Genomic DNA, 144,179 nt, shown 5'->3' with positions numbered 1-144,179 from the left:
ATAGGTCTTCATGGAACCATTCAACTTCAGCTGCTTCAGCACTGCTGTTTGGGGCATAGACTTGGATTACCGTGATATTGAATGGTTTGCCTTGGAAATGAACAGAGATCATTCTATCATCTTTGAGATTGCATCCAAGTACTGCATTTCAGACTCTTCTGTTGACTATGATGGCTACTCCATTTGTTCTAAGGGATTCTTGCCCATAGATTATATCTCAGTAAAGTTCTTTTTGGTAAGATATAACGGATGAAAGTCTATTCATCAGAAAGGGAAAAGAAAGAAATAGCAATGAGCTGGAAGCCAAAGCCATAAGCTTCTGTGAATTGCTCTTCGGTATTCTCCATATAATATATTCTTTAGGAATTATATTAACCATATTCGATGTAGAGAGAGTCACAGGAATTAAAACTATATAATATCCTTAGGGACTTCCCTGGTGGTCCAGTGGTTAAGAATCTGCCTTGCAATGCGGAAGCCATGGGTTTGACCCCTGGTCAGGGAACTAAGATTCCCACATACTGTGCAGCAACTAAGCCTGCATAGCACAAGTAGAGATCTCCCATGCTGCAACTACTTAAGGCTGTATATTCTGTAGCCCACCTGCTGCCAGCCACTGAGCCTGTACACCACAATCATAGAGACTATGCACCACAGTGAAAGATCCGGCGTGCCCCAATGAAGACCTGATGCAGCCAAATAAATAAATAAATATTTTTAATAATATATCCTTAAATAATAACCAAAACTTGATTATCTGATCATCTTAACTTTTCTATACTCAATAAATATTATTTTACTGTCCATTATGTACCAGGCACTATTCTAGTAAGGATGATCATGGTATATGAATATATATATATATATATATATATATATATAGAGAGAGAGAGAGAGAGAGAGAGAAGCTTCTCTGGTGGCTCAGACAGTAAAGAATCTGCCTATAATGAGGGAGACCTGAATTTGATCCCTGGGTTGGGAAGCTCCCCTGGAGAAGGGAATGGCTACCCACTGCAGTATTCTTGTCTGGAGAATTCCATGGACAGAGGAGTCTGGCGGGCTACAGCCCATGGGGTCACAGAGTGAGACACAGATTCAGTCAGACTGAATCATTTTGCTATATAGCCAAAAATTAACACAGCATTGCAAATCAACTATACTTCAATATAACAAATGTTTTAAAAATAAAAGACTATGTTTGAAGACAGGATATCTTAAATCAACTTAATGAAGTTAACCATTTCTTACATATACAGATTGTATTATCAGGAAAAATTATGAAAGATCAAAATTGACAAAAACATATTAGTGGTTCACCTGTTGATTTTACCCATCAAGGTTATCTCTACTTTTCACTGTCTTCAAAGTATCTTATAATTTAAGTTATAGAAAACTGACATCACTGCAAATGATGTTTCTATATGCAAATGAATTCTGTCCAGAGGAGAGACAGTTGATTTCCCTTTCCCTGTGGAAAAAGCCAGCTTTGAATCTATTCGTAAATTCAGTTTATATGCTATTTCTGTCCTTGAATTTGCCTTGAACCAATAACATCCTTCTGGCTCTTTCATTAGTTAAAATCTTTGACATATATTCATTTTATATTTAAATGACAGTCATGATTTTTACCTTTTAAAAAATATCCTTTAACACTATCTTTTAAATTCCAAAGAATGTCTTAAAATGCTAGTTTGTGCAATGCTATTATTTAACCATAGCATAGGATTTTTGTGCATGTCATCACCCAAATTTTGCAATGTTGATTATCTGTTTAGCGACAAGTATTTTGCTACTTCCTTGCTTGATACATTTAAAAACTGCCTACTCCTTTTTAAAAATTTTGAATCATGGCATATATGCTTGAAGTGAAGTCATGTTTGTGCAGTAATGACAGCATTAAAACCTCTAAAGCAGGCTTTCAAGAAATCAGCATTATTTGGACCCCTAACTAAGATTCTGTACCTTTACATCTAACATCAGGATTATGGCAAGAAATGTTAATTCTCCCTCACAGTTCATTATTTCAAATGTGCTTCAGTAATCAGTCTCTAAGAGAAATGTGGGGAATCTGGGTATTTAAATACAGGCACATTATTATTTTTTTTCAGGCTGAAAGCTGAATTTCCTAAAGAAATAAATCAAATGCAGCTTTTTGAAAATCGGACCTATTATGCTAAGTTGATGTATCCTCACAGAGGAAGAGAACAAAGCACTTGGAACTAATAGAATTGGCTGAACATTGGATTTTTTAAAAGCCTTGGCCCATTTCCTGGCTGACCTCTCCCATTGTATAAGGTAGCAGTAAATCGGAGTGGCATCTGGTAATACAGACTCACATATCCTGACATACACTAGTCACAATCATAATGTTTCACACAGTGTCTATTACAGTTCTATTCAACTTGAAATGTGTAGAACACGCACTCACAAATAAAATTTAATGTTGGATTTTTTTTGAAAATTGATTAGAGTAATAGAAGGTAACTGTTCCCTAGAAACAATAGCATTGCTTAATTTATGAACGCTAACATTAGCCAGCAGAATCAGACAAAGCAGCTGTGAGAAAATTTAAGCTGACAGAAACATTGTATTGTTGAACACCATGTTATTATAACTAAGAAAACAAAAAAAAAACCACTCAATAATTTCTTTATCCTAGGTAGTTGTTATATGGGGCTTTTGGTTTTGTTTTCTTTCTTCATTAGTACCTTACAATCTGAAAACAGGTACATAATTATCTCTTAGATCTCATCAATTTTCAAAGAAGTCTAGCAATGCTTTGAAAACATTCACTTATCCAGTTACCAACAGAAATTATTAGGATGAATATATCTTCATCATTGTTAAGGGAAGGTGCCTGATAAAGTCATGGATTATATTCACAAAGCTGTTTGGTGTCCTTTAGATAGAGATGCTTATGTATATAGATATTAAATCATGGCCATGTCTCCTGAAGGAGTAAGAAGTTAGGGACTGAGGTCACAAAAATAATTAAACCATGATTTCTGCCCTGGAGAAGTTTATAGCCTAGCAAGCAAGATGGAATATAACAAATTAATTACAATATAAAATATACAATGCAGACAAATATAGAGTGCTATGGAAAAGTGCAAAGAAATAATTGATTAGGATGAAACGAAGAAAGGGATAATGAAAGTGGAAGTAGAGGGAAACAGGAGGTGACTTTTGGAGAGGATCAAAGAATTACCAAGCAGAGAAGATAGAAAGGGAATTATCATCAGAAAGAACAAATTTAGTAAAATGCACACCAACTTTTACATTACAAGACATGCACATTTTCTTTTACTGGCATCACATAAAGTATACATTTTATTTGGCACCTTGATATAAAATGATGAATTTGGTTTCCCACTTCAGCACGTATATAAGCAAGGTGCTTTTATGTATTGAATATAAGATTAAATAGGTATATATTCCAAACCAGAACTAGTCATAGTCACAGTCACTTTAGTATTTCAAAATGATGTTAATATAGTAAGCATTGGGTTTTTAAAAAATTATTCCCAAGATAACAACTATGTTACAAATTTTCCCAGTATTTCAAAAGGTCATCAAGTGAGATTTAAAAAAGATGACTTTACTTTCCAAATGTTTCATCTAGATAGATGCGGTCTAGTGAGTTTTGGTTTTAGGGCAGCGCTTCTAAAGTGGATCGTGCTTAAATTTCATACCTGGGGTGCTTATTATACACCCTTGGATTCCTGCTTAATGAAATCAGAATACATTGAGATGGGAAGTAAGAAACAGGAATTTGTACTTCATGAAAATTCCTCAGGTAATGTTTAGATATTACTACTTTTAGAGAATTCAACCTAAAAGTGAAGCTAAGATAGATTTGTTTCCTAGAGCACCACAGAACTGAGAAGCAATTGCAAATTTAATTGTCTAAGAAAATTTGTAGACAGGTTTACCTATAGATAAAACTACAGATGCGAGAGAGTATAAACAAAAAAGCTCAAACTTGTTTAATTTTAATTTCTTTCTTAGTAAGAATAAGAATTCACAAAACACATATTTACTCAAAAGTGTTTCCTAGAATTTTAAGAGATAAGTGGATTCCTATAACTATATAACACCATGTTGCAGTTGCAGGTGTGGGGAAGGAAAAACTTTTCTCTAACTTCTTGGGCTCAGTATCTGTGGACATGTGAATTAAACTGATAAATGACAGATTAGCAAGAGGGGGAAAAAAGCAGAGTTTATTTACATGAGAAATGTGCATATGCAAGGGAGTGCTTAGTGATATAATCAAAGGCATACTTAGAGTCTAGGGCTTATATACATAACATGCTGTTGCTGCTGCTAAATTGCTTCAGTCGTGTCCTACTCTGCGCAACCCCATAGACGGCAGCCCACCAGGCTCCACCATCCCTGGGATTCTCCAGGCAAGAGTACTGGAGTGGGTTGCCATTGCCTTCTCTGTATACCTAACTTAGTAGAGGGCGAAAAAAGTGGGGAGGAAGGGCTTCCATAGGAAGAGCAAATAGGTTCTTTTAGAGAAGACAAATTAATTTCTAGATGAACAAAAGACAAGAAAGTTTGTGATAATCTTGCTTATGCAGCTGATCTGTGAGTGGTCTTTCTGTGTTCTTCATTGCCATGAAACTCCCCCAGAAAAATTTATGGTAGGTTTACTCTTAATCTCTCTCCTGGGAGCCAAAGCCTCCCCTAAGAGGAAATTTATGGCAATCTTCATTTCTCAGGAGTTTCTGCCTCTAGTCAGATATGGGAAATTCTGAGATGGCTTCTTTCTGCATCTGGTGAATCTTTAAGTTTAAAATAATCTTTATGACAACTAGTGGTAGAATTCTTGCCTGCCACACGGGAGGCCTGGGTCCAGTTCCTGGCCCATGCAGCCACAGCATCCCCTTTGGGCTTCCCTCCTAGCTCACTCGGTAGTCTGCTGGCAATGCAGGAGACCAGCATTCAATTCCTGGGTTGGGAAGATCCCCTGGAGAAGGAAATGGCAACCTACTCCAGTATTCTTGCCTGGAGAGTCCCATGGACAGAAAAGCCTGGTGGGCTACATTCTATGGGGTCACAAGAATCGGACACCACTGAGCAACTAAGCACACACATGGGGTTCTGAGCGTGTCCATACTCAGAACAAGAAGCCCATTCAGAACAGAATGTGCTCAAGTACTAAAAGCCAGAGCAGGTATTTTTGCTCTAAAATAGGCAAATAGAGCAAGGGTATATACAAATAATTGGGCAAAGCACATTGTGGTATCAGATACTAGTAAAAATTTCTTAAGTCTGAGTGCAGACCTATTTTCCTGTCCCTCTGTTAAGTAATACTGACACCAGGAATGCTTTCTTGTCCTTAAACTGGGACTAGACATAAAAATTTAGCTCCTCACTACAGGAAATACTTGTTCTTAGAAGGTATTGTGCATTAGTCACTCAATTGCGTCCAACTCTGCAACCCCATGGACTGTAGACCTCCAGATTCATCTGCCTATGGAATTCTCTAGGCAAGAATACTGGAGTGGGTAGCCATTCCCTTCTCCAGGGGATCTTCCTGATGCAGGGATCAAACCCAGGTCTCCTGCATGATAGGCAGAGTCTTTACCATCTGAGCTACCAGGGAAGCCCCTCTTAGAAGGTAAGCCAGCTAAAATAGTTGTCAAGATTCACTTCAAGATCCTCATTCTTGCTGTGTGCAGTAATCCCAAGATATTTTATCATAAACTCTGTCAAAACTATAGTAAATTCCTGCCTTGCAAATTACCTTAAAATCGCCCATTCCTGGGTCAGACCTACCCGCTGATCCGGAGAGTCTCCTGCAAAGGCAGGAGGCAACTGCAACTCACCCTGGGGACTGAGACATGAGTGGAAGCCATTTGGGGAGTTCTTTCTACCATGTGAACAATGCTGCTGGCTAGTTCCATTTTGGAATGCTCCCTCTAGCTTATGAGTATCAGGACCCAGCCCCAGCCCCATACAATAGCCTGTAGGCACCAGTACTGGGAAGCCTCAGGCCAAGCAACTAACTGAGCAGGGATACAGCCACACCCATCAGCTGACAGGCTGCCTTAAGATCCTTTGAGCCCACAGCTTCTCTGGACACAGGCTTGTCCACCAGAGGGCCTAAGGCCTGGCCTCACACAGCAGTGCACAGGCACTACAGAACTCAGCAGCCAGAGATTCTAGGAACTGACTCCACCCACCAGTGGGCAGGCACCAGTCCCAGAATTCCAGGCTCTGCCCACCAGCAAGCTTGCTCTAACCTTGGGACCAGCCTCATTAACCAGCAGGTAGACACTAGCCATAATATAAACATAGCCCTATAGCCTATGGACCCAGCCCACCCATTAGCAGGCTAGATCCTATTCTGGGATGAGTCAAGCCCTGGTTTTATCCCCAGCAAGCTAACACAAGTGTTGGGAAACCCTGGACCCTGCAGCTAGCCGTATCAGGAACTGGTCCCACCCACCAGCAGTCTGACACCAGCACTGAGACCCCTGATTGCTGCAGCCAGACTCCAGGACCTGGCTCTGTCCACTGGAAGTTGACACTAGCCACAGAATCTGGTTTCACCCACCAGCTGGAGGGCACTAGCCCCAGGGTCACCTAGCCCCTGACTCTGCCCATCAATGAGCCAGCACTAGCCCTGGGACCTGGGACTCCTTCCCCAAGGTATTACAGCCAGCTGCTTCATGATCCAACTCCACCAACTGGCAGCCTTCACAGAAGACATGGCCTGGCAACCAGTAGAACTGAGGGCTAACTAAGCCTACCAGACCACCCACAGTAGTCAACCTGCCACAACAAAAGGATCCATGCAACCCACATAGAGGACACCCCTAGAGTACAGAGATCTGGTATGAGAGGGGAGTGTGTTGCTGGGATGCACAGGATGTACCCTCTAAAATGCTGCTTCTCTAAGGTTGGGAAATATAAGCAACCTACCAGATAAATCGAAAAAAGAAAAAAAATCAGCAAGTTAGGCCAAATGAAGCTACAGGGGAACATGTTCTAAATAAAGGAACAAGATAAAACCCCAGAAGAAGAACTAAGAAAACTGGAAATAGGCGATCTGCTTGAGACAGTGGTAATGATAATGATAATTATGGCAATAATAACAAAGATGATCAAATAACTTGAGAGAAGAATAATAGATACACAGAGTGAGAAATTAGAAGTTTTTAACAAAGAATTAGAAAATACAAAAAACAATCAAACAGAGATGAAGAATATAATAACTGAAATGAAAAATACACTAGAAGGAATCAGTAGTAGACTAAATGATACAGAAAAAGAGATCAGTGAGCTGGAAGACAGAGTAGTGGAAATCACTAACACTAAATAGAAAAAAAAGAATGAAAAGAAATAAAGACAGTTTAAGAGACTTCTGGGACAATATCAAGCACATTAATATTTGTATAATAGGGGTTCCAAAAAGAAAAGAGAGAGAAAGGTGCTAAGAATTTGAGGACACAATAGCCAAAACCTTCCCTAACCCAGGAAGGGAAACAGATATCCAAGTATAGTAAGTACAGCGAGTCTCAAACAGGATTAACCCAAACAGGAACACATCAAGATACAAGTTAATTAAAATGACAAAAATTAAAATAAAGAGATAATGTTAAAAGCAGGAAGAAAAAAGCAACAGGTTATATACAAGGGAACACCTGATAAATCTATCAGCTGACTTCAGTAGAAACTCTGTAGGCCATAAGAGAGTAGCACAATTTAGTTTAAATGATGAAAGGGAAACTTTGTAACAAAGAATACCCAGAAAGACTCTTGTTCAGATTTGATGGAGAGATCAAAAAGTTTTATAGACAAGCAAAAGTCACAATAGATCATCACTACCAACTAGCTTTACAGAAACGTTAAAGAGACTTCTCAAAACATAAAAGAAAAGGCCAAAATTAGAAAGATGAGAATTATGAAAGGAAAAAGCTCATCAGTAAGGGAAAATATAAAATAAAGACAATAAAGCATCCATACAGAAAGCTAGCAGGAAGGTTAAAAGAGAAAGGTAGAAAAATTATGTATAATAGTTCAGGTCAGTTCAGTTCAGTCACTCAACTATGTCTGGCTCTTTGTGACCCCATGGGCTGCAGCACACCAGGCCTCTCTGGCCATCACCAGCTCCCGGAGTTTGCTCAAACTCATATGCACTGAGTCAGTGATGCTATCCAACCATCTCATTCTCTGTCATCCCCTTCTCCTCCTGCCTTCAATCTTTCCCAGCATCAGGGTCTTTTCAAATGAGTCAGTTCTTTGCATCAGGTGGCCAAAGTATTGGAGTTTCAGCTTCAGCATCAGTCCTTCCAATGAATATTCAGGACTGATTTCCTTTAGGGTTGACTGGCTTGATCTCCTTGCAGTCCGTGGGACTCCCAAGAGTCTTCTCCAACACCACAGTTCAAAAGTATCAATTCTTTGGTGCTCATCTTTCGTTATAGTCCAACTCTGACATCCATACATGACTACTGGAAAAACCATAGCTTTGTCTAGATGGACTTTCGTTGGTAAAGTAATGTCTCTGCTTTCTAATATGCTGTCTAGGTTTGTCATAGTTTTTCTTCCAAGGAGCAAGCATTTTTTAATTTCATGGCCACAGTCACCATCTGCAGTGATTTTGGAGGCCAAGAAAGTCTGTAGCTGTTTCCATTGTTTCCTGATCTATTTGCCATGAAGTGAAAAACATCTATTTCTGCTTTATTGACTATGTCAAAGCCTTTGACTGCATGGATCACAATAAACTGTGGAAAATTCTGAAAGACATGGGAATACCAGAGCACCTGACCTGCCTCTTGAGAAACCTATATGCAAGTTAGGAAGCAACAGTTATAACTGGACTTGGAACAACAGACTGGTTCCAAATAGGAAAAGGAGTACGTCAAAGCTGTATATTGTCACCCTGCTTATTTAACTTCTATGCAGAGTACATCATGAGAAATGCTGGGCTGGAAGAAGCACAAGCTGAAATCAAGATTGCCAGGAGAAATATCAATAACCTCAGATATGCAGATGACACGACCCTTATGGCAGAAAGTGAAGAGGAACTAAAAAGCCTCTTGAGGAAAGTGAAAAAGGAGAGTGAAAAAGTTGGCTTGAAGCTCAACATTCAGAAAACAAAGATCATGGCATCTGGTCCCATCACTTCATGTGAATTAGATGGGGAAACAGTGTCAGACTTTATTTTGGGGGGCTCCAAAATCACTGCAAATGGTGACTGCAGCCATGAAATTAAAAGACGCTTACTCCTTGGAAGAAAAGTTATGACCAACCTAGATAGCATATTGAAAAGCAGAGACATTACTTTGCCAACAAAGTTCTGTCTAGTTAAGGCTATGGTTTTTCCAGTGGTCATGTATGGACGTGAGAGTTGGACTGTGAAGAAAGCTGAGCGCTGAAGAATTGATGCTTTTGAACTGTGGTGTTGGAGAAGACTCTTGAGAGTCCCTTGGACTGCAAGGAGATCCAACCAGTCCATTCTGAAGGAGATTAGCCCTGGGATTTCTTTGGAAGGAATGATGCTGAGGCTGAAACTCCAATACATTGGCCACCTGATGCAAAGAGCTGACTCATTTGAAAAGACTCTGATGCTGGGAAAGATTGAAGGCGAGAGGAGAAGGGGACGACATAGGATGAGATGGCTGGATGGCATCACTGACTCGATGGACGTGAGTCTGAGTGAACTCCAGGAGTTGGTGATGGACAGGGAGGCCTGGCGTGCTGCAGTTCATGGGGTTGCAAAGAGTTGGACACGACTGAGTGACTGAAGTGAACTGAACTGAACTGATGGGACTGGATGCCGTGACCTTAGTTTTTTGAATGTTGAGATTTAAGCCACTTTTTCACTCTCCTTTTTCACTTTCAAGAGGTTCTTTAGCTCCTCTTTTCTTTCTGCCATTCAATATCATAGTAATCCAAGTCTATGTCCCAACCACTAATGCCGAAGAAGCTGAAGTTGAACGGTTCTATGATGACCTACAAGACTTAGAACTTACATGAAAAAAAGATATCCTTTTCATCATAGTGGCATGCAAAAGTAGGAAGTCAAGAGATACTTAGAGTAACAGGCAAGTTTGGCAGGGCCTTGGAGTACAAAATGAAGCAGGGCAAAGGCTAACAGAGTTTTGCCAAGAGAATGCATTGGTCATATCCACAATAAGCAGTTAAGAAATACATGAAACAATTTTATATAAAATATTATATCATAAATAATAACTGTGAAGGGAGGAGAGTACAAATGAAGCATTATTAAAGTGTGTTTGAGATTAAGAAATCAGCAATGATATAGACTGATATACTTAAATCTCATGGTGACCACAAGCCAAAAATTTATAATAGATACACACACACACAAGAGAAATGAATCAAAGCATATCACTAAAGACAATCATCAAATCACAAAAGAACAAAAGAAGAAAGGAGTAAAAAAGTACTGATGATTAATAAAATATCAATAAGAACATAATATATCAATACATTACTATAAATGTAAATAGAAAAATGCTCCAATCAAAAGACATAGAGTGGCTAAATGGATACAAAAGCAAGACATGTATATATGCTGCCTAAAATATACTTCAGATTTAAAGACACAGATTGAAAATAAGTGGACAGAAAAAGATATTCCATGCAAATGGAAATCAAAAGAAAGCTGGGGTAGCAATACTTATATCAGACAAAACAGACTTTAAAACAAGACTGTTGCAAAAGACAAAGAAGGACATTACATAATAATCAATGGATCAATTCAATAAGAAAATATACAAATTATAAATGTTTGTACCCAACATAGGAGCACCTAAATGTATAAAGCAAATATTAACAGAAATAAATGGAGAAATTGACAGTAACACAATACTAGTAGGGGACTTCAACACGATACTTATACTAATGGATAGATGATCCAGACAGAAAATCAATAAGGAAACACTGGCCTTAAATGACACATAAGATCAGATGGACTTATATACATATATAGAAAACAATGCATCCAAAAGCAGCAGAATAAACATTCTTTTCAAGTGCACATGTAACATCCTCCAGAACAAATCACATGCTAGGTCAAAAAAGAAGCCTTGCTCAGTAAATTTAAGAAAACTGACCACTAAACATCAACTCCTAGGGGAAAAAAACACAAAAAAGACAAACACGCAGAGACTAAACAATATACTGCTAAACAACATTGATCATTGAAAAAAATAAAAAAGGAATTTAAAAAATACATGAAGACAAGCTAAAATGAAAACACTATCATCCCAAATTTATAGGCTGCAGCAAAAGCAGTTCTAAGAGTGAAGTTTATAGGGATACAAGCTTATCACAGGAAACTGGAAAAATCTCAAACAACCAAACTAGAAAGAAAATAACAAAACTTAAATTTAGTAGAAGAAATCATAAGGATCAGAGCAGAAATAAATAGAGATGATAAAAGTAGAAAAGATCAATGAAACTAAGAGCTCATTTTTGAAAAGGTGAACAAAATTGATAAACCTTTAGCCAGACTAGAGAAAAAAAGAGAAATGGCCCAAGTCAATAAAATCAGAATGAAAAAGAAGTTAAAACTGCCACCACAGAAATACAAAGGACCATAAGAGATTACTATGAACAACTATATGTCAATGAAATGGACAACCCAGAAGAAATGGACAATCTCCCAAGACTGAACCAGGGAGAAAATAGAAACAAGAAATAACAGAAAATATGAAACAGAGCAATCAACAGTAACAAAATTGAATCAGTAATAAATAACTCCTAACAAATGAAAGTCTAGGACCAGATGGATTAATAGGTGAATTCTACCAAATCTTTAGAGAAGAGTTAACAGCTATTTTTCTCAAACTACTCTAAAAAGTTGAAGAGGAAGGTACCAAACTCATTCTATCAGGCCAGAATCACCCTGATACCAAAAACAGGCAAATATATTACAAAAAAAGAAAATTACAGGCCAATATCATTGATGAACATAGATGCAAAAATCTTCAACAGAATATTGACAAACCAAATACAACAATACATTAGAAGGGTCACATACCAAGATCAAGTGGGATTCCTCTGAGATGCAAAGATTTTTCAATATCCACAAGTCAATCAATGTTATAGACCACATTAACAAATTGAAGAATAAAAACCCTATGATCATTTCAATAGATACAGAAACAGTTTTGACAAAAATTCAAAAATTCAATATCTATCTATGATATAAATTCTCCAGAAAGTGAGTATGGAGGGAATATACCTCAGTAAAGGTTATACATGATAAGCCCACAGCTAACATTGTTCTCAATGGTGAAAAGTTGAAAGCATTTCCTCCAAGGTCAAGAATAAGACACAGATGCTCCCTCTCACAACTTTTATTTAAATAATATTGGAGGTCCTAGTCACAGCAAATCAGACAAGAAAACAAGGATTCTGTTTCAATAGGTCTAAGACCTAACTAGTTTCCAGATGATGCTAACGTTGCTGGTCCTTAGACCACACTTTCAGTAACAAGGGTCTAAACCAGGAGTACACAATAGAAATATTACCAAAGCCACAAATATGAGCTACATATGTAATTTAAAATTTTCTACTGGCTACATTAAAAATGTAAAAAGAATAGTTGAAATTAAATTTAATAACTTATTTAATCCAAAATATAAAAATACTATCATAACATAATTAATATGAAGATGATTAGTATTTTACACTTTTTTCATAGTAAGCTTTTAAAGGCAGTTTTTATTTTTACATTTAGAGCATATCTCAGGTCATACTAGCCACACTTCATAATTCATTAGCCACAGTTAGCTATTGGCTATCAAAGTGGATAATTCAGGACTAACTCTTCCATGTAGGAACCATAAAGGAGCATCTGAATGATTATTTATGATACTTCCTCTCCTCATTTCTTTCTGTCAAGTAAATCATTATTAAATGAGATTTATATTCAGGAATCCAAGTGCATTTGAGCACAGACATTAACAACATCAAAGCATGGGACTGACTTATGCAGATAAACACAGCTTTTCATTCTTTTTCTCTAAGAAATAGAGAAACATTTACATTTAGCAATAGACATAATAAGAGATGTGAAATATTGCATTGGTTTCTGATGGTTGACTGCACACATGACATTTGCCCAACCTTCTCTTGGTTCTGTCAGGTGAGAGTGGGGTCAATGCAAAGATCCTGGACCAAGATGCTGGTATCTCAGAAAAGCTGATCAAGAGAGCTGGCCAAAGAAGATGTTCAAAGGTGACTCCAGCCCCATTACAGTGATGCAACAGTCTCCTGTGCCTCAGTACTAATGCCTTTGAATACCATAACCCGGCTGAAAGAAAGATCCCATTTGCTGGGAAGAGGATGTGGATCATGAAATGCTTCACTTAGGAATTGTATTAGAACTGGCACTTAATAGACTGGCAACAATTTTGCAGGAAAAGTTGGAGGGAAATAACATTCCAGAAATAAAAAATATGAACAAAGCTATATATGAGCCTTGAGGTGAAGAGGAAGGTTTTGAGTTGAATCTTTGTTCTACCACAAACACTACTGTGACTTTCATCCCATTTACTTATCAGTGTGAAATTCCTGCCTTGTTCCTTCTAGTTTCTTGCTCCCCTGTTACCTAACTCATGCTCAGTTGGTTAGCTGATTATTTTCTGTGTAGGAAATTTCTGTAGGAAAATTCCCTTGCGTATTTCACTTCTTTTCCCCACCACCCCCATGGGGAAGCTGACTACTGGACAGCCATTGTACCTCATTGCCTGATATACAAAAAGAAAGACAACTAGATTTGAATTCTGAAGAACTATGCTTAATCCTTTTTTTCCTCTTACCTTCAATAATTAATTTAACCTCTTTGAACAATTCTCTTTATTTATGTACTAGTGATAACAAAGTCTTCTGCATAATTTTGTGAGCATTAAATACAATATGTAAGTAAGAATGACTAGCAATTAGTAGATCCTTAATACATTATTTAGTCACCCTTAAAAAAAGTGTGTGAGAGAAATTAGTAACTTTGAGAAGGCCCTAAAAGTTAATCTGAGACTTTTCTGACATAGAAAGTATCTAAGGATTAAAGATATATTTCAATTGGTTAGCTTTTCCTTAACATATTACCTCCCAGAAAGATTGCTTATATGCATTTACAGTTAGAACCCCAAGGCATAACTGTAAATAATAAATTATTAAAATATATTACCTGCATCTAAAAATAGTCATGTGTGTGCATGCATGCTAAACTGCTTCATTCGTGTTTGATTCTTTGTAGCCTATGGACTGCAGCCTGCCAAGCTCTTCTGTCCAGGGGATTCTCCAGGCCAGAATACTGGAGTAGGTTGCCATGCCCTTCTCCATAGGATGTTCACAACCCAGGGATCGAACCTGCGTCTCTTACACCTCCTGCATTGGCAGATGTTCTTTACCACTAGTGCCACCTGGGAAGCTACCCAAAATAGTCATGAGAATAAATGAAATTGTATGTTGTTGAATTTAGGCCTTGCAATAAGGTGGGGTCGTTATGAGACTGAACTGCAAAGTCAACTCTAAGGAAATTGTGCAGGGTCAAAATGCCAGTAATATGCATACGTATGCCAGTACCTCAGTTTATGTACCCAAATTGAAGTTGGAGTATGACCTAAGTCAAGGGGACAAGGTTGGGTCTTACAACTTCAAGAAGACTGATAAACAAAAAGGAAAGAAATTAATAAAGGGCTAGGCATCTAACCTAGGTCAGGATACAGGTAGTAGAGTATAATCCTCCTGGACAGAAGTCGTTTTCCCTCTGCATAAAAATTTGATGGCTGACCATCATACACTTACAATTATTTCTCTGTGTAAGTAAAATTTAAAAAGTTCTCTAAAATCATTAATTTCATGATATTTTCCTCAAATGAAGTTATGTTTTTAATAAAACAGTATACTACTAGTATATAGAATTTTCATATTTTTATGCCCTTTTCCACTTTGCCAGGGTTTCTAGGAACTCTAAGTAGATGTTTACATAATGTAGCAATGTTGTATAAATAGACTCATTCAGCAATTTGCAATGTATTATTCATGGCAATGAGAAAAGTTCAGTGTGAAAACATTGTGGCTGAGGTGAACCCAGAGGAAAATCAATAATAGAGATACTTGGGAAAGAATGATACAATACTACATTGACGTTGAGCTATGCAATTTTAATTTTATTGAGGACAATCACTAAAAATAATATGTGTAAGAATCATTTAAAGAATCCTCTAAAGTCTCTGAATATTTGAAGTAACCACTAGAAAAACCATAAGAAGTTTGATCATGGGTTTATTATCCCACGACACATTCAATATACTTGGTCAAAAAAGAATCAGTTAAGATGATATCATTGATTAAGAAAATTCCCAATTGGGAAAACAAGCACAACAGAAATGAAATAAAGCCCAAATGAGGTTCAAATCAGTATTTTCTGGTGATTGGAAATTTATTGTTTTTCCTCCTTCAACCATTTACTCTTGGGCTCTCAATCATTAAAGGGAGGGATTACATTTTATGCACTTGAAGTTTTGACAGCCAATACAATGCGATGGCAGAAAGGATGGTTTTTCCAGGGGTCATGTATGGATGTAAGAGCTGGACTATAAAGAAAGCTGAGTGCCGAAGAATTTATGGTTTTGAACTGTGGTGTTGGAGAAGACTCTTGAGAGTCCCTTGGACTGCAAGGAGATCCAACCAGTGCATCCTAAAGGAGATCAGTCCTGGGTGTTCATTGGAAGGACTGATGCTGAAGCTGAAACTCCAATACTCTGGCCACCTGATGTGAAGAGCTGATTCATTTGAAAAGACCCTGGTGTTGGGAAAGATTGAAGGCAGGAGGAGAAGGGGACGACAGAGGATGAGATGGTTAGATGGCATCTGACTCAATGGACATGAGTTTGGGTGAACTCCGGGAGTTGGTGATGGACAGCAAGGCCTGGCGTGCTGCTGTTCATGGGGTCGCAAGGAGTCGGACATGACTGGGCAACTGAACTGAACTGAACAATGTTATATTCAGGACTAGTGAGAGATCCCTTGATACCAGAGGTTTCCAAAGTGGATGTACAAGAAGATCTATGGGGCACACGAAGGAAAACGAGAATTTTTATTTAGACTTTTAATTTATTTTGTCTCACTTCTTTTTTACAGAGCTTTATCATAATATCTCATATAACTTACATACCATAAAATTTACCATTTAAAGTGCAAAAGTTGATGATTTTTAGTATATTAAGATTTGTGCAATCATCCTCAGAATCTTATTTTAGAACATTTTCAATACTCCAAAAAGAAATCTCATACCCATTAGCAGTCATCCTCACTCCCTCTTCACCCCATCTCCAGACAATCATTTATCTAATATTTATCTCTATAAGTTTTCTTATACTGGACACTTCATATACATGAAATTGTATAATAAGTGGTCTTTTACCATAGGTTCTTTCACTTAGCATACAGATTTCAAGGTTCAACTACAGCATATTATGTTATCATACTTCATTGTTTCTAAAGCCAAAAAATAGTTCCTTGTATAGTTCAGTTCAGTTCAGTTCAGTTGCTCAGTCGTGTCCCTCTCTTTGCGACCCCATGAATCGCAGCACGCCAGGACTCCCTGTCCATCACCAAATCCCGGAGTTCACTCAGACTCACGTCCATCGAGTCAGTGATGCCATCCAGCCATCTCATCCTTGGTCGTCCCCTTCTTCTCTTGCCCCCAATCCCTCCCAGCATCAAAGTCTTTTCCAATGAGTCAACTCTTCGCATGAGGTGGCCAAAGTACTGGAGTTTCAGCTTTAGCATCATTCCTTCCAAAGAAATCCCAGGGCTGATCTCCTTCAGAATGGACTGGTTGGATCTCCTTGCAGTCCAAGGGACTCTCAAGAGTCTTCTCCAACACCACAGTTCAAAAGCATCAATTCTTTGGCACTCAGCCTTCTTCACAGTCCAACTCTCACATCCATACATGACTACTGGAAAAACCATAGATGTACCATATTTTATGTATCCATTAGCTGATGAAAATTTGGGTTGTTTCCACTTTTTAGCTAGTATGAATGGTGCTGCTATGAACACTCATGTAGAAGTTCTTGTGAGGACATACTTTTTTCAGTTCTCTTGGGTATATAACTAATTGTGGACCATATGGTAACTTTAACATTTTGAACAACTGCCAGACTTTTCCATAATATCACCTTACATCTTTATTAGCAACACAGAAGGATTCCATTTTCTCCATATTCTCACTAACACTAGCTATTTATTTGATTATAGTCACCTAGTTGTGTGCAGTGGTATCACATACAATTTTGATTTGCATTTTCCTACTAACTAGTGATATTGAAGAACTTTTCATGTATTTATTGGCTATTTGTTTGTCTTCTTTGGAGGGACATATGTTCATATACTTTTTTCATTTTTAAACTGGGAAAATTTTAATTTTTATTTTAAAATTTAAATTAAAAAATTTGTTTTTATTGTTGAGTTGTAAGAGTTCTTTATATATTCTGGATACTAGTTCCTGTATTTATTTATTTACTTTTTTGTATTTTGGTTTACAATTTCTAATTTTTTCTTTCTTATTTTTTAAATTATGAAAGTATAATAACACATTTACAGGAGACTTGGAAAATACAGAACAAAGTTACATATCACAATTATTACAATTATAATTACATATTATAATTATTTTTAAGTAGATAAATTAAGATTTTCAGTTAGAGTTTCAATATCACACTTTCAAAAATTAATAGAATGAACAGACAGAAAAGTAGAAGGACATAGTAGACCTGAAAAGCACAATGAACCAATTGAACATAATTAAGATTTATACAATTTTCACACTATAGCAGGATACAAATTCTATTCAAGTTCTCATAGACTATAAAGAAGACACTGGAATATTTCCAGGGATATGAAACAAGGTGCAAAAATTTCATGGTCTAAAGGTATTGAAATCATAGAGTCTGTTCTCTTATCATTGGAACTAGGTTAGAAATCAATATCAAAAGATATTTGAAAATAACCCGCATATTTTCAAGTACAATGTGACATCTACCAAGAGAGATCTTTGGCTTACTCATTGAGAGCCTCAATAAAGTCAGAAGACTGAAAAAACACAGAAGGTGATTGCAGAGAAGAAAGTGTTTAAATGAGAAATTAATATCAAAGATAATTTTAAAATCCATGTATCAGGAAATTAAATGTCCACTTTTAAATGAGGGTGTATCTAAGAAGACATAACAAGGAAAATTAGGAAATATTTGTAACAAAATAAAAGTGAAAAGAGAATTTATCAGAATTTCTTGCATGCAGCTGAAGCTGCTCAATGCAACTAAATGCAATGTAGAATATTGAATAAGGCATGAAAACAAATAATGGACACTAGCATAACATTTTGTGAAATTTGAACAAAGTCTGTAGTTAATAATACTGTGAAAGTGAAGTCGCTCAGTTGCTTACTCGTGTGTGACTCTTTGCGACCCCATGGGCTGTAGCCTACCAGGCTCCTCCATCCATGGGATTTTCCAGGCAAAAATACTGGGGTGGGTTGCCATTTCCTTCTCCAGGAGATCTTTCCCGACCCAGGGAATGAACCCGGGTCTCCTACATTGTAGGCAGATGCTTTACCATCTGAGCCACCAGGGAAGTCTGGGCCACCAGACTTCTGGCTCAGACTTCTGGCACCAGCCACCATACTGTATCATACATTAATTTCCTGTGTGTGTGTGTTTTTACAACATACTATTTCTTTATATTCTCAGAATTGGATTAGAAGTTTTAAGTTTCATTCAAAATATTTGTTTAAAAAGTCACTAAGATGATAGACTTTCTAGCCTTTTAGCAGTTACATTAGATGCCAAAATACATGAAGTTATAACAAAGTTTTGAGTGAATATAAATTAGAAATCTGGTATTCTACTCAAACTAAGTCAAACAAGTGGAATCATGATGTCATAAATTGTTTAGCTAGGCAGAAATTCGTAAGTTTTCTATATAATTTATAATTTTTGAATATGTTTTATAGTAAAAACAACAATACAATAAGTATATATTATTTATAACTAAATTTGGGGGAGTGTAGTTTAGTGAAAGTCACTCAGTCATGCCCAACTCTTTGTGACCCGACTATACAGTCCATGGAATTCTGCAGGCCAGAATACTGGTGTGGGTAGCTGTTCTTTTCTCCAGGGGATCTTCCCAACCCAGGGATTAAACCTCGGTCTCCCACATTACAGGTGGATTCTTTACCAGCTGAGCCACTAGAGAAAAAATAATAGTACAATAAGTATATATTATCTGTAACTAAATTTGGGGAAGTGTACTCAAAAGTATTTTTTTATGGTTAGTGGCTTACAATTAAATCTCTGTAGAGCACTGGTTTAGACCAAAATTATTATTTTTCCCATTTGTTGTTTTCAAGAAGGGAAAGTTGAGTTGTTAAAGATAAATTTAAGCTCATATATCTTTTAATCACTGTCCTATTGAACTATGTTTGGTAAATACAAAGTAATTTAGGTTATGCTAGATAATTTAATACTTAGGACTTAAGAAACTTTAAATACAGGATATGAGGAAGGGTGGCTAAAATGTGCTACCACATAGTGACCACTCCAGTAATTATCAGTCAAGATAGACATCATCATCATTTAGATTCTACAGATGGAAGATGAACCATGTTAAGTAATGTGGACAAGTCATATAGCTCATGAATGGTAAAGAAAGAATTTGAACTCAAGTCTGACTCCAAAGCCTATTGTTTTCTATGTGACATTGCCTATCAGTTAAATTATAGGTGAGATTTCAGGAATGAGCAAGAAATTAGACTAGATGACTTCCCTTCCAAGCCTGATGTTACAACAACATTTTGATATAAAAAAGCATTCAGGTCTATGTCCCTGGTAATGTTCATAGCTAATAAACATCTAGGGGCAATTACCATTTTATTTTACTGCCTGTAAATATTACCCAGTACAGTGATATGTATAAGGGGAATTAATAATTGTCTGGCATGGTGACATGCCAAACATTCACTTAAAAAAAAGATATGGAATTACTATTTCTGAATTATTATTTCTGTAGATTTTAGTCATCATTTATGTAAGTCAAGAAATTTTATTTATACTTATTGTACTTAGAATGTGACTTTGTATTTATAGAACACATTGGATTTATACTTATTAAAACTAAATTTCACAAAATAAATGTGACATACTTTCATTCTAATGAGGGAGTCATACTCCATGTCTAAATAAATGAGATGAATGGATTACAGCATGAAGATCAATTCATTTTAACCAACTAATTTTTTACAAATCACCATATAAATAAGCTATCACTATCGGTCTGAACTAAATGGCTTTATTAGTGTCTGGTTAAATCATAACAGTTAAGCCTAACCAATAGTCTGCTGCTGCTGCTAAGTCACTTCAGTTGTGTCCGACTCTGTGTGACCCCATAGACGGCAGTCCACCAGGCTCCCCCGTCCCTGGGATCCTCCAGGCAAGAATACTGGAATGGGTTGCCATTTCCTTCTCCAATGCATGAAAGTGAAAAGCGAAAGGGAAGTCGCTCAGTCATGTCCAACTCCTAGCGACCCCATGGACTGCAGCTTACCAGGCTCCTCTGTCCATGGGATTTGCCAGGCAAGAGTTCTGGAGTGCCATTACCTTCTCCAACGAATAGTCCAGGGCTTAGATTATACTGCTACCCAAATTATATCCTGAGCAATAAATCCATTTCATACAGATAGTAAATTAGAGGAGAATAATAATACAATTATTCTCCATGGAATAAAGTTCATTTAATTTTACCCAACAGCAAAAAAAAGATTTTAAAACATTCCATGTTTAGTGAAGCAAAATCAAGAATATATAAAGTCAATTAAGTTATTTTATATACTCAATGCTTTTACTTGCTCCCAATGTTAATCTTTCCCTTAACTGCCATCATTTTAATACATTGACTGGTACATGCCTCCTTTGTCAAAGGTACTGAGAAATGCATAATAGCTGGTATTCTATAATATATAAGATTTCTGTTGGGAATTACTTCTTTTCAGATGCAGGGTTTTTTTTTTTTTTCTTTTTCCAATGAAGGACTTACACCATAATTAGAAAAATGATGGTCTAAACCCCAGTGGAAAGATTATAATACTTTAATTGGTATTCATTTGTTTTAGGCAAGCCCATGGAGAAAACCAGAAACCACTTTTTATTGAAGTTAAATTGCCAACTGTGAAATCAACTAAATCACATTCTCACTTATATATCTGAAATAATTGGTCCATTTAATTACTTTTTAAGAAGAGCTAGTCATCTGACATTAACTGAACAATCCTGAACAAAAAATTTCAAAATTCTTCAGGTGAAAATATAGGCTCCAGGTAAACTTGGAGAGGCAGTAGAATATTTTAAGTATACTTAAAGTTACTATCTGCTAGAAAATCTTATATTTTAAATGTGTCAAATGAAGTAATATGTTTTAAATTTTGAGGGTTTCTTAGCAGAAAGATTTAGCTTAATGTCATATGAGCCAGGATTAAGGCCTGTTTAGGGCAAAAAAATTACACTTGAACTTCTCATTCATAAGATAAGAATGATAGCATGTGCTGCTCAGCCGTATCCTAACCTTCCATGATAGGATAAAACCACATTTCAAATTAATTTAGATGATATTTATTGAGTTCAATTTGCATGGTGACCTGGAATTTTTAGGGCAATCAAGGTAACATTCAGTCTGCTTGTGTATATAAATCATCCAAATGTCTGGGAAAATCCAAAATTTCATCATTCAAACTATCTCTTAGACTATGTGTTATACATGAAAGTAACAAAAAAAACCCTTTTACCATAGAATGCTTATTCCATAACAGTATGGTTTTCAGTGATTTTGCCACTGTCAATGCTGAATAAGATTTTATTGACCAAATGTGTTAGTTCCCAGTAAGAACAAGTGCTAATAAAATGCAAGTTACTTATTTTGGGTCTGGAATATTCCAAATAGGTCAGTAACTGGCAAATACTATTCATATCATAGAGATGAAGAAACTGTGGAACATCATAGATAACTGATTGGGTCCTTAGAAATAATAAATTCAGCAGGAGAATTTATAATATTTTGCATTTGTATAATTCTACATAGGACTTCATTCACCTCTCTGCCATCCATCCCTGCAGTCCTCCATAAGTAATCCCAACCTCCAGCCTTACCTGAACTTTCATATTCACATTTCAGTGAAAATTTATTGAATATTTACTCTTTGCAAAGTACTGTGCTAAGTGCAGATACAAAGATGAATGAGATGTTCTCAGTAAGCTTAAATCTAGTAAAGGGATCATAGTACCATAGATAATATTATAAGAAAGATACAAATAAATATGTGAACATAAAAGAGGAAGAGAGCATTTTCACCATGGCAGAATCAGAGCAGTATTAGGAAAAGTATCCGAAACTTAAAAATAAGGCAAAAAGATTGGGGCCACATATTTTCAATGTCTAAGAAAGTGAGGGTCATCCAAGAACTGTTAGGGCAATGATCAGAAAATGTTTTCTATAGAGGTCCAGGCAGTAAATATTTTCACTTTTCTGGGCCATGCAAGTACTCAACTCTGTCATAACATGAAAGCAGCCATACGCCATTTGTAAACAAATGAATGGCCAGACTTGGCCCACAGACCAAGCCCTGATCTGGGGGACCTAGCTTGTAATTTGCCAGCCCCTGATCTGGGAGACCTAGGATAATAACTTGTTCAGCTCACTATTCACTATTGATTCAAGGTTCCAGACTTAGTGACGTTATATGTTAACTTGTAGATTTTTGTCTTGTATAAATGCAAATAATTTCTGTCTGTAGACAGATAACTCCAAAATTGCACATTACTCATTTTGTATCTAATTAAGTAATCTTATATTCCTATCAACGTGCTGTGCTCTGCTTGACTCAGTTGACTTAGCTGAGTCTGACTCTCTGTGACTCCATGGACTATAGCCCGCCAGGCCCCTCTGCCCACAGGGATTCTTCAGCCAAGAATCCTGGAGTAGATTGCCATGCTCTCCTCCAGGGGATCTTCCTGACCCAGGGATTGAACCAGTGTCTACTTGCTGCAGGTGAATTCTTTACCATCTGAGCCACCAGGGAAGCCCATGAATACTGGGGTTGGTAGCCTATCCCTTCTCCAGGAGAACTTCCTGACCCAGGAATTGAACCGGGGTCTCCTGCATTGCAGGCAGATTCTTTACCAGCTGAGCTATCAGGGAAGCCCATTCATATCAATATTCTGTTTTAAGATGGTCTTTGATCCAGTCATGACACCTTAATGGTTCCTTCATTAGTTAATAAGTTAAATAAAATCTTTGACATGTATTCATTTTATATATGCTTGATTAGTATCATTTTAGTTGCTTGAAAGTTATGCTTTGACAGTTTTGGAGGTTCCATGTGAAGTGAAAGTCGCTCACTCATGTCTGACTCTTTGAGACCCCATGGACTATACAGTCCATGGAATTCTCCAGGGCAGAATATTGGAGTGGGTAGCCTTTCCCTTCTTCAGGGGATCTTCCTAACCCAGGGATTGAACCCATGTCTCCCACATTGCAGGCAGATTCTTTACCAGTTGAGCCACAAGGGAAGCCCAAGAATAATACAGTGGGCAGCCTATTCCTTCTCCAGGGCATCTTCCCAATCCAGGAATCGAAACAGGGTCTCCTGCATTGGAGGCAGAATCTTTACCAACTGCGTGATCAGGGAGATTCTATGGAGATGCCCAAACTGACTCATCTGGTAGATACAAAATACTACATTATGGGAGACTGTAGTCTGTTTAAGACCAAATACATTTTTCTTGGCTGTCAGAGGGAATCCCAAGCAGCAGTAGAATAAAGTTCAAGTAGAACTTGAACTTTGCTTATTCTGTTTCTACAGATTTTATTTTCTCCTCTCTAGTGATTTTTCTGTTTTTCTTTCTTGTTTGCATTTGAAAAAAGTTATTTCCCCTTGGTGGTAGTAATGATTGAGAATTTGTTTTTATTGTCTGACCATTTGGTGATTTCTGTTGGATAGATGGTGGAGAGCTATTCTCTCTTGAATGAGAAACAGAATCTAGCTTGTTTAGGCTTTTTGTTTGCTTATTTATGAACTCAAATCAATTAAGAACTTTTTGCCCACTGTAAAGGAGAACAGCTCTTTCATATCTAGACCTATGAGTTTTTCTGTTTACTCTTGATCTGTGACAGAAGTTGTACAATTGAAGCCATAAGCTTTCCATATATCTGTATTTCTGTAAATCACAAAGACCTATTCATGTGAACATGAAATAGTTTCCTTCCTATGAAGTTCAGTTCGGTTCAGTTGCTCAGTCGTGTCTGACTCTGTGATCCCATGGACTGCAGCACGCCAGGTTCCTCTGTCCATCACCAACTCTTGGAGCCTACTAAAACTCATGTCCATCGCATCGGTGATGCCACCCAGCCATCTCATCCTCTGTCGTCCCCTTCTCCTCATGCCTTCAAACTTTCCCAGCATCAGGCTCTTTTTAAATGAGTCAGTTCTAGAGATGTCAAATTAAAATAATATTCACTAGCTCCAATGGTCTGGGTGTACTGAAGGCTAGATTTGTTAGTATTATATGACAATGAAGACAAATTCCAACTCTGTAATGTAATGTGAATGTGTCCTCCTCAATCTATAAGGTGGGGCACTGAGATACTAATAAAATTTTAGACAAACAAGAGTCAGATTTTCTGATCTCTACTTATGTAAATAATATCTAAAAGTAGGCATGTTAGGATCCAAAGATAGATGAGCTGCCAAAATGCCAACCATTTGTCTATAATGAGGAATAGCATCTAGGTACATCTACACCATATTTAAAACGTATAAGAGACTTAAGTTTGCTAAAAATCATTGAATGATATACTTGAAATGGGTGAATTATATGATATGCAAAATATGCCTCAATAATGTTATTAAAATACCCAGGATACTGAGAAAAATCATATTTTTCAAATATGGAGCTTAGAAAATATACAGATATGAAATAAAGTCAATTATAGTCATAAGAAAAGGCAGTCTGTTAGGCATTATAGATATTTAATGCAAACAGATGTCTTACACAGTTGCATTTTAATGTAGGTGAAGCATGCCACTAGAAATAAATTTATTAATGAAATGTCAGTTGCAATTACAACTCTAATTATTTAGGAATAAAATTTTTTCAACAATTTTTTTTTCTTTTTCTGGAACTTTTCCTATGGTGCATATTTTCAGAAATTTGCAACTCATATAACCGACTCATCAATGACTTTCACCTTGACCACAGATTTATTTGTATGGAAAAACACAACAGTATTTGCTAAGTATATGCAATATCCTCCACCTAATTAGTACCTCAGGGCAGGTTGTTTATAAACAGAAAAGAATAAGGGACATGTTAAATATCCCTAGCAGTACTCTCTGCATACTATCAGCTTTAGAAATAGAGAAGACAGTTTGTATTTTAAGCTACCAAATTGCCATTAAGTACAAGGACTCTAACTAGAATAACAGTGTGATTCATGGGGAAATAGTGCTCTCTGCAGCTTTATACACTGGAGAAATGAACAGTTTTCTTTAGTTTCAAATTAGAAATATGTTTAGAGGGCAACATGGAAATAGATAATATTATTTCTGTTTTAAATATTAATTTAAAAAAGAATGCTAGTAAAAATGTTTCACACTTGATACTAAATATATCTCAGCTTTGCACATCCCCCACCTTCCTACAATCACTGCCAAGTGACAACCTAGTATCCATTTACTGGGATCACTGTAGAAATCAGCCATTAATCAGGGAGCATTTGGCTCAAGGGACCTGTAATGGGTTGCAGAGGATTGCACATCATGCTTCACATGCAGATGAGGCTGCCATCTGGTGGATTTTCTCTAACCAAAAGCTAACAACATTTATACTGCTACTGCTGTCACTTCAGTCGTGTCCGACTCTGTGTGACCCCATAGACGGCAGCCCACCAGGCTTCCCCATCCCTGGGATTCTCCAGGCAAGAACACTGGAGTGGGTTGCCATTTCCTTCTCCAATGCATGAAAGTGAAAAGTGAAAGTGAAGTAGCTCAGTTGTGTCAGACTCTTAGTGACCCCATGGACTGCAGCCTACCAGGCTCCTCTGTTCATGGGGTTTTCCAGGCAAGAGTGGGGTGCCATTGCCTTCTCCAAACAACATTTGTAGATAAAGCAAAATAATCCTTTTCTAGGTGGGAAAAGCTGCTGCTTTTAGAAAACATCTGATTTCTTTTGACATTTATTAAATGCCCATTATGTGATTTTCTCTGAATGGGTGCCAGTTTTTTATAACTTGAATATGAGGAAGAAATACCTCATATTTATATTATATTATAGTATATTAAAACTTTGGATTTAAAATGTAAACAATGTGGGATGGAAAAAGATTCCATGCAAAGAGTAACCAAAAGAGAGCAAGACTGGCTACATTCATATCAGATAAAATAGACTTTCAATCAAAGTCTGTCACAAGATACAAGAAGGTCACTATATATTGATAAAGGGATCAGTTCAGAAATGGCAATCCAATAATAGAAGGGGAGTTTAATACCCCACTTGCAACACTGTATAGAGCATATAAATAGAAAATTAATAATGAAAGAGCAGATCTGAATAATACTATGGACTAAATGGATCTAACAGACATACAAAACATTGTATCCAATAACACCAAAATATACATTCTTCTCAAGCACACATGGAACATTTTCCAGGATACATCATATGTTGGGCCACAAAGCAAGCCTTACCAAGTTTAAGAAGACTGAAATCCCATCAAGCATCTTTTGCAATCACTAAGGCATAAAACTAGAAATCAATAAAGAGAGGAAAACTGAAAAATTCACAAATATGTGGAAATTAAATAACATACTCTTGAACAACCAATGAATCAAAGAAGAAATCAAAGGGGAAATCAGAAGGCTTCCTGAGATAAATGAAAACAAAAACACAACATACCAAAATAAATGGAATGTAGCAAAAGCAGTTCTAAGGGTGAAGTTTAAAACAATAAATACCTACATTAAGAAAAAAAAAAGATCTCAAGTAAACAACCTAACTTTACACCTCTAGGAAATCAGAAAAAGAACAAATTGAGCCCAAAATTAGTAGAAGGAAGGAAATAATAAAAATTAGGAGAGAAATAAGAGACTAGAATGACAATATCAAGAAATCAATAAAACTAAGAGTTGGTTTTTTTGAAAAGATAAACAAAATTTAACAACCTTTAACTAGACTAACCAAAAAGAAAAGAGAAAGGACTCGAAAAGTAATAAATGTGATTTTTTAATTTAGCAGACTCTTGCTAAACAAAATTTTATGTTAATAATAAAAAATATCTAGAAGTAATTTCTATGACATCTCATTGGTTCCGTTTTAAATGTCAAAGTGACTTCTGATATTAAGTGTATCTTTACCTAACAGCCTTACTATAAGGATTCAGAAGATACATGGCAGAACTATGAATGGTTCTTTCTCTAATTTACTCTAATACAAAATGACTGTTGATTCAGATATCATCACCTAATGTTTCTACTTTTACTCTTCTCTTCTTCTTTTCCCTAATGAAACTACCCAAAAGTCATTTTCCATGTATTGAAATATAAAATCTATCCCTCAGAAGGTGTGACAGTTACTTAAAACAATGTGTTATGAAACCACAATTACTTCTTCCATTTTTACACAAAGGCTAGTTAGCTAACTAAATTCTCTCTCATGGCCATTAGTCAGCTATTTCACAACTACTTATTATTTATTGATCATAAAGAAGAACAGGTGAAAAAGAGCATGGGCTTTGGAGTTGGATCTGGATTAAAATCTTCTGTTTGCTGAGACTCATTTCTCAGCTGTAAGAAAATTAAGTGGGGGAAATGACACTAGAGGAATAGTACTAGGTTGTTTTACGTATGAGAGTACCTAACAAGTAGATTTTTAATACATCTCAGTAAATATGAGAAATGGGTATTTTTTTGTCAGTTGTTAATGTTGTTGTTGAATGTGTGTTTTACTGAAGTCCTATTTACTTTTCCATCCTGAATGTTTTCTATTAACATGACTATGTCTGCATGAAATGCCCCACATCAAAGTTAGTTTAAAAAATAAATCAGCAAGCAAATACATAGTATGTAGATACATAGATATATCAATACAAATTTAATACAAATGGAGTGACTATTCTTGGAAATATGACATCGCCACTGCAGATGGGATGTTATGTGAAAGGGTATTTGTGACTTTGGATAAAATTACTTTTACAGTAAGATGATGCATGTAGTTTTGTATGTAGAAGTGAGGATGATGAGCTCTGGAAAACAGATGACAAGAATAGGCTCTGGTGATGCAGATACTAATGTTGAAAACACCTGTGAAAAATCAGGTATTCCATGAAATAGGGGAGAAAAGCAATACAGCTAAATTAATGTATTTAATTTAGAACTTAAATAGAACTTATTTTACTAAATTTAAAATGTAAATGACCTAAATAGATATTCAATTCATTCATTTATATTTCTAAACTTTTTTACAAACCAGTTGACAAGAAAACCTTTTTGGTATCTTCTTATTGAGGTCTCCTTATATTTGAGGATCTATAACACATGCTGCAGAGAAGGTGATGGCACCCCACTCCAGCACTTTTGCCTGGAAAATCTCACGGACAGAGGAGCCTGGTAGGCTGCAGTCCATGGGGTCGTGAAGAGTCGGACACGACTGAGCGACTTCACTTTCACTTTTCACTTTTATGCATTGGAGAAGGAAATGGCAACCCACTCCAGTGTTCTTGCCTGGAGGATCCCAGGGACGGGGGAGCCTGGTGGGCTGTCGTCTATGGGGTCGCACAGAGTCGGACACGACTGAAGTGACTTAGCAGCAACACATGCTGATGACTATATAATCTGTATCTCTAACCTAACCTTTCCTCTTGAACTTCAGACTCAGATACCTAAATATCTCCTAGACAGCTCTACTAGCATGTTCCACAAAAGAGACAGAAAACCAAATTATTAAGAGTGTACACTAGGGGTTAAACAGACTGGGTCCAACTCCTGATTCTATCATTTATCAGCTGTGTTACTTTAGACAAGTTATTTCTCTGATCTTCAGTTCCTTCATTTGTAAAATGGGGATAAAAATAGTACTGATCTTACAGGATTATTGTGAAAATTAAATGAAATATATACCTAATGCACTTGGCTGAATGGACTCTGCTGCTGCTAAGTCACTTGAGTCGTGTCCGACTCTGTGTGACCCCATAGATGTCAGCCCACCAGACTCCCCCGTCCCTGGGATTCTCCAGGCAAGAACACTGGAGTGGGTTGCCATTTCCTTCTCCAATGCATGAAGGTGAAAAGAGAAAGTGAAGTCGCTCAGTCATGTCTGACTCTTAGCAATCCCATGGACTGCAGCCTACCAGGCTCCTCCGCCCATGGGATTTTCCAGGCAAGAGTACTGGAGTGGGGTGCCATTGCCTTCTCCGGAATGGACTCTAGTAAACAGTAAGTTATACATTCCATTATAAGAAACACATGCATATATCTCCGTGAAACCAGTTATTTTTCTGAAGCGTGCCTTAGCTGGCAGCTCTTTTTCTAGACTTGTTCTACCTGAACTGGTTTTAATGATGTTTTGCAGTGATTGTCAAAGGTTAGCATATATGAATAGTATACAAAGAAACATATATATGGAATGTCACCTACAAATTCATTACATTGCAAGTTGGCAAAACAGAAAAAATAAAAATATTTTGCATCATTCATGTAGTATTTGTCACATAATATCATATAGAATATAGCAGGTATTTTGTATATGCTTTACCTTCAACACTAGATTATGAGCAGCTTAAACAACATTTTAGGCATTTTCATATCCTTTCTCCCATAATGCTAATCACAATGCCTTGCAGAGAATATATTCAATAGATACCAATCAAATAAGACAAATTTACCTTGTCTTTTTTTTTTTAAGACAAATTTTCCAATCTTAAACAATTGGAAGGCTGAAATATATTTTACTAATCATTGGAAGAATTATTTAAATTCTCATTTCTTCATATTACTTCCTTTATTCCTAAACCAATTTTATACATGTTCCTGACCCATGCATTCTTAGTAGCTTGTTTGACTGAATGTGTATTAATCATCACAGGTTGCTATTTTGTAAAGGTTTGATCACTTAGAAATATCAGCCATATTGCTTTAAAAATGTTTAAAAATTATAGAAATGCCTTGACGGGTTTCTCTTTCTTTTTTCTCATTTTTATTCCATATCCTCTCTTATGAAATACTTGATGGTATATTTTGCAAAACAGTGAACTATTGCAATCAAAACTCCTGCTTGAAGTTCCAAACCATTAACCTTCAAATTCAAGTACCTAAGATGAATCACTTAATATCAACACACTGAAAGAACAGCAAAAAGCAAGGATAGAGTACAAAATTATGCTAGGAATACAAATAAGTCTACAGCAGTACTTGAGAAAAAGAGGGATGGGATAGGGAAAGGAAATGAGAATGTTGACCATTTGGTGGCATTCTTTCCCCTCTCCTCCTCCTTACAGACTTATCCTTCCTTTTTTTACTGTTTAAATTCACATGTCAAATAATCACTAACCATTTATTATGAAATAATTCACAAAAAGGTTTTAGCATAGTTACTGACATACAGTAAACACTCAAAGGTTAATAAATATTAGTGACTAGTATTATTACTGTGTATAAGCCCATTTCTTTGCTCTTACCCTGACCTCTTTTCCCAAATGTACATATACGCAGGTGTGTGGTCAGGGTCGAAATAGAGGAGGATCAGACATATTTTTATTTTTAATACTTAAGGTTTGTCTGAATGAATTTTTTAAAATAGTGTCTTGAATTCACCCACTTCATGAAATCAACACTAAAATGCCTGTTCAGTCTCTCAAATCAGGAGTCTTCTCCAACAAGGAACTAAATGACATGCTTCTTAAGATTCCTCAATGAGGGCAATTTATGTCTAAAGGTAATTTTTCATAAAAATGCGTTCTGTATCCAAAAAACACTAGAAAAGCACATATAACTTATGTTTGTGTATCTAGTTAAATTACCTATAATTTTAAGTATTTGAAAGTTAATATAACTCAGTTTTCTGTAGCAACAGACTTTTCCAGTACAGTAAATAGTCATATATATGACTTACATATTATAGAACTGCTTATTTCATGTTTCTCTGAAACAGATTTTCTTTTTGCCAGTGGGCTTCTCAGTCTCCCATCTTTAATGTTATTAGCTTGGATGGCATTATTTCTCCATATAGAGTATGCTACAAGACTTCCAGTTAAACTAGGAAGATTAGAAACATCATTTATCTCTGCTGCTGCATGAAGCTCCACTGACGTGACAATAAAGGAATTTTTTTAAGGTATAAATAGAGAAGGATGAAGAGAACAGGAGAGGAGAAAACAGCAGACAAGTGAAGTCAACAAAATTTTGGAAGCTGGAGAGCAACAGATGAGATGACTGTTAAGCTTACTTAAACTGGAAAAGCTGAAACCTAAGGTTGATGGTGACAGGTTCAGTTTTTAATTTAAAGTTACTGGATATCTCTGAGGTACAGTTTGAAGGGAGAGCTAAAAAGAAGAGGATTGATCAAAAGTATGTATAAGAAAAAAATTAGATCCTTAAAGTTCCTTATCAATTTCAACAAAAGATTCAAGAGTTAATGCAATATTCTTTTTCACTGTGTGGAGGGTCAGGTGTTTCTTGTTGTTAAGGAAGCTTGTTTGTTGATTTAGTTGAAAGTAAAACAATGGTTTAGGTTGAAAAAAAAAGAGTCAAGTCTTATTTTCTATAGTGCTTGAAACATCTTTCCAGAAAAGAAGCTCTAGTGTTGAAAACAATAAGCATAGCTGACGGCTGGATTTTGAAGTTTAATGAAAATTGCGATTGAGTGTCAATTCAATAAATTTTAAGACTGCCCTCTGTCACCTTTCTGCTGGTTGGTTTCTAAGATACTATCAGTTGGGGAGATAGGAGGATTCTGGAGAAGCTAATACAAGTATAAGGCCCTACAGACACTGATATTTGGGGTCTCCCATTAAAAAGACTGAATTTCTTCCCAGTTACTACACAGTGAAGTCCCAACAATGAAGACAGAACTTCTTTTTTTGTGCATCACTCTTAAATATTTAAGGTTAAGTTCCTAGATATTTGAATAAAGTTTCTAAAATGCAAGACAGAGATCAGAACAACAGCAGCAGCAGTAACAAAGGTCAAAGAGAAAAGAAACAAACAAACAAAAAACCTATTAATAATATCTTCAGAGAAATGAGATGATACTAAATTCAAGATAAAAGAACAGTATGCTATAAAAAGGGAACTTTAAATGAACAAGAAAGAGCTCTTAGGAATTCAAAATCTTATAGAAGTGAAGGGGAAATCTTGATGAGGGTGAAAGAAGAGAGTGAAAAAGTGACTTGAAACTCAACATTCAAAAAACTAAGATCATGGCATCCCGTCCCATCACTCCTCAGCAAACAGATGGGGAAAAAATGGAAGGAGTGACAGATTTTATTTTCTTGGACTCTAAAGACACTGTGGACATCACTGTAGCCATGAAATTAATAGAAGCTTGCTCCTTGGAACAAAAGTTATGACAAACCTAGACAACATATTAAAAAGCAGAGACATCACTTTGCCGACAAAGGTCTATATAGTCAAAGCTATGGTTTTTCCAATAGTCATGTATGAATGTGAGAGTTCCCTCAGTCTTCTCCTGGTTGGCTCCTTATCTTTTGAGCCTCAGCTTAAATGTCGGTTCTGCAGAGAAGCTTTCTCTGACCATTGAATCTAAAATAAATTCCCATGCCACCCCAACCCCCGTTATTCTCTCCTGCATTGCTCAGTCCTTTATTGCTCTTTATCACCACATATTTGCAAATATCTTTGTGTGTTTTCACTAGACTCTAAGCTGTCTAGTCTATCTGTGTGTAGCAGATATATATATTGATTGTATATATTAAGTGCTCAATGAATAGTTTTTAATTAATTTCTTTTTATTAAGCAATCTAACCATGACTCTGATATTTATAAAAAATGGTATGTTATATTCCATAGTTTTTGCTATGTTAGCAAAAATTAGATAAAGAGAAATAAGTAAAACAAATTAACTAAAACAACTCAGATCTTTTAGAAAACTTGCATTCTTGAAAATAATCTAAGTCTTAACAGCTTTTGATTCATCTAAGCACTAGCCTTCTATCAGATAATGGATTTAAGCAATGTCTGGAATTATGTTTTATTCAGTAGAGTCTCCTTTAATCAAGCATTTTATCATTTATAGTTAGGCTGATTATGATAATTTTACACAACAGGGCTTAATTAACATCACTGATCCATACAGGAAGCATATACTCATATAATCAGGATCACATAAATGATTTTTCCTTCTTCCAAAAATAGTTGGTAATAAGATATATAAATTAGTCTCATAGTCATAATAATAGAATTAAATCCTTCATTTAGGTGACTTGTTTCATACTCAATTGGATTTTACCTAAAGAAAGCATTTTATGGTTTCTGATCTTTGTCTTTGTAGCCTAGGAAGGAATGTGAAGTAAAAACCACAAAGGTTCATTTTAATTATTTAAGTAATATTGTAGCTTTGATATGATTTGTAGTGTAATTTTTTATAAGCAGTAATTTCATATACAGATAGGGTTTGGAAAAGTCTTACAATTTAAGTCTGATAAAAAAGAGATCAGATGTGTAATTTGTCTAACACATTGCTTGTCATATTAAGTGTGCTCAATAAAAATTAGTTTTGTCCCTGCCTGTGATAACTCAAGTAGTGGTGCAGCCAACTCTCACTCATTACAGTTCATTAAAACCTCAATTTTATACCTGTATAGTGGTTTTTTTTTTAATTTAAGCCAAAAACTTTCATCTGATTTAATTGAAATCATTGTTTCTGCTTCTTCGTATTTTCTTTCATATCCTTTTTTGGGTATCCTTTTGAATCTTGATTTTATAGCCCTCTTGCATACTCTTGGGTAAATGAAGTACTTCATTTTATTCAATAGGATCTTGAAGAAATTAGGCAGCCTAGTTGGAATTTTAAAAACATGGCTGAAATAAAAATATCTATTAATAAACTGTCGAGGAAGAAAAGAATCTTTTTTGTCCCTCTACCTTTCTCCAGCTGGGGCCGTGTAAATTAGACTGACAAAAGACAGATTAACAAGAGAACAACAAACAGAAGTTTATTAACCTGTTTATCAGGTACATGCTCCATATATTCAATAATGAGTAACTGAAAGGGATGGTTAGAGTTTGACATGATATAGCAGTTTTGAATAAAAACAAATTCTTATAGAAGTGACAAGATGAAGGAAAAGGATTTTGAGTTTTTGGGGTGACAAATTAGGAGAAGGTAAATATATGGGGAAACTAAGGGACCATAAAAGCTGATTAGTAAAGCTTGTTTTATAGATTCCTCTGATGTTGACTTCAGGCTGTAAGGGTCTATACTTGTCTCTGATGGTTAACTTCTGTCCATCCTGTTACAGAGGGGAGGGGGACACCTTTACAACTCAATTCAGTTCAGTTTAGTCGCTCAGTTGTATCCGACTCTTTGCGACCCCGTGGACTGCAGCACGCCAGGCCTCCCAGTCCATCACCAACTCCCGGAGTTTACTCAAACTCATGTCCATTGAGTCGGTGATGCCATCCAAACATCTCATCCTCTGTTGTCTCCTTCTCTTCCTGCCCTCAATCTTTCCCAGCATCAGGGTCTTTTCAAATGAGTCAGCTGTTTGCATCAGGTGGTCAAAGTATTGGAGTTTCAGCTTCAACATCAGTCCTTCCAATGATTATTCAGAACTGATTTCCTTTAGGATGGACTGGTTGGATCTCCCTGCAGTCCAAGGGACTCTCAAGAGTCTTCTCCAACACGACAGTTCAAAAGCATCAATTCGTCAGCACTCAGCTTTCTTTATAGTCCAACTCTCACATCCATACATAACTACTGCAAAAACCATAGCCTTGACTAGATGGGTTCGCAGAGTCGGACACAACTGAGCAACTAAACTGAACTGACTAGATGGAACTTTGTTGGCAAAGTAATGTCTCTGCTTTTTAATATGCTGTCTAGGTTGGTCGTAACTTTCCTTCCAAGGAGTAATTATCTTTTACAAGTACTTTTAGGCAAATTCGGTAGGGCAGAGTTTTTCCTGTATCTCCCTCTTCTCAATTACCTTCAGCTTAAAATAATTTTTATGTCAAAGTACCATATTTGCAGTGGCATATGTTGCTACTCTTTAAACCATTTTCTCTACAGTTCTCCAAAAATCAACTCTATTATAGTTCTTTGATTTGACCAGTGTAGACAAGAAATAATTATTTTTGTGTCCCTAACAGTAAGAAAATTACCACCAGTAATATTTGGAAGGAGGAGAAACAAAGGGAGAGTCAAGTTTTGGCAAATTTTCAAGAACACATTGGATCCACAAAGCATGTCTCAGCTTTGATAAAAGACACTTAATTTAATAGTAAAGGATATATAGAAATTTTGGATGAATGATGAAAAATTAAGGAAATAAATCTAAGCACAACAGGTAGTTTAAGGATTCTATAACATGTGGTACTTAGATTAAGAAGAAACATTGCTGGTTTATCAGACTTTAAGATCATGTTGCTGTTATTTCTTTATATTATAAAATAGATATCATTACTGTAGGCTCATCGCTAAAGGATAAGTCACTGTAGTATGCCTTGGCAAGCATCTGTAGACTTAGATTCAATCCACTGCTAGTATTATTAGCCCTGCTACTGGGGAAAGAATCACAATTTATTTGAATCTTTGTTACCTGTCCATAAAATAAAAAGAATGGATTCCATGGTTTCTTAATTCTAAAAGTGCACAAGCCTTTGATCAGTCTATGAATAAATTCATCTATTGTTGAGATAGAAAAGGTACTATGTTTTATTTATCTTTGTATTCCCCATAGGACCTAGCATGGTACCTAATAATATAATTCTTTTTGTTCAATAAATATATATTGAGTATCTTCTAGATTCCAAGGACAGCACTAAATTCTAGAAATTCAGAGATGACTTAGACCTGGTCTCCACTCCTTTTAGACTTTACAGTCCAGAAGAAGAAAAGAGTGTACAGGTAATTTAAACATCAAGAATTATGACAAGGGTAGGCAAAGAGCAGTATTTGCACATAATGAACATACCTTACAAGGGTCAGAGAAGGGCTTCCTGGAGGAAATTGCACGTCTTCTGAATCTTGAAGGATAGCTAACCAAATTGATGGGGAGGCAGAGAAAATAGCAAGAGGAGAAACAAAAAAATATAAAAAGAATATGAATAAATATGGCATATATTCATTGCAGTTTTCCTCTGAACTATTAAAAAATAAAATAATTCCTAGGTTATAAGGGGCTTCCCTTGTGGCTCAGCTGGTAAAGAATCCACCTGCAATGTGAGAGACCTGGGTTTGATCCCTGGGTTGGGAAGATCCCCTGGAGAAGGGAAAGGGTACCCCCTCCAGTATTTTGGCCTGGAGAACTCCATGTACTGTATAGTCCATGGAGTCGCAAAGAGTCATACACGACTGAGTGACTTTCACTTTCAGTTATATAAAACCAATATGAAATCACCCTTATCATAAGGATAACTAATGCTACTTTATTTTCCATATTTTCTTTAGATTCTCAGCAGTAGCTCTATGTTTATTTTACCTGAGCAAGTATATATGATATTCCTTCTAAAATGCATGTCAGAAAACCTAGGCTTTATATCTCATGAAAAACTATGAAAGATTTTGAAAGGGGAGAAAAAGGATTATTGGGTATCTTATGGAAGGCTTGGCATTGTTTAGCACATCCTTCCTGGTTATCTGACTCTATAGTGTTCTGAGCTTTAACTGGATTAAAAAGAATTCTGGAAATTTTGCCTCAGTCCACTGTTCTGGTTTACAAGTTATCTAAGTAATGTTAGCTCATAAATCTACTCTTTGAAATGGCACTCATGTAAAGTACCTGGTATGGTCCTTTTCCATGAGGCTCTGAGATTATTCTTCTTTGTTGATGATACAAACTCTAGCCTATAGTAGAACCTTCAGGTAAGCTTTAGAATACAACAAGATCATTAAGAGATTTAATGGCTGTGGTTAATTGATTGCTATTGTTTAGTCTATCATAATAGAGGTCCACCTAGAAAAAGCTACGGTTTTTCCAGTAGTCATGTACGGATGTGAGAGTTGGATTATAAAGAAAGCTGAGCGCCGAAGAATTGATGCTTTTGAACTGTGGTGTTGGAGAAGACTCTTGAGTGACCCTTGGACTGCAAGGAGATCAAACCAGTCAATCCTAAAGGAAATCAGCCCTGAATATTCATTGGAAGGACTGATGCTAAAGCTGAAACTCCAATACTTTGGCCACCTGATGCGAAGAACTGACTCATTTGAAAAGACTCTGATGCTGGGAAAGATTGAAGGCAGAGGAGAAGGGGAGGACAGAGTATGAGGTGGTTGGGTGGCATCACCAACTCAATGGACATGAGTTTGAGTAAACTCCTGGCATTGGTGAATGACAAGGAGGCCTGGCGTGCCACAGTCCACAGGCTTGCAAAGAGTCAGACATGACTGAGCGACTGAACTGAACTGACTGAAAATTCTGCATATAACCACTTCATAGTATATAACTACTTCACAGGAGTTTTGATGAGGGTTATTTCTGAAAGTAAAACAGTATTTTGGAGGGCACATTCATCACAGAGGGCACTGACAAATTGCCAGGGATTTCCCATAGAGCATGTAATTTCTGAAATGTTTATACCAATATTTTACCAAAACAAACTTAATTTAGTAAAGGCTAAATGTCCTTCTGATCTAACAACTTTTCCCATGCACCTTTACTACAGTAATATATTAAACAAACCTAATTATTTCTAGTATTGTTATTGAGTCCAAGCTCACTCTGCTCACCACGATAGGCCAATAAGTCTGAGAGACCAGGTGTTGAGGCAACACACGCTAAGTCACTTCAGTTGTGTTGTTGTGACCCTATGGACTGTAGCCCACTTCTGCCAATGAGATTTCCTAGGCAAGAATACTGGCATGGGTTGCCATTTCCTCCTCCAGCGAATCTTCCTGATCCATGGGTTGAACCCATGTCGCTTAGGTCTCCTGCATTGGCAACTGGGTTCTTCACCACTAGTGTCACCCAGGGAATATAACTTTAATCAGAGACCTGACTGGCCTAGAAGATGGCAGACTAATGTCTGTAAATAACTATCTTGTTGGGGCTTGGATGCCATGTTCTTTATGGATCAGAGATGGGGGGAGGTTAGCAAACAAAGTAAAATGACCATTTAATTCTTACAAATATCTCCCAGAATGGTCAGTTTCACTTACTTACAGTCATTTCACAGGTGTATGAAATGGAATATCTCCTGTCATATCAATAAACAAAGATGCCACAACTATCTGTGATTCTGGCCTCCCAAATGTGATTTTCTGAGCCATGCCAGTAAGCAGCAGATGAGGGGCACCGTTTCCCACACAAAGAACGTAAGAATGTTACAATCCTTCACAGGTGGGCAGGGTCAAGCTATCTCCTTATGAGCCAAACAAAGGCACCCTGGCCCAAGGGTCAGGCAGATGGAGGGGCAAGCAGGGCTCTCTGAGGCAGGCCATTATGTACAGTTACAATAATAAATAAGGGCTTCCCTTGTGGCTTAGCTGGTAAATAATCCATCTGGAAGGTGGGAGGCCTGGATTCGATGCCTAGGCTGGGAAGATCCCCTGGAGAAGGGAAAGGCTACCCACTCCAGTATTCTGGCCTAGAGAATTCCATGAATTGTATCCAGTTCAGTTCAGTACAGTCACTCAGTGGTGTCCGACTCTTTGTGACCCCATGAATCGCAGCACGCCAGGCCTCCCTGTCCATCACCAATTCGCGGAGTTCACCCAAACTCATTTCCATTGAGTCGGTGATGCCATCCAGCCATCTCATCCTTTGTCATCCCCCTCTCCTCCCGCCCCCAATCCCTCCCAGCATCAAAGTATTTTCCAATGAGTCAACTCTTCGCATGAGGTGGCCAAAGTACTGGAGTTTCAGCTTTAGCATCACTCGTTCCAAAGAACACGCAGGACTCATCTCCTTTAGAACGGACTGGTTGGATCTCCCTGCAGCCCAAGGGACTCTCAAGAGTCTTCTCCAACACCAGAGTTCAAAAGCATCAATTCTTCAGTGCTTAGCTTTCTTCACAGTCCAACTCTCACATCCATACATGACCAGTGGAAAAACCATAGCCTGGACTAGATGGACCTTAGTCGGCAAAGTAATGTCTTTGCTTTTGAATATGCTGTCTAGGTTGGTCATAACTTTCCTTCCAAGGAGTAAGCGTCTTTTAATTTCATGGCTGCAGTCACCATCTGCAGTGATTTTGGAGCCCAAAAAAATAAAGTCTGACACTGTTTCCACTGTTTCCCCATCTAATTTCCATGAAGTGATGGGACCAGATGCCATGATCTTCGTTTTCTGAATGTTGAGTTTAAACCAACTTTTCACTCTCCTCTTTCACTTTCATCAAGAGGCTTTTGATTTCCTCTTCACTTTCTGCCATAAGGGTGGTGTCATCTGCATATCTGAGGTTATTGATATTTCTCCCGGCAATCTTGATTCCACCTTGTGCTTCTTTCAGCCCAGCGTTTCTCATGATGTGCTCTGAATATAAGTTAAATAAGCAGGGTGGCAATATACAGCTTGACATACTCCTTTTACTATTTGGAACCAGTCTGTTGTTCCATGTCCAGTTCTAACTATTCCTTCCTGACCTGCATACAGGTTTATCAAGAGGCAGGTGAGGTGGTCTGGTATTCCCATGTCTTTCAGAATTTTCCACAGTTTACTGTGATCCACATAGCCAAAGGCTTTGGCATAGTCAATAAAGCAGAAATAGATATTTTTCTGGAAATCTCTTCCTTTTTCCATGATCCAGCAGATGTTGGCAATTTGATTTCTGGTTCCTCTGCCTTTTCTAAAACCAGCTTGAACACCTGGAAGTTCACAGTTCACGTACTGCTGAAGCCTGGCTTGGAGAATTTTGAGCATTACTTTACTAGCATGTGAGATGAGTGCAATTGTGCGGTAGTTTGAGCATTCTTTGGCATTGCCTTTCTTATGGATTGGAATGAAAACTGAGCTTTTCCAGTCCTGTGGCCACTGCTGAGTTTTCTAAATTTGCTGGCATATTGAGTGCAGCACTTTCACAGCATCATCTTTTAGGATTTGAAATAGCTCAACTGGAATTCCATCACCTCCACTAGCTTTGTTCATAGTGATGCTTTCTAAGGCCCACTTGACTTCACATTCCAGGAAGTCTGGCTCTAGGTGAGCGAATACACTATCGTTGTTATATTGGTCATGAAGATCTTTTTTGTACAGTTCTTCTGCGTATTCTTACCACCTCTTCTTAATATCTTCTGCTTCTGTTAGGTCCATACCATTTCTGTCCTTTATCGAGCCCATCTTTGCATGACATGCCCTTGGTATCTCTAATTTTCTTGAAGAGATCTCTAGTCTTTCCTATTCTGTCATTTTCCTCTATTTCTTTTCATTGATCTCTGAGGAAGGCTTTCTTATCTCTCCTTGCTATTCTTTGGAACTCTGCATTCAGATGCTTATATGTTTCTTTTTCCTTTTCTCCTTTGCTTTTCGCTTCTCTTCTTTTCACAGCTATTTGTAACGCCTCCCCAGACAGCCATTTTGATTTTTTGCATTTCTTTTCCACGGGGATGCTCTTGATCCATGTCTCCTGTACAACGTCACAAACCTCCATCTATAGTTCATCAGACACTCTGTCTATCAGATCTAGTCCCTTAAATCTATTTCTCACTTTCATTGTGTAATCATAAGAGATTTGACTTAGGTCATACCTGAATGGCCTGGTGGTTTTCCCTACTTTCTTCAATTTAAGTCTAAATTTTGCAGTAAGGAGTTAATGATCTGAGCCACAGTCAGCTATTGGTCTTATTTTTGCTGACTGTATAGTTTCTCCATCTTTGGCTTCAAAGAATATAATCAATCTGATTTCGGTGTTGGCCATCTGGTGATGTCCATGTGTAGAGTCTTCTCTTGTGTTGTTGGAAGAGGGTGTTTGCTATGACCAGTGCATTCTCTTGGCAAACCCTGTTAGCCTTTGCCCTGCTTCATTCTGTACTCCAAGGCCAAATTTGCCTGTTACTCCAGGTGTTTCTTGACTTCCTACTGTTCCATTCCAGTCCCCTATAATGAAAAGGACATCTTTTGGGGGTATTAGTTCTGTAAGGTCTTGTAGGTCTTCATAGAACCATTCAACTTCAGCTTCTTCAGCATTATTGGTCTGGGCATAGACTTGGATTACTGTGATAGTGAATGGTTTGCCTTGGAGATGAACAGAGAGCATTCTTCTGTTTTTGAGATTGCATCCAAGTACTGCATTTCAGACTCTTTTGTTGACCTACGATGGCTACTCCATTTCTTCTAAGGGATTCTTGCCCACAGTAGTAGATATAATGGTCATCTGAGTGTCATCTGAGGAAAATTCTTAAAGAGATGGGAATACCAGACTACATGACCTGCCTCTTAAGAAATCTGTATGCAGGTCAGGTAGCAATAGTTAGCCCTGGACATGGAACAACAGGTTCCAAATAGGGAAAGGAGTACTTCAAGGCTGTATACTGTCACCCTGCTTATTTAACTTATATGCAGAGTACATCATGAGAAATCCTGGGCTGGAGGAAGCAAAGCTGGAATCAAGATTGCCGGGAGAAATATCAATAACCCCAGATATGCAGATGATACGACCCTTATGGGAGAAAGCAAAGAAGAACTAAAGATCCTCTTGATGAAACTGAAAGAGGAGACTAAAAAAGTTGGCTTAAAACTCAACATTCAGAAAACGAAGATCATGGCATCTGGTCCCATTACTTAATGGCAAATAGATGGGGAAACAGTGATAGACTTTATCTTTTTGGGCCCTGAAATCACTGCAGATGGTGAGTGCAGCCATGAAATTAAAGATGCTTGCTCCTTGGAAGAAAAGTTATGACCAAGCTAGACAGCATATTAAAAAGCAGAGACATTACTTTGCCAACAAAGTTCCAAATAGTCAAAGATATGTTTTTTGCAGTAGTCATGTATGGATACATGAGTTGGATTATAAAGAAAGCTGAGCATTGAAGAATTGATGCTTTTGAAATGTGGTGTTGGAGAAGACTCTTGAGAGACCCTTGGACTGCAAGGAGATCCAACCAGTCCATCCTAAAGGAAATCAGTCCTGAATATTCATTGGAAGGAGTGATGCTGAAGCTGAAACTCCAATACTTTGGCCACCTGATCGGAAGAACTGACTCATTTGAAAAGACCCTGAGGCTGGGAAAGATTGAAAGCAGGAGGAGAAGGAGACAACAGAATATCAGATGGCTGGATGGCATCAGCGACTCAATGGACATAAGTTTGAGTAAACTCTGGGACTTGGTGATGGACAGGGAGACCTGGAGTGCTGCAATCCATGGGGTCACAAAGAGTTGGACACGACTGAGCGAATAAACTGAACACTATTAGAAGTGAAGATTTATGTTCTGTACTTATTTCCCCCTTAAATATTCAAGGACACAAGAAAGGCAACTTAAGTGATAGAAAATTATTCTTGTAAGACAATTTTTGCTATTCAGGCAGATTTTTGTTGTTGTTTAGTGGCGAAGTCATGTCCAGCTTTTTGCCACCCCATGGACTGGAGCACACCAGTCTTCCCTGTCCTTCACTATGTTCTGGAGTTTGCTCAAACTCATGTCCATTGAGTCGGTGATGCCATCCAACCATCTCATCCTCTGTCGTCCCCTTCTCCTCTGCCCTCAATCTTTCCCAGCATCAGTGTCTTTTTCAATGAGTCGGTTCTTTGCATCAGGTGGCCAAAGTATTGAAGACTTCAGCTTCAGCATCAGTCCTTCCAATGAATATTCAGGACCAATTTCCTTTCGGAATCTCTGGTTTGATTTCCTTGCAGTCCAAAGGACTCTCAAGAGTCTTCTCCAGCACCACAATTTAAAAGCCTCAATTCTTCAGCACTCAGCTTTCTTTATGGTCCAACTCTCAACATCCGTACATGACCACTGGCAAAACCATAGCTCTAACTAAAGGAACGTTTGTTGGCAAAATAATGTCTCTTCTTTTTAATACACTGCCTAGGTTTCTCATAGGTTTTCTTCCAAGGAGCAATCATCTTTTAATTTCATGGCTGCAGTCACTGTCCACAGTGATTTTGGAGCCCAAGAAAATAAAATCTGCCAGTGTTTCCACTTTTTCCCTGTTTCCCATGAAGTGATCGGACTGGCAAGGTAAAGAATAATCTTTCCTATGGTAGGGGGAAGCATTATTTACTAAATAAAGGAAGCAACACCATCTAAACTAATGCAGTACTCTAAACATTTTAACATTTTTAGATTCTTTTCAGATTCAGGTATTATAAACAAACCTAAATAAATTCATTTTCTAAGTTCTGTCTTTTTTAAGTCTCATATTCCTTTACAGGATCTGTGAGGTCAAAACAATTTTCATAATAATATTAAGATGTTGTGTGTTTTGTTTGACTCTTATCCTCTCAAAGTGGTGAAATTTGGTATCAAGAAAGGGTTAGCAACATACCAGTTCTTTCATGAATATATAGTGGAGTTTTACAGAGGCTGTGTGATGTGTGATAATGCAATGGATTAAATGTCAAAGCAGATACAAGGACCCAGATTCCTTTCTTTTGTAAGCCCAGATAGTAAGCAGATTTGCAAAAATGTGAAACATGCTCTTCTTCTCATGAAAATGTTTGTTTTGAAAAATAGTTATTGTTCATAAAAATAGGTCATTTATGTCAACATCCAAGATGCTCATCATTGCTACTTTTCAGTGAATCAATAAATATGTTAAAATGTTCTCATTTTTTAGTCTCTAATATGATAAATATCAATAGTTATAACTAACATTATAATCTACATAAATCCAAGCTCTTTGAGGTTCTCAATAATTTTAAAGCATATAAAGAATTATGGAAATAAAAAACTTGCTTTAGAGAAAAAAACAATTATTCCTTTTCCTTGAAAAACAAAAGCACAGATACTGTCATAATTCTCTGCACTGCTACTCCTTGAGAAGTCTTAACCACCCATATTAACTATAATTTTTAACTAAAGTGACTAATTTCTAATTTAAATAGAAAAGTGCAGGGTGGATATAATCGAAAACTGTCTGACATATAAGCATGTTGATAGGCTAGCAGAATTTAAGACTACACATGACAACATCTTCTACAAGCCACAGAAATCCTATTGACAACTTCCTAAAGTAGCAAAAAAGAACAAATTCATTACACAACTCCAAGACATAGCTTCTCTATAGCATTTCAAATAAGAAGCAAAAATATATAAAGTCAGAATTATGTTTAGTTTAAACCAGTGTTTCAGTATTCTATGTAACTTTAAAAAGTATCTAGTTGTGCCACAATCATCCACTAATTATTAACTCAATTTAATGTCAGTACACAATTTTTTAAAAAGTGTTTAAAGATCTTGGAAATTATCTTCAAACTGGCATACCAGGAAGCACAGTTACTATTGAAATAAAGTTTGCCAGAATATTAACTTAATGCAGTTGAAAAGAAATTTAATTATTCATAATCATAAATCTTTTAGAAGTAATATTAATTTATTAATTTTAGAAGTAATATTAATTTATTTGATCAGTAAGCCTGTATAAGAAAAACACACCCAAGCAAATAAAATACATACTTAACACTTACAAGACAGAGAAAAGACATAATTTCCAAAATTTTACATTAATTATGTAATCTTGGGTTTTTTAAATGTTTCTGGATCAATTTCTGCAAGAAGATTTTTAATTAAAGTCTAGCACATTTAAAGTATTAATATAACCAAGCAAAGGCTCATATACTTGTGCCACAATAAGCCAAATTCTTGACAGCAGGAGTTTTCAGCAATGTAAGGATTTATTTGCAGGGCATTCAGGATGGTGGGTCTTCCCTGGGGGTTCAAACAGTAAAGAATCTGCCTGCAATTTGGGAGGCCTGCGTTTGATCCCTGGGTAGGGGAGATCCCCCGGAGAAGGACATGGCAACCCACTCCAGTGTTCTTGCCTGGAGAATCCCATGGGCAGAGGAGCCTGGTCAGCCACAATCAATAGGGTCGCAAAGAGTCAGACTTGAGTTAGCCAATAAGCACTGCACAGTAAGGGAGTGGGATACAAGTCTCAGGTGCACTCCTTCTTGGTCTTTGAGTTTTGGGGATGTTTTAAAGGGGAAGAACAAAGTGACATTTCTGATATTTCTTAATAATGATTTCAGGAGTCAAAATGTCTCTGGTTTAGAATTCTCTGGACCGTTGCTCTGGGGTCTGTGAGCTCATTTTGCCCGGGAGAAATAACCTGAGATTTTACCAGAATGATAATATCTGCAACAACAGCAATTTTAGTGGACTGACTCTGGTTGATTAGTGCTCCATTAGCATAGGATTGAGGTCAGAGGGGACAAGAAAGGGATTGGGACCAGAAGAGACAGCAAGGGGAAAAGGTTTCAGATAAATTGTCACTAACTCAGTATGGAAACTCAGTTTTGGCGAGGCTCTGTTTCATTAGATATTCGATTTTCTTATTTTCTAGAAATTAAGAATATTCTACTTCTACATGTGCTTATTACTCTCCATGAGCTCATCAGAACAGTGCTCCTTTAATTTATATCTTCCAGATATAGGAAAAATATCACAGACACAAGGCGAGATCTTTCTGAATTACAGAATATTTTGGAATATTTTGTCTTTATATTCCAATAAATATTCACACTTTATTCCTTTATTTGGCAGAAAATATGCTTATGCTTATATTTTATTATTTAACCATGATCTTTCTTTATTTACTGCTATGATGAAACTGTACGTACCTATGCTAAGTCACTTCAGTCATGTTGGACTGTAGTCCACCATGCTACTCTGTCCATGGGATTCTCGAGGCAAGAATACTGGAGTGGGTTGCCATTTCCTCCTCCAGGTGAAACTAGTTTTATTAATTCACGAAATTCGGTATCAAGAAAGGGGTAGCAGCATCAGTTCAGTTCAGTTCAGTCGCTCAATACCACCCCTCAAAAAGACGTTTATTCAAGTCTCAAGATACAAAGTCTTGTTAGAAATACACTTGAAAGTGAATGTGAAAGTGAAGTCGCTCAGTCGTGTCCTACTCTTTGAGACCCCATGGACTCTGGACCACGCTCCTCCATCCATGGGATTTTCCAGGCAAGAGTACTGGAGTGGGTTGCCATTTCATAGGTAATTTTAGCCCATGTTTAAGGTCTAATTTACCTCCAACCTCCTCTGGTATTTAAAAGAATTTCTTCTCATAGCATCTCTTCTGTATATAACCAGGCAATGTAAAGCATACATATCAGCTAAACTGAAATTTTAGGTAGGACATACAGAAAACATTAGAATGAAATAAAGCAGGCAATGATCCTAGTCATGGTCGTAGGACAAAGAACCGTCTTGAAATATCACCTCTCTACCTGACTGCCTAAGTGTAACACATTTGTTGTATTCACTCATGCTAACATACAATTTTATATTTGCTTAGAATTTAAATTTATGGTAATTTTACATTTTAAATAGTTAAATGGATGGGTTCCAAGACAGAGACAGAGGCTCCAGGCCTTAACGCCTCTATTTTACACACAATGCTTGCTAATTGAGATTACTGTCTTTCTGTAGCTTCCTAGAGACTCTGTAGGGCTCCGGCTACTTGAGAATCACAGATGGAAGTGCCCAAGCTAATGAGGGATTTTTAAAAGGGACTTTTTTTTTTCCCCCAGATGCCCTGAACAGACTTGGAAGCAAAACCATCTCTCAAATGTCTCTTGACAAAACAAGGTAGTCAATAAAGAATCCCAAACTTCTGTATCATTAAAAGATCTGTGGTACCGAACCAGGCTGCAAACATAAGGGTGTGAGACTTCATGATTATTATTTTAAATCCCACTTTTGAAAAAAAAAATTGTCAATTTCCCACCTCCTTACTATGAAGGTCCCATGAACTCCTACACGCAAAAGGCTTACGAAAGTGGCCAGCACTTAGGCCAGGAGCAGTCGTTGCTTTCCTCCCATCCCCGGAGACACAGACCAGGCGCCCACTGCCCCCTGGTGGCCACGGCCGACTTCCGGTTCTTGCACCCAACGCGGCTGCCCGCGTGGCCTCCGATACGTCACATCCGGCCCTTGCGATTCGGGGCTGCGGAACCCGCGCTATGAAGTGCGTTTTTGTTACTGTAGGGACCACCAGCTTTGACGACCTCATTGCGTGTGTATCGGCGCACGACAATCTGCAAGTGAGTGGGGGAGGCGGGCGGGCTGCGGCTGGGCTCGCCGCTCTGCGCTCGCCAGTCGCTGCCGCCAGCCTGACCGCTAACCTCGGTAACCTTGCCTGACCGCGGCGCTCGCGAAGAACCCCTAGCAGCTCGACCTCAGGTGCCGCCGCCCCTCGGCCGGCTCCTCCCAGCGCCTGACTGGGCCCTCCTTCCGCTCCCCCGCTCCTCAGAATCCTCCGCCTCCTCTGCCTGTTCCCCGCCGCCTTCCTGGGCCGCTCCTCCCCATCCTTCTCCAGCTCCTCCTCCCCCCCCCCCCCGGCTTTTCCCCTCCGATTCTCCGCCTCCGCCTCTCCTTCCTCCGGCTTCGCCCCTCCTTTCAGCGGCTCCGCCTCCCCGAGCCGGGGCTCCGGCCCGCCTCCCGGACCCGGGCCCGCCTCGCAGGCCGCTCCTCAAGACCTCTCAGGGACGCGCCTTTGACGCGCACCGTGGGGCCCGGCTCGGCCCCAGCCGACCGGTCCTGCTGGCGCGCCGCCCCCGCCTGCCCCAGCCTTGCTCTGCGGCCCTCGGTCCGAGGCCACTGCGCCTTCCCTCCGCCTCAGGCGCCTTCCTGTCCGGCGTCCCAGGAGCGCGTCCTCTCCTCAGGGCTCGTGTTCCCGCAGCCCCAGTTCTGGGCCACGACAACGTTGTGCCTCACTCTTCCTCCGTAGTTTGCAACGTCTCTTTAAGAGTCTTTGCCTTGCTTCCTCTATCTCGCAGGGCCATTTCTTGCCCGACGTGGTGAGATGGGGCGTTTAGATCGTTTAGGGTTAGGCTCCACGTTGGGGCCCAGGACGGGAAAAAGGAGCTTTTTGAAAAAGTAGCAAATAGGCTCCAGTTCGACTAGTTGACATCCCGTGCTTCGATTGGGGGATTTGTTGCCGTCATTGCTGTTTGGCAGTGGCCTGTTTAAAAGGCCTGCTTTTTCTTTTTTTTTTTTTTCCATTTCAGATAATCCAGAGCCTCGGTTACAACCGACTTGTCCTACAAATAGGTAGAGGAAAGGTGGTGCCTGAACCATTCAGTACTGAGTCATTCACTCTGGATGTTTACAGGTATAAGGATTCACTGAAGGAAGACCTTCAGAAAGCAGATCTTGTTATTAGTCACGCAGGTAAAGTGCTTTAGAATCGCCCGGTTTGGTTTTTGATCGACCATAAATAAGAACAGAAACTCGAACTTTTCTGATGTAAAATAAAATCACTAGGATAACTCACCAGTAGCCCTTTTGAATATAATACTGATTTCAATATAACAGTCGAGACCAAGAACATTATTGGAGAGGATTTATAATTTCTGGGTGATAAGAAAATGGGAAATCAGTCACTGAAGCCCAGCTTTACAGTTAGGAACCCTAAACACAGAGAGGCAAAATAATATATCCAATGACATGTGTTAAGAGTTGTCAGTTGAAATTAATATCTGGGCTTAGATCTGCAGGAATGTTCAGCAATTGATCATTGAGATGCTGCTGGCTTTGGAAGATTTTTTATATTTCTATTAAAAGGTTAAGTAACTTATCCAGTCAATAAGTGGTAGGCAGGTAACAGTCTGGTACTGGCATCATCTACCCCAAAAGAATTTTTCACTCAACAGTCTCCTCGCTCCCATTTGAGCTATCTAAATGAGTTTAGACTTAAAAGAATTGGCCCAAATATTGTATATGTGCATGTTTGTGGAGATTTATCCTATTTTGACAGGCAGACTCATAAGGAGTGTCAAAGCGACTGAACAACAACAACGGCTTCCTGTACAGTATGTTGAACCTGAATCTTATTTGTATTCAGGGCCCATGCCCAGGGCGTACTACTGGTGGGCAAGTTGCAAAGCACTGAATCATAGGTCTTAATATTGTTGGCAGTGATAAAGAATGTATTTTTCAAGTCAGGTTTGTAACACTTACTAGAGAGCAAGACATAACTATTTTTTGTCATTTTGACTCTCTGATTAAAAGGCTTGTAGTGTTGCCTTGAGTTCAAGCTATAAAGCCTGGTGAAGCACCTTAACTTTTTGTAAAACTATATTGACAAATTTGGTATATTTTTGTAGGTGCAGGAAGCTGTTTGGAGACTTTGGAGAAAAGAAAGCCACTTGTAGTGGTTATAAATGAAAGGTTGATGAACAATCATCAACTGGAATTGGCAAAGCAGCTACACAAAGACGGGCATCTCTTCTACTGTACCTGCAGGTATACTTGAAACTGCTTAGTTGACCTCTTGTCTTAATTCCTTCCTAGCTATTCTTACCTGCCTACCTAACCAACCTGTGTCTTTGACTTCTTACTTTCTCCCACTTAGCAAACATTTTGAGTTTCTCACCAGTAAAACCTGCTTGTTTGTCTTCTACTTTGACTGTGATCTCTGTGTTGTATTTCAGTGTCTATGCTTATTTCATTGCATGTGAATATCTGAATGTGTGTGCACATGTGTCTATTTATGTTCATCTAGGTGTTCAGGTCTCTGAGCATATAAACTTTTGAGTTCATTATTTTTCATTATGCAAGGAAGGCATTTGCGCATTTTCAGTTAAGGTTTTGACTTCAGTAAATCCACTGGAATCCATGAATTAAATTTACTCATTTATTCATTCATTCAACTATACTTAATGCAAAGCAGGCATTGTTTTGTTGTTGTGGAAAGTGAAAGTCACTCAGTCGTGTCCCATTGTTTGCAACCCCAGGGACTGTACAGTCCACGGAATTCTCTAGGCCAGAATACTTAAGTCGGTAGACTTTCCCTTCTCCAGTGGATCTTCCCAACTCAGGGATCGAACCCAGGTCTTCCACATTGCAGGCAGATTCTTTACAGCTGAGTGACAAGGGAAGCCCAAAAATACTGGAGTGGGTAGCCTAGCCCTTGTCCAGCGGATATTCCTGACCCAGGAATCAAACTGGGGTCTCCTGCATTGCAGGCAGATTCCTTACCAACTGAGCTATCAGGGAAGCCCTTGGTGCTGTGGATATAGTGCTGAACATGACATAAAGTCCCTGCTCTCATGGTACCTGTATTCCAGTGGTGGGAGATAGACATTAAACAGTTCATAAATAAGCAATCCAGAGAATTTCACATGGTGAAATGTGTTATGGAGAAAATAGGGCAGGGTGATGTGATAGCTGGGGTGAAGATTAATTAGAATGGTCAGGGAAGGCATGACTGGGTGTGCATTTGAGCTGAAACCTGAATGTCTAGAGCGAGCCAGTCATGTGAAGCTCTAGAGTGAGAAGCAACAGTGGACATTGCAAAGGCCCTAAGTTGGGAATGAGCTTGGAGTTTGGTGTGTTTGAGGAATAGAGGGTTAGTGTGGCAGAAATATAGTAAGCAAGGGTGGCTGTAATATGAAGTTGAAGTTGGGCGGGGAGAGCTCACATAAAAATTCTGGTTTTATTGTATGTTTAATAAGAAATATAAAGAGTATTTTAAGCAGAGGAATTGCTTTTTGGTGAGGAGTATTATTTTCTAGAAGTATATTAGAATTCAGCAAGAACTGATCATCACAATAGAAGGATGGAGAAAATTCCTGGTTTGTTTTCTATTAATTCTTCTTCAGACACTAGAAGCTTGCCAAAGGGTCAGGTCAGTAATTCACAATTATTTGATTTTAAATACAGTCCTAATTTGATGTTTTAAAAGGGAAAAACCTCATGGAAGTATTACAGAATAAATATTTCTTATGTTATTAAAAGTTGAAATTTAAAATAAACTTTAAACTCTAGAAGAAACTGGCTAAAATGTAAGCTTTTCTTTTAATTTTATGCTTTTTGTCTCTTAGGCACTCAACAAATACTTGTTCATTCATTATTTATTGAACACATATTATGTGCCAGGCATTATTCTAGACACTTGGCATGTGTCAGTGAACACAAAAACAAAGATTTTTATTTTCTTTGAGAGGAGACAGATTCGTTGAATGTTGCAGGAGCAATGGTTGATGTTCTAATCCCTGTAATGATGGAGGAGAGGGAATGTCAGTGTGGCTTTGTAATGTAGAAGCCATTCTTACAATATTGTGAGTGTGGGGAGAAGCCAGATAATAAACATTACTTGGGCTGCAGATAATTGGCATATCTGTCCTTAGGTAGGTGAGATTGTTACGAGTTAATACCATTTTTGAAGTAGAATAAATAATCATCTTCCTTAGTTTATGCAAGTTAATTTTTCCAGATACCTTTGATGAGTATTTCATTCTAAATATTAAATTAGCTTTGGTTTTTATGTTAGTACGTTAAAAAAGGGGAAATAGTGATTTCATAAACACTTTCTGACTCTCAGGCTGAAAGGGCAGTTGTACAAGTCTCCAGTTTATTAATCTTTTTTCAGTTCTAGAATTCTTTTTTACTTGTATTAATTTCAAGAAAGTCACATGCATGAATGCCATAAGAAGAATCAATAATTGGTTGTATTTTCATTTTAGGTGTATCATTTGTTTGCCGCAAATCTAGGCTGGATGACTGTATGTCTGTTCTAACTTAAGTGGCTGCTGTAATATTAAATTTCTTGAAGTAATAATTTTATGTTGTGATTGAAACCTTATTTCCAACATGCATGGCGATTGTACGTTGCTTAATTATATATGGATTTATAATAGTAAATTACTAGCAAAAAAAGTTATTTTACAGTCTTCATGCATGGTCTAGTAGTCTCCCCAGCTTATTGTGCTTGTCTTGTAGCTGTCACTCTTGGTTTCATTTATTCTGTTTTCATAAATTAATTTACTTCAAGTTATATCTGCATAGTCCTGAGAAGTGTTCCCAAACCATATGACCACATTTTTCATGAAGTAACATTTCTGAAATCTTTTAGTTGACATAAAAGATAAAGTGACTGTTGCATTGCTATTGACATAAGCTCTTTGTGTTGTTTTATTATTAGTGTATATACCTGTAATATTAAAATACATTAAAATTCACATAGTTTGAGAAGCATCACATTATTCTTGGAAGTTAGATTCAGTCATCAAGTGGGCAGAATTGCATTATGAAATTTTCTCCCATGTTACCTAATATTTTTCTTCTTTTGTTTTAGCATGCTTCCTGGGCTGTTACAGTCAATGGACTTATCAACACTGAAATGTTTTCCTCCTGGCCAGCCAGAAAAATTTTCTGCATTTTTGGATAAAGTTGTTGGATTACAAAAATAAACACTAAACTCTCAACACTTTAAAACACCCCTCAAATTCAACCCGTGGAATGTGGTTAAATCAAGTTTAATATAGAGTATATGTTTATAGAATAATATAAATTAATAAGTCTCCTACATCTATAGAATGTATAGAAAATTTTATTTGTGAATGTTAGCATTTGGGTCCAAATTCTAATTGCAGTTTCACAAGTTTATTAGATTTTTTCCTAATCTTCATATTTTAGTAAAAGAAATATGTAGTGAACATTCACATAGTTTATCCTTGAATCCCAAAGGACTTGGAATCATGAAAAAAAGAATTAAATATGAAGGCTTTGACAAAAACCTCAAATGTAGTTACTTTATGTTCCTTAAACAATGAAACAGTAACAGACTTGTAAAAAAACATTTGAGTCAGAATCTTTAGCTTCATACTCCAAGAAACCAAATTAAAACAAAACAAAACAAAAATGGGTTGTGTTCTGTGAAATAAATTATATAAGCTCAGTAATTACCTTAAAAAGATTAACTTTCGAGTCAGTTGATCTGTTATCCTTCAAGAAATTATTATCCTGAAGAATAGAGTGGAGTGGATGTATTCATTTTGTTCTTATAAAGTATAAATAGAAAGTGACAGTTAAATGTCAAGAAATAATTTCTAGGGCCTGCCTCATGTGAATTAAAAGTCTGGGAAGAAAAGGGTTAGAGAAATAAAAGGAGGAAATATAAAAATTGCAAGGAATTTTGTAACGGTATAATCCCACCCTTATTAATAAACACTGAGTTCACAATGATAAAAAAAAAAGTGACAAAAACAATCTTACCCAATGTCAAAGCTTTACTGGTTTTAGAGTAAATTAAAAAGCATTGGTGCCGATAGGAATTGCTATTTTTTTTTAAGGACCACCCTCTTACAGTGGTATTGAAACATTTACTGTAGCATCATAGAGGAATTATTTATGTCCTTATAAAATTAATTTTACAAATGAATAAATGATCTAAGGTGTATAAGGGCCTAAATGTATGGTTTTAAAAGTCACATAGCTCAAAATAGATACTTTATGAAATTCTGAACAGGGTAAGTAGTCTAAAGACCTATAAAATAAAGTAGATTATCCATAAATATTGACAGTTTTTTGGTAGAAAGTTTAGATATAACTGTTCCATAAAAGAGCATTCACTATAAAGATTTATTTTCGATAGTATTATCCCAAGATGTTGAATATTCTAAACATCTTACTTGGGATGCATTAAATAATGCTTTTGTAGATTTATTTTCCTGATTGTGTTTTACTTAGGCTAATAATAAAATAAATTGTTACTAATGGTAGAAGGTGGTGGCTGAGAAGTACTCTGGGTAGCAGGAGGATGCCAACTTGGATTAAAATTTTGCTGAGATTAATCTAAAAAGTGAGTAATCTATATCTACATGGTTGAGAATTTACAGCACCATAATCATAATTATATTGTATATTAGTGTTAACCAAATGCTATAGGAAAGTCCCTATTCAAATCCATAGAGTTTTACTTTTCTGGGCTTTTCTTTTAAATGTATTTCTCTAGTTTGAGAAAAATTGTGGCTTAAAATTTATGTTGATCACTCAATCTTTAATTATCTTATGTCATGAAGGATTAGCCATAGGGAATCAGAAATAAATGAAAGGGTCTACTTAAACATTAGACAACTAAAAAGCCCTAAATCCTCTGCTTCTTTCCCACATGAGTACATAACCCAGATTTCATTATTTCATTTAGCAGAGGCTTCAACCAGTGGTGTCAGTTGTGTGTAGTGACATCTCGACTACAGCTTTGTGGGGAATTTTGTATCAGTTGTGAGGTTTAAAAATCAGCGAACATCTTAGAATCATTTTGATTTGGCAGGAATCCTCAAGACTGTCTAGTTCATTCCCTTCATTTCTCAGGTGAGGAAGAAGACAAGAGGTTACAACATGTCTAAAATGATAGCCTTTGACAGAGCTGCCACTAGAAGCAACTTCTTGACTCCCATTCCTGTGCTTTTTGTACCATACCATAATACATGTTGTAAGCTTTTTGTTTTCTTTTTATGTTTGCCTAGTATTTAGTTACTTTAATCATATCCAGGGGAGATTTTCTTCATTTCCAGAAGTTTATTTTAGTGGGAATTTTACAATTCACTAAGTTGGGTTTTCCTTTGGTGTGTTGCAACCTTGCCTTGGACTTAGAAACCGATTACTCCTGAGTTTTTGGCATCTAGCAAAATGCCATGGATAGGATTGATACTAGATTGAACAAGTAGACTTTAAGACAAAGAATTCTAGACTTTTGGAATTGGTAGAGAATTTTAAAAATACCTAGTACAAACCACTCATTTTACAGATGAGGAAAGAGGCTAGGATAAATTAATTGCCAAGTGTTTGTCTGATTGATCCTTATGAAGAAATTAATGGTAACCAAAATTCTATTTGAAATATGTATCCACTAAAATAAAATTTGTTTAGTTTCATTACCTGACAGGGTTTCAGATTTTTGAAATCAATGCCTAAGTGCAGTGCAGTTTATTTAGCAGTTTTATATTGAGAGATATTGAGAGGTTAAGGCAGTGAAAGAGAAAGTTTAGCATTTTGAGAAATTCACATTGTTGGTAGGTTCAGAGGTGGGCAGGTAATGGTAGAAAGTTGATTGATGTTGGAGTAGGTGAAAGGTGATGTGAAGTTATGGATGCTTGGAAAGTAAAGAATTTATAATAGACTGTGCTTATAATTTGGAAGGGAAAAAGAGGATTTGGTGTTAGGTAAGACAGAACTGATGAACTTGTTGTGTGGTTCTGCAACATTGAAAAGTAATCATCTCAAAGTACTGTCTAGTGATTCTAGACACCTAGAACCTAGAATCAGAGCACTGCTTTGTATGTTTTTAAAGGCAAATCATGTAGACACAGGGCAATATAAAAATATGTACCACTTTGATAATTTGAGGAAGTTTTCCAAGACTAAGGATGTCAGGAATGACTAACAGTAATGTAATTTTTCTTGGTCCTTTATCATGTTAATAATGTAAGCACTTAATCTCTGTGATTTGTTAAAAATAGGAAATTATCAGAGATGACGAAAAATCTTCATATGGTCTGAGAAATGAGATGTATGGGCAAATAATTTGAAATTGTGTTTTGGAAACGATTTGGACTGGGTGGTCCTGATAGCTGTGTGGTAATCAATTTTCTGCTAAACAGTTAATACCATACTTTTATGGGGGAGTGGGGAGTGAAAAATAGTAGTAACAGTTAATACCCATTGCCTGCTTAGTATGTATGGTGTACTGTTTAAAACATTTTATATAAACATACTCATTTATAATATAACCTTATGAAATAGTTACTGTTCCATTTTGCAAGTGAGGAGACTGACCTCAGAGCATAACGTGAAAAAGTAGTTTTATGCTTCTTAAATATCCAAAAGATGATCTGGGAATTGTGATTGTAGCTATGTAATCTATTTCAGTTTTTACATTGCTTATTTGAAAGCATACTGATTGCTAAACTCCCAGTTGGTTACCTGGTTGCAACTTATTTGCCAGGCTCTTGTTTTCTCTTAAAATGTTTGTATTTTGGGCTCTGTTTTTGGTCCTCTTTATATACTTTTTCTTGGTATTTTCACTCCTAGGGTTTCTCTGTCTCCCATATATATCCCCCAACTGTGATTTGAGCTCCTGCATGGTATTTTCCAGTTGCCTATAGGTCATGTCAGTCTCATAAATTTCTGAAGTATCCTGAATTTGATGTGCCCTAAACAAATCTTACTTCTTTTCATGCTTCTGAGATCCTTATTTGTATTAATGGTGTCACCATTGAGTCAGCCCTCCAGGCTGTAACTTTTACATCTCCAATCCTTTATATATGATTGGTCACCAGATACTCTTAGCTTTACTTCCTAAATGTTTCAAGCCCACTTGTTTATTTGTTCTCTTACTTTTTTTTTTGTTTTAATTTTTAAACATAAATGCATGGTAAGAATCTACTTTTTGTATCAGCAGGACTCTAGACTTGGTTCCTGCTCTGGAGGAACTCTTACAGTATGCTTGAGGAGGAACTATATTTATGAGTCTTCTGCCAGAAAAACAGTAGGCTGTCTGTAAATGATAAATGCACTTCTGTAATTTAGTAGTCCTTTCTCATTATCTTGATTAGGTATTGGGGCTAGGAAACATTGTCATCTTGCACACTTTCACTTCACACTGTCTTTGACTTGACTTCAAAATCTCTAGTATGCCTCTCATTCAGAAGAAAGATGTGATGACCATCACATGATATGGTGAAGTTTGTAGGATCAAGTGTTTGTAGAAATAGCATTTAAAACATAGCAGTGCTGATCCTATGTAATGTTCTAGTGGTATTTAAGGATCTGTCAAATAACGATACCTGTTGGGGATTTTTGGACAAACATGGTGTTAAAAATCAGAGATTTATAAAAAGCAGTAACTATAGTGTTTTCCAGTAAGAGAGTACAGAGGATAACCACAAAATCACACTTAATTCCTTGTTAAATGGTTCATTCCTTACATGAATATTCTAGTACAATCTGTTCTTTCAATTATGATTTTTTAGGTGGCTAGATAAAAGATAAGCAAAAAAATTTAGCTTCAGACGGCAAGGTAAAATACATGTTTCTTGATGTTGATATTGATTCTTAAAAAATATTTTGAGCAGTTTTTAATACCATCATGTCCTATCTGTTTTGGTATTTCATTTCTAGATCCTTACTGTCTTTATGAATTTTTACTATATCCTGGCAGATTGATACTCTGTCATGATTGATTTTTTGGGCCGGTGGAGGGGTGGGGGTAGGGAGGGGGATCTGTGTTCTGCAGCCTACTAGATCTTAGTTCCCTGAGCAGGGATCAAACCCATGCCCCTGGCAGTGGAAGCAGAGAGTCTTAACCACTAGACCTTCAGATAATTCCCATGTCATGATCGTATTTTGATGGCTACAGTCCTACTTTTAAAGGCAGTCGTTCTTAAGCTTTTGGGAGATCATGAAACCCTTCAAAATACTTAAAACTACTGCTTCTCTGGTACTAACATTTTGCCATGAATTACAAGGAATTTACAGGTACCTTGAGGCTGTGCTAGGTTAAGAATCCCTAGATGGAGGCCAACTTCAGTAATTTGATTCCTTGGTCATTGTTCATTAATATTTAATGATAACAGACTCCTTTATAATTAAACCCTCTGATTAAATACATTTAAGTTTAGTGACTTCCAGTTTTTATAATATAAAACAAATTATAAATTTTTCTCATTTGAAACATGCCAAGCAGCATTTTGAAACTAACCTGAATACTTTAACTCAGTATCTATAACCCAAAAACTTTTGTAGTAGTTTCTAATTGATAAAAAGAGCTAAATGAAAATTATATACATTTATAGTAGTTATTTTAGGATATATTACATTAGGCTATTTGGTAAAGCAACATAGTGTTGTAATTTACTCACTATCAAGTGTGCTTCTAAGGTATTTGCTGAACTGATAGTCACTGTTGGAATGTCTGTGAGAGGCCATATATTGCATCTTTTTCTGTTCATTTCCTCTTTTTTCCAGAATATACTGATTGTTTCTCTACTACTGTATGAAGAAAGTAGATAATACACCTACTCCCCAAATTTAGGAGTGAAACACATTCTTATGTTTCAAAGTGGTTTTCTGAATTTCAGTTTTTCCATTTGTAAACTAGTAAAACTAGCTTCCTTCATAGGTGACTTCTAAGACATGTGTGGCATGTTTGAAAATTAAAAAAAATGTTGAAATAATACATTCCTCTTGGTTAGAGTTTTTGTTTTAAGAAGTAGGAGTAGGCTTAGAGATACTTTCCTAGAATTCAGTCCTAAGTAATAAAGAAAGCAAAATCTTCCTTGAATTTCATATTTAAATTCATATTCAGTCTCTAGCTGGGGTTGTGGTTAAAGAATTAAAGTTTACTTAGAGGAGTAAGGGAATGAGTCTCTTCAGTGCATCAAAACAAAAGAATGTTCTGGTCTTTATTCTCCCTTCCTTTAATCCCATCTGTCTGTAGACTGCAAGTAGCTTAAAAAACAACAAAAAACAGCCTTCAGTATTTCTGTGTCAATATATTTTTAAACATACTATTTTTCTTTTTTTTGTAATCTGTATTAGAATGCTTCGGGTGGAACTAGGGAAGAGAGGAAATGAAAGCAAGTGGCTCCTGATAATGTTTCTTCTGTTTTGCATATCTGAACAAGAATAACTGTTCTGGGAAGTCAATTATTTTTCTTTATTGCCTCCTTCCTAAAACTTTGAGGAGTTGGTATAGGGCCTTATGGCCGGATTTTGTTTAGAACCATTGTATTTCTTTTCTTCACTAATCTTGCATTGCTAATTCTGTCATCAATGTTCACCATGAAAAGAAGTGACAGGTTCTAGTTTCAGGGTACTGTTAAAAATGTTTTTTTAAAAAAGTTTACCGTTATATTTTTCAGTAATGAAAGACCATAACAGGTTTCTATAGAATTGCAGAGCAGTTTCCCCCATTGGCCCCATGTTATTTCATACTGAAAAATGACTGAAGTAAATGATTTATCAATTAAAAAAATGCTAATTGCCTTTACAGCAGGCAGTGATGTTGTTATATACATATATCTGTTAATTTTTTCAGTTTTGTTGACTTATAATTGACATGTAACATTAAGTTGTATAACTTAATGATTTGATATGTATATATAGTGAAAAATAAGGGCTTCCCTGGTGGCTCAGCTGGTAAAGAATCTGCCTGCAGTGCAGGAGACCTAAGTTCGATCCCTGGGTTGGGAAGATCCCCTGGATAAGGGAATGGTTACCCACTACAGTATTCTGGCCTGGAGAATTCCATGGACTGTGTAAGTCCATGGGGTCACAAGAGAGTTGGACACGACTGAGCGACTTTGACTTTCATAGCAAAAAATGATTACCACAATAAGTTTAGTTAACATCCATCACTACACATAGTTACGAATTTTGTTATGTTTAAAAATCCAAGTCTGTTTATTTCATTTGACAAGGTAAGATTTATTATTTTTATGTGGGCCATTCTGCCCCACAATTTGCCAGGATAATATGTTAATCCCCCTACAAGCTATGGTTAATGTTGATCACAAATTTGTTCATCTAAAGGGAGGGTATATCTGTTACCTACTTTTGACTCGCAGAGAATCACACTGCTTTAGACCTGAAAGAGCTTAGAGATCATATAGCCTGTCAACTTTATTTTACAGTTAAGTGGCAACCCACTCCAGTATTCTTGCCTGGAGAATCCCATGGACAGAGGAGCCTGGTGGGCTACAGTCCACGGGGTCGCAAAGAGTTGGACACGACTGAGCGACTTCACTTTCACTTAAGGAAACCAATGCAGACAGATTGAAATGGCATAACAAATTTCATAATCTTTTCATGATACTGTATTGTCTCTTAGAAATTAAAATAATTGCTCAAAAACATTTTTATACATTTACAAATATACCATATATGTCACAGTGTATACTTTTAAAAAAAATCCAGGCATATTTAATTTACTCATAGAAACATGAAGGAGTATTATCTTTGAATTAAAACTATTAGTATTTATATTCTTCATAGTACAGAGAATTTCCCTATTTCATCAGTGAAAGAAGAAATAGACAATTCCAGTTAAAACAACAAATCCCTTTTTCAAGTTGAATTATGGTATGAAAAGTAGTTGTAAAAACACATCAATTTTATGACAGGTCAAATGATTTGTTAATTATTTTTATTTTCTTCAATTTATTTTAATCTGTACCCATAGTACAGTGCTTAAAAGGTCTTTTAGGCAATTGTTTTTCTTCCTATTTTCAATGTCAAAGGGAGGAGATGCATTAAGGTTTGGGAAAGTGCCTCTGAGAAGCTATATTTGAACTATGGCTTGATTTTCAGTAGAATTTAGGTGAAATTGTTCTGTTTCTTACCTTTTTTTTTTGGACCAAAGAATAATTTCTTAGTGAACCTTTTTATTTGGCAGATAGCAGTTAACAGGGGGCTTCCCTGGTGGCTCAGTGGTAAAGAATCCGCCTGCCAATGCAGGAGACACAGATTTGATCTCTGGGTCAGGAAGATTCCCTGGAGGGGGAAGTGGCAAACCACTCCAGTATTCTTGCCTGGGAAATCCCATGGATGGAGGAACCTGGTGGTCCATGGGGTTGCAAAAGAGTTGGAGATGACTTCGCAACCAAACAACAACAGCAACAAATACTTATTGAGCAGTTATGTAAGCACTTGACATACAGTATCTAATGTAATTATTCCAACATCCTTAGATTTAGATCACAGAAAAATTCCTGGAGTAACATTCCTCAAACTTTGAAAATTTGAAAGCATTAGCTATAGTGCACTAAAAACCATTAACTTGAATGCTAAAGTTGCCTGTTTAACTTTGAAAGTGAAAGTCGCTCAGTTGTGTCCAACTCTTTGCGATCCCATGGACAATACAGTCCATGGAATTCTTCAGGCCAGAATACTGCAGTGGGTAACCTTTCCCTTCTCCAGGGGATCTTCCCAACCTAGGGATCAAACCCAGATCTCCTGCATTGCAGGTGGATTAACTTTGACTTGGCCTTTTTTTCCCTTATGGAAAAGACCAGGTCAAAGTTAAGTAGGTAACTTTGGCATTCCTTGGAGCCTTTAGAACTGGACATGGAACAACAGACTGGTTCCAAATAGGAAAAGGAGTACATCAAGGCTATATATTGTCACCCTGCTTATTTAACTTATATGCAGAGTACATCATGAGAAATGCTAGGCTGGAAGAAGCACAAGCTGGAATCAAGATTGCCGGGAGAAATCTCAATAACCTCAGATATGCAGATGACACCACCCTTATGGCAGAAAGTGAAGAGGAACTAAAAAGCCTCTTGATGAAAGAGGAGAGTGAAAAAGTTGGCTTAAAGTTCAACATTCAGAAAACAGATCATAGCATCTGGTCCCATCACTTTTTGGGAAATAGATGGGGAAACAGTGGAAACAGTGTCAGACTTTATTTTGGGGGCCTCCAAAATCACTGCAGATGATGACTGCAGCCATGAAATTAAAAGACACTTACTCTTTGGAAGAAAAGTTATGACCAACCTAGATAGTATGTTGAAAAGCAGAGACATTACTTTGCCAACAAAGGTCCGTCTAGTCAAGGCTGTGGTTTTTCCAGTGGTCATGTATGGATGTGAGAGTTGGACTGTGAAGAAAGCTGAGCGCTGAAGAATTGATGTTTTTGAACTGTGGTGTTGGAGAAGACTCTTGAGAGTCCCTTGGACTGCAAGGTGGAGAAGGAAATGGCAACCCACTCCAGTACTCTTGCCTAGAAAATCCTATGGACAGAGGAGCTTGGCAGGCTTCTCAATCCATGGGGTCGCAAAGAGTCAGACATGACTGAGAGACTTCACTTGGGCTGCAAGGAGATCCAACCAGTCCATTCTGAAGGAGATCAGTCCTGGGTGTTCTTTGGAAGGAATAATGCTAAAGCTGAAATTTCAGTACTTTGGCCACCTCACGCGAAGAGTTGACTCATTGGAAAAGACTCTGATGCTGGGAGGGATTGGGGGCAGGAGGAGAAGGGGATGACAGAGGATGAGATGGCTGGATGGCATCACCAACTCGATGGACGTGAGTTTGAGTGAACTCCGGGAGTTGGTGATGGACAGGGAGGCCTGGCGTGCTGCGATTCATGGGGTCGCAAAGAGTCAAGACATGACTGAGCAACTGAATTGAACTGGAGCCTTTAATTTTGCTAATGGACATATGAACTTCAAAGACAGGATTATAGTATAGGGCCTTGAAACTCTCTTCTCAGCAACACTTATTAATAACTGGTGGAACATCTTGTTCTAGAGCACTGGTTCCCAAAGTGATCCTGAGCCAGTAGCATCAGCACCACCTCAGAACTGCTTGTTTAGTTGCTAAGTTGTGCCCAATTCTTTGCGACCCCATGGACTGTAGCTCACTAGGCTCCTCTGGGAAATCAGGCAAGAATACTGGAGTGGTTTGCCATTTCCTACTCCAGGGCATCTTCTGGACCCAGGGACCAAACTGCATTTCCTGCATTGGCAGGAAGATTATCACTGAGCCACCAGGGAAGCCTTTAAAAATGCAAATTCTTGGGACCCACCCCAGCCCTGGCTGAATCAGAGTTTCTGGGCATGGGGCAATCTTTGTCCAAGCCCTTCCCTTGAGAACCACTGTTCTAGAGATTTGCAGTATTGGAGTAATTTGCTGTGGAAGAATAATCAGCCAATTGGGATTTCAAGTGTAATAGATGTTTCAAACGACAGTATTTATTACTATGAAATTGCTTTCTATTACATTTAGGAAGAATTTTAGTATTGTCCTACAAGTCTTTTTTTAAAAGTCCTATTGTACTAATTTGGGGAACATTACTTGTGGTTACCATTTCTGAGTCTTAGTTCATATCTTCTTTAGAATGCATTCCTTCTATAGTAATTGCAAAAATCAGGAGACGATATTTAGTTCCAGTCCTAGTACTATTGCCAATTTGATGTGAAAACATGAACAAGTCTTATAATTATTTGAAACTTATTTCTTCATCTGTAAAGAATGAAGAACTTCTCTTGTTTAAAACAAGAGGTTCTTTTTAGCTGTAACATTCTGCTTATCATTTTTCCAGTTTATTATGTTCTGTTTCTTGCTCACTTTATTGAATTAATTTATTATTTCCTAAGATAATACATGTAAATATGTAAAATATTAACTAGTTCTACAAGGCTTATAACAAGAGACAGCAGTTCTGTGTCCCGTTCCTCCTCATCTCTGACCCTGCTTCCTGTAGGTAAACATTTTATATGTTTTGTAAATGATACATTCTAACTTGTTTCTTATATTTGAATATCATCTATAGACTTCCTTCTGTGGAAGAAAGGCCTTATCCCCTTCCTCACTTTCTTCCATATAAGGCAGTCTGTTGTTTAGTTGCTAAGTCCTATCCAACTCTTGCAACCCCATGGACCACTAGGCTCATCTGTCCATGGGATTTTCCAGACAAGAATACTGGAGTGGGTTGCCATCTTCTTCAGGGGATCTTCTGACCCATGGATTAAACCTGCATCTCCTGCATTGGCAGGCGGATTCTTTACCACTGAACCACCTGGGAAGCCTCAGGAAGTCTATAGGTGATATTTAAATTTAAAAAACAAAAATTTAGTTTATCAATTATGGTGAGATCTGTTTTCAGCATTGACATTATGATTTCTTTAGTAAATATTCACATATGAGCCATGTTTTGTTGACTGATTACATTTCTATAAAACTATTTCATTTTTGTTTTTTTCATTTGCTCAGTTTTCTATAGAACTATTCTCAGGCTTTCCATCTGAGGAGGTCATCTTTCCTAGTACGTTTAGACATGCTAGGTTATCTGTAACTTATTTATTTTTTAATATGTCTGTGTGGTAGTTTTATTTTATCTCAACTGGTGGTTCTCTATCTAGTCCTGCCTAAAAGTCTGTCCTCCTGGAATTTCCCCTGCAACCTTACCTTAAAATTTCTTTTGCTTCTCTTTTGGAATCTTCTGTTTCCAGGATTCCATGCACCCCACCCCTTTTTTGTGGTTTAACATACTAATTTTGGTTTCAGATGTCCTCCACTAGCTTTCTGATAAAGGATGGCACATTTTTTAATCTTTCAAGTTTGAAAATGCCTTCTTCTAGTCTCCCCATCTGATTGATAGCTTGGTATAGAATTCAAGATTGGAAATAATTTCCCCTCAAATATTGAACTTCATTGTTTTCTAGCTTATAATTCTTCTGTTGAGAATTTATTATTATTCATATGTGTGATCCTTTGTATAAGATCTGTTTTTCCTCTTAGAAAGCTTTAGAATCTTTATTCCCTGACTTTAGGAATGTTGTTACATGCATTGCAGATCATCATTTTTGCTTTCATTGTTCTGACTGCTTCATGGACTCTTTCAGTCTAAATATAGACAGTCATATCCTGCAGTGGTAGAATTTTCCTTACGTCATCATCATTATTTCTTCCCCTGCACTTTCTTCATCTCATTTTGGGACTCCTGTTGGTTGGATATTGGCTTTCCTAAATTGATCCTCTAATTTCCTTGTTTTTATCTCTACAACCTTGTCTGTTTTTTGAGCTCCTCGACTATAAATTCTATTCCTTCTACTGCTTTTGTTTTATTCATTTTTACATTTAAATATCGCAGAATTAGCATTTTCATGTATAGTTCTATACATTTTTAAAAATGTATAATGTAAGATACAGAACTCTTCCACTCCATCTTTAAATTCCCTCCTGTCATCCCTTTATAGTCAGCCCGTTCCTGCAGTCTTAACAACTGGCAGCAACTGATCTGTTTTCCCTTTCTGTAGTTTTGTCTTTTCCAGTATGTCATATAAATGCAGTCATACAGTATGTAACCCTTTGAAGCTCTCTTCATTGGCTTAGCACAGTGCATTTGGAATTCACCCATGATCTTGTATGTATCCATAATTATTGTTGAGGAATATTCTGTTTTATGGATATACCACAGTTTTTCCATTCACCATTTGAAGGATGTTTGCATTGTTTCCAGCTTGGGAGGAATCATGATTATTAATAAAGCTGCTATAAATATTCATGTGCAGGTTTTTGTGTGAACTTAAGTTTTCATTTCTCTTGGAAATTTACCCAGAAGTGGGGTTGTTGGGTCATATGACAACTCTGTTTTATTTTACAAGAATCTGCTAAACTATTTTTCCAGAGTGGATGTACTATTTTATATTCCTACCAGCAACATATGAGAGTTCCAGTTGTTCTTCATCTTTGTCAATATTTGCTATTGTCATTTAAAAAATATTTTGGTCATTCTATGATGTATGTAGTATTATCTCATTAAAGATAAACACATGGCCAATAGGTGCATAAAGAGATAATCAATATTATTAGCCATCAGGGGAATGCAAAAAAAGCAAAACACAAGGAAGGCACCATTTCATACCTACATGGGATGGCTATAATCCAAGAGATGGACAGTAATGTGATTTGGGAACTCTCATATGCTACTGATGAGAATGACAGTAGTGCAGCTGAAGCAATTCCATTCCTAGGTATTACCCAAGAGAATAGAAATGTCCAGACAAAAACTTGCACATGAATGTTTATAACAGCATCAGTCATTTGATTGTCAAAAAGTAGAAACTACCCACATATCTGTCAACTGATGAATGGATAACTAAAATCTACCTTAACTATACAAAGGATTGAAATACTGATACATAGGTGCTCCTTGAAAACATCATGCTAAGTGAAAGAAGTCAGTTCCACAGGACAGTATATTATATACCATTTGTTCAAAGTGTCCAGAATAGGCAAATACATAGAGATGGAAAGTAAATTAGTGGTTCGCTGGAGTTGGTGGGGATAGGATTGGAGGCTGGTGGTTGTGAGATGTGGAGTTTCATTTTGGGGGTAATAAAAGTGTGCTAGAATTGATTGTGGTAATGGATGTATAACTGTAAATATACCAAAAAATAATTGAAATGTACCTTGTGAGTGAATGGTATAGTATGTGAACTATATTATAAAGCTATTTAAAAATCACCAGTTTTAAGTGATTTTTCAGTAATTTTTAGTGAATATGCAGAGTTGTGCAGACATCACCACAAAAGTTTTATAACATTTTTACCCATCAAAAAGATCCTTTGTGCCTGTTTGCATTTAATACTTATTCCCATCCTAACTGTAGGCAACCACTAACCAGCTTTCTCTTTAGACTTGTATTTTTGGTATATTTCATATGGATGGAATCATATCTTTTGGAATCATGCCCCTTTTGCATCTGGCTTCTTTTACTTAGGATCCAGTTTCTCTGCAACCATGCTACCACTTGTTATTAGTGATGTCTTATTGTGATTTTAATTTGCATTTTCCTAATGATTAAATTAGAGATACAAAGGGAACATTTCATGCAAAGATAGGCTCAATAAAGGACAGAAGTGGTATGGACCTAACAGAAGCAGAAGATATTAAGAAGAGGTGGCAAGAATAACAGAAGAACTGTACAAAAAAGAGCTTCACGACCTGGATAATCACGATGGTGTGATCACTCATCTAGAGCCAGACATCCTAGAATGTGAAGTCAAATGGGCCTTAGAAAGCATCACTACTAACAAAGCTAGTGGGGGTGATGGAATTCCAGTAGAGCTATTTCAAATCCTGAAAGATGATGCTGTGACAGTGCTGCACTCAATATGCTAGCAAATTTGGAAAACTCAGCAGTGGCCACAGGACTGGAAGAGGTCAGTTTTCATTCCAATCCCAAAGAAAGGCAATGCCAAAGAATGCTCAAACTACCGCACAATTGCACTCATCTTACATGGTAGTAATGTTCAAAATTCTCCAAGCCAGGCTTTAGCAATACATGAACCATGAACTTCCTGATGTTCAAGCTGGTTTTAGAAAAGGCAGAGGAACCAGAGATCAAATTGCCAATATCCACTAGATCATGGAAAAAGCAAGAGAGTTCCAGAAAAACATCTATTTCTGCTTTATTGACTATGCCAAAGCCTTTGACTGTGTGGATCACAATAAACTGTGGACAATTCTGAAATAGATGGGAATACCAGACCACCTGACCTGCCTCTTGAGAAATCTGTATGCAGGTCAGGAAGCAACAGTTAGAACTGGACATGGAAAAACAGACTGGTTCCAAATAGGAAAGGGAGTACGTCAAGGCTGTATATTGTCACCCTGCTTATTTAACTTATATGCAGAGTGCATCATGAGAAATGCTAGGCTGGAAGAAGCACAAGCTGGAATCAAGATTGCTGAGAGAAATATCAGTAACCTCAGATATGCAGAGGACACCACCCTTATGGCAGAAAGTGAAGAGGAACTAAAAAGCCTCTTGATGAAAGAGGAGAGTGAAAAAGTTGGCTTAAAGCTCAACATTCAGAAAACGAAGATCATGGCATCCGGTCCCATCACTTCATGGCAAATAGATGGGGAAACAGTGGAAACAGTGTCAGACTTTATTTTTTGGGGCTCCCAAATCACTGCAGATGGTGACTGTAGCCATGAAATTAAAAGATGCTTACTCCTTGGAAGAAAAGTTATGACCAACCTAGATAGTATATTCAAAAGCAGAGACATTACTTTGCTGACTAAGGTCCGTCTAGTCAAGGCTATGGTTTTTCCAGTGGTCATGTATGGATGTGACAGTCGGACTGTGAAGAAGGCTGAGCACCGAAGAATTGATGCCTTTGAACTGTGGTGTTGGAGAAGACTCTTGAGAGTCCCTTGGACTGCAAGGAGATCCAAGCAGTCCATTCTGAAGGAGATCAGCACTGGGATTTCTTTGGAAGGACTGATGCTAAAGCTGAAACTCCAGTACTTTGGCCACCTCATGCGAAGAGTTGACTCATTGGAAAAGACTTTGACGCTGGGAGGGATTGGGGGCAGGAGGAGAAGGGGACGACTGAGGATGAGATGGCTTGTTGGCATCACTGACTCAATGGACGCGAGTCTGAGTGAACTCCGGGAGTTGGTGATGGACAGGGAGGCCTGGCGTGCATGGGGTCGCAAAGAGTTGGACATGACTGAGCGACTGAACTGAACTGAATGATAAACATCATCTTATGTGCTATAATTAGCCATTCCTGTATCTTTGGTGATATATGTAGTCAAATCTTTGCCCATTTTTAAATTGTTTAGTTGTTTTCTTATTGTTGACTTTTGAGTTCTTTTATATATTTTTGGTACAAAGCTTTTTTGTCAGGTGATATACAGATATATTCTTTCAGTCTGTGGCTTGTGTTTTCACTTTCCTAACAGTGTCATTTGCAGAGCAAAAGTTCTTAATTTTGGTAAAGTCCAGTTAATCAGTTTTTCTTATATTATACCTAAGTTCTCTTTACTAACTCAAGGTCTTGACAATTTTCTCCTTGCTTCTGAAAGTTTTAAAGTTTTGTTCTATATTTCGATCTTTGATCCATTTTGAGTTAATTGTATCATAGAAGATATGAGGTATAGGTTGAGGATCTTTTTTTTTTTATTTTTCATATGGCTGTCAAGTGTTTCTTCCAGCACTGTTTGATAAAACTGTGAATTTTTTCTGTATTGAGCTGCTCTTGCAACTTCGTCAAAAATCATATTTTTATGGGTCTCTGTGTGTTTTCTCTGTGTGTTTACATTTACTTTCCTCTATCTACCTTTGTCTTCCTGCCTCTAATATTTTTTTCTGTTCTTGCTGTTTCTCTTTTCTGATTCTCTCTCCCATTTTCCCTTTTTCTGTCTCCGTTCTCAAAATGAAATGTATGGGTTAATACTTTTAGTTTAAAGGACAGTAAATATAAAGAATGTCTATTTTCTCTACAAGTAAGAAATTCCATAAATGAAATGACTTTTTCACTGTAACTCAGTTTTTCTCTGAATTTGGGGTCTTAAAGAAAGATGGTGATCCCTCTTCCCAAACCATGTTTCAGGATTTTGCACCAGTGTTTTGATTTCTTTAAAAAAAAAGTTAGTCAAGGTAATTTCAAATTGGCATGCTAAAGAAGGTAAAGGTTTTATTTTTTTCTACCATGCTTTTCATTCCTAAACTGTAAAATTGATTATTGATGCTTTTCCTATAGGGGGCAGTGGTTATTACTGCTGGAGCCACAGATAACAGAAAAATAATTTTGAAAGCAACTTAATTTTACAGCTTCTCCAAAACCAGCTTTAGATCTATTTATTTTTTAAAAACACTTAGAAAAAGTAAGGACGAAATTAGATTTTGGCATTTAATTAATACTGGACAGTGGAATCAGGTAATGTGAGTGACCAGTCGTTTTTGAGGCTTACAAAGGTCATATTTACTTTGGTTTTCTCAGAATTCAGAGCAGTTTTTTTCCAGAAGAGTGCCCTAAACATTGAATCACGCCTCTAGTGTTGTGCCACAGCATTTTAAATGTAGCCCATTAGAAAGTTTGTGGGTAAGATATTTTTCATTACACTTAATCTTACATTTTAATTGTTTGCGTTTTCAGAGAAATGCCCTTTTTTGCAATTTCTCTTTCTGTTAATGTTATACGATAGTTTGGAGACATTAATCAAGAACTGTGTCAGTAGTTCCTAGCATAACTAATGGATTTAATTTCTGTCATCCTGAAAGTGACAGTCACTCGGTCGTGTCCAACTCTTTGAGACTCCATGGACTGTCCATGGAATTCTCCAGGACAGAATACCATTCTATGATCCTAGCATAGGGTTATTATCTAGGAGAATTAAATAAGATTACTTAAATCTCATACCTGAAATAGCCAGATAATTACTTTGGCACTTTACTTGAGTTGTGACCTCTACCACTTTAGATTAAGGGAGTCCGCCACCCCACCCCCACTTTCTTTGTTTTTTAAGATAGTACAAAAGCTTACTTAGATTTTTTCCCCTCTCATCTCCATGAAACTATGAAGGGAGCAGGGAACTTGGCCAGAGACTGAAAATTTGGCAGTCTTAAAGCAGTGTTGTGGGCTGAACGGCATCATACACACCTGAGCCTTATTGCAGTTCCTTTGCAACCTCGTGCAGCAGTTGCCTTGAATTAAGCTGCAAACTCAGGTTCCTTTTGGTCAGAAAGCTCAGCTGCTTGTGCATACTTCTCTCAACCTTGGGCTGGTTGGGTTAATCCCACCCTTCCCCAACTGGGTAGCTCTGCATGTTCCTTCTCCCTCTCATGTCTCCTTCTCAAATCAAGTTCTCTGTTTGTAGGAGCATCGGCTCTTCCTCTTCTTTTCACAGGGTCCTGACTTAACCTGGGCAAGCCAGCCCGTTGCTTCTGCTCCTGAGAAGTGCCAAGATTCTGCAGCGCTGACTCCAACTGCCTTCTCATGCCTAGACTTTGGGCTGCTTTCCGGATACCTGCATAAGCAAGCCCTTGTCACTGCTACCTATTCCTTCCTGCGCTCTGCTTTTTCCTTCTTGCCACACGTGTGTTCCCTTCTCCCCCTGCCCACCTCTATCCCCTGTACACAATGCATAAAGGATGGAAAAAGTACTGCGGCCAGAAGCCTCTGAATGAGGCATCAATGGATGAATATTTAGGCAGCTTAGGGCTGTTTCGAAAGCTGACTGCCAAGGATGCCTCTTGCCTCTTTCGTGCTATTTCGGAGCAGGTAAAAGGAAAACAAATATACCTTTCCCATGCTAAGTTTTTGGAGTTTGAGACTTGGCACAGTACTGTAATTGAAAGAACTGTAACCCACCAAAACAAAATTCCCTTCTCTTTTTTGTATTTAAAACATTACATTCTCTCTGGTACTTAACTAGCTTGGTGTGTGCCTTTGCCGATTAGTTCAAATATATTGCTGTGCCTTTGTTGTCTTTTCTAAATGCCACTTTGGAATGTAAGAGATAACATAATGGGGTTAAAAAATCTTTGAAATGTATCTTGATCCTTTATAAGCAACTCTGTCTTCTTCTAAATTTTATACCTAAGGAAAAATTTATAGATGGTGCCCATAAGTAGTAGAAGCGGGGAGCATGACAGAATCATGCCTCAGTATCACTAAAGATGACAAAAACAGATTTTAGTAAGATCAGGACTTAATTTCCGAATTTCCTACATATGTTCTGAATGGAGGGGGAGGCTTGAGTATCTAGTTCATAGTCTTAAGTTAGAAGCTTCTATTTCAAATGACTGCTGACAGTGAGCTGGTCTTTTCTCTTTCTTTTAGTTGTTTTGCAGCCAGGTCCATCACTTGGAAATCAGGAAGGCTTGTGTCTCATATATGAGAGAAAATCAACAAACTTTTGAATCTGTAAGTAGAATATATATCTAAGGAAGAGTTGTTTGTAGAATATGCAGCAGATAGGAAATGAGTTGTTTGTAGAATATGCAGCAGATGGATTTTGAGCACCTATGTATGAATATTGTATTCCGCAGTCTCCTCTTGGTAGCAAATATTTAATTTTTCAGTTAGCTTCTTTTCCCCTGGGTAGCATACTTCCGGATCTCCTCCCAGAACTAGATTGTTTTGTACTCTAAAAATTATGAAAGCTTATCTTTATCCTTCCCACCATTTATCCCCCTCATACCCCAACAGTTACATTTTGACCATGTTATCCATATCACGGTTTTCTTAAACAAGTAATCATAGTTCACAAAAGGTTTGGCTATGTTAATATTTTTAAACGTGCATTTTAAAATTTGTACAAATGAGAACTTCTGTTCTTAATTCTATGCTCAATGATCATCAGTCAACTTGATGAATCATGTAAAGCTTAACTATAAGGGAACAAATTAGTCCCAAACATGTCTTTTCATGTGAAAAACTGGTAATTAGAGCACTTCCACTAATTGATTGACTTTAAAACAACTTCTAGAACACAGCTTTGTATATGTTGAAGTGTAAGTTGGAGTATAAGTTGAAGTCTTGTTAACAAAATGAGGTTTTATCAAGGTCTGATTTGAAGTGTCCCTTTTCCTGTGGCTGTTACTTTTGTTGTTGTTCTTTTTTTTTTTTTAAATACACTCCTAGCCATTCCAGTGCTATTTGTTCTCCTGACTATACTATGGATATTTGCCTGCTGTTCGAGGTTTACTCTTAATTTTCTCAATAGGTTTCAGTGAGTTGTAAAACTATATGAAGCCTTCTTGATTTTGAAGCATTTTATCTTGAAGTTAGTCTTCACCACACCTGGGGAAAGGGTTATTCGTGAAATTACTTCAAATGCAAGACCATGGTGTAAAGCAGTGCATCTTAAGTATTTTTGTGCATACCAATCACCTGGGGATCTTGTTAAAAAACAAATTCTGATTCAGTAGATCTGACCTGGGGCCCAAGATTTCTGCAGTTAACAAATTCCTGAGTGATGCTTCTGTTGTTCATGGACCACGTTTTGAGTAACAAAGATGTGGGTAAAATTTTAAAACCATTTGGATGAATCTCAGATTAACTAGGCAGAGTGAAAGAAGCCAGACTTTCCAAAAAGTACATGTTGTATGATTTTCTTTATATAAAACTCTAGAAAATACAAACTACAAACCAGTCTATAGAAAAACAGCAGATCGATCATTGGTTGCTTTGGGATCAGTGAAGTTATACAGGCACACAAGGAAACTTATGGGGGTGATGGACATACTATCACGATTGTCATGATGGTTTCATGGGTGCATATGTATGTTAACTTAATTGTGTCATTTAAATATGTATGGTTTATTGTATGTCAATTTTACCTCAAAACTGTTTAAAAAGGTGGTTGAGAAAAATTGAAATGATTTTTTAAGTCTAGTGATACACATGAATGGAACTAGATGTATATTATCTCATATTCCCTGAGATTAATTTTTATTGAGGTATATCTTACATCCGATAAAATTCACCATTTTATGTTTTAGCGTTTTAAGTTTTGGCAATAATATACAGTCATATAGCTGCCACTGCAGTCAAGATATAAAAATATTTCCATCATCTAAAAGTTCCCTTTTGCTCATTTTGAAACGAATGAAATTCCCTTTAAAGTTCCTCAGTTCAACTTTGTAAATGAATGTCTGCTGTCAGATTTTAAATACTTATTATGCTTGCTTGATTTATGCAAATTGTTGCTTAAGTTGGCATTTCAAAAGAAACTCAAAGGCATAACCATTTGATGAAATGCACTGATACGTGGATAAGCCAGGACATTTTCTAAGATACTTTTAATAATAGTCCAGCTTTTCTCCACTCAACTTTTGTGTATGTGCACATCTTCTTGAGGTGCTTTGCAAAGTAGTCATTTAATATCCTAATTGTTCAGCTGAACAAAAACTCACTGGAGGATTATATTGCAGAATATACTCAGATTTCAGTAATGCTATGTATTTGGTTAAGTCAAGTTTGTTTTATTTTTGAAGTATGTGGAGGGATCTTTTGAGAAATACCTGGAACGGTTGGGAGATCCCAAGGTAAGATCAAATATGGGGTTTAATCTTTTCAGAGTATTTGGAATAGTAGCCTAAATATCATTCAGCTGTGTCACTTGAGCTAGAGCCAATCTATTTTCTTAAAGCCAGCTGTGTTGAGTCAGATACTTCTTGCAAAACTTGAGAGGCTGGCGATTGACCTGTTGTTTTGTGTTGAATATTGAAAATTGTGTGCTAACAATTTTATCATCCATAGACTAGCGAAATTATACACTGCTTGGAAACAGGACTGACCTAAACCTTTTCACTTTAATGTGGGAGGGGGGTGGTAATGAATATTACTAGGAGGTCATTGTTTTTATTAAATAATTTCTCTGATTTGTAGTTATCTTTCTTTTATGTGTGATTAAGATTCATAAACATATTTAATTAAAAAATAATTTTATGTGATTAAATTACATAGTTCTAGACTTAACACATTTACTATAAATACCTTGTTAGCTTCTGTTCTTACACTAATTGCATTTTTATTGTGCCTTTTAAATCTCCCATATTACTGTCCTTATAGCAAACTAAGACCTTTAAGTCGACTTTTTTTTTCAGAATAAGTTTATGTTAATAAGTAACTATCACAGTATCCCAAGCTCAAAGAAAGTTATAGTGTGTTGTACAAATTCATCTAAAACAGTGTTAAGCGCCTAAAAAATAATTGTTGAACTTGCAAAAACTTCTACCTCCTAGGTACAGAATGTTTTTAAAAACTTTATATACTCTTTATGTTTAGGAAAGTGCTGGCCAGCTGGAAATAAGAGCTCTTTCTCTAATTTATAAGTAAGTTGAATCTGTTTATTGAGAGAGTGAGTGTGTGTGTAAGATTTCTAATAGAGTCCCTCAATGATTGAGAATATTTGAGGTTTGATATATTGATAAGTAAAATAAAGCAGTCTAAGCAAAGTCAATGACAAAATTTGTGTCCGTTCGAATGGGATAATAAAGGATTTTAAGAATTGCCAGTATTATTCCTTTAGAAAATCAGAATACTCTAGAATTTTTGTATATTTAACTTTGTGCCTCTTGTGCATGCATGCTCTGTGGGGCAATATGACTTCCAATAGGGTAGAAATTGTTTCCTGAGGACAAAAAAATACTAGATATTACATTGGTTTATGATCCTTCAAAGGATCACGGTTCATAAACATGATTATAGTGTGTGTGTGTGTGTGTATATAAACTAGATATATAGTATATTTGTTGTAATAACTTTTTGTAAGGAAATTAAGAAAAGTATTTCTTTGTTCTTTAGAGAGGCAGTAATGGTGTAAAAATTTGAAGGACACTGCTCTATTGCTCTGAAAGTTCTGTTTAGGTCTTTAAAACTGTGAAGTGGCATTTCTGAAAGCATAGGCTTTTGAAAATAGCTGTAAAATGTGGGTTGTAGGGAATCTTGTTCATTTAAGGAGTTGGATCTGTGGATGATTTCTTCATTCTTAGGATGTGAGATGGAACATACCTTGATAGAGTCAGAACTCTCTTGTATGGGAACTTGTTCAAAGGTAGTGTTTTGCAGTCTGCTTATCCTTCCCTAAATCCAGCAAGAAGTAATACAGAAGAGGTATCGAGCAGGAAGCTAATCAGACGATGGTTTTAAATAAGGGACCAGTTTTTAAATTGGCCTGCTTTTTGTTTTTATATGGCTCTAGCTAAGAATACTTTTTGAAATTTTTCAAATGGTTTTTAAAAAAGAATAACATTTCATGGCATATGAAAATTATGTAAAAGTCAAATTTCAGTGTCCATAAATAAAGCATTATTGGAACATAATCATGTACATTTGTCTATACATTGTCTATGGCTGCTTTCAGACTAAAAAGTCAAAGTTGAGTAAATCATATAGCCTGCAAAAGCCTTATGTTTGTTATCTGGTCATTTACCAAGAAAATCTTTCATTTACTAAGAAAATTTTGCCAACCCCTGCTTTAAATAAATAGGAGCCTCCAAAACTTACAGATACTCATACAGTGGAAAGTTTATCTTCTTTACTCCTCCTTTCCTCAAGTTAAAATGCATTTTTAAAATGCATAGGACTTTTAGGGACAGTTAGCTAGCTATGCTGAATTAAAATTTAACCTCTTAAACATTTGAGTTATTTTATATGAACAAAGTAGGCAGTTTAAAAGCACAACTATTTGTTCCTATAACTACTTCTTGGGTATACTAAATTGTCTCTTTTCACCCATCTTTGTTTTCTACCCATGTAGTCGGGATTTCATTCTTTATCGCTATCCTGGCAAGCCTCCAACTTATGTCACAGATAATGGCTATGAAGACAAGGTAAGAAAATAAGTGAGTGTTTACTAAAATAAACACTTGAATGATACTACCAGTTTGCTATCGACAAATCATCCTTTTTTAACCCAATAAATGAAAAATAAGCACAGTCTAAAAGCCAAGATTTTTTACAACCAAGCCTTTTCCTCTCCAGTTAGCCTTAGTATTGTTAGCTTTCTTTCTGAACAACCTGATCCTGTCACGCCTCTGTGGTAGGAAAAACCCACCCAAAACCCTAATTGACTCTTCACTGATTAGAAGATAGGATCAAACTCTGAAGCAAGACATTCAGTGCCCTTGTTGTTGTTCAGTCGTTCAGTTGTATCTGACTCTTTGTGACCCCATGGACTGCAGCACGCCAGGCTTCCCTGTCTTTCACCATCTCCTGGACCTTGCTCCAACTCCTATCCATTGAGTCAGTGATGTCATTCCAACTGTCTCCTCCTCTGTCTACCTCTTCTCCTACCATCAGTCTTTCCCAGTATCAGGGTCTTTACCAGTGAGTCAGCTCTTCTCATCAGGTATTGGAGCTTCAGCTTTAGCATCGGTCCCTCCGCTGAATATTCAGGACTGATCTCCTTTCGGATGGGTTGGATGGATCTCCTTACAGTCCAAGGGACTGTCAAGAGTCTTCTCCAACACCACAGTTCAAAAGCATCAATTCTTCGGTGCTCAGCTTTCTTTATGGTCCAACTTTCATATCCATACATGACTACTGGAAAAACCATAGTTTTGACTACAGACATTTGTTAGTAAAGTAAGTCTCTGCTTTTTAATATGCTGTTTAGGTTTGTCATAGCTTTTCTTCCAAGGAGCAAGCATCTTTTAATTTCAAGGTTGCAGTCACCATCTTCAGTGATTTTGGAGCCCAAGAAAAAAGTCTGTCACTGGTTCCACTGTTTCCCCATCTATTTGCCATGAAGTGATGAGACCAGATGCCATGATCTTAGTTTTTTGAATGCTGAGTTTTAAGCCAGCTTTTTCACTTTCCTCTTTCAGCTTCATCAAGAGGCTCTTTAGTTCCTCTTCACTTTTTGCCAGGGTCCCAAACCTTCTCTCCAGCTTCATTGTCCTTCAGCCTTAGTATATCATGAGGCCAGAGTGTCCAGCTTTCATGATTTCCTATGTATCTAAAATGTCAGTTTCTTTGAAACCTTACCAACTCCCTTGGAGTTATTGCCTCCTTTTTTGTTCCCCTAGCATCACCCAAGTAATTATAGTGTTTATAACCTTATATATGTTTTCATGTCTGTTTTTCTTATTAGTCTGAAAGTTTCTTAAGTATAGGGACATTGTGCTAAACTACTGTCTAGTAAAGTGCCTGGAAAAATAGTAGGAGGTTGTTGTGTTGGTTGAGAACTCTCAGCAGGTAAACAAGTTGTTTTTCAGCATACAGCTTTTCTTCCAAAGAGTTTCTAAGAACACCCTTCTATCCACATGATTTGATTAGTGAATACAGATTACACAGGACTTGAGTTTTGTCTGTTTCATACCATAGAGCAAAATTCAGGCATCATTTTGATAGTAAGAAAAGACTAGACAGTGGTAGAACTGTTAGAATATTACATTAATCTAGATAGAAGATCTGAACTAGGCAAGTGGCATTAAGAATAGAAAAGACTGAATAGGATGCAAGAGATAACTTCAATCTTAAGTATAAAGTGGAACATGTTAATTATTTTACCAATGTGTGCTAAGTCACTTCAGTTGTGTCCAACTCTTTGTGACCCCATGGACTGTAGCCCACCAGGTTCCTCTGTCCATGGGATTCTCTAGGCAAGAATACTGGAGGGGGTTGCCATTTCCTTCTCCAGGGGATCTTCCCGACCCGGGATTGAACCTGTGTCTTTTATGTCTCCTGCACTGGCAGGAGGATTCTTTACCACTAGTGCCACCTGGAAAGTCAAGTACTTCCCTTATTTTTTTTATCAGTAGTATTTAAAATACTATTTTACCAGTAGTACTGTCAATTTGTTCAGTAAACATTAAGCCCCTATAGTGTACCAGTCAATTGACTGGGCTTTGGGGATACCAAAATTAATAAAGCAGAATCCTTGCCCTTTTCTTATGAAGACAGACATGTAAATGATACAGTGCAGTGATATATTTTATAATAGAAATAGATGCAAGGAGCATAGAAAAAAAAGCCCTTCACGTGCTTGAGGGAGTACAGAAAGTTTCATGGTAGTTGTGATATTTAAGTGGAATATCCAAAAAATGAATCTAACAAATATGAAGGGTGGTCTATTTAGAGGAAACACTATATGCAAAGGCATAGAAGCAAGAGTTAATTTGTTAGCTGATTCCTTCAATCTCTAATTTTTTCAAACAATTTAAAGGCCAGGCTTACTAACAAAATTATTTCAGTAAAAATGCTCCCTGGCTCCATATGATGAAATCTGTTTTAATAAATCTAAGACCTTTTTGAATTTTTGTTCAAAAACCTCTATCTTGTGTAAGGGATGTAATCCCAAGTGATCAAGTCTATTTCATTTTGAAGCCACCTCTGGCATCACCAACATGAGGTAACAAAGAGAATTCTCTGTGATCTAGAAGAGGATAGTGTCACCAAGTTTCCTTAGTAGAAAATTACTGTAAGCACTCTTTTTTTTCTACTTTCCTACACTACCCTGGCTAATTTCTCCCAGTAAACCAGTTCTCTGACCCCAAGTCTATTATTCTTCCCTAGTCTTTTTTTTTTTAAAATCACAACTCTATCAATATAATCCATTTCAAAGTTCTGAGAGGGCATATCAAGCTAAAGTAAAACACAACAAAATTTAAGCTGCAAAGTTTCACCCACCCCAAGCGGTATTTGCATTTAAGAGGAGGTTTAGTAGTATTGCTCCTATATAGCATATTGATACACTGCTATACAGTATAGTGAATAACATTTTGAATAAATTGAAATTCTTCCCCCATAGTCTTTTAAGTTTGGGATTTTGGTGTATTTGTCCTGTTTTCTCCATTTTTAGAAGCTAAGCTATATCTTTTGACTTCTGTTAGGCTTTCTGTTATATTCACTCAGTTTGTAAAAGTTCCCATCTTTTGCAAATTTATAAATCAGGACTTGTGTGGTATATTATCAGGAATGTTATTGAGGCTCAGAGTGTTACCTTAGTAGTGGTTTTAATCTTGACCTTTAAAAGTAAGTGTCTTACCTCCCTTAGCACGATTATCTCTAGGTCCATTCATACTGCTGCAAATGCCATTATTTCATTTTTTTTTTGTCTGAGTAATGTTCTGTTGTGTGTGTGCGTGTGTATAAACCACATCTTTTTGGAAATCAACCACATACAAAGATGGTAAGAAGGTTAAAAGACAAAGTAGTGAAATATCTATATCCATAATCAGTGAAGGGATACACAAAATAGATGTAAAATATGATGTTAAAACAGTAGTTAGGGGAGAAGGGTAAAAATGCAGTGGATAAGATGCATCTGGAATTAAGAGATCAGCAGTTTAAAATCATCACGTATATGTAGATAAATTGCCATATATAAATTTAATGCTAACCACAAACCAGAAATCTATAATAAATACACTCACATAATAGAGAAAAGAATCCAAATGTTAAGATTAGAGGAAGTCATTGGCTCATAAGGGAAGAGAACAGAAGAAAGGAACAAAAAATTACAAAAACAACTTCAAAACAGTTTAAAAAAGAATAAAAGGATTGAAAATTGTGTCAAGTATCTCGAGTAACTTAAACTCTCTAGTATACTGCTAGTATCAGTATAAATTGCATAACCACTTTGGAAAATATTTTTTTATGGACATGGTTGGTTTACTGTATTGTGCTAGTTTCAGGTGTGCAGTGGGGTGATTCAGTTATATATATTATATATATATATATATATATATTTATTTTTCAGATTCTTTTCACTTATTAAAAAATAAAAGTAAATAAAGGTCACTGTCCAGAAAATCTTTTAATGGCATACAGGTTTCATTTATCTGTATTTAGATTTTAAAACTTGCTTTTTTCCCAGCTCTATTGAGATTTAATTGACATATATGCTAAGTGAAGTGAGTCAAACAGAGAAAGACAAATACTGTATGATATCACATGTGGAATCTGAAAGTTACTTAAAAAATTTTTTTAAAGCAAATACTTTAAATTTTGATTTCTGATTAGCAGCTTCAAATATTTCAGAGTTGTAAGATATCCAACATTACTTGTTCTGTGTGTTTTGTTTTTTTTTTTCAGATTCTACTCTGCTATTCAAGTAATGGTCATTATGATTCAGTGTACTCAAAGCAATTTCAGTCAAGTGCAGCTGTTTGTCAAGGTATGTGAAGGCTTTATAAATGTTTGGGTGTGCTTTCAGATGATTTGTTGCCAATCTTCAAATTGGGGGGTCTACCATAAATAGCTCTTCTAAAACTCTGTTGGTGCCTGTTAAATTTGTATACTGGATTATAGCTATTTTCACATTGTCATGAAAAACTCTTGAACTGGAGTCTTGATTTTTTTTTTCCTTTAGCTGTATTGTATGAAATTCTCTATAAAGATGTGTTTGTTGTGGATGAAGAAGAGTTGAAGACTGCAGTTGAGTTGTTTCGAAGTGGTTCCAAGAAGAACAGGAACAATGCTGTGACTGGCAATGAGGATGTCCACATTGACTACAAGAGTTCAACTCAAGATAGGTAACAAAGGGAAGGGGCATGTCAGCTATAGGATCATCTTGTCTGTGCATCATTGGAAATTGGAAGGGACCTGGCAGGCTTGTGATTTAGACTATTTCTATACAGTAATCTCTCAACATTTGCAGAGGATTGGTGCCAGGACCTATGCAAACACCAAAACGCTCAATGCTCAAGTCCCTTATATAAAATGGTGTAGTATGTACAGTCGGCCCTCTCCATATCCATTGGCTCTGCATCCACAGGTTCAATCAATTCCATCTGCTGTTGTTTGAATCTGAGAATGTGGAACCTGCTGAAATGAAGGGGCCAACTTCATGTACACACACATGTATTTTTTAATGGGAGAAGAGACGTTTCACCAAAAGAGATGTTGCATTGTGAAACACCCAGACTTTGGGTGTTTGATCCAAGTCAGAATCATTCTTTATTCCTTTTCTCCTGTTAATATGTCTTGTGTCAATTTTTAGTCCAGCCAGAAGAACTCAAGAGGGGTGGGGGGGAATTTTCCCCTCCTGACAAATCTCGAGTCTGACCCCAGAATCAGTTTTTTAGTTGCTAGAAGAAACTTTAGAACTATCTAATCCCATGATTCTCAAACTTATATACAAATTACTTACGGTGGTTGTTTAGAAAGGCACATTTTGGGGCCTCCTTTTAAAATTGAAGGTCAGAATAGGGCCAGGAATCTACTTTTTAAGCAAGTATACCCAAATATTCTGTACAGGTAGGCCATGACCACACTTTGGGCGGGGGCAGGGGAGGGTGGTGACAACTAGTTCTAAATCAGTACATTGATTTGTAGATGGTAACTGAGGTTCATAGTGGTTACTTGACGCATACATCCAGCTACTAGAAAAGAATCTCTCAGGCTAAAGGGGAGTTTTAGGCGCTTTTGAGTGTCTGCCTTTGGTACTCACTAGAAGTATACATTGTGTGGCCTCTTAGGAAGCAGCTGTGTTGAAAAGATTTAGTCAGAAACTTTGAGATCATAAAGTAGCTGTCATTTTATATTTCTTCCTGATTCTTCTGTCTGGAATTCAGATAGGTTTGGTGCTAGTCAGATGTAACCTTTTTGTTGTCTTGCAGTTCTGTTTCTTGAATGTTTAATGCTTGGTTTTTTCTTTTTTTGGATAAAGAGGTTTTTTTTTTTTTTTTTTTAAACAAACAAACTTACAGTCAGCACTCCTAATCCAGATGCAGAGCCTATGGATATAAAAGGCTGACCATGAGGGACTTGAGAATCTTGAATCTGGTACCTGCCTGTGGTCCTGGACCCAATCTCCCATGGATACCAAGAGATGACTGTATTAGGGGTGTGGGGGGTGGCAACCATTTGTATCAGGGTAGAATTTGCTTCATGCTTCACTGATTATTCATCCTAAGAACTTGAGGCTTAGTTTTAGGGAACAGACTGGTGGACATAGTGGGGGAAGGAGAAAGTAGACGAATTGAGAAATTAGCATTGACATACATACACTACCAATGCATAAAATAGATAACTAGCAGGAAGCTGCTGTATAACACAGGGAGCCCAATCTGGTGCTCTGTGACGACGTAGAGGGGTGGAATGGGGGAAGGGAAGGAGGTTCAAGAGGGAGGGGATATATATACACACACATATATATAATATATATAATTATGATTGATTCACATTGGTATACGGCAGAGACCACCACAACATTGTAAAGCAATTATCCTCCAATTAAAAAAAAAAAACCCTGAGGCTTACAGAAACTTAAAGTAGTAGGAAGGCAAGGTGTATTAGTTATTTTCTGCTACATAACAATATTTCCACAAACTTAGGAGCTTAAAACAACATTCTTATCTCATAGTTTATGTGGGTTAGGAATCTGGGCACAGCTTAGCTGGGTCTTCTGCTTAGGATGTCACAAGAATGTAATGAGGGTTTTGATCAACATTGAGTTATCTGGAGCTTTGACTGGGGAAAAATCCAGGTGGTTCTTGGTGGTATTCAATTCCATGCAGCTCTAGGACTAAGAACTTCAGCTTTTTGTTGACAACCAGAGATAACCCTCAGCTCCTTGCTGCATGGCGTTGGTGAACATGGCTGATTCCTTATAGTCAACAAAAGAGAGAGAGATCAGCAAGACAGGCACTACATTGCTATGCTATGCAATGATACCAGTTCAGTTCAATTCAGTCACTCAGTCATGTCCAGCTCTTTGCAACCCCATGGACCGCAGCATACCAGGCCTCGCTGTCCATCATCAGCTACCAGAATTTACCCAAACTCCTATCCATGGAGTTGGTGATGCCATTCAACCATTTCATCCTCTGTCATCCCCTTCTCCCCCTACCTTCAATCTTTTCCAGCATCAGGGTCTTCAAATGAGTCAGCTCTTTGCATCAGGTGGCCAAAGTATTGGAGTTTCAGCTTCAGCATTGGTCCTTCCAATGAATATTCACGACTGATTTCCTTTAGGATGGACTGGTTGGATCTCCTTGCAGTCCAAGGGACTCTCAAGAGTCTTCTCCAACACCACAGTTCAAACACATCAGTTCTTCGGCACTCAGCTTTCTTTATAGTCCAACTCTCACAGCCATACCTGACTATTGCAAAAACCATAGTTTGACATTTGTTGGCAAAGTAATGTCTCTGCTTTTTAATATGCTGTCTAAGTTGGTCATAACTTTCCTTCCAAGGAGTAAGCATCTTTTAATTTCAAGACCGCAGCCACCATCTGTAGTGATTTTGGAGCCCCCCCCCCAAAATAAAGTCAGCCACTGTTTCCCCATGTATTTGCCATGAAGTGATGGGACCAGATGCCATGATATTAGTTTTGTTGTGTTTTAAGCCAGCTTTTTCACTCTTCTCTTTCACTTTCATCAAGAGACTCTTTAGTTCTTCTTCAGTTTCTGCCATAAGGGTGGTGTCATCTGCATATCTGAGGTTATTGATATTTCTCCTGGCAGTCTTGATTTCAGCTTGTGCTTCATCCAGCCCAGTGTTTCTCATGATGTACTCTGCATAGAGGTTAAATAAGCAGGGTGACAATATACAGCCTTGACGTACTCCCATTCCTATTTGGAACCAGTCTGTTGTTCCATGTCCAGTTCTAACTGTTGCTTCCTGACCTGCATACAGACTTCTCAGGAGGCAGGTCGGGTGGTCTGGTATTCTCATCTCTTTAAGAATTTTCCAGTTTGTTGTGGTCTACACAGTCAAAGGCTTTTGTGTAATCAATAAAGCAGAAGTAGATGTTTTCCTGGAATTCTCTTGCTTTTTCTGTGATCCAGCAGATGTTGGCAATTTGATCTCTGGTTCCTCTGCCTGTTCTAAATCAAAGTTGAACCTTTGGAAGTTCACAGTTTACGTATTGTTGAAGCCTAGCTTAGAGAATTTTGAGCATTACTTTGCTAGTATGTGAGATGAACGCAATTCTGTGGTAGTTTGAACATTTTTTGGCATTGCCCTTTTTTGGGATTGAAATGAAAACTGACCTTTTCGTGTCCTGTGGCCACTGCTGAGTTTTCCAAATTTGCTGGTGTATTGAATGCAGCACTTGCACAGCATCATCTTTTAGGATTTCAAATAGCTCAACTGGAATTCAATTACCTCCACTAGCTTTGTTTGTAGTGTTGCTTCCTAAGGCTCACTTGACTTCACGTTCCAGGATGTCTGGCTCTAGGTGAGTGATCACACCATCGTGATTATCTTGGTCGTGAAGATCTTTTTTGTAGAGTTCTTCTGTGTATTCTTGCCACCTCTTCTTAATATCTTCTGCTTCTGTTAGGTCTATACCATTTATGTCCTTTATTGAGCCCATCTTTGCATGAAATGTTCCCTTGGTATTTCTGATTTTCTTGAAGAGATTTCTAGTCTTTCCCATTCTATTGTTTTCCTCTGTTTCTTTGCACTGATCACTGAGGAAGGCTTTCTTATCTCTTCTTGCTATTCTTTGGGACTCTGCATTCAAATGGGTATATCTTTCCTTTTCTCCTTTGCTTTTCGCCTCTCTTCTTTTCACAGCTATTTGGAAGGCCTCCTCAGACAGCCATTTTGCTTTTTTTGCATTTCTTTTTCTTGGGGATTGTGTTTATCTCTGTCTCCTATACAATGTCACACACCTCTGTCCATAGTTCCTCAGGCACTCTGTCTATCAGGTCTATTCCCTTAAATCTATTTCTCACTTTCACTGTATAATTGTAAGGGATTTGATTTAGGTCATACCTGAGTGGTCTAGTGGTTTTCCCTGCTTTCTTCAATTTAAGTCTGAATTTGGCAATTAGGAGTTTATGATCTAAGCCACAGTCAGCTCCTGGTCTTGTTTTTGCTGACCGTGTAGAGTTTCTCCATCTTTGGCTGCAAAGAATATAACCAATCTGATTTTGGTGTTGGCCATCTGGTGATGTCCATGTGTAGAGTCTTCTCTTGTGTTGTTGGAAGAGGGTGTTTGCTATGACCAGTGCGTTCTCTTGGCAAAAGTCTATTAGCCTTTGCCCTGTTTCATTCCATACTCCAAGGCCAAATTTGCCTGTTACTCCAGGTGTTTCTTGACTTCCTACTTTTGCATTTCAGTCCCCTATAATGAAAAGGGCATCTTTTGGGGGTGTTAGTTCTAAAAGGTCTTGTAGGTCTTCGTTCAACTTCAGCTTCTTCAGTGTTACTGGTTGGGGCGTAGGCTTGGATTACCGTGATATTGAATGACATGCCTTTGAAATGAACAGAGTTCATTCTGTCGTTTTTGAGATTGCATCCAAGTACTGCATTTCGGATTCTTTTGTTGACTATGATGGCTACTCCATTTCTTCTAAGGGATTCTTGCTCACAGTAGTAGATATAATAGTCATCTGAGTTAAATTCACTCATTCCATTTTAGTTTGCTGATTCCTAAAATGTCAACGTTCACTCGTACCATCTCCTGTGTTTGACCGCTTCCAATTTGCCTTGATTCATGGACCTAACATTCCAGGTTCCTATGCAATATTGCTCTTTACAGCATTGGACTTTGCTTCTATCACCAGTCATATCCACCACTAGGTGTTGTTTTTGCTTTGGCTCTGTCTCTTCATTCTTTCTGCAGTTATTTCTCCGCTCATCTCCAGTAGCATATTGGGCACCTACCGACCTGGGGAGTTCATCTTTCAGTGACCTGTCTTTTTGCCTTTTCATACTCTTAATGGGGTTCTCAAGGCAAGAATACTATACATCATGTATATAATGATATACATCCTGTCTATTCATTAGATGCAGGCTTAGAGGGGAATCGTACAAGCATGTGAACACCAGGAGGTGGGGACCATATGGACCATCTTAAGATTTTTTTCCCCACAGGAGGAGTGAAATACAGAAGGTGTCTGTAGCAGGTACTTTAAGAAAAGAAGCATAATGTTGGGATGAAATGTTGGGATGAAAAATTTGCCTCATTTTTAGAACTGAACTACTTTACCACTAGGTGGTGATATAGTCATTAGACTTAAGACTTCTTAGCTACTGCATTTATATAAAGCTCTTTGTTCTAAATCTTTTCAATTAGGACTGAAGAGTGGGGTGCCTGCTGCAATGTTGAAAATATACCAGAGGGGTACAATCAAGGAACAGACGAAACAAAGGTTTGAGATCTTCTAGGGAAAATAATTTTCATAATCTTGGCTTGCAATATTATAAGTTAAACTAGTAAAGGTCAGATGGTCCATTTTAGTTATATAGGGTGGGGGAGGAGCTGATGTTTTCCTTTGTGGAAGTCTTGATCTGAAAATGTAAAATGTGTGCTTAATGTTCTCTGAATTTTTATTCTTATGGAGTTGTAATTTTTTTCCAAAGCTTACTCTGAACACTTCAGAAATTTCAGAAGCTGTTGTTTTCAAGTTAAAGTAATATTAGAAACCTGGTGGATATTTGGTTTGCAGTCAATCTTCTGTTGCTAAGGTTTCTTTTTGTCATTAAAGAGAATAATGTTTATTCCTGTTTCACTCAAAGAAAATAGGCAGTAATCCTAGTTAGAGAAGCAAGAGGAATTTTACCAATCTGTATAGGTCTAAAATCAAGCAGACCTTCAGTTTGAGACTAACTAAATAGGGCAAATATTACTAGAACAATCTTTGTGTATGCCCTCAAGTGCTGGTAATTTGGAAACAGTATGGAATACCATGACATTCTAGGAAAGCAGAAGAAAAAGCTAAGTCTTTGGAAATTGTAACAGATTTTGTTCAGAATGAAGTAGTTTTCAGATTTGTCCAGGTGACTTTAGGGTACAGAAACACTTGCACCTCTGTGTGTATATCAAGATGAGACTTGTTGAATAGCCCTGACTGAATCTTTAATTCTTGTCTGTGTTGCATTGGTTTATATATGTCCTGAGTTATTGGATGCTTTAGAAAATATTTCCCTTCTGTCATCTATAATCTTTTAGATTTCTGCATGTTACTTATTTAGACTCCTGATTTTTAAAATACACAGTAAAACTTATTGTGGTTTTTATTTCTTTTAATAAGGAAAGGCCTATATGTACAGAGTTTTATAAAAAGGAAAAGAACCTTTTTTCTTCCTTCTTCATAGAAGGAAGACTTAAGGATGGTGAGTTGTAGCATGATTATTTTTGTTTTAGTCTCCAGAAAATCCATCAAAGATGCTCTTCCCCTATAAGGTGCTCAAAGCCCTGGATCCAGAAATCTATCGTAATGTAGAATTTGATGTTTGGTTGGACAGCAGAAAAGGTAATGAAATAACAGGATATTTTTGAATCCTGACAGATCTAGGAGAACAATTTTGAAAATTCTTTTAAAATAAGAGATGTTTTCAAACCATGGTTATGAAAAACACTTTTATATGTTTATATGGTACTTTTTAGCCTACTCAATACATGATTTAAGTCCAAAGGAGGAAGCAAATAGGTAGAGAATTGGTGAGGGATCTTATAGAGTCTGATGTTCATCAGGGACTTCAACTTTGCAAAGACTCCGTCTTAGATAACTTTGAGAGTACCAGAATTGTAAGTGGAAATAAATTCCACTTAAGTTTAATGTGTTAAGATGGATGATAGATGAATAGGTCAAGTGTTAGCAAACCGTGACATGTGAGTCAAATCCAATCTGCCACCTGTTTTTGTATGGTCCATGAACCAAGAATGGTTTTCTATTTTTAAGTGGCAGGGAAACATTAAAAGAACAATATGTTGTGACACATGAAAATTATATTCAATTTTCAGTGACCATAAGGTTTTGTGACATATTTAAATAGTTGCAACAGAGTCTGTGTGGCCTACATTCTTTAAAATATTTATTATCTGGCTCTTTACAGAGAAAATTTGCCAACCTTTGAAATAGATAATTGCTTCTCTCTCCTTATTAACTAAGTTGATCAAATTAGGTCTTAAAGTTCTGCCATCAGTGTAGCCTTTAATGTTTCGTATTCAACTCCTTGGACCTTGGTGGTGAGCCTAGGTATAGTTAATAATCTAGAATGAGATTAATACTTTGTAGAACACAATAAATTGCTAAAAATACAGTTGACCCTTGAACAACATGAAGGTTAGGGTCACTGATCCTCCAAGCGGTTGAAAATCCAGATATAATTTGTAGTCTGCCCTCAGTATTCCCAATTCCTTTGTATCCACAGTTCCACATGCTCAAATTCAACCAACCTCAGTATTTGTAGTACTATTGAAAAAAGTCTACATGAGTGGATCCCTGAAGTTCAAACCCATGTTGTTCAGGGGAAAACTGTATTGCTTTGAAGAAGCTGCATAGTGTTTCTTTTTCTTTTTTTTTTCTTTTCTTAAAAAATTGAAGTGTTATTTTCAAATTGAACCTTATTGGTGTATGACTAATTCTAAGATTACAACCTCCAAGTTTCCACTTATTTGTGTCTTAAAGCACAGAACTATTCTGGCAAAACTCCTTAAATTGACCACAGTAATAACCTGTTAAGAGTGATGGAAAGACCTTTCAGGACAGTGGTCCCTCACCTTTTTGTCACTAGGGACTGATTTCGTGGAAGACAGTTTTTCCGTGGACCGGGAGGGGAATGGTTTTGGGATGGTTCAAGCATGTTACATGTATTGTGCACTTTATTTTTATTATTACATCAGCTCCACCTCAGATCATTAGGCGTTAGATCCCAGAGGTTGGGGAACCCTGCTTCTGGACATTTTCCCTACAGATTTTATATTATAGGGATTGGTATCATTGTCAAAAACACTGTGGTAAAAACAAATTAGAAAATGAACTATTGTAAAACAGGAAAGGAACCAGTTCAGTTGAGCTTGAATCTTCATTTTCTTTTAATAGAACTTCAAAAATCTGATTATATGGAGTATGCTGGGAGACAGTACTATTTGGGAGACAAATGTCAGGTTAGTTTCTTCTTTAAAGAATCAGTAATTTGTTTTTCTGAGATTGTGGTTTTAGTCATTAATATGTGATTAACAAAACTAATTAATGTTTATGTTAGGTTTTAATTACAAACTTGTGATTATATGTAAAGTGTAAAGCTTTTTCAGCTTGTGCTGCCTCCATTGAGCTGGACTGGCAGTGTTTATTATCAGCTGCTTTAATAAGTAGATACTGAACTCCATTTCAGGAGAAGTATTTTTGCTTAGCAAAAGCCAGATCTGCTGATAGACTCAAGACTAGATGTGTTCTTACTGTCTCTTCCCCTCTTTCAGGTTCGCTTGGAATCAGGTGGAAGATATTATAATGCTCATATTCAGGAAGTTGGAAATGAAAACAGTTCAGTAACAGTCTTCATTGAAGAGCTGGCAGAAAAGTAAGAATATAATAATTTGTTCAATTAACTAAAATCTATGGCTCTTGATGCCTTTTTATAGTATTAAATTGAGAATTACCAGGATGCTAGTAAGAGAACAAAGTTATATCTGGTACTGGCCTAAGATGACTTATTTTGAATTGTAAAAGCATGTGATGAAGTATGAAATTTCAGTATGTCTATGCATACGTTTTGAAATCCTAGGTAATAGCCAACTTATTAGAAATAATAAGTACAACAAAATTCTGATATAAATTTATACTAATTTGAAAACTAGTTTGCTAACTGAGCCTCTGCCAATATCAAATTAGGGTAGTCCGTTCGTTCTCAAACTTTAACATACCCCAGAATTACATGGAGAACTTGTTAAAATTCAGATTGATGAGTCCTGTCCCCAAAGTTTGATTTAGGAAGTTTGTGGTGGCGTCCAAGACTTTGAACTTGTAATAAGTTCCAGGTGATACTAATGCTGTTGGTCCACTTTGAGAACCATTAAACTAGGCTGTGCTGCCCTAACAACCAGACTCTCAGCAAACTTAAGAAAGAGTTCATTTCTTTCTCATTTAGCATGTTCATAGTAGGTCAACAAAGGGGCCCAGGTTGACAAGGGCTCTATCCAGACATACGCTGCCATGATCACAGGCAGGTGGAAAATGAAATCTTGACAAACCATGTGCTGACTTTTAAAGCATATGCTCACATTCTACTGGCCAAAATACATTACATAATTAAGCCTAAAGTCAGTGGGGTGAGAAAATATAATCCTTCTCCAAGGAGAGGCAGCAATTATTTGTAAACTAGTCTACCACAATCTTTCCTACTTAATGTGATATGTGCTATAAACAGCTATACCTGTGGTGGATTCATGTTGATGTATGGCAAAACCAATACAATATGGTAAAGTAATTAACCTCCAATTAAAATAAATAAATTTATGTTAAAAAGACAGCTATGAATTTATACAAACTGCTCTTAGTTTTCTAATGTACAAAGAAAACTTCAATAAGGAGGCTAGGGGTCACAGGTTTAAGTAGAAAACACTTGAAAATGAAGCAGGAGAGATGTGTATAAAATGAGAATTGACTGTTTTGCAGTGGCTTCATGTTGTTATCTCTACCTTTAAGGCATGTTGTTCCACTAGTTGACTTAAAACCAGTTACCCAAGTGACACCTGTTCCTGCCTGGAATGCTATGCCCAGTAGGAAAGGAAGAAGTTACCAGAAAATTTCTGGGGGCTACATCCCAGAAATAGGTTTGTATACTAAAAGTTTCATTATTGTCCTCTTCTTGTACTTACCTACATTGCACTTATTTTTAAAGCTGTAACTTAAGTCTTATCCTGGTTTAGAGTTCCTCCTTTGACACTACTGAAGTTTTGGGATGGATAATACTTTGTTGTAGGGAGCTGTCCTATGCATTATAGGATGCTTGGCAGCATCCCTGGCCTCTGCTCACCAGATGCCAGCAGCATTCTTCTCCAAGTTATGAGAACCAAAAATGTCTCCAGACATTGCCAAATGTGCCACAAGGAGGGAAGGGGCAAAATTGTCCCTACCTGAGAACTGCTGTGTGGGTGACTTTGTTTAAGCTTAAGCTGGGGTGGACTTTAATCTCTAAAACTTGAAAAGATTTCTCAAAGAACTAGGAAAGCATCTCATGGAAGCAACCAGAGATATTAACAGGCATGATTTCTTGGATAATAGTAACATAGGAAATTGAATGACTGTTTTGATGACAAAAGTTGCCTGTACTAAAGACAGTGCTGAGATGTCCATCAATAACAGAAGTTACTTGTTCATTTTGCCCTTCCAAATGGAACACCTAGTACATCCTTTTTTTTTTCCTAGTACATCCTTTGAAAATACAGACATTTCTTCCCCTGTATTCATATGGATTTCCTAGAGAAACATCTGAGTGTTCTAGACATTTGTGGGATACCTTGGACCTTTTGCTTTGGTTATGAAGCTTATTGCTTACTGCTTTGTTTTCTTGAAAGCTATGTCAGAGATGGACATGAAGCAACGGAAGAAGATGTTCAAGAAAGTTAGAGGGAAAGAGGTTTATATGACTATGGCTTACAGCAGGGAAGAACCCCTTCTCCCACCCAGGCTTCAGCACAGTATGCATTATGGGCATGGCCCTCCAATGCACTACTCACAGACAGCTGGCAATGTTATGTCTAATGAACATTTTCATCCTCAACATTCATCTCAGAGACAAGGTCGGGGATATGGGATGCCCAGGTAGGTCTTAACTAACTTTGAAGATAATGTACATCTCTGTTTAGACATTGGAAATAATTCCGGGCAGAATTACGGTGGAACTTGGAAATATCTTAATAGTTTAGATTTCTCTTACAATCTCTACCTGAAGGGACATAGAGAATGGAAATGATGTATACTTAAATTCTTGGCAAACTTATGGAAGACTCGTATTCTCACAGTCTAGGAGAATATGGAGCAGTTGAAAACATGCTAGAAGATAGAATGCCATCAAGCTGACTGCCATGTGTATGGCACTGAATCTATCAATAATGAATAGGCCAAACCGTAATGGAAAAGAATAGGAAAAAAGAAAGAATGTGTATATATGTAGATATATATATATATATATATATATATATCTGAATCACTTTACAGCAGGAATTAATACAACATTGTAAATCAGCTATACTTCAATTAAAAACAATGGATAGGCCTAATGTCAGTAGTGAGGAAAGCAAAGCTCTTTCAATTTGATTGTTTTTAGGAAGATATGTTAATTCTGTTTAACTACAAAGACTGACTACTCAAGCAGCAGTAAAAAAAGAGTTCTGTTTTTTCCTCCCTATTCTTAGGGATTCATCTCGCTTTATAAACAGGCACAACATGGCAGGCCCTAAAGTCGGTTTTTACCCTGGTCCAGGTAAAAGGTGCTGCCAGAGCTATGATAACTTCTATAGATCTCGGTAAGTGAACTTTAAGTGTGGAAGGTTAGAGAAAATGAGTGAGTTTGACTTTATTGCTATGCAATAAATATATGGACTAATATTTTTAAAGTGTCAACATAGAGGCATTTGAACTAGTATTTAGAAATTTAGGAACAAGTTAGTATCATATTTTATCTTTTTATCCCCTTCTAATTCTGCAAACTTAAGTTCCTTTAGACGTAGTCACCGCCAGATGCATTGTATGAATAAGGAATGCCAATTTAGCTTTGCTCCAGAGAATGGACAAATGCCCAGGGGCTTGGAAGAAACCATTACATTTTATGAAGTTGAAGAAGGGGATGAAACTGCTTATCCAGCTTTACCTGTAAGTAGTTCAAAGTTTTACTCACAAAGCTATTTACTTTTTTATTTTTTTAAATGTAATGTGGATAAATTTTAGCTATTTTGCAAATTACCAAATAAAGCCCTTCCTAGAAAACATGAATTTTCATCTTAGAGCTTTTAAAAATTAGAGAGGGAATTTTTTAAGCTGTCCTTACATAAGAGGTGTCAGAGAAGGCAATGGCACCCCACTCCAGTACTCTTGCCTGAAAAATCCCATGGACAGAAGAGCCTAGGAGGCTACAGTCCACGGGGTCACAAAGAGTCAGACACGACTGAGCGACTTCACTTTTCACACATTGGGGAAGGAAATCACGACCCACTCCAGTGTTCTTGCCTGGAGAATCCCAGGGACGGGGGAGCGTGTTGGGCTGCCGTCTGTGCTGTTGCACAGAGTCAGACACGACTAAAGTGACTTAGCAGCAGCAACAGAAGAGGCTTAGAGGTGGACTTGCCTATATAAGTATGGGCTAAAATTTTGTTTTCCTGATCATTACTTCCTCGCATATTTTTGATTCTGAAGTACATTTTAAATATTTGTAGCTTTTTCTCTGACTATATAGGGGCATTGTGTTTGTGTGTATCTCTTTGGTACAGAATCATGGAGGGCCCTCTACAATGGTTCCTGCTTCTTCGAGATACTGTGTTGCAAGGCGAGGACATAGCTCAGGAAAACAGCCTTTGAATTCAGAGGAGGGTGATGGCCAGAGTGACAGTGGTGAGTCAGTTACAGTTCAATATTTTTTATTTATTTATTTATTTTTATGTTATTGTATTTTAATTATTATCATTTTTTTTAACTTTACAATATTGTATTGGTTTTGCCATACATCAACATGAATCCGCCACGGGTGTACACGAGTTTCCCATCCTGAACCCCCCTCCCACCTCCCTCCTCATACCATCCCTCTGGGTCATCCCAGTGCACCAGCCCCAAGCATTCTGTATCCTGCATTGAACCTGGACTGGCAATTCATTTCTTGTATGATATTATACATGTTTCAATGCCATTCTCCCAAATCATCCCACCCTCTCCCTCTCCCACAGAGTCCAAAAGACTGTTCTATACATCTGTTTCTCTTTTGCTATCTCGCATACAGGGTTATTGTTACCATCTTTCTAAATTCCATATATATGCGTTAGTATACTGTATTGGTATTTTTCTTTCTGGCTTACCTCACTGTGTGTAATTGGCTCCAGTTTCATCCACCTCATTAGAACTGATTCAAATGTATTCTTTTTAATGGCCGAGTAATACTCCATTGTGGATATGTACCACAGCTTTCTTATCCATTCATCTGCTGAGGGACATCTAGGTTGCTTCCATATCCTGGCTATTAGAAACAGTGCTGCGATGAACATTGGGGTACACGTGTCTCTTTCAATTCTGGTTTCCTTGGTGTGTATGCCCAGCAGTGGGATTGCTGGGTCATATAGCAGTTCTATTTCCAGTTTTTGAAGGAATCTTCACACTGTTCTCCATAGTGGCTGTACTAATTTGCATTCCTACCAACAGTGTAAGAGGGTTCCCTTTTCTCCACACCCTCTCCAGCATTTATTGCTTGTAGACTTTTGGATAGCAGCCATTCTGACTGGCGTGAAATGGTACCTCATTGTGGTTTTGATTTGCATTTCTCTGACAATGACTGATGTTGAGCATCTTTTCATGTGTTTGTTAGCCATCTGTATGTCTTCTTTGGAGAAATGTCTATTTAGTTCTTTGGCCCATATTTTGATTGGGTCGTTTATTTTTCTGGAATTGAGCTGCAGGAGTTGCTTGTATATTTTTGATATTAGTTGTCATGCTTCCTTTGCTATTATTTTCTCCCATTCTGAATGCTGTCTTTTCAACTTTTGTAGTTTCCTGTGTTGTGCAGAAGCTTTTAATCTTAATTAGGTCCCATTTGTTTCGTTTTTCTTTTATTTCCAATATTCTGGGAAGTGGGACATAGAGGATCCTGCTGTGATTTATGTCGGAGAGTGTTTTTTTAAAAAGATGATTCTTGTGGTATGAGCACAACAGGGATAAAGTTTTGGTTTGGAAAGGGTCCCACTCCGTTCTGGCAGCTCATTTTGAAAGTTATCAGTTCTTGTATCAGAGCTTGCTAGGTTTTCAAGATGTCTTGATATTTTTCAGAAAGACAGACTTCTATTTCTGTGAGGTCACTACATTGTTAAAATATTCAGTTCTCTGATAGGTCTTCAGTGAGTTTTGATTTGGTGAGATTTCAGTATTGGAAATATCTATTCTTATTAGTAAGGAACTGTGTATGTTGTCCATACCATTTGTATAATTACTTTAGATTTTCCCGTGATTGTTATTTTACAAGACTGCTATGAAATAATTTCTTTTCCTGAAGAAATCTATTTGATCTATGAACATTACTATTCATTGAGTTCTAATGGCCATATGCTGTACTAAGCAATTATATTTAAAATTTAATATAATACTTTGTCCCTCTGAGGAATGTGTATCTTTGTTCTATATATGAGGAAATTGAGATTCAAAGGGAAAATGACCTAGCTAAAATCATATACTTGGTAAATGGCAGAGATTTGATTATTTATAACAGCTTTACTTAGATATAACTTACACATTTGTACACTTCACCTAACATGTACAATTCAGTGTTTAAAGTGAAAATGGTGGCTTTCAGTATAGTCATGAAGTTGCATAAATTATCGCAATCAATTTTAGAAAAAGAAACCCTGTACCCATTAGTGGCCTTCCCTAGTGGCTCAGCTGTTAAAGAATACACCTACAGTGTGGGAGACCTGGGTTCGATCCCTGGGTTAGAAAGATCCCCTGGAGAAGGGAAAGGCTACCCATTCCAGTATTCTGGCCTGGAGAATTCCATGGACTGTACAGTCCATGGGGTCCAAAGAGTCGGACATGACTGAACAACTTTCACTTCACTAGTGGCTCAGACAGTAGAGGATCTGCCAGCGATGCAGGAGACCTGGGTTCGATTCCTGGGTTGGGAAGATCCCCTGGAGGAGGGAATGGAAACCCACTCCAGTATTCTTGCCTGGAGAGTTCCATGGACAGAGGAGCCTGAGAGGCCACAGCCTAGGGAGTCATAGAGAATCAGACACGACTGAGCAACTAACACTTTTACCTATTAGTGGTCATTCCCATTATCCCCCCAGCATCCCCTTCCCTGCTACCAGTCATAGGTAGCCATCAGTCTGCTTTCTGTCTTAATGGATTTGTCTGTTCTTGATATTTCACATAAAAGGATTCATGTAATATATGGTCCTTTGTGACTGGCAGAGATCAGTTTTGAACTTGGTTTTATCTGACTTTAAAGTATATATATGTGTATATATACACACACCGTTAATAGTTGTTAGGAGTGCCTTGCATCGTGAAATGTGCTTTTTTTTTTAAACTGTTTTTCTGTAAAATGATATATGCCTACTGAAACACTTCTGGAGGAATTGGGTGGATTAAGGAGGTATGAGGTCTGAATGATTTGACTTACTGGTCAGCGTCTTTTCTTGTTATATTCTTCTTGCTGCTATTTATGATGAAGAAAATAGATATTTTTAAGAATTTAATGAAGACAAAATATCTAGAGCAAGAATGATCTTTGAAGAATTTGTACATGTATGTGTATGACTGTGCTTATGTATGCGTATTCTTGGCTCTTTTACTCAGGATGACCCTTTGTCTATTTCTTTTAGTGTGGTGGGTACATTCAGATGTACTGTTCACCTATAGTGGCATATTTAGAGTAACCAAGTATTTTTTCTCACATTAAATCCTGTTTTCTGGAGGAGCTGCTTGCATGTGTATTTGATAAGTGACATGTTTAAGAATCAAATCCACTTTTGACCTTTGGGGTTTTATTTGGTGGAAAGCGGTCCAACTGAAGGTTGATTTTCTCTGAATTTCAACGATATAGCAGTCTTAGAGAAAAGTACTTCAGTCCTCTAAGCCATCTTCTGACAACAAACTGATTTTCAATGTATTATATACCTGTATCAGGCTGAAAAATAGATGAGGTATGACATATTCCTTTAATGTTCACCTAAGCAACCTATTGGTTATTATAGTCACATTACTTTATAATCACCATTTCCTATATGTCAAGCATAATGCTATGTTCTTTTCACCCCCTATGAGCTAGGTACTATTATCCCTGTTTTATAGTGAAGAAATGAAGACACAGAAATTAAATAACCTGCCTAAAGTGATACAGTTATTCAAGATTCAAATCTAGACAGTCCTAGCTCCAGAGCCAGTGAAGTTAATCACCATAATCTACTGCCAGAATTGGACAGAGCTGAGTTTTTCACGTCTGCCCGAACTCTTAAGAAGCAAGGAAATTTTCAAAGGAGAAATTTGTACTGTTTATAGCCAGTCTGACTAATAATCTGTTGACTATTATGAAAGCTTTAAATCACTTGTTTCAAGGATGTGTACATTTTAGTTTTGAACATGTACCCATAAAACCTGAGAAAAAGCAAGTGCTGGCCATCTGATGCTGCTGAGCAAAAAGCTCTACATAAATGCACTTTTTCTGTCTTTTTTTTTAGGGGGATATCATGAAGAATATATTTATCCTCCAGGTCAGTGAGATCTGATATTCATTATTTATAAAATTTTGAACTATAAAATAATATTCATTATTGTACTTTGGTTATATCTTCTAGAACCAGACTATGACACTTCAGGTGTTTATAGCACAGCTGAATCTACTGCAAACTTGGTAGGTATTTAATTATAGTCACAAACACATATAGCTCCTGTGTACTAAAGCACTGTTCTAAGAGATATGCACTTAAATGTGTTTAAGTCAGAACAGTCCTATGAGATATTAGGGTATCATTCTGATTTTGTAGATGAAGAAATTGAGACCCAGAAATTAGCTCAACTAAAATCACATTTTTCTGGAAATTATCCTAGATGTTCCTAATATGTGTTGATACAAGAGGAAATTTGAACATTGGCAGTGATGATTTTTTTTAGAGGATTTTGTCATGGGTCATTAATCTCAGGTATTTAATTGAGGAAGAGTTTATTTCTGGGTTATGCTACTTGCATAGTGGAGGTCTTTAGGAGGGCTCTGCTTAGGGGCTTAGGCTGATGGAAGGAAGTTCCATACATGATTGGTAAGACAGGAAACAAAAGGTAGTGAATGGTGCGCTGGCTCTTATAGCTTCCACGTGGAGGTGACACGTATTACTTACTTTTCCATTTCTTTTTCATTGGACTGAGCATGTTTCCCTTGAGACTCTTAACTTCTCTGTGCCTGGAAGTCAAAAACTTGGAAATATTTTAATAACACTAAGGATTACAACATTTAACCAAACTCCCTCATACGGACCAATTACTTCCTTCCACGTCAAAGGAGGCAACCCCAAAATCTACTTCAGTGTGATTAAACTCAGAGCCCAGGATTTCTGAAAAATGTGTAGTACTCTTTGTATAGGGTCTAGATGTAGTTCCTCTTGATCTGGAGGCCTAAAACCAGAGATATAAAGTTATTTACCCCCTACATACCCAATTTACAGTGGTAGACCAGGGACTAAAAACTTGCAATTGAAATTCCCATCAGATCCAGGGAGAATGGGAGAAACAGTTACTGGCCTGTAGCATTTCTGACATCATGCTGGACAGACATTTTGAGGGCCCCCATCCTGGGCATTGGGACTGTTCCCTGGAGAAGCTCCCTGGTTAATTGTTTACTGGGGCTCTTGATTATGCCACAGCCCTTCCTTCCTTGGCCGTGTTTGAAACAGGCATTGGAGAATAATCCTTGTTGGCAGCTGAGCAGCTTCCTCACACTGCTTCTTAACTCATAGGAAATTGAGAGCCCAAGGCTGGTTTTAATCTTAATTGGATAGTTTTAGTTCTGCTCATGGTTTCTTTGGCTGTGTGATTAATTTATTGTACAGCTTCTCTGATTCCTTCCTGTTAGTTTCATGTGCCAGTAGCCATACTGACATTAGATTTGCTATAATTCTTTGCATTCTTATTCCTTTCATGGCTCAGTGCGTAAAGAATACGCCCACAATGCAGGAGACACAGGTTCAATGCTGGGTTGGGAAGATCCCCTGGAGGAGGAAATGGCAACCCACTCCAGTATTCTTGCCTGGAAAATCCCATGGACAGAGGAACCTGGTGGACTACAGTACATGGGTCACAAAGAGTCGGACATGGCTGAGCGACAAAGACACACATTCTTATCCCTGTTTCTCTACTTGAGTGCAAATACCTTGAGCTTATCAATCATTGATAGAAGAGTCATAACTTTTGAATACTTTCCCCATGAGCCATTTTGTCCAAATGCAAGGACTAACTGGATGTTATATCCTTAATTGTACTCCTGGTTTGAGATACCTTAGTGCAGTCATATTTTAATGATTTGAGTCTTGCTTCAAGGCCAGCTTTTAACTTCTCTTTGTTGTTCAAAATAGTTATCAATTTTATCTTTTACAGTTTTGAGTTGAAGCAGTTAGTTACCTTTTAAAACCCTAAAAGCCCCAGTATTCAAGAATTCTATTCCCTTTTATTCCTGCCTACAAACTACTTTTCCTTACACATCTTAAAATACCTTGCTAAAATCTGACAGCAGTAATCAAAACAAAAAACTAATGTTCTGTTTCCTAAACCTCTTCCCTTAAGAGCTACAAGTCATAATCTTCTCAAGTCAAGTTTCTGTTATAGCAGCACCCTAATTTTAGTTACCAGTTACTGTTTTGGTCAAGCTAAGTTATGCTGTGGCAGCAATCCCCCAAAATCTCAGCAGCTTAACACAGTTGTTCTTACTAATGTTATAGGAACAGTGCAGGTTGGTAGCAGGCTTTTGTTCATCAGAGTCACTCAAGAACCCAAGCTGATGGACCATGTACTTTCATAGTCATCTTGGCAGAGCTGAAGATAAGGAAATTAAACACTGGGTATCAATATTTCTGCTCATATGTCATTGTCCAAACAAGCCACAAGGCCATACCTAACTAGATGCGGCCAGGAAGAGCAACATACCCTAGGAGGAGAATTGGAATATCTGTGAAGAAGTTGAATGACTACCTTCTGTTCTCTGTGATTAATTTAAACTTTGATAGATAGCTTCATGTACTTAATTTTTGTTTTTACTGTTTAGGCGATACATCTTAGGAAGGTAAAGAAAACTGTGATATATAATTCTCTTCCCATTATTTCTCCTTCCCTTCCTTTGTTCCTGCTAGAGAAATAGTTTTTCCCCTCCCTCTGTCATTACTATTCTCAGTATTACATGCTTTTTTTTCCCCACTCTTTTTATACCATTTCTTGAAATAGCCGCCCAAGTTGAAAAGGCAAGTGAAAATCTCACCTTCAGGGATGATAGTAGACATTTTCTTTTTGTGTGTTTAATTTCATTTGTTACATCTTCCTTTTTGCTCTGAACTTAGTTTATCATACATCCCCAGTAGATTTCAGTCTCTTCATGGTGTGTCCTGCTCCCAACCCCAAGTCACCAAGTTTCTAAGTAATTTTTCCACAGCATTCTGAGAGGAGAAGAGCTCTGCAGAACTTAAAGATTTCCAGGCACAGACTCTTCTTCTAACCACAGCATTTATTATTCTTACTTTCATGCCTAAGTATCACCTAAATCCTTCCCTAGAAATGTTTGGAATTCACACTGGGCCTTCTGAGCCAGGGCTGAGTTCACTTTTGGCAGGTATTTGGTTTGCACTTGGGGCTTCCCCAGACCAGAGTTCGATCCCTGGGTCAGGAAGATCCCCTGGAGAAAGGAATGGCAGCCCATTCCAGTATTCTTGCCTGGAGAATTCTGTGGATTAGGCTACAGTCTATGGGGTGGCAAAGAGTTGGACACGACTGAGTGACTAACGGTTTTACTTTGTGCTGTACTTAAAACCAAACTTTTGAAATGTTCACTCTTCAGGTCCACGTTAAGTTGTGCTTGTCTTTGTCACATTGTGGTTTCCTCTTGTTTTCTGTAATTACTTCCCCTGATTTCTTCTGTTTTCTTACTATGAGTACCAGTTTCTGCTGCTAATTTATTTTCCTGTCATGACAATCTGTCATGCATAATCCTGAGTCCTTTAAAATCATTTTTGCTTTCACAAAGACAAGGTCTTGAACCAAAGGAGAATGATGTTTAGGTTATACTACATCCTGCTTGTAGGATGCATCTGACCAGTTATCCACCCTTGTTCCAAGCTGTATCTTTAGATGGACTTCTTTCTTTTAGCAACACTGTTGCTGGTGCTCCTGATTTTGAGGTTTTTATGGCAAGAGAGGACACTGAGAAAGTGTTTAAATTACAGTCCTCTGTTACATTTTAGTATCTGCATTGCGACTAGACTTGGATATGATCAAGATTTCTACAGTAGGAAATATTAGATTAGTGCAAAAGTAATTGCGGTTTTTTTTGTATTGTTGAAATTTGCCTTTGTACTGGAATACATTCTTAAATAAATGTGGTTGTGTTATACATTATTTTAATATGCATTTCTCAGTTTTTTTTCCTAATGACTTGTTATGTGCAGTTTGTTTTTTATTTTAGACTGTGGAAATGGTGTTAGACAAAAAGTAAATTTGAGTGATTTTCTTATTTGAGTTCAAAATGGATTGTAAAGCAGCAGAGACAACTCGCAACAACAATGTATTTGACCCAGGAACTGCTAACGACCATACAGTGCAGTGGTGGTTCAACAAGTTTTGCAAAGTAGTTGGGAGCCTTCAAGATGAGGAGTATAGTGGCCCGCCATCAGAAGTTGACAAGAACCAATTGAGAGCAGTCATTGAAGCTGATCCTCTTACAACAATCCAAGAAGTTGCTGAAGAACTCAGTGTCAACCATTCTGTGGTCATTTGGCATTTGAAGTAAATTGGAAAGGTGAAAAAGCTTGATAAGTGGGTGCTTCATGAGCTGATCTGAAATTTTAAAAAAATCATTGGAAGTGTCATCTTACTCTGTGCAACAACAGCAAACCATTTCTTGATTGGATTGTGATATGTAATGAAAAGTGGATTTTGTATAACTGGCGATGACCAGCTCAGTGGTTGGAACAATAAGGAACTCCAAAGCACTCCCCAAAGCCAAACTTGCACCAAGAAAAGGTCATGGTCACTGTTTGGTGGTCTGCTGCCAGTCTGATACACTATAATTTTATGAATCCTTGCGAAACCATTACATCTGAGAAGTATGCTCAGAAAATCAATTAGATGCACTGCAAACTGCAATGCCTGCAGCTGGCATCAGTCAACAGAAGGGGTTGCATTCTCCACGACAGCACCCAACCACATGTTGCACAACCAGCACTTCAAAAGTTGAACGAATTGGGCTATGAAGCTTTACCTCATCTCCCATACTCACCTGACCTCTTGCTGACTGACTACCACTTCTTCAAGCATATCGACAATGTTTTGCAGGGAGAACACTTCCACAACCAGTAGGATGCAGAAAGTGTTTTCCAGAGTTTGTCAAATTCCAAAGCATAGATTTTTTACGCTGAAAGAATAAGCAACCTTATTTCTCATTGGCCAAAATGTGTTGATTGTAATGGTTCCTATTTTTATTAATAAAGATGTGTCTGAGCCTACTTACAATGATTTAAAATTCACAGTCTGAAACCGCAATTACATCTGCACCAACCTAATAGAACAGTCACCTTAGTCGGGCACTAGAGTGATGCCTTTTGGAGTGTTATCATAGTAGTTACTTCCAAATCTGAATACTTTTAGCACAGATCAGTTTCACTTAATATTAGGAGATATTAAAACAAAGCAGATCTTTTATTGGTATATTGTTTAATTTCTTGATTTCCCCATATTTGTATTTGTGTATTCATTAAAGTCTCTTCAGGCTAGAAGACCATGTTCTATGCCTCCTCAGGACACAGTTACCTCATACAACTACCCCCAGAAGGTAATCTTTTTTTTTTTATTTTGCAGTTAGTTGAAGTGGCCTGAGCAGAGGAAAATGAATTTTTTCTTTTTATTCTCTTTTCCCTTCATCATACTTCAAAGAAGCTGCTTATATTCATATTTTAAGTATTCTTGTACTTCCTGGTGCCTGGCACAGTATTTAGTAAATTTATTAACAAATTGATCATCTACTGTTTCAGACACTTTTCTACCTGCTGACACTAAACTATTCATAGTCTCTCTACTCTGAACCTCTTATATAATGAATAAGTTAATGTCAGTTACCTGTCAAGTCTGTGTCATTTCCTGAAAATTAAAATGTAAAGCTTTCCTATAGAATGGGGAGCTGGCATCAAAAAGGTAGCTGAAACCATAGGAGTTAGTAAGATCATCCTGGGAAAAGGAAGAGATTGAGAAGAACTTCTAGAACAGAGCCTATCACCATTTAAAAATGGGTAGGGAAGGAATAGCCAAGGAGGGAGGAAAGCAGGAGAATGTATTATGGAAGTCCAGGAAAAAAATATTTCAATGAATAGTCGTGTCAGTTGCTGCCAAGCAGTCAAGCAACATAAGGACTAAAAAGAGTCTACTATGACTTGTTGTCATGGAAATCATTGTGACTTTGAATATAATTTCTGAGAACCAGAGAGGGTAGCAACCACATTGCAATGGGTAATAAGAAAATGGAGACTGCAAGTAAGGATGGTATTCATGAAGAAGAAGCTATTATCATTTGTTGAACATCTCTCTGTGCCCAGCCCTGTATTGGGTGCTGTGGCCTAATCAGAAAAACAAATTGCAATCTTATGGAGTTTTTTTTTTTAAAAAAAAGCAAAGAACACTTTTTTTTTAAAGTGTATTTGTATGGGGAAATATATATGCATATTAAAAATGCAATATAAATTTCTGGATAATATTCAAGAAACCCAGAGGTTATTTGTTTGTTAAGAGAGGAGCTAAGCAGATAGAAGACAGGGGTTGGAGGGAAATTTTTCATTGTATATACAAGTTTATACTTGGTTTTTGAATAATAATGTATTACCTTTCCAGAAAAATATTTAAAAAGTAAAGCTCTCAAAGTAATCTGGGATCTTCTAAAAGAAATAACCTTCCTGTATTAGGTTTACATGAATATTGACTTCTTGGTGTTATCAGAATACTATTTCCTGAAATTTAGGATCAGATAAGAGACTAATATTATTTGAGAAACCAAACTTAAGAGTTCTAAAATTTCTTCAACACTTACAGGTGATGGTAAATTCTGCAGCAGTTGCAGCTTCCTGTGCCAATAATGTTCCAGCTCCAGCCTTACCTAACTGTGCAGCTGCTAATCAAGCTAGTAGTACCACTTCAGTTTCCTCACAGAATGCTATACAGCCTCTGTTTGTATCTCCACCTACACAAGGCAGGCCAGGTAGGTTATTAGTGGTTGCTTAATTTGGAAGCCTCTTTTTCTATTCAGGGACATGCACATACAGCAATTCTAGTGATTAGATAAAATTACTTGAATCTCCAGTATTAAGTTTGTTTAACCTACTAATAATGTATGTTCTTTAGTTGAGGAATCCATGAGATTTGAGAGGGCTTCAATTTTTTTCCTTGTAAATTTGACTTTGATATGATTTCATAGCTATCATTTTGCTACCCCATTGAAAATTTAGAGTACTTGTACTAGTTTTTCAAAATTTGAGTTAAGTTTTATTATACTAAAATTAAGGTAGAGGTGTTTCACACTCTTACAGAATGAAAAGTTTGGCTCTAGAATTTAAGAGATCTAAGTTAGAATCTTTGTTTTACAACTTACTAGCTATGTAACTTTGGACAAGTTATTGAATCTTTCTTACCTGTAAACTTGGAGCTACTCATAGTACCAGTTTATGAAGTTGTTGTAAAATTTCATTGAGTTAATATAGCTTAAAATTCTCAAGAGAATTCTGGAAAAGTGGTGGCAACCGCAGCATAGCTTTTCAGTCTGTGTCACCAAATAAAAATGGAAATAGCAAAACCAGAACCCATTGGACAATGCTTAACAACAAAACTAGGTGATAAGGTCTCCCCATGAACCTTAAAATTTAAGCAGGTAGGGACAAACCACCAGGCACGAGACCTGCATGCTGTCAGGGTCTATATGGGAGCAAGAAGACAGAAGCACCGGGGATGTTGTCTGATGAACCTGAGAACAGAAGAACCCTGAAAGAGCTAATAAGAATTCACTGAAAAGTGGGGCAGCCAATTTGGAAGGAGCAGCTAGGGCTGGAAAGGGATTTGACCTCTCCAGTACTCGGTGAGTGCTTTGGGTACACGGTAAAGGGACTGAAGGGCTTGGAACAGTTTGGCCCCTAAGAGCTCTCAAAACTGACCTTGGCAGGACTACCTTTTGGGATAGTATTCCTCACTGGGGAGAAACTCCTGGGAGTAGAATCAGAACTGATGAGGACAGGGTAAAGAGCAAGTCCAGACTGAAGTTGTGGAGAACAGAGCCAAGGAATACTAGAAAGTAGTCATATTTTAAGCACTATATAAAAAGCAATTGAGAGTCATATGAAGTTAGGAGAGCTTTCTTGTATTCCATCTCCTTTCAGAGTTTGTGAAAAATAATTTCACATAAAAATGAATGAAAGAAAAGCCCTACATAAACATATACAGAGCTGTTTTAAGGGGAAAATGATGATATCCCTGTAGACAGTAAAAGCATGTCATACATGTGTACATTAAACAGAACTTAACAACTATTTCAAAATGAGATAAAGACATTAATAAAATAATACAAAATATTAAAACATAAATCAGGATTAGAAAAATTCAGGGGAGGTGAAAGAACTCAGAAAAGTATTAGAAATGGAAGAAAGTCATTTTGGTAATGAAGACTAAACTACAAAGAACATGACTGATTATATACAATAGATAATGCTTTAAGAGAAAGATGTAAAAGAGGGGTAAATCTAAAATGAAAAAAAAAAAAAAGACTCAAAAGTGACATATTGAAGTTAGGCAAAGGATATCCAGCACTGATAGAAGGTCTGAAGAAGAAAACCAACGTAAGGGAAAAGAGTACTAAAATCTACAATTCAGAAAATTTTCCTGACATTAAAAAAAACTTTAGAACCACATACTGAAACAGCACTCAGCATAACTGAGATTACTGAGCCAGAACAACCAACACCAGCATATTCTAGTAAAACAACTGGACTTAAAGAAAGTGCTTTGTTTATCTAGATAAAAGAGCCTATGGAGTATAAAGGAAATAAAATGATATCCAACTTTGACAGCAGTGCTTCAGCTAGAAGAAAATGGAGTGACATTTAATGAAATGATATGTGAACCAAAGATTTTATATCCAACCAAACATTTTCAGGCTTAAAGGGTAATATATAAGAATTCAGAGAATATTGTTCTCATGAGTACTTCTTGAAAAATCTACTAAAGATACGCTTTCAAGCAAGGTAATCACTACCCACATAGGACACTTTATTAATAATAATTACTATTAAGTAAAATAAATCTTCAGTTGCTCAGTCACACTAACCACATACCAAGTGCTCAAAGCCACATGTGGCTAGTGCACTGTATTGGACAGTGCAGATACAGAATATTTCTGTCAAGGAAAGTTTTACTGGATGGACAAAGTATTAAAGAATGAATTTTGACTTTTAGACCACCAAAACAGAGACATCAACATAAGACTTGATTGTGAATATTAAATATGTATTTACACAAAATAAAGGCTGAGAGGTTGATGATACACTATGTAAAAGCCTTATGTTTGAACAATGTAGATATAGTATAGCTATTTTTAAAAACAGAATTGAGAGACAATATGCCAGACATTTTTTAATGCTTTCAATAAACACATTGTTTTATATAGCAATCTATACTTACTTGTTTTTCAGAGACTATAATGTCAGCTACAATACATAAGTATGGGATATTCCAATTTTATTCCCTGTGTCCTTGCACTCCAGGTCTCAGTATGGAAGAAAGTTAATACAGATATATACTAAAAAGGCTAAGGAAAAACTTTTATGGTATTGTATCACATTTCAATTGGAAATATCAATATGAACTTGAAGTATTTTAGCTTTAAATTTATTTCCTAGCTCTGTCTACTGAAAAGGCCTAGAAACAATGAGTATCTTTAGCATTCAGTTTGTGGCACTGAAATACCATTTCTCACTTCAAAGCAAATAGCTTTGTGGAGAAATTTCTGCTTCCAGGTTTGGGCAGGAAATGTTCAAGATGAGCCTGGATCATCTTGTCATGCTAGATGTCAAGGAAGCTACCAAAGAGTACTGGGATCATATCAAAAGGACTCAAGAGCCATTTTAGAGAGGTTCTCACTAGCCAGAGATGCAACAGTTTGAGCTTGAATAATGATCATTGTAATAGGTTGGGACATATCAAATATATTTAAAAGTTCCTGATGATATTTTAGAAATTGATTCCCTTGTGATTAACAGATATAAATAGCTATACATAAAATAGATGAAAAAAAAAGGATTTACTGTATAGCACAGGGAACTCTATTCAATATCTTATAATAACATATAATAGAAAATAATCTGAAATATGTATATATAACTAAAAAAATTGGTTCTCAAGAGGATATGAAATAATTTTGCTTTCTTGAAAACTGGACAATATAGTGAAAGAATCAAGTATTTATCCTACCTTTCTTATATGAACTTTCCTACTGGGATAACCAAATAGTAGATGAGAGGAAGTATTTCTATATATACTGATCAGTAAAAAAAAGAAGTGGCAAAATATGCTCATCTTGCAGTCCTTACTGACTGAATGGACTCACATTAAACAGCAATAATTGTTAAGACTGCAAAGATAGTGAGACGTTACCTATAGACTATTAAAGGAATCAATCTTGAGTCTGATCTAGTCTTCTGGATCTAGTTGCCTATTTACAGGAAAGACAAGAACATGTTGAAATGCACAGTGAGTATGTAATCAGCAAAATCTAGACTGGGAAACTCAACAAGTCGAGGGTTCCTTGAAAGAAAAATTGAAAGGAAATGACAGGGATGGAAAAAGGACCAAGAGATTGAAAGATATGCAGGATCTCAATTTATAAAAACTTCCTTAGGGATGCATATTTGGGTGACAAAATGCTTAAAAATACAAAGTGATTACTATGAAAGCCAGGATAATGATTGATTATGGTGGGGTAAGAGAGTGGTTGTGGCTTCCCAGCTGACACTAGTGGTAAAGAACCCACCTGCCAATGCAGGAGATGCCAGAAACAAGGGTTTGATCCCTGGGTGGGGAAGATAACCTGGAGGAGAGCATGGCAACCCCCTCCAGTATTCCTGCCTGGAGAATCCCATGGTCAGAGGAGCCTGGCAGGCTACAGTCCATAGGGTTGCAAAGAATCAGACATGACTGAAGCAAGTAGGCATACAGCACTCAAGACTGTGGTGATTGTGATAGAGTGCATGGAATGTTTCTGAAATGGCTGGCAGACTTTTCTTTCTTAATCTGGATAGTGTCCACTTGAAACGAATTTGTTGGATTTGTTTTCTATATCTGTTTTATTTATAATGTAAAAATTGTGTGCTTAGCCAGTGCCTCGAACAAAACATTCTCTATATGTGTGTGTGTGTGTGTGTGTGTGTGTATATATATATGTGTGTGTGTGTTCATTAATGTTCTCAGAAATTTTCCATTGAAAGTGTTAATGTAGACACTGTGGGTTTTTTTTACTTTGTGCTAATAATTGTTGGGCTTCCCAGGTGGCTCTAATGGTAAAGAACCTGCCTGTCAATGCAGGAGGCTTAAGAGCTGCAGGTTCAACCCCTGGGTCAGGAAGATCCTCTAGAGAAGGGCATGGCAACCCACTCCAGTGTTCTTGCTTGGAGAATCCCATAGACAGAGGAGTCTGGCAAGCTACAGTCCATGGCATTGCACAGAGTCAGACACGAATGAAGCAACTTAGCAGACATGCATGCTAATAATAGTAAGGGAAAGTGTTGGCTATCTGCTTCTAGCAGATGTCTGAGCTTAAAAAACAAGTGATATATGAATCAAACGTTGTAATACCCCATTTATGTAGAATAATTGAAAACTATTCTGTAAATTCCAGATTTGTGTTTTTTGTCGGTCAGTCAGTCAGTTCAGTTGCTCAGTCATGTCCGACTCTTTGTGACCCCATGAATCACAGCACGCCAGGCCTCCCTGTCCATCACCAACTCCCTGAGTTCACTCAAACTCATGTCTATCGAGTTGGTGATGCCATCAAGCCATCTCATCCTCTGTCATCCCCTTCTCCTCCTGCCCCCAATCCCTCCCAGCATCAGAGTCTTTTCTAATAAGTCAACTCTTCGCATGAGGTAGCCAAAGTATTGGAATTTCAGCTTCAGCATCAGTCCTTCCAATGAACACCCAGGACTGATCTCCTTTAGAATGGACTGGTTGGATCTCCTTGCAGTCCAAGGGACTCTCAAGAGTCTTCTCCAACACCACAGTTCAAAAGCATCAATTCTTTGGTGCTCAGCTTTCTTCACAGTCCAACTCTCACATCCGTACATGACCACAGGAAAAACCATAGCCTTGACTAGATGGACCTTTGTTGGCAAAGTAATGTCTCCACTTTTCAATATGCTGTCGAGGTTGGTCATAGCTTCCCTTCCAAGGAGTAAGCGTCTTTTAATTTCATGGCTGCAGTCACCATCTGCAGTGATTTTGGAGCCCCCCAAAATAAAGTCTGACCCTGTTTCCACTGTTTCCCCATCTATTTCCCATGAAGTGATGGGGCTAGATGCCATGATCTTCGTTTTCTGAATGTTGAGCTTTAAGCCAACTTTTTCACTCTCCTCATTCACTTTCATCAAGAGGCTTTTTAGTTCCTCTTCACTTTGCATTTCTAAAAAGGTATGCTGCCTTTGTTTTACTTTTTTTGTGTCTCTTGTGAACCTCAGCTATAACTCTAATAGGTAATGAGTGCTTTTTAGTTGTTCTTTATCATTCCTGTCAGTCCTCTAGATAAAATTCATGTTTTCCCTTGTTCTTCACGTGTGTCTGTCTGGCAGCCCCATCCCATCTTCGTTTAAGTTACTTCTTACCTGCCAGGTAACTAGATGCTATGATTGCTTTTATTATGAGTGTCTTCATAGGCATTAAATCCTGTTAACTGATTTTTTTGGTAACTGTCTCCAAGTATTTTGCCAGGGCCAGAACTAGTGACTCACTTGCTTTGGGTGCAAAATTTAAGGGAGTGTTAAAAAAACACATAGCGATCAAGATAAATAACACTTTAATGCACTATATGAAAAAAGATTAATGCAAAAAAAAGAATCCTTGATACACAAAGTATCAGAAATTTTTAAAAAGACAAGAACTCTTGGCCAGACTTAGGATGAGGTGAGTGAGGCAGTCACTCTTGGTGTCATGCAAGTGCAAGCTTGGATCCTGTCTTTTAGAATTTTGTTATTTTATTCATCATGGATTGTTTTTTATTTTAATTTGGTGGCCCTTTAAATTTTGTACCTCACTGCACTTTGGTCCTGGCCCTGCCCATTGATCTCTAGAGAATCCAAATCTTCATGTTCTCTTCTGAAATGTCCTGAAGCAGCCTGCAGCTGCTTGGACAAGTAAATAAACTTTCTGAATGCACTTCATTGGTCTTCATTCACATTTTAGAAAAGTTTGCTTCCATTTTTCTGGATCCCTTCTTTGAACTATACCTGTTAAGCCTCTTTGGAGCCCCAGTAAATCTGTGGATGAGATACTCATGCATCTCTAGAGCAACTGAAAGTTTTAAAAGTTCTTTCTTATGGAGTATATTATAATATGCATTTTAAAATAAAGGTGAGTTCAGACAAAATAACCACCAAATTTCTTCTATCCTTGATTCTCTCAGGCCCATGAGAACTTATTTAGCTACTTGTATGTCTAGTAGTTGGTTTTTACCTGGTAATCATAATCACTTATACTTTTTTTAGCTAATTGAACTCATTTCAGTTGCTTTTTTTTGAAAAAAATATGGTGTTATTTGAGTGCTAATCTAGAAGAAATGAGTGAGGCTTTGTTGAAGCCATTATTTTATAGAAAGCAAACCATAAAGTCCTTAGAGCATTTGGAGATGTTCTAAAAATTAAATTCCTCTTCTAAAACTATAAAAGTGGAGATTTCTACATGCATGACAAAACTCCAAAATCAAAAGTTATTTGAACAATTTTTTAAAATGTACTGTTTAATTTAGATACAGTAAACTTCATTTTTGGTGCCCTGTTCTATGAGTTTTAACAATGCATTGTACAACCACCACCAAAACCAAGAGAGAACAGTTTCATTGCCCCCAAAAGAGTTAGTTATCAAGTTTTAATCACCCCAGCTGTATAGAGGTTATATTGTTGTTGTTGTTAAGTCGCTAGGTCCTGTCCAAATCTTTGTGACCCTATGGACTGCAGCATGCCAGGCTTCCCTGTCCTTCACTATCTCCCAGAGTTTGCTCTAATCAATGTCCATTGAATCAGTGATCCTATCTAACCATCTTATCCTCTGCCACCCTCCTTTCCTTTTGCCTTCCGTCTTTCCCTGCATCAGGGACTTTTCCAGTGAGTTGGCTCTTTGCATCAGGTGGCAAAAGAACTGGAGCTTCAGCCTCAGTCCTTCCAATGAATATTCAGGGTTGATTTCCTTTAGGATTGACTGGTTTGATCTCCTTGCTGTCCAAGGGACTCTTGGGAGTCTTCTCCAGCACCACAGTTCAAAAGCATCAATTCTTTGGTGCTCAGCCTTCTGTATCATCCAACTCTTAACATCCATACATGACTACTGGAAAAACCATAGGTTTGACTAAATGAACCTTTGTTGGCAAAGTGACGTCTCTGCTTTTTTAATATGCTGTCTATATTTGTTAATAGCTTTTCTTCCAAGGAACAAGCGTCTTTTAATTTCATGGTTGTACTCACCATTCACAGTGATTTTGGAGTCAAAGAAAGATCTCTCACCGTTTCCATTTTTCCCCATCTATTTGCCATGAAATGATGGGACTGAATTCCTTGGTCTTAGTGTTTTGAATGTTGAGTTTTAAGCAAGCTTTTTCACTCTCCTCTTTAACCCTTCCCTAGAGGCTCTTCAAGCTTCCCCAGTGGCTCAGATGGTAAAGTGTCTGCCCGCAATGCGGAAGACCTAGGTTTGATGCCTGGGTTGGGAAGATCCCCAGAGAAGGAAATGGCGACCCACTCCACTACTCTTGCCTGCAAAATCCCATGGACGGAGGAGCCTGATGGGCTACAGTCCATGGGGTCGCAGAGTCAGACGTGACTGAGTAACTTCACTCACTCACTCATCTGCATATCTGAGGTTCTTGATATTTCTCCCAGTAATCTTGATTCCTGCTTGTGATTCATCCCAGCCAGCATTTCACTTGACGTGCTCCACATATAAGTTATATAAACAAGGTGACAGTATACAGCCTTGTCTTTCTCCTTTCCCGAGTTTGAACCAGTCCATGGTTCATGTAAGGTTCTGACTATTGCTTCTTGACCCACATACAGGTTTCTCAGGAGACAGATAAGGTGGTCTGGTATTCCCATCTCTTAAGTATTTTCCACAGTTGTGATTCACACATTCAAGGATTTAGTGTAGTCAGTGAAGCAGAAGTAGATGTTTTTCTGGAACTCTGTTGCTTTCTCCATTATCCAGTGAATGTTGGCAATTTGATATCTGGTTCCCCTGCCTCTTTGAAACCCAACTTGCACATCTCACTTCACATACTCCTGAAGCCTAGCTTGAAGGATTTTGAGCATAACCTTGCTAGCATGTGAAATGAACACAGTTGTTCTATGGTTTGAACATTCTTTGGCATTGCCTTTCTTTGGGATTGGAATGAAAACTGACCTTTTCCAGTCCTATGGCCACTGCTGAGTTTTTCAAATTTGCTGGCATATTGAGTGCAGCACTTTCACAGCATCATCTTTTAGGATTTGAAATAGCTCAGGTGGAATTCCATCACCTCCACTAACTTTGTTTGTAGTAATGCTTCCTAAGGCCCACTTGACTTCACACTGCAGGATATCTGGCTCTAGGTGAGGGACTACACTATCGTGGTTATACAAGTCCTTAAGACCTTTTTTTATAGCTCTTCTCTGTATTATTGCCACCTCTTCTTAATCTCTTCTGCTTCTGTTAGGTCCTGTTTCTGTCAGGAAACTGTTTACGTCCTTTATTGTGCCCATCCTTGCATGAACTATTCCTATGATATCTCCGGTTTTCTTGAAGAGATCTCAGTCTTTCCTATTTTGTTGTTTTCATCTACTACTTTGCATTGTTCATTTAAGAAGGCCTTCTTATCTCTCCTTGCTATACTATGGAACACTGCATTCAGTTGGATATATCTTTCCCTTTCTCCCTTGCTTTTTGCTTCTCTTCTTTCCTCAGCTATCTGTAAAGCCTCCTCAGACAGCCATTTTCCTTTCTTCCATTTCTTTTTTCTTTGGGATGGTTTTTGTCACTGCCTCCTGTGCAATGTAGCCTCCGTTCATAATTCTTTGGGCACTCTTGTCTACCAGATCTAATCCCTTGAATCTATTCATCACCTCCACTGTATAATCATAAGGGACTTGATTTAGGTATTATTTGAATGGCCTAGTGGTTTTCCTTTCTTCAGTTTAATCCTGAATTTTTCAATAAGCAGTTCATGATCTGAGCTACAGTCAGTTCCAAGTCTTATTTTTGCTGAATATGTAGAGCATCTCCATTTTCAACTGCAAAGAATATAATCAGTCTGATTTTGGTATTGACCATTTGGTGATGTTCATGTGTAGAGTCATCTCTTGTGTTGTTAGAAAAGGTTGTTTGCTATGACCAGTGTGTTCTCTTGACAAAACTCTGTTAGCCTTTGCCCTGCTTCATTTTATACTTCAAGGCCAAACTTGCCTGTTAACACCAGCTATCTCTTGACTTCCTACTTTTGCATTGCAGTCTTCCATGATGAAAAGGACACCTGTTTTTGGTGTTAGTTCTAGAAGGTCCTACAGGGATTACTTCTGATCCTTGGCCTTAAATTCCTTTTGCTAAATTACCAGAATAACAATTTCAGCTTATGTGGACAACACTTATACTAAATTAAGTGTTCTAAAACTCTGAATTTAAACCTTTATTGACTACTGAGCCTAAACTTTCTATAGTTCTGAGGGTTAAAATTATAATACAGGTAACACAGTGATATGGAAAAGGCGATGGCACCCCACTCCAGTACTCTTGCCTGGAAAATCCCATGGACGGAGGAGCCTGATAGGCTGCAGTCCATGGGGTCACGAAGAGTTGGACATGACTGAGCGACTTCACTTTCATGCATTGGAGAAGGAAATGGCAACCCACTCCAGTGTTCTTGCCTGGAGAATTCCAGGGATGGGGGAGCCTGGTGGGCTGCCATCTTTGGGGTCGCACAGAGTCAGATACGACTGAAGCGACTTAGCAGCAGCAGCAACACAGTGATAAAATTTAGTACTTAAATTTCTAAGTCAGCTAAGATGTTCAATTAAACTTGAAAGGTTGTATCAATAATCTTTCAAAAAAATTTAACAGATTTATCTAACATAGTATATATATATGGAGATATTTATTTTTACTAGGTTGGAGCTTCATTGTTTACTTTATCATCATAGGGGAATGTATTGATATTTAAACAAAATTGTATTTAAATTTCTTATGTCAAAAACTGTGAAACTCCTAAATGAATCTTGTTTTTAAACTATAGTAACAGTTACAGAAAATTAAAGAAAATAAGGTGGTTTCATGTAGCCTGTTTTAGATTCTGTAGGTCATCACAAATGGAACTGTTATGATTTAGAGTTCTCTATATTCCTCTGATACTACCAAGTAGAAATCTTCAAGGATTGCTTAAATTTGTAATCTGTGCAATTTAGCCTCTCCTATTAGTGTCTACATCTTATGATTTTGCAGATGGTTGAAAACATCCTTAACTTTGTATTAAGCTAAGTAAAATTTTTGCCTTAATAGTATTTATGTACCTGTTTAAAATCTTAGTAGTCAAACCTTGTAGCCTCCAGTTTTCATTTTTCCTTTTAATGTCAAGTAATTTCCTTAACTCACAATAATCTATATTGAACTCATTTTCAGTTGGCATGTCTAAAAGAATATGGACAGTTTACCTTCTGAGTTTTTGTTTTTAAGTCAAACCATAAGACTTAGAGAGTTGCTTGTTGGAATTGAGAACACAAAAGACAGATGAGCTACTGCTTATAAGGTGTTACAGTTGTGGCATCCCTACTTCGTTTGTTTCTTTTGTAGTGATTGCTTCACCATCGTATCCATACCTCTCTGCTCCTATTCCTGCTGCTGCTGCCCCTCTACCACCTCCACCTCCTCCATTACCACCACCAACTCCTCCTTCTCCTCTTGAGGTAGGAGAGGCTTCAAACTTAGCACTGCCACCTCCACCTTATTCCTGTGATCCAAGTGGCAGTGATCTGCCTCAAGGTAAGTAGATTTCGACAGTTAGGTGAGGGTTATTTAGGTCTGTTTTTCTCTTTTTAATTTTAGAGCATATCTCTCTTTGGTTGATCAATGAGGGTAGGGTGGGGGGACCAAAAGGAAACTGAGAGCAGTGCTGGGGAAATGACTAAGGAAAGGAGCAACTGAAAGCTGAGAATATCTTTTGCATCATCGAGAAGAGGATGATTGAGCTGACTCATGCTGCCCTAAAGAAGATTTGCAGCTGGGTATCTATTCTCAACTATTTTTCTTGAAAAGTAGGAGTTGATAACAAAATTTTCTCTATTTCTTTTATTTAATGCCCATACAAGTACATGAAATTATTGCATTATTGATATTTAGGATTCCAACTGAATTTTGAGGAATTGGAAAAGGTTTTTGGGAGAGGAGTTGCTTGGGAGGTCTGGTCTGCCTTGAATTTCCTTAATTAAACAAAGGATAGCTTTCCATTGGAAGTTTGTTGTTACCCCTCAGTGTATCCCAAGAGAATCGTAATTGAAAGTTGTTTGTAGCTTATTTATACTTTCTTTTCTTTTCTTTTTTGATGTAACTTACCATTGATTCTTTTAACTGCTTCTCTGTTTTATTTTGTTCTTTTTTTCAGCCCCTAAGGTAGTCTTCAAGATCTTCAACTTCATTCTGTTCTTTTTCTCTTCCATAAAAGTTGATGTAGATGATTTCTAAATCTGTCTGGCCTTGGCCTCTACTTACTTGCTAGACAGTTTCATTTGGCTTTCTTTCTTTTATTTCAGGTTCACTCTGTAATAAAATTCATCTTTATCTCCCTTCTTTCTTCTCTTTATGCTGTGTAAAACATTGACTCTTCTTGGTTTTCTATTTTGTTAATAATGTATCATTTCCACCTAATTCACCCAGGATCTAAACTCTGATCCCTTTACTCCTCTCCTTTCACCTACCTACCCTTGACCAAGATCTTCTCAGCACATAATGCTGATTATTGCATTTTCTAACATTTTGAGAATGCTTAAATATAAATTTGAATTTTAAAATGAATATTCATATATCTACCACCTATATTCCTTTGTAAACATTTAACTGTACTTGCATTACTATATATGTCTGTTTTTTCCTCCATCCATCTCTCTGTTCATCAATTAATCCATCTTTTCAAAGATGGATTTCAAAATAAGTTGTAGACATCATTCTTCCCCATAAAAACTTCAGCATACGTATCATTTACTAGAGTTTGGATCTATTTTTCTTTTGGTGTGATGTCTACTTATAATGAAATGAGCAAAACTTATGTGTACACTTGCTGAGTTTTGACAAATGAGTATGTGCAATTGTATAACCCAAATACCCATCAAGGTATAGAACATCATTATCCACAAAGTTCCCTCATTCCCCTTTCTAGTCATTCCCCACCCCTATCTCTACTTCCCCTTAGAGATAATCACTATTCTGATATTTTTCTTCCATAGTTTTACCTGTTTTAAAATTTCTTGTGAATATAATCATGCAATATGTACGCTTTATGAATGGTTTCTTAAACTCAATGCAGTGTTTTTGAGATTCTTCCATGTTGCTTCATATATCAGTAGTCTGTTTGTGTTGCTAAGTAGTATTTCATTGTATAGGTATTCCACAGTTTGTCCGTTCTCCTGTTGAGGGACACCTGGACTATTTCTAATTTGGGTCTGTTATGTATAAAGTTGCTATGAATATGCTTGTAAAAGTCTTTGTGAACATGTGTTTTCATTTCCCTTGGGCAGATACCTAGGAATGAAATTTATGGCTTATAGATAAGTGTGTGTTTAGTTTTATAAGAGCCTGCTGGTCATTATTCCAAACTTGTACCTTATCTCCTACTTTTACAAGAACTCTATGCACCTGGTTTTCTACTTCTAAGCCTTTTCTAACATGGTGAACCTACTCACATTCTTCCCCCAACCCCCACTCTTCCATATAATTTCCTATTTAAATCCTATCATTTTCATGATCCCACCCCAATTACATTTCAAAGTGATGTTTTTCAGTTCTTATAGTCCTTGCCTGCCATTTTTTGACAGCTTGAGATATAATTCATACACCATACAAGTCATCCATGTAAAGTATATATAATTCAGTGCTTTTTAGTATATTCACAGATTTGTGCAGCCATCACCACTGTCTAATTCCAGAACATTTTCATAACCCCAAAAGAAACCCTGTACCCATTAGCAGTTAGTCTTTATTTTCTCTGGCCCTGGCAACTACTGTTCTGCTTTCCATCTCTAGATTTGCCTTTTCTGGACATACAGTTCTGCCTATTCTGGAGTCGTATAATATGTGGTCTTTTGTAGGCTGACTTCTTTCACTTGGCATGGTGTTTTCAAGGTTCATCCATGTTGTAACATATGTCATTATTTCCTTCTTTTTTCAGCTGAGTAACAGTCCATTATATATAGACACACTTTATTTTATTATCTATTAGTTGATGGACATTTGGGTTGTTACTACATTTTTGCTATTGTGAATAATACTGGTGTGTATTTTGTATGCAAATTTCATGTGGATATATGTGAATACCAAGAGGTGGAATCCCATGCCATTTGTGGGTTTACTTCCTGCTATTATCTTTTCATATTCTTCAGCTTGAGTATTAGGCTTTTATACTGTACTCCCACATAATAGTCAGAATACAAGCTCATTCTTTTAAAGAGGCAGTAAATACATTTGTATGTATTGGGAGTCTCCAGCTTAAGAAGGGGAGGGGCTTTCTGAGAGTTTGTTAGTAAAACTCGTTATACTGATAAGAATATATGTGAATTCCAGATCAATCAGTAAAAATGCATTTAGAGCTATAATTGAAATGCTAAGGCTATTCCCTCTTCTCTCATACATCTAGTTTTTGTTTATTTATAGAAATTTTTAATTAAGTTCTATGTCTGGAGAAATTTTATCACCTTAGGGTATAATTTGAGTTACCTTGCTCATTGCCTCCTCTTTTTGGAGTTCTAGTGGTGGTATGTTTGTCATGTTAAATAAAAACAAGGTAGATTGTTTTAAACAGTGCTAGTTATCTTAGTGGACATCACTGATCCTGGCATTCATAGATCATTAATTTGTACTGTGTCTTAGCTCCGAAGACCAGTATGATTGTTTTTGTAGTAGATTTGTTTTAAAATTCTAGTCTTGAGACAAGCAAGAAAATGCCTTTATTACATTCTTTCTAAGTATTTGCATAGTAGTATTCCTGTAACATCTACCTAATATTAAGAGTAGAATTTAAATATGTATTTCTTGATTAAACCTTCAGTTAGAACATGATCTTAGTGGTAGGTAAATGGTCATTTACTATAAGGTAGGATTGAGGGTAGTGTTGATGTGGGAAGACTACATTTGTTGTATATACATTAATAGTCGAAGAGAAGAGCTCTTTAAGTGGTAAGTTTTAATTTTTTATGTCATCTAGTCACTAAAATTTAAATATTTAATTTTAGATACAAAAGTTTTGCAGTACTATTTCAATCTGGGATTACAGGTAAGAGTCCTATTAAAATTGCTTTGATTTTAAAAAAGCTATCTTAAAAATGTAAGCTGTTTTGATAATCAGACTCTTGAACCTTAAAACCCAAGAATACTTTGAGTGACCTAAAAGGTTTATTTCTGTCTTTATATCTCTGAAGGTGACCCAGGCCAATTTTGTACTTTAACCTCCTAGTGCTTCAGCTTTTCTTATAAAATAGTTGTTAAATTGTTGTGAATGGGGTCTCTATGCAGTACAACTTTAGCATATATTGGCTTCCATGTTTAACATCATATGCTGACTATTCACTATGTTTTTCTTTCTCAAATGGATTATTCTATTTACTTAAAACATTTTTGTGGCTATTTCTGTATTTTATGTCAAAAGCAATTAGACTAAGTCAAAGACATTTAAAGAACTGTATTATTTTTAAAGCACTCGTGTTCATAGATACTTGCCAAAAACTGATTTTTACCACTTCCCTGAGTTGTAGAAAGGGAATATTGACAAATATCTTAATAACACTGAAAGGTATCTCTGATATCAGATAAGAGCTCTTTTACTTTATTCTTTCAGGGATCATTTCCCACTGAAATACACTTCTGATAAAATAAGATGGCATATTTTCTGAAAAAGAATGATGCATCTTAAAATTTGGCCAATGATATACTAAATTAAATAGTCTCCTGGATAATACTCAGATTAGTTTGTATTTTCCAAGACATTGATTTCCCTAAAACCTTGAACATATCATTTCCAAGAAACTATCTTCCCCGATAGGCACACATTTATAATTTAAGGGTAATGGAGTGGATTTTTGTTCTTGAGACTATATTTCCTAAATGCAGTTTCAAGAATTGGAAAATGCTTGCCCCTTCAGTTATGTTTATTATAGTCACATGTGGAAACAAAGCAAAGGCAGTTTTATTATTTATTTATTTTTAGTATTTTTAAGTATAGTTGCTGTATAATATTATATGTTATGGGTGTACAGTATAGTGATGCGCAGTTTTTAAAGGTTATGCTCCATTTATAGTTATTATAAAATATTGACTATGTTCCCTGTGTTGTATAGTCTCCTACATTTTGTTGTTATTGTTCTTTGGTCGCTAAGCCATGTCCTATTCTTTTGCGACCCCATGGACTGTAGCCTGCCTGGCTCCTCTGCCCATGGGATTTCCCAGGCAAGAACTCTGAAGTGGGGTGCCATTTCCTTCTCCAGGGGATCTTCCTGACACAGAGATTGAACCCACATCTCCTGCATTGCAAGCAGATTCTTATGTACAATAGATATTTTAATATTTTCTCATATTAAAAGTAATAGCATTCATTATGGAGCATATGGAAAATACTAATGTGTAAAGAAAACTGAAATCACTTGTGTAATCAATGTACACTTTGATATATTTCCTTACAGCTTATTTCATAAAATATGGACTAAGCTATGTAGGTTTGTAAACTTTTTAAGTTAAACAATATGGACACTTTTTTTTTGATGCCATGATTGTTTTGTTGCCTGTATTGTATTACATCATGGCTGTATCATAATGCACTCTAGTTTCTTACTGTTGAATATTTAGGCTGTTAATTTTTTTGCCTTTAAAAATAATGCTATAACAAATATCTTTGTATACAAACCATTGTGTACATCTCTAATTTCCTTAGAGTGCTTTCCTTAAAGAATTCCTGGTCCAAATATGAAATACAAAGGCTGAGAAAGAGCTTAAAGTTGCTATAGAGAATAGATTTTCTAAATATCATGTCATTTATTTCAAAAGTCATTGTTATCTCACCTGAAAATCATGGCCTAGCTTTTTTTTCCTCAGTGAACAATGGTACTACTTTAAGAAAAGAAATAGTAAAGTGTTTTTTTTTTTTCCACTTTCTTGCCCAAGTGCTACCACCACAGCTACTGGCACTCCATGGTCTATGTGCCACAGATACAACAGCAGCAGCTTCATGCAGAGAATTATCCAGTCTATACTGAGCCGCCACCTCTAGTAGATCAAACCATTCCTCAGTTATACAGTGAGGTGGAGAGACAAGATGGCACACAGGCAGAAGTATCAGCAAATGGTAAGCATGTAGTGAGAAATTTTCTACAAGAAAGACAATTGAATTTTATTGTGTGTAACAGTAATAGCCTTCAGATGTTATACTAGACCAACATTTCTTTAATTTATTTTACATAACCATGTAACTGTGTATTGCAACAAAAGTGTAGAAATAGGAAGTTCAGTTTAAACCTTTTCCTAAATTTGGTTCATTTAATCAGCTTTATTTTTAAAATTTTGCATACATATATATATGTATTTTTTTTGAGAAGGAAATGGCAACCCACTCCAATATTCTTGCCTGGAGAAGCCCATGGACAGAGGAGCCTGGTGAGCTATAGTCCATGGGGTTGCAAGAGTTGGACACGACTTAGTGACTAAACCACCCATATATATTTTTAATTGGAGGATAATTGCTTTACAATGCTGTGGTGGTCTCTTCCATACATCACTGTGGATCAGTCATAATTTTATATACATGTCTTCTCCCTCTTGAGCCTTCCCACCTCCATTTCACCCCTCTGGGTCGTCAACTGGGCACGAGGCTGAGCTCCCTCTGTTATACAGCAGCTTCCCACTAGCTATCTATTTTACACATGATAGTGTGTATATGTCAATGCTACTTTCTCAATTTGTCCTACCCTCTCCTTCCTCCCACTGTGTCCACCTGTCTGTTCTCTATGTCTACATCTGCATTGCTTCACTGTGAATAGGTTCATCAGTACTATTTTTTAGACTCCGTATATATGCGTTAATATACTATATTTGTTCTTCTCTTTCTGACTTTCTTCACTGTGCATAAGAGGCTCTAGGTTCATCCACCTCACAACTGACTCTAATTTATTCTTTTATGGCTGAATAATATGTACCATGGCTTTGTTATCCATTCATCCTACAGCATTTTTTAAAGCATGGTACATGAACCTCTTGGGGTCCCTTGGGACTCTTTCAAAGGATCCATGAGGCTAAAAGTATTCATTGTAATACATGGATTTTGTCTCTTTTGCTGTGTTAGATTTGCATTAAGGGTGCAAATATCAGTGTGGGTAGAATAGCTGGCACCTAAGCACAAATCAAAGCAGGGGCACCAAACTGTGCTAGTAATCAGCATCTTCACACATGCTTGATATAAAAATGCCAGCTTTATTTGTGTTTGATCAAAGATGTTCTTATTTTACTAAATTTTTAATATTTGAAAAATTGTATTTAATATTGTATATGACAAAATAGGAAGTATTCAGAAAGCTCTCTGCATATCTAAGTATGATAATTGACTTTAAAAGAAAATGATTTGTGAGCTTGAGTTTCGAGCTAAACTAGCTGACTTTCATGGAACGCTATTTTTACTTGACAGAATGATAGACAAACTGTGGTTGTTCAGACTGGGGATCTGGCAGACATTTTCTTAGATGAACAACTAAGCCTGTAACTTCAAGAAGGGCAATGGATAGTATGTATTTTTGTCAAAGATAGAGATTCCAACTTTCAAATATAAGTTATCCAGAATTCCAATTTTTATCTAATAACCATGAGCTTGACAGCTTCTAATACATAATTATTTCTTTTAATAAAATAGGTGATGGGGGACTATTTATGATACAGTTTTTTACATTGTATAGTGAAATGTATCAACATGTGGGAGATCTGTATAACTTAGTGAAATAGTATTTTCACAATTACCATGTATAATCTTACCTGTGCATGATTTTGTAAAAGATGTCTGCAAGAAAAGTGATGGATTTTAATGTTAACAAAGTATGAAAAGTCCACATTGTGACTGACCTCACAGAAATCACCACTTAGCTAGTTTTGGTGTAGCATCAAAGAATATCTACAGTTATCTGAAAAGGCTAATTATTAAGACTTCTCTATTTTCCAGCCACATATCTGTATGAGGCCAGATTTTCTTCATGTATTTCAACTAAATATATCATAATGCGTATGTGTGTTAAGTCGCTTCACTCATGTCCAACGTTTTGCTATATGAGAGCCCACCAGACTCCTCTGTCCATGGCATTCTCCAGGCAAGAGTACTGAAGTGGATATATCGTAATAGATAAAATACAGAAGCAGATATGAGAATCCAGCTGTCTTCTATTAAGCCATACATTAGAGATTACACAAGTGTAAAATAGTGCCACTGGTTTCACAGTTGTTTTTGAGGGGGCGAATAATACAGATTTTTATGAAAAACGAGTTTAATATTGACTTATTTTTATGTGAAATAACATATTTAACTTAGTTTAATTCCTAATGGGATAAATATTGATAAATATAACCCACATAAGCAAAAGATATTTGAGATCCTAAATTTTTAAGAATGTAAAGGGATCCTGAGACCAAAGAGTCTGAGACCTCTGTGCCAGACTATAAGGATGCTTGCTTTTTCTGTCAGTTTATAGTATAATATAGATCAGGAGGCATTTTGAAGGGTTTAGCATAGGATCTTTGGACTGCCCATCTTAGAATCAGCAGGAGGTAGAACAATGTATACTAACCTAACCAAATCTGCTTTCCATTCCAGCAGCTGCTGCTTGATGGATATGATTTCTGCTAAGTTACCGAACCTCCTTAAGTCTGATTTTATGTAAAATGGGAAATAATATATTATATGACTTTCCAGACTTGTTATAAGAACTAAATGAAACCTTATATGTATAAATATACTGATCCTGTTGCATGTGAGGAATGTGAATTTTATTTCTCTCCTCCCTTTTCTGAAGGCATATTATAGTTTAGCATATTCAGTTCAGTTCAGTCGCTCAGTCGTATCCAACTCTTTGAGACCCCATGAATCGCAGCACGCTAGGCCTCCCTGTCCATCACCAATTCGCGGAGTTCACTCAGACTCACGTCCATTGAGTCCGTGATGCCATCCAGCCGTCTCATCCTCGGTTGTCCCCTTCTCCTCCTGCCCCCAATCCCTCCCAGCATCAGAGTCTTTTCCAATGAGTCAACTCTTCTCATGAGGTGGCCAAAGTACTGGAGCTTCAGCTTCAGCATCATTCCTTCCAAAGAAATCCCAGGGTTGACCTCCTTCAGAATGGACTGCTTGGATCTCCTTGCAGTCCAAGGGACTCTCAAGAGTCTTCTCCAACACCACAGTTCAAAAGCATCAATTCTTTGGTGCTCAGCCTTCTTCACAGTCCGACTGTCACATCCATGCATGACCACAGGAAAAACCATAGCCTTGACTAGACGGACCTTAGTCGGCAAAGTAATGTCTCTGCTTTTGAATATACTATCTAGGTTGGTCATAACTTTTCTTCCAAGGAGTAAATGTCTTTTAATTTCATGGCTGCAGTCACCATCTGCAGTGATTTTGGAGCCCCCCAAAATAAAGTCTGACACTGTTTCCACTGTTTCCCCATCTGTTTCCCATGAAGTGATGGGACCAGATGCCATGATCTTCGTTTTATGAATGTTGAGCTTCAAGCCAACTTTTTCACTCTCCTCTTTCACTTTCATCAAGAGGCTTTTTAGTTCCTCTTCACTTTCTGCCATAAGGGTGGTGTCATCTGCATATCTGAGGTTATTGAGATTTCTCCCGGCAATCTTAATTCCAGCTTGTGCTTCTTCCAACCCAGTGTTTCTCATGATGTACTCTCCATGTAAGTTAAATAAGCAGGGTGACAATATACAGCCTTGACGTCCTCCTTTTCCTGTTTGGAACCAGTCTGTTGTTCCATGTCCAGTTCTAACTGTTGCTTCCTGACCTGCATACAGATTTCTCAAGAGGCAGGTGAGGTGGTCTGGTATTCCCATCTCTTTCAGAGTTTTCCACAGTTTACTGTGATCCACACAGTCAAAGGCTTTGGCATAGTCAATAAAGCAGAAATAGATGTTTTTCTGGAACTCTCTTGCTTTTTCCATGATCCAGCGGATGTTGGCAATTTGATCTCTGGTTCCTCTGCCTTTTCTAAAACCAGCTTGAACATCAGGGAGTTCACGGTTCATGTATTGCTGAAGCCTGGCTTGGAGAATTTTCAACATTACTTTACTAGCATGTGAGATGAGCGCAATTGTGTGGTAGTTTGAGCATTCTTTGGCATTGCCTTTCTTATGGATTGGAATGAAAACTGACCTTTTCCAGTCCTGTGGCCACTGCTGAGTTTTCCAAATTTGCTGGCATATTGAGTGCAGCACTTTCACAGCATCATCTTTCAGGATTTGAAACAGCTCAGCTGGAATTCCATCAACTCCACTAGCTTTGTTCATAGTGATGCTTTCTAAGGCCCACTTGACTTCACATTCCAAGATGTCTGGCTCTAGATTAGTGATCACATCATGATTATCTTGGTCATGAAGATCTTTTTAGTACAGTTCTTCTGTGTATTCTTGCCACCTCTTCTTAATATCTTTTGCTTCTGTTAGGTCCAGACCATTTCTGTCCTTTATCGAGCCCATCTTTGCATGAAATGTTCCCTTGGTATCTCTAATTTTCTTGAAGAGATCTCTAGTCTTTCCCATTCTATTGTTTTCCTCTATTTCTTTGCATTGATCGCTGAAGAAGGCTTTCTTATCTCTCCTTGCTATTCTTTGGAACTCTGCATTCAGATGCTTATATCTTTCCTTTTCTCTTTTGCTTTTTGCCTCTCTTGTTTTCACAGCTATTTGTAAGCCCTCCCCAGACAGCCATTTTGCTTTTTTGCATTTCTTTTCCATGGGGATGGTCTCAATCCCTGTCTCCTGTACAGTGTCACGAACCTCATTCCATAGTTCATCAGGCACTCTATCTATCAGATCTAGGCCCTTAAATCTATTTCTCACTTCCACTGTATAATCATAAGGGATTTGATTTAAGTCATAATATTAGGACTATAAAATCTCATCCCTCATGTGGTGGTATGATATGCTCCATGGTAATACAAATTAAAATATCAACTTTTATTGCCTTTTTGTTCCATGTACCTCTTATAGAGCTATTTTTATTGTAGTAAACATGAGACAGTGCCTGTCTTAATTTCACAAAACGACATTAAGATATCCCAAGTAATAAAGGAATCCATTAAAAAAAACATTTATATAGTCACTATAATTGCAGAACAGCATATGTTTATTTCCACTAAAACTGATGCAGTGGAAGTGCTATAAAATTAAAATGATGCTAGCATGTTAATGACATTCAAGTGATGACTCTTAAATTTTTGGAATGCTTTTCAGAATTTTACCTTTAAGTACAGACAAGACTGTAACAACACTTGAATTTTTCATTGCTAAAATAATGCAAAATGGTTATTTGGGTGATATGTGTCATATGGAAAAAATATTTGATAATTCTGACCAACTCTTTTAATAACTTAATTGACAAAAATGACTCTAGAGAATGTTTCTTTGTGTATTTTGTCTGTTGATAACTAAACTCTTCCCAAAAAGGTAGCTGTCTCTATGTAGAGTACATTTGATATATTTTATATATATGTATTTAATTTTAATTAGAAAATTTTTGTATTTTAGTAGGCTGTTTTAGTCACTAATGTTCATATCTAAAGTGTTCCTCCTACAATTGTAGGATCTTTTCTTAGAGTTAATGCTAAATTTCATTTTTACCTCAAGAATATCTATTTATGTTGATGTTTAGTGAATCTTTGTATATGAAGTGTACTGTGTGCTTTCTTTGTTTCAGGTACTTTTCCAAATGCTGACCCTGCATCTGTCCCTCATGGAGCAGTCTATTATCCAGTGATGTCAGATCTGTATGGGCAGCCACCTTTGCCAGGTTTTGATTCCTGCCTTCCTGTTGTGCCAGATTATCCCTATGTTGCTCCCTGGCATCCAGTTGGTGCAGCGTATGGTGGTTCTCCGCAAATTCATGGTGCTATGAATCCTGGGCCACTTGGCTATATTGCTGCCCCTCCAGCTTCTCATTATGTACCTCAGAATATGTAAGATTCAGCAGTATGAAGTGTTGCACTGCCATCTTTCTTGCTATTTTGGCTTTAAAAAGTGTTTTATGTTAGTGTTTAAGTGATTTAGGGTGGTTAGAGTGGTTACTATTATATCTGTCTTTAAGATTATTTTATCTTTTGATTTAAAATAGTACTTTAAAATAAAGGAGTATTTCTTTGGGTTGTGAATAACGAAATTGAGATGAATGTACAACTAGCCCCATATTTGAGCACATTTCATTGTATTCAGCTGCTTTCCTGTCAGCCAGCTTGTCAGCTTTATATTAGCTGATTGTACCAATTGATAAAAGGAATAAATCATACGAACTGTTTCCTTGGTTCAGATGTCACACATCATATTAAACAATGCAAAATTGGAAAGCCTTCTACTTTTTTCTAGAAAATGAAGCAAAACCAAGAGCATTTGCTTCTGGGTAACTAAATAATATTAAAAGAGAGAGCTCTTCAGGTTTCTTAAGAATCATCTGACCTGAGTTGCATTCTATGATATTAACCAGTTTTGAAGGCACATGGTGCTCTGCTTTAGATTTATCCCATATGCTATTGTTTAATATTGGATTTATGTGATTGTTTTACTGCACAGTATTGATGTCCTTTGCACAGTTAGCAGTAAATAAAAATTAGCATTTAAAATTGCTAAAATGAGTGAGATGTTTTTCTCTTTTGCGTTTTCATGGCAGCAAAGAGTACCAGATATTTGATTGTTTCCATATGTTTTCTCCTGGTATTTTGGTTGGCAAAAAACATGAATTTATAGCATGAACTGGCAGGGTCAATTGAAATGCTATTTAATCTCAAGCTATTGCAATGCATACTATCATATCTAGTTCTTTTCTCTTGAGAATGTTCCTTTAAGTTGTGTTTCTGTTTTTCCTTTTTTAAATCTACTAATTCCCTCATGGAATTTTAATCTAGATTTACTTTCTCATTATTGGGTTCTTCAAATAGTTGTTGAATCTTTTTCTTAAATTAATTATTTTAATTGGAGGTTAATTACTTTACAATACATGCCATACATTGACATGAATCAGCCGTGGGTGTACATGTGTTCCCCATCCTGAACCCCCCTCTCAACTCCCTCCCATTCCACCCCATCAGTGTCATCCCAGTACACTGGCCCTGAGCACTCTCTCTCATGCATTGAACCTGGACTTGCGATCTGTTTCACATATGGTAATATACATGTTTCAGTGCTATTCTCTCAAATCATCCCACCCTAGCCTTCTCCCACAGAGTCCAAAAGTCTGTTCTTTACATCTGTGTCTCTTTTACTGTCTTGCATATAGGGTCATGGTTACCATCTATCTAAATTCCATATATATGTGTTAATATACTCTATTGGTGTTTTTCTTTCTGGCATACTTCACTCTGTATAACAGGCTCCAGTTTCATCCACCTCATTAGAACTGATTCAAATGCATTCTTTTTAATAGCTGAGTAATATTCCACTGTGTATATGTACCACAGCTTTCTTATTCATTTGTCTGCCGATGGACATCTAGGTTGCCTCCATGTCCTGGCTATTGTAAACACTGCTGCGATGAACATTGGGGTACATGTGTCTCTTTCAGTTCTGGTTTCCTCAGTGTGTATCCCCAGCAGTGGGATTGCTCGGTCATATGGCAGTTGTATTTCCAGTTTTTAAAGGAATCTCCACACTGTTCTCCATAGTGGCTGTACTAGTTTGCATTCCCACCAACAGTGTAAGAGGGTTCCCTTTTCTCTGCACCCTCTCTAGCATTTATTTTTTGTAGACTTTTGGATAGCAGCCATTCTGACTGGTGTGAGATAGTACCTCATTGTCGTTTTGATTTGCATTTCTCTGATAATGAGTGATGTTGATCATCTTTTCATGTGTCTGTTAGCCATCTGTATGTCTTCTTTGGAGAAATGTCTGTTTAGTTCTTTGGCCCATATTTTGATTGGGTCGTTTATTTTTCTGGAATTGAGCTACATGAGCCGCTTGTATGTTTTTGAGATTAACTCTTTGTCAGTTGCTTCATTTGCTATTATTTTCTCCCATTCTGAAGGCTGTATTTTCACCTTGCTTATAGTTTCCTTGGTTGTACAAAAGCTTTTAAGTTTAATTAGGTCCCACTGGTTTACTTTTTCTTTTATTTCCATTACTCTGGGAGATGGGTCATAGAGGATCCTGCTGTGATTTATGTCAGAGAGTGTTTTGCCTATGTTTTCCTCTAGGAGTTTTATAGTTTCTGGTCTTAAATTTAGATCTTTAATCCATTTTGAATTTATTTTTGTGTATGGTGTTAGAAAGTGTTCTAGTTTCATTCTTCTACAAGTGGTTGACCAGTTTTCCCAGCACCACTTGTTAAAGAGATTGTCTTTTCTCCATTGTATATTCTTGCCTCCTTTCTCAAAGAGAAGGTGTCCATAGGTGAGTGGATTTGTCTCTGGGCTTTCTATTTTCTTCCACTGATCTATATTTCTGTCTTTGTGCCAGTACCATACTGTCTTGATGACTGTGCCTTTGTAGTAGAGCCTGAAGTCAGGCAGGTTGATCCCTCCAGTTCCATTCTTCTTTCTCAAGATTGCTTTGGCTATTTGAGGGTTTTTGTATTTCCATACAAATTGTGAAATTATTTGTTCTAGCTCTGTGAAAAATACCGTTGGTAGCTTGTTAGGGATTGCATTGAATCTACAGATTGCTTTGGGTGGTATACTCATTTTCACTATATTGATTCTTCTGATCCATGAACATGGTATATTTCTCCATCTATTAGTGTCATCTTTAATTTCTTTCACCAGTGTTTTATAGTTTTCTATATATAGGTCTTTTGTTTCTTTAAGTAGATATATTCCTAAGTATTTTATTCTTTTCATTGCAATGGTGAATGGAATTGTTTCCTTAATTTCTCTTTCTATTTTCTCATTATTAGTGTATGGGAATGCAAGGGATTTCTCTGTGTTGATTTTTTATCCTGCAGCTTTACTATATTCATTGATTAGCTCTAGTAATTTTCTGGTGGAATCTTTAGGGTTTTCTATGTAGAGGATCATGTCATCTGCAAACATTGAGAGTTTTACTTCTTCTTTTCCAATTTGGATTCCTTTTATTTCTTTTTCTGCTCTGATTGCTGTGGCTGAAACTTCCAAAACTATGTTGAATAGTCGTGGTGAGAATGGGCACCCTTGTCTTGTTCCTGACTTTAGGGGAAATGCTTTCAATTTTTCACCATTGAGGATAATGTTTTCTGTCAGTTTATCATACATGGCTTTTATTATGTTGAGGTATGTTCCTTCTATTCCTGCTTTCTGCAAGGCTTTTGTCATAAATGGATGTTGAATTTTGTCAAAGACTTTCTCTGCATCTATTGAGATAATCATATGGCTTTTATCTTTCAATTTGTTAATGTGGTGTATCACATTGATTGATTTGCATATGTTGAAGAATCCTTGCATCTCTGGGATAAAGCCCACTTGGTCATGATGTATGATTTTTTTAATGCGTTGTTGGATTCTGATTGCTAGAATTTTGTTAAGGATTTTTGCATCTATATTCGTTAGTCATAGTGGCCTGTAGTTTTCTTTTTTTGTGGCATCTTTGTCAGGTTTTGGTATTAGGGTGATGGTGGCCTCATAGAATGAGTTTAGAAGTTTACCTTCCTCTGCAATTTTCTGGAAGAGTTTGAGTAGGATAGGTGTTAGCTCTTCTCTAACTTTTTGGTAGAATTCAGCTATGAAGCTGTCTGGTCCAGGGATTTTGTTTGCTGGATGATTTCTGATTACAGTTTTGATTTCTGTGCTTGTGATGGGTCTGTTAAGATTTTCTATTTCTTGTTGGTTCAGTTTTGGAAAGTTACACTTTTCTAAGAATTTGTCCATTTCTTCCACGTTGTGCATTTTATTGCCATATAGTTGCTGATATTAGTCTCTTATGATCCTTTGTATTTCTGTGTTGTCTGTTGTGATTTCTCCTTTTTTATTTCTAATTTTGTTAATTTGATTCTCTTCCCTTTTTTTCTTGATGAGTCTGTCTAATGGTTTGTCTATTTTATCTATCTTCTCAAAGAACCAGCTTTTAGCTTTGTTGATTTTTGCCATGTTTTTTCTTTTTCATTTATTTCTGCCCTAATTTTTTTATTTCTTTCCTTCTACTAACCCTGGGGTTCTTCATTTTTTCTTTTTGGTGTAGAGTTAGGTTTTTTATTTGACTTTTCTCTTGTTTCTTGAGGTAAGCTTGTATTGCTATGAACCTTCCCCTTAGCACTGCTTGTACTGAATCCCATAGGTTTATGTTGTTGTGTTTTCATTTTCATTTGTTTCTATGCATATTTTGATTTTTTTGATTTTTTTCTGTGATTTGTTGGTTATTCAGAAGTGTGTTGTTTAGCCTCCATATGTTTGTATTTTTAAGTTTTTTTCCTGTAGTTTACATCTAATTGTACCACATTGTGCTCAGCAAAGATGCTTGGAATGATTTCAATTATTTTGAATTTACCAAAGCTAGATTTATGGCCCAGGATGTGATCTATCCTGAAGTTTCCGTGTGCACTTAAGAAAAAGGTGAAATTCATTGTTTTGGGGTGAAATGTCCTATAGGTATCAGTTAGGTCTAACTGGTCCATTGTATCATTTAAAGTTTGTGTTTCCTTGCAAATTTTCTGTTTAGTTGACCTATCCATAGATGTGAGTAGGGTATTAAAGTCTCCCACTATTACTGTGTTACTGTTAATTTCCCCTTTCATACTTGTTAGCATCTGTCTTACTTATTGCAGTGCTCCTATGTTGGGTGAATATATATTTATAATTGTTATGTCTTCTTCTTGGATTGATTCTTTGATCATTATGTAGTGTCCTTCTTTGTCTCTTTTCATGGCCTTTATTTCAAAGTCTATTTTATCTGATATGAGTATTGCTACTCCTGCTTTCTTTTGGTCTCCATTTGTGTGAAATATCTTTTTCCAGCCCTTCACTTTCAGTCTGTATGTGTCCCTTGTTTTGACGTGGGTCTCTCGTAGACAGCAGATACACGAGTTTTGTCTTTGTATCCATTCGGCCAGTCTTTGTCTTTTGGTTGGGGCATTCAACCCATTTACATTTAAGGTAATTATTGATAAGTATGATCCTGTTGCCATTTACTATGTTGTCTTGGGTTCAAGTTTATACACCTTTTTTTGTGTTTCCTGTCTAGAGAAGATCCTTTAGCATTTGTTTAAGAGCTGGTTTGGTGGTGCTGAATTTTCTCAGCTTTTGCATGTCTGTAAAGCTTTTGATTTCTCCTTCATATTTGAATGAGATCTTGCTAGATATAGTAGTCTGGGTTGTAGATGTTTCTTTTTCATCACTTAAGTATGTCCTGCCATTCCCTCAGTCCATAGTTCATCAGGCACTCTATCTATCAGATCTAGGCCCTTAAATCTATTTCTCACTTCCACTGTATAATCATAAGGGATTTGATTTAGGTCATACCTGAATGGTCTAGTGGTTTTCCCTACTTTCTTCAATTTTAAGTCTGAATTTGGCAATAAAGAGCTCATGATCTGAGCCACAGTCAGCTCCTGGTCTTGTTTTTGCTGACTGTATAGAACTTCTCCATCTTTGGCTGCAAAGAATATAATCAATCTGATTTTAGTGTTGACCATCTGGTGATGTCCATGTGTAGAGTCTTCTCTTGTGTTGTTGGAAGAGGGTGTTTGCTATGACCAGTGTGTTCTTTTGGCAAAACTCGATTAGCCTTTGCCCTGCTTCATTCCATATTTCAAGGCCAAATTTGCCTGTTACTCCAGGTGTTTCTTGACTTCCTACTTTTGCATTCCAGTCCCATATAATGAAAAGGACATCTTTTTTGGGTGTTAGTTCTAAAAGGTCTTTTAGGTCTTAATAGAACCATTCAACTTCAGCTTCTTCAGGATGTGAGTTTGAGTGAACTCTGGGAGTTGGTGATGGACAAGGAGGCCTGGCGCGCTGCAATTCATGGGGTCGCAGAGTCAGACATGACTGAGTGACTGAACTGAACTGAACTGCCATTCCCAACCCTAACCCTAACCCTAACCCTAACCTGAAGAGTTTCTATTGAAAGATAAGCTATTATCCTTATGGGAATCCCCTTGTGTGTTATTTGTTGCTTTTCCCTTGCTGCTTTTAATATTTGCTCTTTGTTTTTGATCTTTGTTAACTTGATTAATATGTGTCTTGGGGTGTTTTGCCTTGGGTTTATCCTGTTTGGGACTCTCTGGGGTTCTTGGACTTGGGTGACTATTTTCTTCCCCATTTTAGGGAAGTTTTCAACTATTATCTCTCAAGTATTTTCTCATGGCCTTTCTTTTTGTCTTCTTCTTCTGCTGTGATTCGAATGTTGGGGCGTTTGACATTGTCCCACTTCCCAGGTCTAAGCTGCTCAGGTTCAGGTTCTTGGGTACTGCACAAAGGCACAGACTCGGTTGGGCCTTCGTTTTGTGCACTTCCCAGGTCCGAGCAGCTCAGGCACCAGGTGCTTGGTAAGTGTGCTGTCCCAGGTGTTTGGTGTGTCTTATCACCTCCCAGGTCCCAGCTGCTTGGTTTCCTGGATGTGCAACGAGAGCACCGTCTCAGGTATGCCAGGTGTCTCCTCTGGGGAGCTGATCTCAAGCCTTGAACCTCCTGGTGGATGTCAACCATCCAGGATCCAAGGAAGACTTGCTTAGCAACTGGGAGCCTGCTCACAATTTGGTGGAGGATCTGTCTCTGGGGCTGAGATTGCCCCTTGCCTTCTGCCTCTGGCTGTCGCCTGCCTGCCTCTCTGCCTCTGGCAGGGGAATGGGCCCATCTGCAGCTGGCTAGCTCTCCTCTGGTATTCACTCAATCCTTTGTTTTGTGAGCAGACCAGGGTGTGCCTTAGGTTAGAGCTTTGTGCAGGAACGTTTTCTCTCTCCTTTTTTTTCTCTCTCTGATTAACCAACAGTTTGGGTTGCTATCTCATGTTAGCTCCCTCAGATTGTCCTCAGGGCATTCAGGCCCAGTCTTTACCATAAGCATGCAACCTGTGCCTCCCTGTTCAGCCCCCGCTTGCTGCTGGTGGACATGAGCATTGGGGTACTTCTCCGCTGGGAGTTGCCGTTAAGCACATATTCTGTAGTTGTTTTTTTTTTTTTTTTCCCCCTTCCGGTTATGTTACCCTCTGAGATTCCAGAACTCCCCACAAACCTGCCAGTGAGAGGGTTTCCTGATGTTTGGAAACTTCTCCTCCTTCACAACTCCCTCCCTGGGATGGGTCTCGGTCCCTAACTCTTTTGTCTCTATTTTTGTCTTTTATATTTTGTCCTACCTTCTTTGGAAGAGAATGCACTGCCTTTCTGGGTGACTGGTGTCCTCCGCTAGCATTCAGAAGTTGTTTTGTGGAATTTGCCCAGCATTCAGATGATCTTTTGATGAATATGTCGGGGAGAAAGTGGTCTCCCTGTCCTTTTCCTCTGCTGTCTTAGGACTGCCCCTGTTGAATCTTTAAGTTGTTTAGATTTACCTCGTATCTCCCCAGGCCTACCTTATCTTCAGCTTTCTGTGAGACTTATTTTATCAGCCTTTCTGCCTTCTCCCTTTCACCTACCCAAAAACCACAAAATTTTCTGTATTCATTAATTTTCTGAGGTGTAATTCATCACAATGCTCTGCTCTATCTCACCTACAAATGTCTATTTGGTTGCCACAAAACTTACTGCCTCCTTTAAAAGTTATTTATGCTTGTGAATCATTCTGTTCTTTTCCACCTTAAGCCATACGCCAGGGAAAAAGAACCATTTGAGACTCAGGGCTTGAACAGTTGAAAAAACTAGAATGGAATCCAATTCAAAGAGGATATCCTATCTTCAATATACTATTCTTTAGATAATTGATAATAGTGTCAAATCAGTCAGTGTACTAGTTAAAGCTTCTGCTTCATAATAGACATGGAACTGGTAGTGTTTTGGTTTTCCATCCTTAATCTTTAGAAATTCTTGCTCTGCATGTTGGCATCTGACAACTTTAATAAAGAAAGATGAACAGTAGTACCTGATCAGCTTTTCTCTACTAACCTCCTGGGTTCACAATTTGTGCAGCCTACAGATTGTTTTAAGTAAATGTTGATTATAGTCAAGCTTCAAATCTAGAACAACCCCTCTCCAGTGTTTTTCAAATATGCAGCATTTCTGAAATGTATATAGCTCATAGCAAGTGATTTTCCTATATCTTCAACTGTCAATGGTTCACTAATTAGCTTCTAAGCAGTGTTTTAGAAGGTTGTAGTGTATCTTGAGAATGTGGGTCTAGAAATTATGAAACTTTGAGATAAATATGTTTGCCTTAGGCTTCCAGTTAATTTGTTTATATTTTAAACTTGTAGGTTGTTGCCTTGCCTTGATTTCCATTACTAATTTAATGCAGTTTAATGAAATACTTGTTATTAACTTAGAAACCCAAGGTCAACCTAATTGTTTTTATCAGAATTGAAATCAATGGTATGGTATGTATGCTCTGTTTATAAGTCATACAAGTATAGTCCACTAGTTTATACTTTACATTCAGACTTCCCTAAGAGAGAATCAAGGAGTGTGCCCTGACCCTCCTATACCGTTTTGGGAGTTGGAACAGTGAAGGTAACCTGTGAAGTGAAAGTCACTCACTCTTTGTGACCCCATGGACTGTAGCCCATGTGGCTTCCCTGTCCATGGGATTCTTCAGGCAAGAATACTGGAGTGGGTCGCCATTTCCTTCCAGGGAATCTTCCTGACCCAGGGATTGAACCTGAGTCTAATGCATTGCAGGCAGATTCTTTACCATCTGAGCCACCAGGGAAATGAAGGTAACCTGAACTGCTGCAGAAATCAGCAGTGGGTTTTGAAGGCAGCTTCCAGGTAAAAAGGAAGAGGTCTTTCTGGTAATAATAATAATAACTCCAAACCTAGGACTTGGAGCACAAAATGAGGCACGGCAAAGGCTAACAGTCTTGCCAAGAGAACTCGGTCATAGTAAACAACCCCTTCCAACAACATAAGAGACAACTCTACACATGGGTATCACCAAATGGTCAATACTGAAATTGGATTGATTATATTCTTTGCAGCTGAAGATGGACAAGCTCTATACAGTCATCAAAAACAAGATCTAGAGCTGACTGTGGCTCAGATCATCAGCTCCTTATTGCAAAATTCAGACTTAAATTGAAGAAAGTAGGTGAAACCACTAGGCTATTCAGGTATGACCGCAATCAAATCCCTTATGATAATACAATGGAAGTGACAAATAGATTCAAGGGGTTAGATCTGATAGAGTACCTGAAAAACTATGGATGGAGGTTCATAACATTTTACAGGAGGCAAAGAACAAAATCATCCCTGAGAGAAAGAAATGCAAAAAGGCAAAATGGTTGTCTGAAGAGGTCTTAAAAATAGCTGAGAAAAGAAGCGAAAGGGAAAAGTATACCCATCTGAATGCAGAGTTTCAAAGAATAGCAAGGAGAGAAAAGAAAGCCTGCTTAAGTAAACAATGCAAAGAAATAGAGGAAAACAATAGAATGAGAAAGATTAGAGATCTCTTCAAGAAAATCAGAGATACTAAGGGAACGTTTCATACAAAGATGGACACAACAAAGGACAGAAGCTAATATAGACCTAACAGAAGCAGAAGAGATTAAGAAGAGGTGGCAAGAATACACAGAAGAACTATACAAAAAAGATCTTAACCTGGAAAACCACGATGGTGTGACCACTCACTAGAGCCAGACATCCTGGAATGTGAAGTCAAGTGGGCCTTAGGAAGAATTACTACAAGCAAAGTTAGTGGAGGTGATGGAATACCTGCTGAGCTATTTCAAATCCTAAAAGATGATGCCGTTAAAGGGCTGCACTCAGTATGCCAGCAAAATTGGAAAACTCAGCAGTGACTATAGGACTGGAAAAGGTCAGTTTTCATTCCAGTCCTAAAGAAGGGCAATGCCAAAGAATGTCCAGACTACTATACAATTATGTTCATTTCACAGACTAGTAAATTTATGCTCAAAATCCTTCAAGCTAGGCTTCAGTAGTGCATAAACTGAGAACTTCCTGATGTACAAACTGGATTTAGAAAAGGCAGAAGAACCAGAGATCAAATTGCCAACATTCATTGGATCATAGAAAAAAATGAGAATTTTAGAAAAACATCTGCTTCATTGAGTATGTTAAAACTTTTAACTGTGGATTACAACAAATTGTAAAAAAAAAAATTCTTGAAGAGACAAGAATACCAGACCACCTTACCTGCTTCCTGAGAAGCCTGTATGCAGGTTGAGAAGCGAAAGTTAGAACTGAATATGGAACAACATACTGGCTCAAAATTGGGAAAGGAGTATATCAAGGCTGTATAAACTGATTCAGAATTGGGAAAGGAGTACATCAAGACTGTATATTGTCATCCTGTTTATTTAACTTATATGCAGATTACATGTGAAATGCCAGGCTAGATAAAGCACAAGCTGGAATCTAGATTGGTGGGAAAAATACCTATAACCTCTAATATGCAGATGACACAACCCTGGTAGCAGAAAGTGAAGAGGCTCTAAAGAGCTTCTTTATGAAGGTGAAAGAGAGTGAAAAAGCTGGCTTAAAACTCAACATTCAAAACTTTCAGATCATGTCATCCGGTCCCATCACTTTATGGCAGATAGATGGGGAAACAATGGAAACAGTGACAGACATTATTTTCTTGGGCTCCAAAATCACTGGGTCCAGTGACTGCAGCCATGAAATTAAAAGACACTTGCTCCTTGGAAGAAAAGCAGTGATAAACCAAGACAGCATATTAAAAAGCAGAGAAATCATTTTGCCAACAAAGGTGTGTATAGTCAAAGCTATGGTTTTTCTAGTAGTCATGTGTGAGTTGGACCATAAAGAAGACTGAGCACTGAAGAATTGATGCTTACAAACTGTGGTGCTGGAGAAGACTCTTGAGAGTCCCTTGGACTGCTAGATCCAAACCAGTCAGTCCTAAAGGAAATCAACCCTGAATATTCATTGGAAGGACTGATGCTGAAGCTGAAACTCCAATACTTTGGTCACCTGATGTGAAGAACTGACTCATTGGAAGAGATCCTGATGCTGGCAGGAGGAGAAGGGGGCAACAGAGAATGAGATGGTTGGGTGGTATCATTGACTCAATGGACATGAGTTTGAGCAAGCTCTGAGAGACAGCGAAGGACAGGGAAGCCTGGTGTGCTGCAGTCCATGGGGTTGCAAAGAGTTGGACATGACTGAGCAACTGAACAAAAATAAAAGATGTATATTTGATCAACATATTGTAAGCATATAGTATATATAAGTGTATATATTATATAGAGTATATATAAAATATAGTATTATAGTGTATATATAGTATATGTATAAGTATATGCAACATAAGTTGTATACTTATAAGTGTATACAACATAAGTCTACTACTGTGGTAGACTTTTTATATATCGCCTCTTTAGTTACGATTAATGTTACAAAAGGCATCCTGTCTTTTATTGGCTGTTATACCCGGATTTCATCCATTTAGAGTTATTAGGGTAAGGAGGATATAAAGGCACTGTGGTTTGTCCTGGACCCTTTACTTTCACCCCTTTCCTGAGATAAATTTGATTTATACCAGAAGTAGAAATCTGTATCATTTCCATAGTGAGGAAAAATCATTAGAATTCATTTTTATGCAGTGTATATTTATTCTTAAAACTAATTGTGGGTTTCTGCCTTGATTAAGAGCAGATGAAAAGATTGAATCTGTTTTGCTGGTGAAATTCAAGACTTGTGAATTTAAAACATCTTTCATTTCCTTAGAGCCTAAAACAAGGCATAACCTTTTAATTAGCTTTAGAAATAAAGGTATAAACAAACATTATGATTTTAACGCAAACAGCATATATTCAGAACTTAATTTAGACATAAGTCTCCATAAATAATGAAATGGTCCATCGGAGGAAGGTGAAATTAACCTAGATTTTTCTAAATCTGGGGCAGACTTAGTCCATTTTACAGGAAACCTCTTTGAAGCCATTTATATTTCCATTTATAATGAAAATTCAGGAGAACTCATATAGCAAAAGGCAACCTCTTGTTTCCCCAATCTTACCTAGAATGTTAAATTTCAGTTTGAGCAACTTGATTTAAAACACTTGTCTTCTCTCCTGCCTCAGTTATCAAAGGGATTTCCAGGGATGTGTAGGATGTCTGTATATGGGGAGATAAAGTTTTGGGAAAGGATGGACCTGAGATTAGGTAACTACCTACCATGTTACTAAAACTGCTTTAGAGTATCTAAAAAAGCTTTAAGACCTATAAAAGCATAAAGCAGTAAAACTGCTTTAGAGTATTTTGGATATCACATCAAAATAATCTGGGGAATGGGGTTTAAAGATGAAAGGTAAGCTGCACATTTGTAACTATTAAAACTTGAGTTCATTGTTCTATTCTCTCTACTTTTGTGTTTGAAATCTGTCTTACTAGTTGAAGAAAAACTGCCTTGGAAACTGACCATCTAGAGAGTGAATGATACAGTTAGTCAAAGTTCAAATTTTTAAATATTTTGCCTTGAATCCTGAAAAGAAACAAGATTTTAGAGATGCTGTCATAGTAGTTCAGTCACTCAGTCATGTCCGACTCTTTGCAACTCCATGAACTGCAGAATGCCAAGCTTCCCTGTCCGTCACCAACTCCCGGAACTTGCTCAACTTCATGTCCATCGAGTCAGTGATCCCATCCAACGATCTCACCCTCAGTTGTCCCCTTCTCCTGCCCTCAATCTTTCCCAGCATCAGGGTCTTTTCCAGTGAGTCAGTTCTTTGCATCAGACGGTCAAAGTACTGGAATTTCATCTTCAGCATCAGCCCTTCCAATGAATATTCAGAGTTAATTTCATTTAGGATTGACTGGTTTGATCTAGAAGTCCAAGGGACTCTCAAGAGTCTTCTCCAACACCACAGTTGAAAAGCATCAATTCTTCAGTGCTCAACTTTCTTTATAGTCCCAACTCTCACATCCATACCTGACTACTGGAAAAACCATAGCTTTGACTAGATGGACCTTTATCGGCAAAATAATGTCTCTGCTTTTTAATATGCTGTCTAGATTTATCACTGTTTTTCTTCCAAGGAGCAAGCAACTTTTAATTTCATGGCTGTAGTCACCATCTGCAGTGATTTTTGAGCCCCCCCAAATCTATCATTGTTTCCATTGTTTCCTGGTCTGTTTGCCATGAAATGATGGGATCAGATGCCATGATCTTAGTTTTTTGAATGTTGAGTTTTAAGCCAACTTTTTCACTCTTCTCTTTCACTTTCATCAAGAGGCTCTTTAGTTCTTTGCTTTCTGCTGTAAGGGTGGTGTCATCTGCGTATATGAGATTATTGATATTTCTCCTGGGAGTCTTGATTTTAGCTTGTGCTTCATCTAAACTGACATTTTGTGTGATGTATTCTGCATATAAGTTAAGCGGGGTGACAGTATACAGCTCTGACATACTCCTTTCCCAATTTGGAGCCAGTCTGTTGTTCTGTGTCTAGTTCTAACTGTTACTTCTTGACCTGCATACAGATTTCTAGGGAGCAGATAAGGTAGTCTGGTATTCCCATCTCTTTAAGAATTTTCCACAGTTTGTTGTCATCCACACAGTCAAAGGCTTTGGTATAGTCAATAAAGCAGAAATAGGTGTTTTTCTGGAACTCTCTTGCCTTTTCCATGATCCAGTGGACGTTGGCGATTTGATCTCTGGTTCCTCTGCCTTTTCTAAAACCAGCTTGAACATCTGGAAGTTCACTGTTCACATAGTGTTGAAGCCTGGCTTGGAGAATTTTGAGCATTACTTTGCTAGCATGTGAGATGAGTGCAATTGTGCAGTAGTTTGAGCATTCTTTGGCATTGCCTTTTTTTGGAATTGGAATCAAAACACCTTTTCCAGTCCTGTGGCCACTGCTGAGTTTTCCAAATTTGCTGGCATATTGAGTGCAGCACTTTCACAGCATCATCTTCCAGGATTTGAAATAGCTCAACTGGAATTCCATCACCTCCACTAACTTTGTAGTGATGCTTCCTAAGGCCTGCTTGACTTCGCATTCCAGGATGTCTGGCTCTAGGTGAGTGATCACACCATCGTGGTTATTTGAGTCGTGAAGGTCTTTTTTGTATAGTTCTGTGTATTCTTGCCACCTCCTCTTAATATTTTCTGCTTCTGTTAGGTCCATACCATTTCTGTCATTTATCGAGCCCATCTTTGCATGAAATGTTCCCTTGGTATCTCTAATTTTCTTGAAGAGATCTCTAGTCTTTCCCATTCTGTTGTTTTCCTCTATTTCTTTGCATTAATCACTGTGGAAGGCTTTCTTATTTCTCCTTGCTATTCTTTGGAACTCTGCATTCAAATGGGTCTATGTTTCCTTTTCTCTGCTATTTGTAAGGCTTCCTCAGACAACCATTTTGCCTTTTTGCATTTCTTTTTCTTATGCCAAATATTAATAATAGGTTTTATATGGATGTTTGACCCCTTTTCCTAATCAACTAGTAAACATTTTCTTGCAGATCTTATGGCTTTTTCTAAAAAATTTAATACAGGTTTTTCAAATAATTTGCAGAATCATAGAAAAAAATTCTACCATAATACTAAGGTATTAAATTTCTTGACTTAAACTGTTTTATTTCTTTGCTAGTGTATTAACGAGATCCGAGTAACAATTTTTTTTCTTGGTAAATTTCTGTAATGCAAGAGAAGTTACAGAGATCCGCTCTATGACATCTGCCTATAGATGACAAAACTGTATTGTACACTTAAAAATACTAAGAGGGAAATATCATGATATGTGTTCTTACCACAATAAAAGTTCTACCACATGTATCCCTACCAAAAAAAAAAAAAAAATTCTATTCAGCTGTTTTGGTTGCATCAGCAGTTGAACTTTTGGTTTTCTTTCTCTCTTTTAACTTTGCTTAAATAGCTTCAATTATTCAAGAAGTTTTCTTCCTCCTAATTGTTTAGAATGTTTTGAAGCATGGTGTAGATTTGGCTTTTATTAACCTAGTTCTTTTCTTCAATTGCTGCTTATTTTTTCCAGCATTTTATTATTGAAAATTTTAGACAGAAAAGTTGAAATAATTGTGCAGTGTACATGTATATATTCACCACCTAGATTATATAATTAACATTTTACTACACTTACCTTTTTATGTACCCATCTATAAATCCTATTTTTTGATAATTACAAAGAAAGTTGCAGACTTAAATACATTTCCCCACTAAACATTTAAGCATACATATTGTTAACTACAGCTTAGTATGTGTTAAAGGTTCATTTTTTTTTAAGGTTCTTTTCAGAAAAAAAAAGTTTACGTGTGATGAGATGCACAAATCTTAAAGTGTTTGATACAATGAACTTTTTACAAATCACACATCTGTGAAATCCAGGCCTTTATCAAGATAATATTTTCATCACTCCAGAAAATTCTGTCATGCTCCTTCCCAGTCAGTCACTGCTTCACCCATCCCAGTCCCCTAGGCAACCACTGTTTCCTCTGATTTTTCTCCAATCATAGTTTGTTTTTCAAAGTGTATGTAAATGAATCAGAGCATGCACTCCTTTGTGTAAGACTTCTTTAGCATAGGTATTTGGAATTCATCCATGGTGTGTGTGTATAGTTCTTTTTATTGCTGGGCAGCATTTCATTGTACACAAAAGCCGTTGTTTATTTATTTATTCTCCTGTTGGTGGATACCTGGGCCATTTCCAGTTTTTAGATATGAATGAAGTTGCTATGAACGTTTTTGTACAAGTCGTCTTGTGAGCATTTGTTTTCATTTTTCCTGGAATTACTGGATCATAAATTATATATATGACTGGTACAGAAATGCAGGACATTTTCCTGAAATGACTGTACCATTTTGTTCTCTCATCAGCAACATATGAGAATTCTAGTTGTTTTTTATCCTCATCAACATTTGGTGGTATTGGTCTTTGTGATTTTAGCCATTCTGATGGGTTTGGTAATAAGTGTTATCTTGTGGTTTTAATTTGCATTTCCCTGTAATTATGTTTAACACTTTTCCATGTGCTTCTTTACTTGGCATATATATTTCTTTTTGAAATTGTTCAAATTGTTTGTGTTTTTGTTATTGAGTTGCTGGAGTTTGCATATAGTGGTTGCACATCTTTTCCAGATATATTACTGCTTTTTAAAATTGTCTTATCTAACCAATGTATAAATATTATATATCCAGTTACACTTAAAATAATTAGGCCAGCACTTGCAATGAATTATTTGACTGAACGTTAAGCTGGTCTGATATCCTAACCAGTGCTCTGATGGCCTAAAAGTTAATTATGTAAAATAAAAGACAAATTTTCAGGAATCTGAATTAATTAGGGGAAAGCTAATTGCTAAAGAGTCCATGACTACTGAAAAAAAGCTTGAAAAGAAATGTCAACTGATAGCTTCAGAAAATATTACCCAAATGTACTCAGATTATACTAGCTTAATAATGACCAGCTTAACCTCAGTTTATGATTCTTCTCACTGATCCACAGGTTGAAATAGCTCTCTACGACATGTATCATTCTTTGGATACTCAGTTTTGTCAGTATTGTAAGTTGTAGCTGTACTAGTTCCTTCATTCATCACCTCAAAGTTGTTTATGAATGCTTACAGTTTTCCAAGTATTTAACACAGCTTTATTTAATGGGAAGTATAAAAGTTAGAGTTATAATAATGTTTATTCTTAATCATCTACTTTTTAAAAATATATTGGATGGTGGAGGTCTCCCTTAAGTGTGTATGCTGGTTAAATTATAATGTAAAATCCATTGTTGTTCACAAATGTTTATTAACAATAGGTGGCTAGAAATGATTATGTTGCAAAAGGGAGGAAAAGAACACCTTAAATCTGAGTAGCCATACATTTCAGAGGAAAAAGTAAATGCTTTATTTTTGTTTATACTGAAGCTAAAAACACACAAAATCTTTTTATTGTACAAGATACGTTTTAACACATTTAAGGATGACAGCTTTGCGCTTCCTACAGAACATATTTAAATAAAAGTAATAGTTTTCTCAAGTTTTTAGCTTTTAAAATAGTAGTCTGTAAAGCCAAAATGCCATTTACACAAACACATTTGGAATTTTCCCTTTTCATGATTAAGCTCAGGAGATACAATTTTAACCTGAAGTTTGATGCATACATTTTCTGTGTGGTGTGATGTGTAATTGGGGCCTCCAACTAAGCTAAGAAAGTTAATTAAACACTGCCTGTGTTTACTAAAAGTATTATCTTCCTCAAATGTTGGCTCCAAACTACATTCATTGTTTTGAATAGGAAGAAATTCTTCATCCTCAGTTTCAGCCTGTTTTTGAGAAATCTTGAATCCTGTGAGGAGTTTAAATAGTGATATTTTCCTGAATCCTACCACTGGTATGCATTTATATGTTATAAGAAACAGACAAATTAAAATATTTTCACTAGAGAACATATGGGTTTACCTTTGCTATGTTAGAAGAGTAATTTGAACAGTTAAAAGTTTTTAGGTTAATAATTTTTTGGATTGTCTTTAACGTTAAGAACACTACAGACTAATGTATTAATCCCTTGGGTTTCAAGGTTTCCTCTTGAGCTCACGTAACATTCATTTTAGTGTGATTGGTTTCAATGAATCCTACTAGACACTCAAGGATTCTGACTGCTTCTCCTGCCCAAGTATTTACGAAGCACAGTTACCACTCTGCTTATTGGACCACAGGCTACATTGCTTTGGTTATTTAAACCGATTGCTTAATACATATTGTAAAAGGAAGTCCTACAAGATGAGACCGAAAATGGATGAACCTGAACTTCAAATAATATGACTATATTTTATATAGGAAATGCCTAGTGTGAACATGTGATTTTAAAGTGACCTGAAATTTCAGCTAGCTGTTGCCATCCTCCCTTTAGCAGTGCCCCCTATTTCTGTTACTAGAGCACCTTCTGAATCCAAAACCCTCCCTT

At 37.2% G+C, this 144,179-nt stretch overlaps 2 protein-coding genes across 9 annotated transcripts; both read left to right on the top strand.

Moving 5' to 3' along the window:
• The first annotated feature begins 47,298 nt into the window (after positions 1–47,298).
• On the top strand, positions 47,299–53,973 carry LOC106503782 (UDP-N-acetylglucosamine transferase subunit ALG13 homolog). 3 transcript variants are annotated; one of them, XM_013976221.2, is made up of 4 exons: positions 47,299–47,431; positions 48,398–48,560; positions 49,496–49,634; positions 52,468–52,908. In XM_013976221.2, the coding sequence occupies exons 1-4, from the start codon at positions 47,351–47,353 to the stop codon at positions 52,580–52,582; spliced, it is 498 nt and encodes a 165-aa protein (XP_013831675.2). In that variant the 5' UTR covers positions 47,299–47,350; the 3' UTR covers positions 52,583–52,908. The 3 variants fall into 3 exon arrangements, with proteins under 3 accessions (XP_013831675.2, XP_013831676.1, XP_013831677.1); XM_013976222.2 differs by having other exon boundaries at positions 47,321–47,431; positions 48,502–48,560; positions 52,468–53,973; XM_013976223.2 differs by lacking the exon at positions 48,398–48,560 and having other exon boundaries at positions 47,321–47,431; positions 52,468–53,973.
• LOC102184887 (putative bifunctional UDP-N-acetylglucosamine transferase and deubiquitinase ALG13) lies at positions 53,887–126,872 on the top strand. Of its 6 annotated transcripts, none has more exons than XM_013976219.2 (24): positions 53,887–53,973; positions 71,261–71,344; positions 73,420–73,470; positions 74,213–74,259; positions 75,687–75,759; positions 79,967–80,048; positions 80,244–80,406; positions 85,905–85,980; positions 86,976–87,084; positions 88,657–88,721; positions 89,034–89,134; positions 90,259–90,386; positions 91,131–91,377; positions 91,971–92,081; positions 92,271–92,427; positions 93,042–93,162; positions 96,987–97,019; positions 97,104–97,159; positions 102,257–102,328; positions 103,576–103,741; positions 114,595–114,783; positions 118,242–118,282; positions 120,163–120,343; positions 125,948–126,872. In XM_013976219.2, the coding sequence occupies exons 2-24, from the start codon at positions 71,315–71,317 to the stop codon at positions 126,208–126,210; spliced, it is 2,562 nt and encodes an 853-aa protein (XP_013831673.1). In that variant the 5' UTR covers positions 53,887–53,973; positions 71,261–71,314; the 3' UTR covers positions 126,211–126,872. The 6 variants fall into 6 exon arrangements, with proteins under 6 accessions (XP_013831673.1, XP_013831674.1, XP_013831670.1 ...); XM_013976220.2 differs by lacking the exon at positions 53,887–53,973 and adding an exon at positions 54,546–54,606; XM_013976216.2 differs by lacking the exon at positions 53,887–53,973 and adding an exon at positions 68,112–70,699 and having other exon boundaries at positions 102,266–102,328.
• Positions 126,873–144,179: the final 17,307 nt, after the last annotated feature.

This window comes from Capra hircus (assembly GCF_001704415.2).
Source record: "Capra hircus breed San Clemente chromosome X unlocalized genomic scaffold, ASM170441v1, whole genome shotgun sequence".
In the NCBI taxonomy this organism is placed as follows: domain Eukaryota; kingdom Metazoa; phylum Chordata; class Mammalia; order Artiodactyla; family Bovidae; genus Capra; species Capra hircus.
Note: the sequence above shows the minus strand (reverse complement) of the source record. Positions and strands in the feature narration are given on the sequence as shown.

Excerpts from the sequence above, each read along its gene's own strand:
- LOC106503782 (XM_013976221.2), top strand. The coding sequence starts at position 47,351 with ATGAAGTGCGTTTTTGTTACTGTAGGGACCACCAGCTTTGACGACCTC. Across the intron at positions 48,561-49,495 it reads TCTTGTTATTAGTCACGCAG|GTGCAGGAAGCTGTTTGGAG; the intron begins GTAAAGTGCTTT and ends ATATTTTTGTAG. Across the intron at positions 49,635-52,467 it reads CTCTTCTACTGTACCTGCAG|CATGCTTCCTGGGCTGTTAC; the intron begins GTATACTTGAAA and ends CTTTTGTTTTAG.
- LOC102184887 (XM_013976215.2), top strand. The coding sequence starts at position 70,559 with ATGCATAAAGGATGGAAAAAGTACTGCGGCCAGAAGCCTCTGAATGAG. Across the intron at positions 74,260-75,686 it reads GCTCTTTCTCTAATTTATAA|TCGGGATTTCATTCTTTATC; the intron begins GTAAGTTGAATC and ends CTACCCATGTAG. Across the intron at positions 92,082-92,270 it reads GATAACTTCTATAGATCTCG|TTCCTTTAGACGTAGTCACC; the intron begins GTAAGTGAACTT and ends TGCAAACTTAAG.